Here is a 134,297-nt window from a genome sequence, read left to right as displayed (position 1 = left end):
AGAGAGAGAGAGAGAGAGAGAGAGAGAGAGAGAGAGAGAGAGAGCAAACATTGCTTATGTCCTTAGAAAGCAGAGGGCGCTATCCTCAGGGGAGTACAGAAGGAATGACACTGGCATGTTCCCCCAGATGCTCGGCTTGGTGTCTTAGTGATGGACCAGGACTTCTGGGCAAAGGTGGCAGGGTAGGTGAAGAAAGCAAGACTGCACTGGAGACCCAGGGATTTGTATCTCCACTAAAACACCTATAAGTAAGGTGGCATCCTCACTGTACCCTCTCTCCTTATAATGGATTTGCATCTTCACAGATCCTTTGATGGGACCTCGATCTCAGGACACCTTTTTTTTGAGTGTATAGTCTATCAAGGCAATGAATTCATAACGGCATAAGTTTCAGGCAACTGGCCAAATTGCATCCACTATCAGGAAACAGAGTGATGGATGTTTGCACTAAACTCACATTCTCATTTTATTCAGCCTGGCCCAAAGAATGCTACCGCAGATATGTGGGGTGGCTCTAACTAATCTCCTCTAGGTAACCCCTCAAAGACATTCTCAGAGTTTTGCTTCCATAGTGATTCTAAGTCACGTTAAGCTGACGGTCAAGATTAGCCTTCACAGTCGTTTGCCATTTTATTCTCCAAAAGCCTTGTACGTAGGAAGTGTGCAATGGATAGCCGTTGGGTTAGATAGAGTAAGTCACATTGTGTTGTACTGTTCTGAATTACAGCTTCCTGTGCTGCTTTTGCAGGGCTAGGCTATTCCTGACTCTGCCGAGCTCCTCCTACTTACTTTGCTATAAATTAAATATTTTAGAGTCTTAGGAAAAGCTGGTGAGGTTCTCACACTTGCCTGCCTTACATGACTTAACAGAGTGCCCAAGCAGCATGTACTTAACAAGAGACCATTAATTACCGTTTGGTCTCAAGGGAGTTGCTTTCCAGTTTGGAGTTAAGTCTTGGTTTTTAAAGGAACCAGCCTTTGTTTTTGCTTTTCTGCTTTGCTATCTTTAGCTTGACGCCCCTTATCACCCACATTTATAACCTCATAGTTACAAAATGGATGCCTTATTTCAAGCACACACCCTAAATCACTTAAGCTCCTGATAGAAGCAAAAGTGCCGTGCTTCTGCTGCATGCTTTAGGAGACAAAGGGTTTGTCAGTTGACTTCTTTGTGACTCTTTGGCCAATGTAGCCACTTACCTGTCCCTAAGCCACCAAGTAGCAAAAGGAAACTGAGTCACCGTTTGCTTGGCTTGGCCAAACCATTAACTCGGTTCTTGGAGTCAGGGGAGCAGGAGGAGCCCTGTGGAGTAACCCAGTGTGCATTCCTAGTTTTCTGTTTGGTTTGACTTTAGTCCTTTGAAATCAGGATGAAAACTTTCAGTGGCTAGCACGTGACTGTGGATCAAGAATTGTTATTTCACACCAAAAAGATAACAGCCAACATACAGGGTTTTTGTTGTTGTTGTTGTTGTTGTTGTTTTTGGTTTTTGTTTTTTTTTTTCCTTGATATAAGGTCTCACTGTGTTTGTCTGGCTGGCTTTAAACTCCTGGACCAAAGCTATCTGTGTGTCCCATCTTCTGAGTAGCTGGGAATGTAGGCGGGTGCCATTCCACACAGCTTTCAGATATGGAGTAGACCTGACTACCATCTCTTCTTGGTCATTTTTCTTCCTACAGTTTTTTCCTGCTTGAGCTACTAAGGCAATTCTCCAGGTTCTGTTCAATTAGTGCTGATTCTTTTTTTTTTGTGGGTGCTAGAAATGGAACCCATGTCACCCCATCTGGCAGACAAGTCCTCTACCACTGAGCTATGTCCTGAACCCAAGGGAGCAAGCATTTTCTATCTTTTTTTTCCCTTTTCCCTTCTCCCTCTGGTTCCTGCTCTCTCCTCCCAGAGTAGTACACTGTAGCTGTCTTCAGACACCCATATGAGGGCATCAGATCTTATTATGGATGGTTGTGAGCCACCATGTGATTGCTGGGATTTGAACTCATTACCTCCTGACAAGCAGTCGGTGCTCTTAACTGCCGAACCATCTCACCAGCCCTTCTTTCACTATCTTAAACCCACCTTAGAAAGTCCTGTATTTCATCATCTTTGTCCAGCTTATGAAATAAGCTGTTCCTTGCCTCTGTCCTTCTAGACTTTCCTACTCTTACCTTTAAAATATGCCACCTTCAGTATGGTGGCACACACCTTTTTAATCACAGCACTCGGGAGGTAGAGGCAGGTGAATCTCTGAATTTGAGGCTAGCCTGGTCTTCAGAGCAAGTTCCAGGATAGGCAGGGCTCTACAGACAAACCCTATTTTGAAAAAAATGAAACAAAACAAAAGCAAACAAACAAAACACAATGTCACCTTCTATTCTTCTATCTCTAAGCAACACCAGAAGCCTCAGCTCCCGCTGGTCACTTTGGCACCACCGCAAGCTTATCTGTTTGCTTTCTTCCTGCACCGTTCCCATCTTCCATCTCACTCACTCACTGCCATCTCATGCCTTGTTGCTCTTGCCTCTCAAGAGTTACCTGTCATCATTTCTGCTGTCTATTTCCTTCTCAAACACTATCCATGTTTCAGGAAGGCCCAGCAGTTCACACATCCTAGGCAGGTCTTCTGCCTGCCATTAGGAGAGCCGCTAAGCTAATAACAATATGGGCTTGAGAGGGGACTCACGTGAGAGACGGGAGTGTTCACAGAGTATTGGCTTCATCTGCATGGCCCAGGTCTTTTACTGTAAGAATGTCTCACATGTTGTTCACACAATTGGTAAAAGAGAAAGCTCCAGCCTGGCATTCAAAATCCTCCCACACTCTCTCCAGCTCTCCCACCTCTCACCAAGCAAACTTTCTTCTCCGCTCAAACTGATGTCCCTCTTGCCTTAGACCAGCCGAGCCGTTGCTCTACCTACAACCCAGTGTCATATGATTTATTCCTCTCCCTCCTGACCTACCCCATTCCTGCTCCTTCTCCAAGCATTTGGGACCTAAACTGTCCAACATACCCAATGGCCCGAATTGCCTGGAAACCTCGCCCAGTCTCTACCCCCTCTGAATGAGAATAGAGCCGTCCCTTTGTTTGTCAGTCATCTGGGATCTGGCAGTGGACATGGCTGGCCCTTTGTATCATTCACCTCTGCTCTTTGGGAGCTACTTAGAGGGTGTGCATTCATTCTTGCTGCCTTTGTCCATTCAGTGATGACACTCAGTGTGGCCAGACTGAATGGAAAGAAGGTGACTAAAAGTATCAGCCTTCAAAACCAGTCTTTAAATTTTGGTCTCTAAACTGGTGACCCAGGACTGTAATCCCAGCTATTCAGTAGACTGAAGCAGGGGGATCACAAATTTAAAGGATGCCTGGGCTACTGAGAGACTTTAAGGAAAATCTGGTGACTGAGTGAGAACCTGTCTCAAAATTAAAAATACTAAAGGCTTTGAAGATGCAGCTCAGTGGTTGGGTGTTTACCCAGAGTGCTTCATCTGGATAAAAAAGTATACCGTTGCCTGTTAGCCAGGACAGCTGAATGAGTCACGTGGCCTTTACATGTACTGCTTCTGATAGCGTAGCCCAAGGCTTCACTTCAATACCACATTGCGATTTTTCACTCTTAAATACTTAGGACCCTGAATTTCAGTTTGAGCACAGCTGTTCCCAACTGCTTTGTGTGTGTGTCTCCTGTAAGCCCGCAATCACCTTACGGGATCCCAAATCTCACTCAGATGCTCTCTTCTAGGTTTTGGCTTTCTTCTCAGTCTACTAGAGGTTGAGGATGAAGGGAATAGGCTCTACAAGTGGGTTAGATATCCCAGAAGCCATCCAAATGACTGGCTTCCTTGAGATGATTTTGTTCAGAAGCCTTTCACTGCACACAGAGCTCACCTACTATCTATCCGAGGAGAGGCAGCACGGAGTAGGTCAAAGGGGACAATAAAGAGAAAGGAACGTGGGGCTGGAGCAATAGAAACACTGAAAGCAGAGAACTAAGTCTCACTATCCAAAGCTGCGACAGAATGGGGTGTGTGTGACAGAGTGGGGTGGGGCAGGGGAGGCTTTCAGCCCCCGCCCTCGGTGTGGCGGCTGCCTGTTTGTTTAATAATCGTGTTCTGAGCAGCATTTGAACTGGCATTTAGACGAGTCTAGAATGTGAATTCTTGCAGGGGAGGCAGCCAGGACAATCCCGCTTTGTTTCAGTTCTTTGAGGACTACGGAAATAAGTTTTAAAACAATAACCCTCCCTCCTGGGTCTGTCGCTTGTTTGTTTGCTCTGAGGAATGCTTGATAACTCTTAGGTCTCTGGGACTTGAATTTAAATTCTGTGTTCTTGACCCCTGGTGAAGGCCAGGTTTGGGCTGTAGGAAGAGACAGTGATGTGTTAACTGTGCTGTTCTGTGTATGTTGCCTGCTCCCAAAGGACCATGGGCCAGAATCTCTTATGGGTTTGTTCTTGTAGTCATCCACTCAACAAAACACATTTTCAAGAACTTAGTTATAGGCCCAAGACATTCTAGGAATGATTCGGAGTAGACTGTAGATGTGGCCCTTTCTTTCAGAGCTGTATGCAGCGAACATACTATGATTGATTCTCTTTGACTCTATCCAGAAACTAGGCTGCTTGTATTGACTATTGCTCCATTGCTCCAATTCCTTTCTGGAATGTTTCTCAATCAGGTGGCAAAGGCTGAGCAGGGCAAAGGGCTACCCTGAACCTGAGTCAGTCAGGAAATACAAATAATATTAATGAAGCAACTGTGGGTGCTTACGGAGCCTTTCTGCTCTCAGGGGTTCTCTTCCCAGGAATCACCTGGAACTTGATGGAAATAGCTAAGATAGGACCATGGCCTAACTTGCCAAGAATTATTGCCTGCTCATTTTGACAAGGTTACGGGAGGCTGGTCTATTTGTATGCACACTGACCTCTGGGGGGCGCTGCTGGGAAGACTCGTCTAGGTGACAAGATAAAAGGAAAGACTCCCAGGAAGCGCCTTCCTGGTTACCCTGTGAGTGGAGGCCTGCAGGGATGAGGACAGGTGAAGGGAGGAGGCACACGTAGCCCAACTGGGACCGCAGAGGCCAGTGTGATGACAGCTGGGGCAGGGCAAGCTGGGAAAGGCTGTGTAAGCCAAAGAGTTTAGATTCAAGTTGACCTGAAAAGGTATACTCTCCCTAATTTATACACCAGGAAACCAAACTACAAATAGGTTGAATTCTTTATTCAAAGTCACGTAGCTGATCATTCACAGGTCAGTGGATACAAGCTGGAATTCATACCTGGATCTGTAAACCCAAAGCCCATTTTCAGAATCACTATACTAAGACAATAAGGATATAAAATATAAACATGATATCATTTTTATTAACTGTTTATGTGCTTGTGTATTTTACCTGTATGTATGTCTATGTACCACATATTTGCCCTGTGTCCTGAGAAGCCAGAAGAGGGTGTGGGATCCCCTGAATTTGGAGTCACAGAGTTGTGAGCTGACACATGGGTGCTGAGAATGTGCCCCAAGACCCCAAAAAGGGCAGCTAGTGCTTTTACCAACAGGCTATCTCTCCAGCTCCACCAATACTTTTTTTGGTGTGTGAACCTTTACTGCTTAGCATTTGATGAATTTTATAAGATAGCTTAAATAACACAAGATGATTAAGACTGGAACAAAATAATAAGCTCCACAAACCAAGAAGAGTCATAAGTTCTGTTTGTGTATTAAAGACTAGTGCTTGCCATTCGCAAGTGCAAACTTCTTCCCAAGAAGAACCAATCCACTGTGAGGTCAAAGCACTTTGTGGTGTATTGGGACCTCTGCTTCTGCGCTGTTACCTGGACCAGTCCTTCTGTCCTTCCTTTCTGTCTGTCTTGCCACAGCACCCATGGCAGGGATGCAGAGAGGGAGGAGAGATCCAGTGCAGCCTCACCCTTCTGCGTCTCAGTGCAATCATATGAGACCTGAGCAGTAGCACTTGCTTAGACTCGGGCCCAAGGCACCTATACGGATCACAGTCTGGTACAGTCACCAGGTCTCTCATGGTCAAACTGGCCATTGTGGTCTCTGGAGAAAGGGATAAAAGTACACGTGTCCTTGGTGGTATAAGGAGCTAAAGGATCAGACAGGGTATAGCTTAGGTGATTCTGAAGTTACCCCAGATCATGGGAACTTCCAGTCTAATGGTGGAGGCATTGCTCTGACCTTCAGACAACTCTTACTGGGATGCAGGAGGAACAGTACCCATGACCATGAAGTCCAGACTGCTCCATCAGACTTCCAGATCAATGGAAGACACAGAAAACAGAAATATAGGAGAAATTGGAGCAAAGTTGGGGTCAAAGTTACCAAAGTTACCAAAGACAATAAAAGCAGAGCACTACCAGTGGGAGGACTCTGGAGCACGAGCCATGCGTGCATCTTGCCTTTCCTACTAAGGCAGTCAGTTCATTGCAGCTGAGGAATCAGAAGCCACTAGAGACACCGGTGGCCCAGGCTGCATTGCGCATAGTGATGAGGGGTCCTCTACCCAGAACTTAGTTTAGATTCCTACTGAGCCAGAGCCAAGGGACTTGCCTGAGACTGAGGTGGTAGCTGGCAACACTTGGCCATCTTCTCCCTCTTAGCCAAGGCTGGCAGTGACAGTCTGTGACACAGCTGCCTGTTCCCACCTATGGAGAACAGCTGAGCCCTCCAGAGCTCTGTCTAGCATGTAATATATTTGTTGGCTTTGGCAAAATGGCATCCTTCTGGCTCTCCACCCTTTCTCCTCAACAGCTCTCCTTGAAGCTGTAACTGCAATTGTTGGAACAAGGAGGAGAACCTGAAGTCTGTCGGGAGGGATGTTGGATCAGTCAGGTTCTTGCTTTTGCCCCACAAGTGACACATGTGTCACCTTGGGCAAGCCCTCCATTTCCCAGTCAGCATTAAAGAAAGAAGGATGGCAAAGAGGGAAGATCACATGACCTGAAGCTGGGGCATACTGGCTCTACCTTGTGTGATCTTGGGTGAGGCAATTCTGGTTTCCTCAGAGAAAAAGTTTTAAAACTCATTTAAGCTTCAGTATTATTTATGACATGGGAATTATGTTATATTAATCAAGCTACTGTGAAGATGGTGAAATGCTTCAGAAGGTTGGATCATTTAGTAGCCGATGTTACTGTTTGAAGAAGGGGTAGATGTCCATCTTTGTCCTCAAGTGGTGTTATGCTGATACTATTGAAAATAAAAGGGGGAGGGGATTGAGCATAAAAAACCTTACTAAATATGAGATTCATACTAGCCATAAAGAATAGTCTGTCTGAACTTGATCTGTAGAGACAGCGAACTCATGTGCTAGGGCTGAGGGAGCTAAAAAACAAAACAAAACAAACAAACAAACAAAAAACAAAAAAATAGGACAGCAAGAGGGCTCATGGGATAAAGGCCTTGCCACTAAACCTGATGGGTCTTGCCACTAAGACCCACATAGTGGAAGAGAGAACTGACTTCCAAAAGTTGTTCTCTGGCCAACACACACACACACACATCATACATCACAAACACAGTCAGAAAGAAAGATAGATAGATAGATAGATAGATAGATAGATAGATAGATAGATAGATAGACAGATAGACAGATAGACAGATAGACAGATAGATAGATAGACAGACTGAAGCACTAAGGTTTTAGAGAATTTAGAACCCAGCAGGAAAATGAGAGCATAACATGGTACCCATGCCACACGGTATTAAAACCTATGCTATTAAGCCACTGAGACCTTAAGCATGAAGAACTTCAGAGACACCAGGGAAGTCTGAGTAGAGGAACCCTTGTCTTTGCTGACACGAGTGCACTCGTGCACTTATTTACAACCGATGGGTTTGGACCGCTGTATTAGTTACTTTACTCATTAATAGGACACAGTGTCTGGTAAAAGCAACTTAGGTGAATTTGTCTTGTCTCACTGAGCGATACAGTCTATCATGGTGTGGAAGGTGTGATAAGAGCACAGAGCCTCCGTGAGTGACCAGGAGGCAGAGAGGTGAATGCTGGGACTCATCTGGCTCCCTCTGTTTTATTAAGTCTAGACCCCAGTCCATGGGGTGGTACCATCTACTTTCAGGGTGAGCCTTCCCTCCTCAGTTGAGCCTTTCTAGAAACACCTTTGGATATGCCCAGAGGTGTGTCTCCTGGGAGATTCTAAGTCAAATTGCATCAAATCGATAATGAAGATTAATCACCACAACCACTTTCTAGTGTGAACATTGTTGTAAATCTCAGAAATACAGACATGAACAAAACAGACAATATCCTCCCCCGCCCCCCCCCGTCTTTCAAGGATCTTATATTTTCATAGGAAAAGACACAATAAATAAAAACACACAAAAGAATGATGTGTTAGTTAAGAACTAAGGAACTGGCTATAAAATAAAGCAGGTGGGGGTTCAGGATTAGTGGGGTGAGGGTTGTGGTAGGAGAGGAGGATGGAGGAGAGCCTAGGGCTCCAAGACATGAAGTTGGTAGGATTTGTTGTCATTTAGATGTAAGGGCAGAGAGATGGAGAGGAGACACAGGACTCTCAGGGTATCACAGCACAGACTGTGTTGGCAGGGTACCAGAGAAGGAGAGCTTTAGATTTGCTGGTTGCAAGATACCCGTTAGAAACACCACCAAAGGTGTTGCATAGACAGGTGGCTGTGTGGGTCTGAAGGTCAGGAGTCCAAGTCAGATTTCAAAGTTGAGATTTGCAGCATAAGGATGGGACTCAGGCTGTGACGGCATCAAGGACACCAGAGCAGGGTGTGTGTGGCAGAGGAGATCCCACTGTGCAGCCCAGATATTGAGCATCAGGGAATTGAGAGAATGGGAGGGCCTGGTATAGGGGATAGAGAAGGAAAAAGACTTAAAGGTGGTCTCAAAACGTGATCACCCATGTTAGATTAAGAAAGATGGTGGCGGCTAGACCTAGGCCTCCCTGCACATATGTAGCAGATGGGCAGCTTGGTCTTTATGTGAGTCCCGAACAACTGGAGCAGGGGCTATCCCAAAAGCTGTTGCCTGTCCATGGGGTATGTTCTTCTAGCTGGACTGCCTTGTCTGGCCTCAGTGGGAGAGGATGTGTATAGCCCTGCAGAGACTTGGTGCCCAGGGTAGAGAAACACCCGGAGGGGGGCGGTGTTCTCCAACCACTCAGAAGAGAAGGGGAGATGGGAGAGGAAGGACTATGGGATGGAGTACTGGGAGGGGGCAATGAGCAGGATGCAAAATGAGTAAGTAAAAAAAAAAAAAAGGCTAGGGAACTGGCCATTCATCATCTCACTAAGCACACTGAGGTCACTGGTATTTGTCCCCCGGTGTTGAAATTTACCTGCCAGCATAACAGTATTAAGCGGAGGCTCTAACACAAGGTGTACACGTCACAATAACTCCATTTCATAAGCAGCTGGGGGAAAGAGTTAGTTGTTGTGGGGGTGTATCTTCTCTGTCTCTGTGTGTGCCCTCTGATGCACCCTCAAGGTACTTTTCTGCCAAGTTGGGTTTGTTGAGTTATCATTTATATAGAATGATATTCATCTTTGTTGGGTCTACAGTCCAACGGATTTTGCCAAATCTGCATAATTTGGAAAGCACCACTGCAATTAAGATACAGATCATGTTCATCGTTTCAAAAAAAACCTTCCTGCTCCTCTTTCTGTTAATCTTCTTAATCTGTTCCTTTGTCAGTCATACATAAGTTTTATTGCTGTATCTATACACACTGGGTCTCTTAATTGGATCGATTGACTCCTGCTTCTTGTTTTTCTTTCTCAAAATTGTTTTAGCTATTCTGGTTATTTTCATTTTTCAGTATAAGTTTTAGGATTATCTCACTACTACAAATCATGTAGAGGTTTTTTGATAAGAATTGCATAAAACCAGGATGTCAATTTGGGATTAATTTGCCTCTTTGCTGTGTTGAGTGAAATCCACGAGTGTGGTATTTCTATTTTTAATTTTGCATATATTTTCTAAATGCTCACATAAGTCTTGTATATATTTTGTTGTTGCTGTTGTTACTCTGTTGTTCATGCTGTTCTAGCACTCACTATGTAGCCCAGGCTGGCCTCGTATCCGTGGTAACCTTCCTGCTTACATGTCTCAAGTGCTAGGATTGCAGGTGTGAGCCACGGAGCTCAGCTTGAGGCGTCTACAGGCTCTGTTTATGTTACACCTAAGGATGTTTGAGGGGTTGTAAATGATATTGTATGTTAATTTGTTGTTTCCTTATGGTGATGGCTTTCACGTAGAAATGCAATTAATTTTGTGTGATTATCCTACAATACACAGTCTTGGTGGAGTCATTTACTCTAAAAATGCTTTAATAGATACCCTGGGACTGTCTGAGTGGATCATTGTATAAAATTAGAGATAGTTTTTATTTCTCTCTTTCTGAGTTTCAGGCCATACATGTCCTTTTCTTGACTTACCACAGGCTGGGACAGCAGCACTGTGCTGGGCCACAGAGGTTGTCTTAGTCAGGGCTTCTATTGTTGTGACCAAAACACAAGTTGGGGAGGAAAGGGTTTATTTGGCCTACAATCTACATTGTAGTCCATCATTGAAGGAAGTCAGGACAGGAACTCAAACAGGGAAGAAAGCTGGAGGCAGGAGCTGATGCAGAGACCATGGAGGGGTGCTGCTTATTGGCTTGCTCATCAAGGCTTGCTCAGCCTCTTATCTGATAACCCAGGACCACCGGCCCAGGGATGGCACCACCTACAATGGGCTGGATCCTTCCCCATCAATCATTAAGAAAATGCCTCTTAGGTTTGCCTGGAGCCCAATCTTCTGGAGGCATTTCCTCAGTTGAGGTTCCCTCTTGTCCCATGATTCTACCAAGTATCAAGCTGACATGAAGCTATTCAGCACAGTGATTGAAGGCACACTTACCTGTCTCCAGTGTAAGAGGAAAGGATTTAGTTTTTTACCACTCACTCAGCATGCTCTTAACTATGGATTTTTGTAATGTTAGTTAAAAAAACATGTCTGTGTCTCTCAGTTTTTTAAGCTCCGAATGCTGCCAGATTTTGTCAGAGGATGTTTCTGTATTGATTGATACAGGCACCTGATTTTTTTTTATTTAGTCTATTAATGTGGTAGGTTGCATGAGTTAAAGATATTGGCCCAGCCTTGCCTCACTTGAGTGAACCTCATTTGTTCATAGTGAAGTTTTTACGTATTACTGAATCCTGTTTGTTAGCATTTTATTATGGATTTTTGAACCTATACCCCTTTTCTTTTTTCTTTCTTTTTGGCCTTTTGAAACAGGATTTCTCTGTGTAGCCCTAGTGTCCTGTAGAACACCACAGAGATCCACCTGCCTCTGCTCTCGAGCACTAGAACTAAAGGTGTGTGCCACAACCACCCGACTGAGCCTACACTCTTGAGAAATATTGCTTGATCTGCATTCTTTGGCTTCTTTTGTTTTGGATCTTTTTGGTCTGGTTTGGGTCTCAGTGTAACACTAGTTTCACTGAATAGGTTGGGGTTGGGAAGTGGCCTTCCTCTTCTACAATCCAGAGGAGTTGGCATGAAACTGCATTAGCTCTTTTTGTGTTTGATAGAATTCTCCAGTGAAACAGTCTGGGCTTAGAGCTTTACTTCTGGGGGAAAATTTTAAAGTAATGAATTTAGTTTTCTTCGTGATTGTAAAAACATTCCGTTTTTGTTGCATATGGGAGTGGTGTGACTTGCATCTGAGAACACGGTTCCTTTCATCTGTGTCTGCGAAGCCTTGCGTGGCTTTGCCTTTGAGCTTGTAGGTTCTGTGGCAACATCCTATCCTTCACCTCTGGGATTGGTAACTGTGTCTGTTTTTCCTTTTCTTCACAGTTGTGCTAGCAATGCATTTTGTCAGTTACAACCGTTCAGGTACCCAGGCCCATTTCCCACTTTTCTCCGCTGTAGTCAGGGATTCTTGCTCTGTGGTGTGTCCTTCCTTCTGCTGGCTTTGGGTTATTTCACTTCCCCTCTCCTCATTGACTTAAAACATACATACACACACACACACACACACATGTGTGTGTGTGTGTGTATGTGCATAGCAGGCTATAAGTTTTCCTTAGCTGTGTTTCCATGGATGCCGTGTGTACCATTTTAATTTTAACCAATTCAATGTATTGGTTTTTTGTTTGTTTCTTGAAAAGTTCTCCTTGAACTGTGGACGTTTAGGCCTGTAGTGGAGTTCCAAATTAATATGGAGCAATTATTTTAAGTAAGGAATGGAAGATTACGTACATTACAAACAAAATCTGCATAAGCAACATGAGAAAACTTCAAGAAGCAATTGAAAAGTTACCAGAGAGAACTGGAACAAATTAAAACCGAGTGCCACATTCTTTTCTCATGTAAGTTTTTACATGTATTTAAAGTATATAACATGATGTTGTGAGGTATACACGGGAAGTAAGCTGGTTCCTATAGAGTCAGTTTAACATATCCACATATTATGTAAATTATCTTTCTTTATGAATGAATGAGTGTGCATGCTTGTGCGTGTGTGTGTGTGTGTGTTTGCGTGTGTGCTGTGTATGCTTGAAAAGCAGCTAAGATCCCATTTCGCCATAGTCTTGACTACAATGCAGTATTATTAAGTAAAGCCCTTCTTCTCTTCACTACACTCCACACCTAGTCATCCTCTTCACTATTTTACGAGGAGATTCAAAATCATCAGTACGTTTACTCTAAGGCTGCTCATCATTTTTCTATGATCCTAATGGAAACCCAACTGTGCCATTTTCTTTTAAGAGTTAGGGAATGTTGGTGCTACGGAGACCATCCACTCAATGATGTGCTCGCGGGAAACTGTGAGAGACTGGACCTGATTCCCAGCATCCACATTAAAAGCTTGGGTTGGTGGCCCATCTTGTCCAGTCACTGCTGGGGAGGTGGAGAAAGGAAGATGTCCTGGGGCCTTGCTGAGAGATCCTGACTCAGAAACACAAGGTGGATGGCTTTTGAGGAATGACAGGTGAAGTTGATCTCTGGTTTCCATATGCACATGTGCACCTGAAGAGAAAATTAGGGAATATGATTGTGCAGTTCATGTAGAAAAGGTAGAAGAAGAGAAGGAGAAGGAAGAGAAAGAGAAAGAAAGAGAGAAAGAAAGAAAGAAAGAAAGAAAGAAAGAAAGAGAAAAAGAAAAAGAAATAGAAAAAGAAAAAGAAAAAGAAAAAACCCAAGAATAAATAGAAAAATTCTAAAAGAGGATAAAACCAGTCATAAAGCTAAAAGTGAATTTAAATGGAGTGCTATCAGCGTGAAGAGACAAATGGAAGACAGTGGTGAGGAATGGACCTTAGCACATAGTGGGATTTAGCATTACGATAAAGACATAATTTTTTACTCTCTGATGATTTTTTACACATGTGTATGATGGTCATTTTCACACCCCCATTACTCCCTCTCATGCCCTCCAACTCCCACTCAACCATTTCTGCTTTCCAGCAGGCCCCCTCCTACTCTGTTTATTTTGTGACCACTGAGTTTAATTAAGATTGCTTTCATGAACATGTGCAACAACCAGGATCCATATCACCAAAGAAAACAAGCCCCTCCTCCAGCAGGCTTTAGCTCCCAATAACTCCTCAGTTAGAGGCGAGGTCTCTCTCATGAGCCTGTCTGCCTTCCATGATGGAATGCTAAAGGCCCTACACTGTGAATGTGCTGTGTAGACAACCACAGCTTCTGTGGGTCTTCTGTGCAGCGTCTGGGTTAGGTCCAGAAGACCCTGTCTCTTGGCACTTTCTCTAGATCCTTACGTATGTGTTGTTCTCCTTCCTGCCGTGTTTCTTGAGGCCTGGGACCAGATGTTCCATTTAGGGCTGAGCATTGAAGTGTGATTTATTCTCAGCACCTCGGTCAATTGTGCGTCTCTGTATCAACCAGCACCCACTGCAAACAGAGCTTCTCTGACCAGTGCCCAGAGCAGCACTGATTCGTGAGTCTGAACACTGGTATCTAAAAGGCAGTTAGGTCAACAACATGACCATTTTAACAAACAATCAAAATCAACCCCCCCATCTGACCCCAGGGACCTATGACCTCCCTGGCTATGTACTTATGACCAAGTTTACTATACTAGGCATGAATTCCTTCCTGTAGAGTAGGCCTCAACTCCACTCATAAGTAGTTAGTAAAGCCCACAACAGTCATGAGGCTGTTTGTACCATGAGCACGTCCTGGCCGGCAGGTTAGGCAGGTTAGTATTGCAGCATGCAGGGCTCACGGCTGGATAATACTCTTGATGACTTTCCTTCTTGAGCAGTTTGCCTAACATCTTCTAGAACTATGAAAGTTCAGCAGTAAGGGACAAGTATTGATTCCTCTATGTCCTGCAGTCGGTGTATGAATGTCTTCAGGCAGAGGGTCTTACCATTTAGTCCTTGTGGGTAACCAAGAGTGATTGAAATAGCCTGTGTTGTTTGGGGGTCTCTGCCCCTCCTTGGAAAATGACTTATAGGAAGGAGTCTTACAGCTGGCGTTGAGTTTCTGTTTACTAACCTGTGGCTTACGGAGGCTACAGTGTCCACCTCCGCAGGGTGCCTCATCAAGTTCCTTTTTAAAAAGAATTCTAGTTTTTCATTGGCTTTACAATGGCAGATTTCCAAATGGCTTTTCCCTATGTCCTTAATTTTGGTTCACCTTTCCTGCATCTCCTTTTCTCCCCATCCCTGCTGACCTCTTTTCATCTCTCCCCACCCCAACCCCGTGTTCTGCCCCTCAACTTTGTTGACATATATGTACTACAGTCTTCTCTCCCTTGAGGTTTTAAAGACAATATTCTGTTTATCTGTTGCTTCCGTTTTACCTGTGTGTGTATGTGTGAGATACATGTGTGACTGTGTGTGCGCGTGTGCGTGCGTGTGCGTGTGTATTTGAGTGTATGAGTATGGGTAGGCACATGCCATGGCACATACAAGGTCAGAGGATAGCCTCAGGTTGATCCTCATCTCCCACCTTGTTTGAGTCAGGGTCTCTCGTTCACTCCTGTGTACCCTAGGCTAGCTGGCCCATGTCTGTCAATGATTCTTCTGTCTTTTCCTCCTATCGATCCCTAAGAGGGCTGGGTTGATAGGTATATGCTACCAGGCCCAGCTTTACATAGGTTCCAGGGATCTGACTTCAGTTTCTCATACTGGCACGGCAAACACCTTCACTCACTGAGCTGCCTTCACCAACTCCAAGTCAATATTTAAACCGGAAGGTAAAAGGTGAACTCTCCAGTAACTAATAAGGGGAAAACAGACTTGATAGCATTAGATTCTTCCCTCACATAAGTTAAAAGGAAGTTTCAGGTAGATAAAAGATTAATCACAGAAAATGACAGGATCAAAATATTAGTGAAAACATGGAACTGTTTAAAGATAGCTTTTGGAAAAAAGAAGGCCCGGGTATGACACAAAATGGCAACAAAATAAAAGATCCATTGAGCTAGGAAGATGTTTTTACACCCAAACATGGCATGATATAGTGATCCGTATTTCCCCTACAAAGAGGTCATTTTCACAGTGAGATTCCTTCAAACCTGTGAGAGCAAACAGAACAGGAACAGTTTAACGGAAATGAAGGTGTGCAACCCATCTCATAATGGGAAGAAAACCATGGAAGAGATACCAAGTTCTGTGCACCAGACCTACAGAAAGGACTAAAGCTGTCAGAATCAGGAGCCCGGCCTTGAGGCTACTGTGGAAGAGCAAAGGTCCATGTGCTTCATGGATTAAGTCAGCCAAGCCCTCTACCATTCAAAAGTCAGCATTTACAAATTGATTCCAAAGAACAGGTGAGATGGCTCAGTGGGTGAAGCTGCAAAAGCTTAGTGCTTGAGTTTGATCCTAGGGTCCATGGTAGATGTGTCCTCTGAGCTCCACACAACGACAACGGCACATGTGTGCACACGCACACCTGCACATACCATGCACACACAGAGATGCAATAATAAACAGTAAAAGCATTGCTTCAATGAACTGATCCTAAACACAGCCTTGCAAAGTTTGTATTTACCCAAAGACAAATGTCAAAGCCGTTTTCCATGTCAAATGATTATAAGCCACCCAACTGTCCCTCAAGAAAGAACAGGGTAAGCACGTTATACATGCACATCTTGTACCACTAGGGTTCTGTTAATGTGGCAGCTTTATTGAACTAATACAGGATGATATCCAGAGTAGTTATTAACTGGGGTTGGGGAGCAAGGTAGGGAAAACATGAGTAACATTTATTTTATTTTTTAAAAAATTATTATTTTGATTTATGTATGGACTTTTGCCTGCAGGTGTGTATGTGTACCAAGTGCCGGAGCGTGCCAGAAGAAGGTGCTAGATTACCTGGAATTAGAGCTAAGGGCAATGCGGGTGCTGGGAGCCGAACCCAGGTCCTCTGCAGTGCTCTTAAATGCTGAGCAATATCCCCAGTCCCAGTATTCATTTTTTGAGACAAACCCTCACTGTTTAGCCAGCCCAAAGTGGGACTCAAACTCACTGTGTAGCTTAGGCTAGCTTTAAATTGTGGTTTCTTTCCTCCACCTCCTGAATGCTGAGATTGAAAGTGTGAGCTACTGTAGCCCGCTGTTGTGTTCTCGTCTCTGTCTGTGTGTGCATGGACTCCCTCTGGAAGAGCACAGGGACTCTGGTGACAGAGGTAGGCCAGACACACCTGAGTGAGTGGGACTTAGGAAGTGGGATGGAGGCAGGCTCACAGGGACATTTACTAATGACATCTATTTTTACAATGTATTCTTTTGAATCTGAATGTGTGGGATTAGCTACTCAAATAGTAAGTCTCTGGAAGGGAAGGAAAGAGCTGCAACGGTCTTGGTTTGCTGAGCATGGACTGTGTATCCAGAGAGAGGATGAGCAAGAATAATAAGCCGTGAAAGTTAGGGGTTTGCTCATCCAGTAAGTGAGCTTTTATGGCACTGTAGAATTCCTGGGGGGTCTAGAGACTCTTTTGTGCCAGCATTTCTTCTGTGACAGAGGGAAAGGCAGTCAGGACACAATAAACACTTGCTGAAGAGAGATGAGGAACCCCTTCCTTCATCATCATCTGACACGCCTGGTCCTCCTGCTCCTGGGAGCATCTGCGCTGCCTTCTGCACCCTCCCCTGTGGTACGACCAATTCAAACGTATCCCAACTGGCTTACAAATAAATAAGATTCAGACTATGGTTATTTTATTTGGCTTAATAGTTAATGTGTGTGTGTGGGTCACCCCTAATCTGCTTTTCTAACTGCTGGCTTGGCTACCTCCCCACCATCTTCCCCAGATACTTACTGTTTTTCCTGGCCTTGCTCTCAAAGTATATCCCCTCTCATGGCCCTTCCTCCTTTTCTCCTCCTCATCCTTCCTCTCTTCTCCACCATTAACTAGGTAACTCAAAACCCACCCACCTCTAATCCCTCCAGTCATTGGCTGTAGCCATTTTTATTTTACCAATAATTTTAAATCCCTGAACAACATTTGCACAACAAAAGCTGGTAACCAGTGAGTATTCTCTCCTGGACCTAGGCCTTCTGGTACAGAATTTAGAATTACAATACATAGCAAGAGACCAAACCTCAACACTTCCCCAGCCCAGGCTTCCTATGGAGCAGTGTGTACTAACTACTACAGGCTACTGCGACCTTCCAGAATCTGAGGTGATGCTTAGAACACACAGCCAACTCATTTTGCTCCCATCCTTCTGGGATCACAGCTGCTCCTCTTGCTGGCCACACACTATCAGGTGTCTGTGTGGTCCCTGCACCTTGGGTGTCAGGTGTCCTTCCTGGGAGCCTCTTGTCCCTGGGTCAGATGGCGAGCCTGTTCCCTGAATTCGGGCTCACTTCTTATATAGACTCAAAGCCCCATGCTTGATAAAAGTGTGGATGGTGGGTTTAATCTTATTCCCCTATAATGAGTGTCTGTTTATCTGTCTGTCTGTCTGTCTTCAAATCACAGCTCTTGCTTTTTTTCCTGTCACCTTTCTTTCCTTGACCCTGGAAGTCACAACAGGCACATAAGGGCATATTTTGAGTAGATTCATAAAACTAAGATTGCTAAGTCAGAGAGCAACTGCATCCTTGGTACTCTGGGCAGCTACAGCTCATTCTCCACACTATGCTAGTGGTTACCGGTCCTGCAGATTTACCGTAATGCCAGGCAGGTTTTAGGTGAGATGTATTTATTATCTGTATTAAGAAAAGTTAGATGTTTGCTCAAAATAACTGTGTTTGGTTTCAGACCAGGACGAGGAACTGAGGTGCATATTTTACATAGCAAGGTAGACCTGGCCTCCAGGTTCTCCCAGCATCCCTCAGTCCCTATCTGGCATACCCTGCCCCCAACCATGAACTTTCCAGCCCAGGGGCTGGACTGCTCTTCCTCCAGAGCCTCTTCCCTATATAATCCACAGTAGAGCAAAATTGCTCAACCCAGAGCAGCCAGGAAGCACAGCGGAGCAGTTACAGGAAGAGGCCAGAACAGAATTCAGCCCCCACCCCATAGCCCACTTCCTTCAAGCAGGACACACTTTCCACAGTTCCATCACCCCCCAGTCATCTGTTCAGCTTTTGAATCGATCAATGAACTATGCTATTCATCAGTTGAGAGCCCTCAGGATCCAATCTTCTCTGGAAACTCCCTCACAGACACACCCAGAGATGTGTTCACTGCCCTCCAGGGTGCTTCTCCTCCCAAGTTCACAGCCGAGTCTGACCTCTCAGGACTTGAGCCTCCCAGATGGCAACCAGTGGCCCAGGGGCCTCCCTGGTTTACACTATCCTATCTTTTCCCATTTTACAGATGGAAAAACAAATAAACACATACACAAAGACTCACTCTTGTTGACAGTCATATCTCATGCTAGAACTTCTGACCATAAAGTGAGAATTCTCAATATGCTATGGATATTTGTGACAAAATTGTTTTTTTTTCTGTAGATATCGGGGGTGGAGGGGCAGAAACCACAGTGGCCTTTCTAAGGAAGTTAGAAATTAATGAGACATGTATGGGTAAATTCTCCCTTGAGTGTGGGAGAGACTCTTCCATCTCTAACTTAACTCCTTTAGGGTAGGAGGGAATTAGCAAATTGATTGTGGTGTCTGAACACTAGGACGCAGTTCACGGGTGAGCGGGCTGGTCGCCAGCGTGCTTAAGCACTTTGCTTACACTCTGTCCATATCTTGCAAGGTAAACAAAGAAGCCTTTATGTTCTGCAAAACTACAAATGGATGGAGATGGAGATGTCGTTTTCTGGGTGAACTAACAAGTTAAAAACCACAGAGTCTTCCCACACACATACCTGGAGTAACCCTGGGGTTCTTTTCTGTTTTGCTTTGAGACAGACTGACTGACTTATGTGCGATTTGGGAGCCTGGAGTTTTCTTGCCCTCTGCCGACGACGGGAGCAGAGCCTCCGCTGGTGTTGGAAAAAGCAGGCCGAATGAGGCAGAGAAGGTATGCACAGGACCTGGCCTGAGTACAAGATGGAGAGTAGGGTGGAGGTGGATGCAGTTGCCCCCTCTCCAGGCTCTTTACCTGGCCCCAAGGACTTGACTCCTTCCTTTTCCCCTGACACGAAAGCCAGAGCCAGCTGCAGAGCCAGAGCCCTGATGAGGCCTGCTCTCCAAGGAGGCTAAGATGGGGCGACTGACTTCTGCTCTAGAAGGGGCAATCAGCTGGCATTAGTTTCCATCCTTGTCTCTCCTGTCCACCTTAATTGAAAAATTGAAAAACAGCTTTGTTAATGATCCTAATCCCTTTGCCTGGGCCTCCACGCCCTGGGAACTTCCTGAGCGACAGCCCTGGCATATGGGGGGCAGTCTGAGAGCCTCTCCTCTCGGTGGGGCTCAGGACCTTGGCAGATGGATGGCTGTCCAGGGTGCAAAGAGCAAGGAGGCTCATGGCACTGAGGCCACACCCTGTATCCAGGGTATGCATTGTCTGTTCCCTTCTGGGGTAGGATCTCAGCACTGGCAGCACCTGCCTTCCGGGAAAGGGTGGAGGCCAACACACAAGGATTGAGGGCTTTGCATTTCTAAGAGTAGTTTATGGAAGATGACGAGCTACGAGCTATGGCTGGGAAACTGTGGGAGACAGTGTCCCAGCCACCTGGGCTAAGGAAGGTCTTTTTCTTTTTGAGTTTGGTTGTCTCTGACACACTGTGGTATCTGGCTGGCTCTAGCAGTCTCAGAGTCTCTGTCTTCCCAGAGGCTGAGGAGGCAAAGGGAGAGATGATCTCGAGATTGAGAAGGTGACATGTGTGGGGATTCAAGTAGCCTCCTTGTGCTCCCTCAGGCCCCTAGGGAGAGTCTGCTGACTTGGGGGGGGGGGCTTTTTTCATCCCACCATTGTTAAGAACTGTACTTGAACAAACCCACCCCACGCCCCGCCCCTTTCTTTCCTTTTTTTTTGCTCTGCTATATATGGAAGACAGACAGCAAAAGCAATGTGTTAGACTCTTTCTCTGGGCATATGACATTGTATGGTAATAGTTCTCCAATATTCAGCAGAGGCAGAGTTAGTCTGGCTGTGGTAGTTTGAATATGCTTGGCCCACGGCCAGGGCACTACTAGGAGGTGTGGCCTTTTTGGAGAACCTGTGGCCTTGTTGGAAGTGAGTCACTGTGACGGTGGGCTTTGAGACTCTCCTCATAGTTGCCTGGAAGAGTCCCCTCTGACTGCCTTTGGATCAAGATGCAGAGCTCTCAGCTCATTCTCCTGCACCATGTCTGCCTGGACGCTGCCATGCTTCCTGCCCTGATGATAATGGGTTGAACCTCTGAAACTGTAGGCCAGCCTCATTTAAATGTAGTCTCTTTTAAGAGTTGCCTTGGTCATGGTGTCTCTTTACAGCAATGGAAACACAAACTAAGAAGTTGGTACCAGGGACTGGGGCATTGTTGTGATACACCTAAGGTGTTTTTCTTTGAAGGAATGTGGATTTGGAAAGCAATGGAATACTTTCAGTGGGGCTTAATGGGCAATCCTAATAGGACTATGGAAGACATTGATGCTGAGGGAGATTTGAACCGTGGGGTTCTGGCTCTAGGTGTTTCAGAGAAGAATTTTAGTATGTGGTCTAGAGATTCTTGTGACGTTTTGGTGAAGAACGTGGCTGTTCTTTGCTCTAGTCTGAAGAGTTTACCCACGACTAAGGTAAAGAGATTAATTGCATTGACAAAGGAAATAGACTTTGTTCTCTGTTTACCCTCTTAAAGATCATTTTGATCAAGTTTACCAAGCTTAGAAAGAAAAAATACAAAATGTATGGTTCAAGTAATAAAGGGGCACCAGGAAGTGCAATGGGGTTAAATCCTGTATTCAAAGAGATGAGCAGATTAGTGAAGTGTTGACCTCGAGGCAAGATCCCACCCAACTAAGCTTATTGTGTATACATTTGCAGTTGAACAAGGGATAGTTATAGCATGTTAGGGATTGTTTTCATTTGGACTTTGAAATAAACTACAATCCAGAAATAGAGGACACACCTGCAATCCAGATCTTAAGGCTGGAAGACAGAGGCTTTTGATACAGATCTTGACTTGAGATGACATGCATTTTCGATTTGGATCTTGAGGCATACTGGCCATGAAAAGCTTAGGTCCAGGCATGATGGTACATCATCACCTTTTAATACCAGGAGACAAAAACAAGCAGATCTCTGAGTTCAGGGCAGACCTGGAACACAGCAAGTTCCAGATAAAGAAAAGCTTAGGGATAGATGTGGTCGTATACAAATTTAACCACAGAACTCAGGAGACAGAGTCGGGTAGATCTCTGAGTTCAAAGTCAACATGGTTTACAGAGCAAGCTCCAAGACAGCCAAGTTTAGGCAATGAAGGAGTTGGAAAACAGATAGCTGGTGATAATATAATAAAACAAGACAGGCATGTTCCAGGCCTAGCATGCAGCAGAACTCAGCAGCTTCAGCCATGTGGCTTTAAAGTTAAGAACAGAAGGGGTTACTGGGACAATGGTTGGCTGGAGCTAAGGAATTAGTGGTGATTATGAAGAGACCATATCATTAAATCGAAATCTGGGAAGTGTTTTCTAAGAGCATAAAGAAGCTGTGTTTCAGAGCTAGCCGAGGTTGTACCTTGTGCCACAGCTAACTTGGTGATGTGTAAGAATCACCCAAGTAGTACTGGTTTTGAAGGCATGAAGGGGTCATGAAGAGCAGCTGAGGATTAGCACTGTGAGAGGCTAGAGAAAGCCATTGGTGATGATGCAGCCTTAGCTACAGTTGATGGCCCAGGACTGAAGGGCTCATGTAAAAAAGTTGAGGCTTGGCCCCATCAAGAGAGCCTATGAGAGACTATTGGTGAAACCTAATTGCAGCAGAAGACCCCAGCATATTGGAGATGTTAGTACCATGGGATGACAACCAAGAACAGCAACAGCAGTGGAGTGGAGTCAACTAGAGCCTAGAGTGCAACAGAGCGCAGAACTGGAGAAGTAACGCCAGCCCTTTTGAGAAGCTCAGAAGACTGTGTGTGGGTCCCAGATATTGAGACAAGAAAATGTAAAATTAAAATTGCCTTGGAGACTCTAAGATGTTAGAGATGCCAGAGCCATGGGATACCTGCTGAGGAAAGCTGCTAACAGGGAGTAGAACCAGCCCAGGAGAAAGAAGTTGTTGCAGTCAACAAAGATGAAGGAAGGTGTAGATCTGAAGAACACTTTGGCATCAGACATGGAGGTACAGAGTTTGGAGTTTGCCCAGCTGGTTTCCTGTCTTGCTTTGGTCCAGTACTTCCTCACTATGACATTCCAGAATGGTGTTGGAAGTATGTTATCTGTGTTTAGATTTTGATTTTGTAGGGATTACAGTTAAGAGATTACATGAATCTCAGAGGAGACTTTGAACTTTGGACTTTTAACATTGTTGAGAATGTTATAAACTATAGGGACTTTTGAGGTTGGACTAAGTGTATTTTTCATTATCCGATGGCTAGGTATGGCCCTGATAGACTCATGTGTTTGAAAAAGCCTATGGGGGTCAGGGAGTTGAATGTGGAGGTTTGATTATACTTGCCCCAGGGAGTGGTACTGTTAGGAGATGTGCCCTTGTTGGAGGAATCATGTCACTGTGGGGATGGGCTTTGAGACCCTAGCTGCCTGGGAGAGATTCCCCTCCTGGCTGCCTTTGGATAAAGATGTAAAACTTTCAGCTCCTTCTCCAACACCATGTCTTCCTGGATGCTGCCATGCTTCCTGCCATGATAAGGAACTGAACCTCTGACACTGTAAGCTAGCCTCAATTAAATGTTATCCTTTATAAGAGTTGTCATAGTCATGGTGTCTCTTCCCAGCAATGGAAACTCTAACTACGACACCAGCTTTCAGCCTCCACAGCCCTCTTTGGGCACTTGGTCATTACCATCGAGTCTCTAACCTACTCTCCTGCCTCGGCCCGTAGGGGAATCGACAAGATCCTAGGGAAGGGTGGGAAAGAACAAGAGACACAAAGAATTAGAGCAAGTCTGGGTTCTGATCAAGCTCTGAAACTTTAATTTTGGGGGCAGGTTATAAAGACACACCAAACCAGGAAGTTTGGGTGAGGGTCATTGCTTAGGGCTATTCCACAATTGGATGGTCATTGCCCAAGACCATCCCACAGTCATATCTTTATTGCCCTAGATAATCCCACTGTCGTAACTGGCTTCCAGGAAATGCCAGATGTTCTTTAAGTTCCTGGGACCTGAGACCAGGTTTCCCAGAACAGCAGGTAATGTCCTGGGTTTGGCTCCCGGCACTCTCCTGGAGCTCAATGGTAATCGATGCTGTCCAGAAATCCCTAGCGAAATGCCTGATCAGGACACACTCAGTGTGGCTGTGTCTCAGATGTGTCAGCCTACTTATCATTAGTCCTCAGCACTGGCTCAGTTTCCTCTCTCTCTCCCCCACTCACTAAGCAAGCCACAGAGGGCTGGGTTTCCTGCCATGACATCATACCAGCAGACATAGTGAAGAAGGACCGCCTTTCAAAGACTGACAGATATAGAAGAACCTGGAGGAATGCAGAGACTCCCTGCAAATGGACATGTGACCATTGTGAGAAGAGAGCCAGTGCCAATGGTCTTCCTTATCATACATATACACACAGTGTGTATTGGATGCTTCCGCATGTGGGCCCTGTGTTCTGCACGCACGTGCAGCTCCTGTGTTCTCCTCTCTCGGCAGCCCTTCAAGACTTTGAGACTTTGTACTCACCTTTCCCTGATGACAGAATCCAAGCCATAAAGATTAAGTCTGGTGCTGTGCCCACAGTCAGACTCGGGGTTCTCTGTGGCTTACTTTAGGTTTGGGGCTGAACATGTCTCCAGTGTGGTTTGTTCAGGTTTCATGAGCTCACTGCATGATGATTCTGAGCAAGTGGCCTCCGGCTCCCAGATGTGATTCAGGAGTTGGTGGCTCCAGCTGGGCAGCCTCCTCAGGAAGGAGCCCTGCCCTTCAGGTCGCTCTGTCCCTTCTCCCTTTGTTCTCAGCCCACTGCCATCTGGAGCTGCCCTAGTCATCTGCTCCTGAGCCCTGCCCTCTTTCTTCTCTTCCCACCCCAGCAGGAGGAAACTTCCTGAGCCCAGTGTCTCAACTCCTTGTCAGCTGAGGTCACTCAGAGCAGACACCTGTCCTCTGACACATGCAGGGAACTACCCAGCTTCCCCAGGCCTTAATTTCACAAATGGATCCATTTGGTTAATTACACTCCTACCCCTAAGCCCCTCTGCCTGTCAGCTAGAGACAGCCTCCTCCCCACAGGCTTCACAGACAGTGTGTGCTCAGGACCCGCAGCTGTGAATTGGAGGGACCAGGACGCTGATTGGAGACTGTTTGACATCTCCAAACTGAGTCCAGGCTATCTACATTTAGCCACCTTTGCCCATGGGTGCTGAGACAGGCAGGGGTAGGTGTGGGGCGTGGGTGGCAGCAAAGACAGCCGGTGACTAGGAGCTCCTGACATCCATCTCCTCTCAGTTCTTGACAATTGTTTTTTTTTTTAGCTCCTTTCATGGTGCAGTCCAGGCTGGCTTTGACCTCACAGTCTTCTCCCCTCTCCCTCCCACCTGCGGAGATAACAGGCTCTCCTAGCTCCCCCTTGGCCCTTTCTGCTAATCCAAGCCCATCTCTCTAGAGACACTATATCCCGCCCTGAGTTCTGGTTTTTAATAAAACAACCAGGGATTGTGCAAAGCTCATTTTTTTCTCCACCACCAGGGCTCCCAGTGTCTGGCAGCACACACAACCAGCACCGTTCCTCACAACCAGAATCCTGGCCAAATGTCAGTACTGAAAACTTGGGGGAAATCTCCCCCTGTCTGTTGCCTCCCCCTTTTTGCAGCCCCCTCCCCACCTCCTGTTTTCACGCTCTTCCTGTCTGTGGGAGCTGCCTGCTGGGGTTGGCAGTTGGACGCAGACAGCAGTCTGCCTGGGATGTAAATGCAGAAGGCAGAAGGAGGGGATGGAGAGGGAGGAGGATGGGAGGTTGTGGCTCTCTCCTGCTGGCTTCATGCTTTTCTTCTGTGCCCCACTTGTCACAGCAGACGGGAGTTTTTTTAAATGCTATGGGGTGCCCTGCCTTTGGAATGTCAGCAGCAAACCCACTATTGGCTCTATAAGGAAGTCCTATCCAAACTGACTCTGTTCTCTTGATAGCCAAAGGGCTGGGAGCTGGTGGGAGGAGTTTTGGGGAGGGTGTGTCAGCACAGGAATGAGGAGTCAGGGCCCTCCAGTTCTCATTGGGTGAAGGTAGATAACAGCTATGCAGATACCCCTATGTTGGTTCTGAGCATGAATGGTGGCTCCCTGGGCATCAGGCAAGTGTGTTGTGGTCTGCACAGGCATTGACTCATTGAGATACATGAATAGATGTGAAGGCCCAGATGGTCCAAAACCAGGCAGCAAAGCGGTTGTGATTTAGTGGGAAGGAGAACAGTCTGGTGGTCCTTAAAGAGCAGATGCTTTAGAGTTAAAGGCTTGGGTTAGAAGCTCATGGATTGACCGGACAGTTGTCCCAGCAACCCTCCTGTAAGCGAGCCTGTATGCCCCACAGATCTTCCTACAGACAGGAAGATCCTGACTCTGAGAGGACAAGGACAGCAAGCACCTACTGTGCTTGGGTGAGTTTGTGACTCTAAGGAAAGGCCCTTCATATGCCAGGGAGATCACACTCTCTCTCTCTCTCTCTCTCTCTCTCTCTCTCTCTCTCTCTCTCTCTCTGTATAATTTATTTAATTTGTATTTTATGTGTACTGATGTGAGGGTGTCAGATCCCCTGGAACTGGAGTTACAGACAGTTGTGAGCAGCCATGTAGGTGCTGGGAACTGAACCTGAGTCCTCTGGAAGAGCAGCCTGTGCTCTTAACAACCACAGAGCCATCTCTCAGCCCCTAACCCTCTCATCAATTCTTAATATTAAATCTCCAGAATAGGCTCTGGCATATTTCCCCTGCCTCATCTTTACTGGAACTCACTTTGCACACCAGGCTGGTCTCAAACTAACAGAAATCCTCCTGAGTGCTGGGATTAAGGGCGTGTGTCACTACCCCCTAGTCATTTGTAAATTTAGTCATTCATTTCTTTTAAGAAATAACACAATTTTTTTCTAACAAAGTTCTCTAAGTTCTGTTTTTGTTGTTAATGCTTTTAATAACTGCTTTAGTGAGATGTAATTCATATACTGTAAATGAATCCATGTAATACAGCTGAAGGATGGTTCTCATATATATATTTTTTGCTAGGGCCCAGGGTAGGACAGCTACCAATTACTGAATTTTTGTAATTGTATCACCATTCCCAGTGCCCCCGAAAGCTATACCATCAGCATCTGGGCTCTATCCCCGCTCTGTCCCCAGCCCTAGGCAGTCATTAGCCTACTTTCCATGTCCTTGGAGCCACTCTGGAGGTTTCCTATACATGAAACCATGCAATAGGTGTTTTCGCATCTGGTGTCTTTACCTAGCGAGACATTAGTGAGGTTTATCCACGCTGCAGGGCATAGGCAGTGCAGTCCAGGGAGTGGCCGAGTAACCATCCATTGTATGGGTAGACCATATCTTGTTTGCGCGGTCACACGATGGATGACTGACTGCATCCTGTGGGGACTCTGAACTTCTTTCTGAGGAGCCCTCAAATCTTCTGGTATCAATTCCAAGGATCCTTTTCCAGCATTCTACCTCCTGTCTCCACCTTCCCTCCCGTCTGGGTCCCTCCTTACTCAGCACTTGAGGCCACTCTCCCTTGGGATCTGCCACACAAGATTATGATCACTGTCTCTCCAGCCTTGTGACCCACTCCCATTAATGGCAGCATGCTGGGGAAACACCTGGGCCGCCGCCTGATCTCCAGATCCCTGTTGCCTCTCCTTCCCCGCTACCCCCCCCCCCCCCCCGCCCCCCCCCTGTGAAGAAAGACCAGTAGAGTATCCAGCGCTGAGAACATTGCTGGATGGTAGAGACCAGGGCAGGGAGCCCAGGGAGCCCAAGCCAGCTTGGGTGCTGTAGAGGCAGGCCTCTGCCCTCTTCAGTTTGCAGCACTCTCCTAGATCTAAGAGCCATCTCTTCTCCCTAAGGCATCTTCCTGTGTGGCTCTGGCTGCAGCCTGTGCAATGCTAATCTTTCCAGTGGTTGTTGCCCTCTGAAGCAGATGCTAAGAGTGCCCCCTCACCTGCCACTTTAATACCCAGCCTAGTCCTCTTTCAAAGAGCTCTCTGCCTTTCTCTCACTTGCTGTTCTGTCTCCCCGGGTTAGGTTTCCTGTAATCCTGGGTTGTGGTCTGAGTGTGAAATGTTACCCCAAAACTTGTGTAGGACTCCAGCTGGTGATACTGGTCTATAAGGGTGAGGAGCTTTGAGGTCATAGGATCTAGCCGGCTAACATAGGCCACTAGGGTGAACCCTTACTGTTACTACTATATGTGTCTTCTAGTTCTGTCCTTAAAAGGGCAAGAGAAGAAAAAAAATATATATAGTTATAGTTACATATGCACCTACATACATATGTATATATCCATATATGCATACATGTATGTATATGCACATGTGTACATATATACATATGTGTGTATATACATGTATGTATGTACAAATATATGTATAATATATGTATATACACATTATATAATGATATATACAGCAAGGAACTCTTGGCAGCTGTCTGGATCATAGCATCTATGAGGCCTAGTGACTGTTGACTGTGGCTAAGGAAGGTATCTCTTGGCCACCTGTATCCCTTGGGCTTCCTTGAAATACAAGACAGGGATGTACTAGACTCCAGAACAGCATGAGGCAGCCTTCTACTTCCTGTATGGACTAGGATAGAAATGCAAAATTGTCCCTCTTGCTGCTATTGTGATGGGAGGAAGTGGAGAAAAAGCAGCCTAAAGAGCCATGATGATCAGAGAGTTCAAAGATCCATGCAGACCCAGAAGGTATAGTCACAGTACAGAACACAAGTCCTATGTATGTCCCTACAGTGAGGTGCAGGGCACCCCCCACTCCAGGGAAGCTGCTGCCTTCTGCAGGGCTCTGGTCCTTCTGGTGGCTTCTGAGTAACACAGTGCCCTGGGATGCTTTCCCAGACCTCCTGGTCATCACTTAGAGGAAAAGATCATGTCTCACTTCTTTCCTTCCATCCCCTCCTTCTCCCCAACTTAATAGCCAGGTGGTTCTCCTGAAGGTATCAGGTTTTAGCCTATAGTTTTGCTCTGGCCATTGGGCAGGAAACATTGTTTTTCAGCCAAATGGCTAATACAAACCCAGGCATTCTCTTCTGCCCTTCCCCAGAGAGAATAAAGACTGCCTGGCAACTTCTCCTATTCCAGAAGTCTTGGTGGCCCTAGCTGAGGCTTGCATAAGAGGCAACCTGCTTATATCTTTAATGGGAAGGAGCCCTGCACTCCTCCCCATCTTCTTCTGACAATGGAACAGAGCCAAGCACAAAGCACACCATGAGGCATACCAGGGCAGCTGGAGACCACCCCTCCCAGCCCCAAGAAGGCAGTTAGGGAGTTAGCCTTGTACCAGATTTCTTTGGCTGTGCGAAAGTCCTAAATGACTCTTGGCCCACACACAGGCCAGGAAGCTCGTGTCTGTCCCCACTGGACAGGAGGAAGGCAGTGTGCAAGAAGCAGGCAAAAGAATGCCTTCTCTCCCACCAAGAGGCATCCCTGGTACGGTGCAATTCCTGAGTCTTCCAGTAGGAGGTGGTCATGTGGGCAGACTGGTTTTCACAGAAAATGCAGAGCCGTGGGGACAGTTCATCTGTGACAAGAGGGAGGTTCAGTGACACAATGCCAGATGCTGTCACAGCAGGAAATCCAGGAGCTTCTCCACACTGCTTCCTTGTCTGATATCACCTTCTAAAAACCCCTCTGCCTTTCCCCTCGCTGGTGTTTTGTCTCCTTGGCCCATGGTGGTGGCCATGTTTGGCTGGTATTTTGAGTTCCCAAGAACCCACATGTTGGCCTTAGATACCCATGAGCTGGACAGAGCTTTTCATGCCTGGGTAGTTGTCTGTCATTCCCTTCTTTGGTATGAGAGAGAGTGTAGGCGTGGGTGTCACTGGGCCACTGGATCACTGAGTGGGACCTTGGGTGACTCAGGCTGACCACTCTGCTTCAGAGCATTTCCAGAACCAGAGCTGATGCCCTAGAATGAAGGGTGGGAGGCCTGAATGGCACCTGCACAGCTGGATTCTGAGAGCCTCTAAGGATGGTACTGAGGGTGATCCTTCCTGAGGCCAGGCAGAAAGAAAGCTGAGAGGAAGTGGGGGAGCATTCTGGAAAATAAAGTCATCTGGGGAGTCTGCAGAGCAGTAAGAGGCTCTGCTTCTGAGGATCCCGAGATGAGAGCACCCAGTGATTGCCGCTGCCTTGCTGCTTCTGCATAACCACTAACAGCAGATTCATCAGACCTTTTATTAATTGAGGATCTATTAGGCAGATTTATTGATGAGCCAGATACCTCTCGGTAATAGAAAGTGTCTAATACAACAGCTCCGTGCGAGGATTTATCACACCATCTTGCTGCAGAGGGAGACCAGATTCAGGCTCAGCACTGATTAAAGTGGGTACTGACCCAGGACTCCTCCCACAAGGCAGGAGGCAATGACCACAGGATGAGCATGGAGTATGCTGGGGAACAAGGGGAATTGTCCTGACATGGAGTTGGTGAGGATCTTGAACACTGGAACAAATCAGCAAGCTAAATAAAGGAGAGGATTTGGGACTCTGGAAGAACAGGTTTGAGTCTGAGCTGGACAGGGGACCCAGGCTGCTGATTATGGGTGGACTATGAGTGAGAATATGGGCTTACCCCTTCATCTTTTCCCAGCAGACACAGCATGCAGGGCTCTATGCCCTTCGAGGAGGGGACCAGTGCTTTTCAACCTTCCTCTTGCAGCAACCCATTAATAATAGTTCCTCATGTTGTGGTGACCCCCAACCATAAAATTACTTTCATTGCTACTTCATACCTATCATTTTGCTACTGTTAGGAATCATAATGTAAATATCTAATATACGACCCCTGTGAAAGGCTCATTCAACCCCAGAGTTTCAGCCCTCAGGTTGAGAACTGCTAATATAAACCATTTGTGAATGCCATAGGCTGGTATTAGGAGTGAATTATTTGCATCCTCTATTCCAGCAGGGGGACAGCTTGCCTTCCCACTAGCCACATGGGATGAACCCTGGCAGATCTCCTACCCATGCTCAGATGTGCCTCTGATCCCATGATCCCAGGTCGTTTGGGGGCAGCTCTCGTGATCAGCCTTGCTGTCTGTCTTTTAAATGGGACTAGCTGGGGTTTGCGTTGGCTTCAGGAGCTTTTATTATCTCTCTGCTCCCCCACAATTTCCTGTGGCAGTGATGTGTGAATGTGTTCCTTAGCTGGTTCTTGTAGTACTATTCTAGTCACTGGATTAGCTTATTCCAAGAGTTAATTGCTGGCATGTAGCCCCCCACTCTACTCTGTTGGTGTATCCCTAGGCATTAATTCACACGCACAGCCTGGGAGAGCCTACAAGATGGTTATTCATGGCTCAGAGGCATTTCAAACGGAACTTACCCCGTGCCAAGCCCAGTCTCCCTGAGCCCTGACCATGAGCCCGCTTGCAGGGCCAGCTCACAGCAGCGGATCGTCTCTTTTCTAACCTGGAACTCTCCATGTCATTTTCTGTCCACCCCCAGTCAGTCATAAGAGCCTGCCAGTTGTGACCAAGGACTTCTCAAATCTCAGGAAAGCCTTGGAGATGGGACGGGCATCCTCCAACGTGGCACCTCCCACCCTTCCCAGGTCACCTGTCAATCTGGAGCTGGCAGAGGTGGAGACAAAGGGAGAAGAAGCCTCTAGGAAGTGAACCTCCTGAGCTGCACCCTGAGCAGGGAGTCGTGTTAGAGCAAACCAGCCTGCCACTTAGCCCCACCCAGCCATGTCCCAGGGAGGTCACAGGTCACTCTGCACTGGATTTGCCTGATACAAAGAGAAAATAGACATACCTTGCTTTCCTCAGAGCCTGTGAACTCACCAGGAGTTAGTCACTGGCATGCAGCCTTAGCGGCTGCAGAAGGGCCGTGGGATTGCCTCGTGGTGTGATTGCCTCGTGGCGTTCGGCAGGCTCCTGAGCCTTGTCCTCACCTGCTCTTCACAATGACAGTGGAGGCTGGAGATGTAGGTCTATTTCCGTCTTCAAGATTAAAGGACAGAAGTGAAGGAAAGGACAAGGACTAAGACCTTCCATTAGCATTTAAGTGAGAGCTGAGCCAGAAAGAAAAAGCTGAGATTAGCGAACTTCAACCCCTGCCCAGCGCCAGCTCCTTCCAATGGGAACAGTATTGAAACACAGGCTTGTTCACTCCACGGCTGCTTTTGTACTCTTGTGGTAAAGATAATAGCTTGACGGTGACTGTTCATCTAACAGAGCTTAGTCACTTAACTCTCTGGGCCTTTTCTGCTAAGCCCTTGCAGACATAGAGGACAGACAGTCAAGTGTGGAGGTCATAAACTGTGGGTGTCACTGGTCCAGGAACAGTGGGGTCTGAGGAGAGGAGAGGCTCCTCATGTCTGAGCTATACACTCAAAATTTGGATTTGCACTCACAGATTAACAGGGCAATGCAGAAAGATGGGAGGGATTTATTAACACGTGTGTCCATAAAATATAAATATAAGGGAGTCAGTCTACGACTTGGCTGGCTGCAGGGAGATACCATTCATTCAGAGGCATGAGGCTCCAGCCAACTCTTGTTCTCTCTTGGCCGGCAGAGATGTTGTATCTCAGAATCCACTTGAAGACTTTTGCTCCCGTAAGGCCTGAAACCTATACTCCCACAATACCCTGCAGAATCTCTCTCAAGAGAAAGGGAACTGGCCTACCCCAGCTGTAGCAATAAAAGTCCCTAAGGACCAGCAGGTGTCAGTCAGTTCCCTAAACAGTTTTGTCAGGCTCAGGCAGTGCTGATTGTCTTAAGTTTGGAGCCCTACCCTGGAACTGGGATGGAGTGAGGTCACTCTTAAAAAGGGTGAGGAGTGAGCTTCCCCAAGAAGGGAGCAGGGCTGTGAATGACAGGGAAAGCCCGGCTGCTGAGTAAACACCTTGTAAGTGCCTACTGGGCCCTGTGTGCTTGGACATCCTGCTGGCTGAATGAGATGCCACATCCTACCACAATGAACTCAGGGTGCAGCTAAGGAGATGGGCAGCTTGCTGACACCAAGAACTAGCACTTGTTACAGTGAGAATATCCCAGAATGCTTTGAGAGCATATAAAAAACGAGGACTTCCTCCAGACTCAATGGGAAGGAGTGGCGTGGGAAACCCAAGGAAGGCTTCCTGGTGGAGGTGTTACCCAGGGACCTAAGTCTGGGTGATGAGAGTCAGGTGAGAAGGAACGCTGGTTCAGGCAAACTTGGAAGACAGATAGATTTGTGTAAGAAGAGCATGGAACTAATGGTGACCACCCAGAATGAGGGAGAGCAGGAGAACCTATTGAGTCCAAGCTACCCCAGCAAGAGCCAGCCTCCATCATTTGCATATGGCAGGTCCCAGGTCAGGCTTCATCCGGGAGAAAGCAAGGCTCTGAGTGTGTGGACAGTCTGGAGGACTTCCTGAGAGCAGGGCATCTTAGGTGACTGAGGAACGCACCGAGCTTGGTCTTGAGATGGAAGCAGAGGTTTGAAGGGGGAAACTGAGGTCACCGACCATGTTGATCACTTTTTCATCCTTGTGACAAGTACGGAGAAAGCTGACTTGAAGGAAGAAAGGAGTTTTTGGATTCACGCTTTCTGAGGATGAAGTCCATGGTCACTTAGTTCCAATGCTTCTGCGCCTGAGGAGCAGACCAGCATGGCCAAAGCTCTTGGCCTCTTAGTAAACTCAGCTTTGGGAATAAGATCCGGCCATTACATGCCCATCCCAGTTCGGCCTATGGAGTCACTATGGGATCAGAGGATGCCCAGGTTCCTCCTAGGTCTCCCTTGACACAGGTTCCTGAAGCTCTTTCAGAGACTTCTCCACCCATCTGCTGTGAGACGGGGGATCAAGGGTCTTGAGAAAGTGTCAGCTTTGTCCTCACCCCTCAGCACAGTACAAGACCTGCACTGCTGGGAAGTAGGCTGTACCAGGTCTGGGTGATATGAGGGTAGAAACTGAAGACTGGTCTCACCCAGAGGCTGCAGAGGTGGCACTGTGCTTCAGTCTGGTCCTGCCACACTGCAGCCAGAGTGGCCTTTACCACCACATCATTCCTGCTGAAATTCTGGAATGCCTGTGATACAGTTTAAGCTCCTGAGTCTGGCCATCAGCGGCCTCTGTGGGTAAGCCTTTATCTCCCGGTCAATATCATGTCCCTCATCCATGTTCACTCTTTCAGAAGCCACACTGGCTTCTTTCAGGTCCTTGCATATACCAGTCCACTGGCTGCCACAGGGCCTTGGCACAAGCCAAGATGCCTAAGATGCTTGTTCTGACCCATCTTTACAAGACTGGCTCTTCTTGCCTCTCAGGCCTTAGTCAGGTATCACCAAAGGCCTTCCTTAACCCATGCTCTCCCACCATTGTATTGGGACTACTTTCTTAATAAGCTTAAATCTTAAAGAATGGTTTTAGGTTCATGGAAGAACTGAGCTGGTACAGAGGACTCTCACACATCCCCTGACCCCTCTGCTGAGCCTTCCCATCAACCCTGTCCCTTGCTGGATCCCACTGACGACCCCAGAGCCACACATCACTGTCACCACAACCCCCGATACAGCATGAATCACACTTAGCATTGTGTATTTCTTGGGTCTAAAAAGTTTGCACTGACATGAACCCACAGTTAACAAGTAGGTATGCCACAGAGTCGTGTCTCCCGCCTCCCGCACCCGCACCCTCTGATCTTACTAACTCCGTATCTTGCTTTTTCAGAATGTCAAGCAGTTGGATTCATTCTCTTTGTGATGTTCATTTAAGCAGCTTCTCTGTCTCTTCGTGACTTCAGAGCTCATGTCTGTTCATCATTGAACAAAGCTCCGTCACCCTTATGCATCACAGCCAATTGGTGCATTTGCCTTCGGGAGGGCATCCCCCACTTCTGCACCTGCTCAATAAGCTTGTATAGTGCGCGCGCACGTGTGTGTGTGTGTGTGTGTGTGTGTCTTCATCATTGAGCTTAAGCCTCCCGGTCACTTCATTTTGGTCATTGCCAATTTATTTTCCATTACCCCTTGGAAATGTGGGGTCCATGAGAGTGGATCAACCTTGTTTCCACCCTCATGTAAGTTCCCCAGCTCAATGCCTGACCAGTGGGGCTGCAGCATGAGTGACTGTCTGCTGCCTGCTGACTGAAACTCTCTGGCAGCTACTGCTCAGGGGACCAGAGCCACCAGCTGAGCCATATCTCCAGGCTGCCTGTCTTTGTCAATTCAGACATATTGTGACCACTGTCACAGCCTGCCTGAGACTGGGCTGAGGGGGGCTCCTGGAGATGACAGCTTGAAGAAGGGAGCTGCGGGCACCTATTCCATCTGCCAGGGACAGCTTGTAGAGTCAACACCAGGGGCCTTCAGTCTGGGGTGGGGAGAGGAGGGGGGACAACCAGGGCCCAGAAAAACAAAAGGGAGAAATAGAAAAGCAAGCCGTGACAATGAGTGGGTAATTCTCGTAACTACTCACCCGTTGTGGGAAATCCTGATCTGTGGCAGCAGCAAGCAAGTGTGACGTTTTTTGCTGTGTGTACTGCACATGCTGTGTGATTCCTGAAGGAAATGCTTCTGGGGTAGGGGCTGGGATTTTCTCTATATTTCAGAAGAGAAGGGCAAAGGAAGCTGTGAGGCTGGGGACCTCTACCTTGTGAGAGGGATGACATTAAAGCAGGGAGTCTGAGTGTGTGACTAGGAGTGTCACCACTGACCCAAGAGCCACCATGCCAGCATCTTCCCTGGCAGGATATTATGACCAAATTCACATGTGCTCATCTGAGATATTTTGAATTTGCGTCTCTCGGGAAGCTCACAGATGTCCAGGCAGGTCCCTCAAGAGCGTGGACTGTTCTGAAACAAGGCAGCAGAGGTTCTTTGGCATTCATGTTCACAAGGTGAAAAGATCTAAGACCTGATTTTAGGCCCTTCCCCGGAAGTTTAAGTTCAGAAGTTTGCATGTTCAAATGGTACCCAGCCATTCTGCTCTGGCTGGGTTTATTTTTCATGGATGGTGTGTGGGGGCTGTGGTTGATGGTTGGCTTCTCCCTGCAACTCAGGAAAGCACCTCTTCTCTGAAACCTCCTATTACTTAGTCCTGGTTTTACCTCTGTGAAGTTAAATGAAAACATTTCATTTCTTCTAACATTCAGAAATATCGGTGGCCGATGGCTGGTCTTCAACCTCCACCTACCCTCGGTCCTTTGCTTTCCTCATCCCACCAATGGGGCTCTTACCAGAGCCCATACCCCCATCATCTCCTTTATGCATTAACCCCTTGTTATGGTTAATTTCTCTTGTCAACTGGACATAATCTAGAATAGCCTGGGAAGAGTCTAAATGTTGGATCATCTAGATTAGGTTGGCCATGGGGCATGTCTGTGGAGGATTATCTTGATTACTTATGTAGATGAGAACTATTCCACAAACACATGGAATCGGTATGGCCATGCAGTTATGGCCATGCCCCTGTGGTTGAACTTCAAGCAGGCAGTCTTTACAGATGTAGACATCATTGCTGTAGGTCAGGAGCTCTGCCCCCTTGCCCTTTTCTCCCTGGTTATTGGACTGGGAAACTGTAGGCCTTGTTGATGTGAGGACCCTGGCAGCCCCTCTGCCCTCTGTGCATGGGGTCTTCCATTCTCGGTGCCAGAGCTCTAAGCCCCGCCCCATTGAGATGGAAGTCCCCTCACCCTCACGGTGTGGAGAGGGTTGCACACCATGTACCTGCCTTCTGCACTGAGGGCTGCTGTGTCTACACTTCCAGTCACTCGCCTTCTTCTGCTCCCTCTTCATCTCTGTGAGGATGTTACAGACACCAATATTATACCTTTCTGCTATTGATGTGAAATTTATCTAAATCATTTCAAGTTCACAATTTAGTGACATTCACAATGTGTGCATGAACTACCATCTGTCTAGGTTCAAACCATCCTCACCTTCTCAGAGGGAACCCATGCCACTAGCTGGGTCTGGCTGCCACCAGTGGTGTTCTGTCTTGGCAATTACTGATTCTGGCTATTTCTGTGAAATCTATACTTGGGGTTATTTGTATGTGACAGTGTGGGCTGGATGTGTTTGTGGAATTGTTCTACATTCTGGCATACGTCAGCATTTTATTCTTTTCTGTGGCTGGATACTAGTCCATGGTATGCATGAACCCAAATCCTCTTCTCCATCTGCCCACAGATGGATGTTTGAGCGATTTCCATTGTTTGGCCATGTAAGTGATATAAGCTGTGCACATGTACTTGTTTAGGAACCTGATTTGAATCCTTGGGGCAGGATTCAATCCTCAGAGTGAAATTAAAGGGTCACAGACAGTTTTCTGTTTTAGTTTTGGAAAAACTGTCAGACTATACACCGCCTTTTAAGAGAGTATCTTCACTTTGAGACTTTTCTGTGTAACAAAGACAAGGAAGCTGGGTAGAAAAGTCTCATCTGGGCGGCAGGGCACCTCGCACCAACAGCTGGGTGAGCCTAAGCACATCACTTGCTCTCCTCGGCTCTTGATTCCTCATCTGAAAAGTGAAGAGATGATTAAAATTAAATAGCTCTTATAACATTAAGTAACCTTTGAGCTTTCTTCCCAAGAACGAAGGAGGAGGGATTTATCAGGCAGCAGGATGTGGTTGATGTCTTGATGTCCTTTATCTACGATGCTGTTAAACTGTGAATTTCAAACATCCCCAACAGCTGGACATTTTCCTGCCAATGTGTTTCTGGTTGATGAATAGCTTCTGGCTTCCTGGCTCCATTGATTCCCAGAATGAACACCCCTCCCTTTCCCATCACTTCTGCTACTTGGCAGGTCCTGAGCCAAACATGATGGTCAGGGAGCCCAAACCGAGACTTCCCTGTCATGCCTTCCCTGAAGGAAGCCACACCATGCTGGGACTTGAGCTAGAGAGTTGGACTAATCTCTATAGCTGAAGCATCTGAAGTGGAAACTTAAGGGTTCTTTGGAAAGTCAGTTGGATGGTGTTTTGCTGGGCAAACTTATGAAAGGAGTTTAGCTGAAGCAGACACAGGAGAAAGGATGTTCTGCTAAAGCAAGCATGTGAAAGGACACATGAGGAAGGATTCTTTGCTAACAACACACATGTATTGGTCCTTCTTACATCAAGTAGTTGAGCTGCACTTGTTGGGACTCCATAGAGTGAAACATACCAAAAAACTTCTGGTGGTATGCTGCAGTTTCTTGCTGCTTCTGCAGACTCAGGCTGATTATCAGAGTGATGTCAGCTGAGACAGATGCACATGCTGAGGCGAGACCCATGGAGGACACGTGATATTTGGAGGGAGTATAAATAGGACTCAACGGACAGTGCAGGAGGCTGAGCTAGGCTTGCTTACAGAGGTAGCCGTGCAATGCTACCGCTTGTGGGTCTTGCATCTTCCCTGGGAGAGACACAGCCGAGAACTTCTCCTGGTGTTCCTCCTGGTCCCTCCTGCTGACTGGTGCTGAGGCTGAGGCTTGGCTGTCTCTGCTAGGTAGTGCCACTGCTGCTGTTTTCTGTTTGCTATCCTGACTCTACCAAACTAGACTGCTGGTATATCCATGAAGTGTTTGCAAGTGGATCGAGCTGCCACTGCTAACCTTTGAACTGAACTGCCGATTTCCAGATAACATAGACAGGAGTTGTTTCAAAGAACCTTTCTAAACAGGTCCACTCCCTACTCCCACTCCTTTCTTTTCTACTATGTCTAGTGGGTGGTGGGATAAAGGGAGGTTAAAGCCTTTAAGAACCATCGTTAAAAATAGGTTTTGAAAAAAAATTAAAGTCCCAAGCATCAGTGGCCTCTCTGGAGGACAGTGTAAGGGCCATCTTGGTGACTTGATTCGTGGGATGCCTCCTAGCCAAAGGGGCTGTCCTTGGAAGATTTTCTGCTCTCTTGTCTTCTTCCAGCTCATTGGCTTCCTGGCAGTGTCTGACCTATAAGGAAGGAGATTGTTCCCATCTTAGTTACTCACCAGTTTGTGTTTTCTTATGCTACCTGGTAGTTTTCTAGAGAAACAGATTCACACACACACACACACACACACACACACACACACACGACCTGTGCACACCAGACCTGTGCAAGCTCCAGCTGGACAAAATCCCAGCATGGAGTGGGAGAAGGTGAGCACAAACTCCGCCACTTGCTGAGGAGCTGTTGGCATTTAATGGCTGCTGGGAGAGAAAGTCAGTTTTCTCTAACGATGTGACCTTTAGTAGGGCAAGGGCAGACCCACTCCCAGGAGTAGCTGGGCAACACAAACTGGACTGGATAGGATTTAAATAAAGATGAAAACTCAAACTTGGGTAGGTAAGGAGGGGAAGGGAGAGGAAGTATGGGGAAAAGTGGGGGAGGGGATGAATGTATTCAAAATATATTTTATGAAATTCTCAAAGAATAAAATCGTTTTTAAAACAATACCATCTAAGTAGCTTATTTCATTTATTTTGCTCACTCATTCACTTTCTTACCCATCCTCATATCTGTCCATCACAGACTCTGGGGGCGACTATGTCTTTGATACTGTGGTTAATTACTGAGACTGGATAATAAACAAATTTTCCCACGTGTGGAGCCGTCACGTGACTTTTTTGGGACGAATGCAAAGCAAAGGGTGCCGTTGAGGGAGTGGAAGCAGGAATGTAGAACAGATAAGTGACACTTGGCAGATCCTAAGGGAAGAGGCCAAGATCACAGGCCGTCCTGCACAGATGTCAGTCTTTCCTAGATCGGTGGTCAAGACATCCTGTGCTGAGATCCTGGAAGAACAGCCGGGGAGACAGAGAAAGACCAGATAGGCATGTGGTTAAAAGCTTCAAGCCAGTAAAGGAGGTTAGCTTGAACTTGGGAACAATAGAGAGAGGTATCTAGAAATGGCGTGTTTGTATTCATACTTTAGAAATTACAATTCTGGTCATAGATGGAGAATGAAGGGCGGAGGGGGATAGGAGCAGCAGGGCTACTTAGGAAACCGTTACAGCCGCTCTAGCCTGGAACACTGGTGGTCAAAACCAAGGAGGTGTGCATGGGAAGGGAAGTAGGTGGCTAGAGGCCAGATACACACACACACACACACACACACGGGGAGGGGGTTAGTGCTGGTTGCTGACATAAATATGATCCAGAATCCTTCATTCTGACGTGGGGAGGTGATGACTGGTGAAGTTTCCTGCTTCAGGACTCCACGTCAGTGGCTTTGTCTCAAGGAGCAGTTACCTGGGCCCTGTTCTCTACCTACTTAGGATGAATGGGTGTGTGCGCAGTTCACTTTGGGCTTCAGATTCCAGCTAAAAAGAAAAAAGAAAAAAAAAAGCAGGGATAGAATTGTGTGTCCAGCTGATACAGATGTTCGCTGAGGGAAGCTGGGGGGATTCTGGAGTTGTAATCTGCTGCCTCGCCCTTTGGCTTGGCCCTGTAACTCTGGCAGGCTGGAGTTTCAGGCAGTCTCAGAGTGTTGACATCTCCTTGGACAGTCTTCTCCCTTCTTCATGGGACCAAAGAACATCACTGAGGTCGTATTTTTGTTTCCTTACCCAAACACATTCTTCTCCAAGCACACTCAGCAGATGGTCCAGGGAGGCTTTGAGCTTGGTATATCTCTTCCAGGCCTGTATGTAGGCCAGTATGTCTTTTCATGACTGCTCTATGCAAGGCTGTTTTTCTAACATCGTGAGTCTCAATTACTGGTGGATTTGTCCTCTTGGGACAAGCAGCAATGTCCAGAGATATTTTTGATTGGCATCAGGACTGCCTGAGCCCTACTGACATTGGATGTCTCCAACACTACAATATACCAGACAGTTCCCATTCCACAGACTGTTGGGTTCCAAGGTTAGAAACTCTGGTCTAGAGGGTCCCCTGCTGTGGTCAAGAGGCCTCTTGAGTCTTTGGAGACCCTGAGAGTGAGTAGAATAGAACATGAGTGCAAGAGAAACTAATTTGCTGTTGTTTTTCTTTCTCCAGCTGAGCGCTGTCTGGAAAGCCCACATAGAGCGGCACAAGGCATCAAGAGCCCGTGGGCTGGGCAGCAGGGAGCAGGGCCTGGTGCTGAGGATGGCCAGGCAGCAGGCGCCACCCTGGGTCCACATAGCCCTCATCCTCTTCCTCCTCAGCCTCGGAGGGGCCATTGAGATTCCGATGGATCGTGAGTTCTGTGCCCTCTCTTCCCCTTTTACTCCTGATCTTAGAGAATGGGTGCTGGGGAGAGAGATCAGGGAGGTGAGGGAGGTAGAGAGTAATAGCAGATTCCAGGCTTCAGAGCTGGGTTTTTCTCAAAAGACTTGATGTAGGCTTCTGCTGGGTGTGAGCCTCTTCTTGGGGCTGTGGTTAAGCTGGTTGGTGTCCGTGTTGCCCGGGACCTGCTGAGAGGAATCAAGGATAACCTAGTTTGGGATTCTGAGAGTCACCTGGAGTTGTTCCCTCTACTAATACCCCCACACCCATGGCCTTGACGTACCCTTTCTAAAGGCAGCTTCCTGGACCACATGTGGTGGGCTGTCCTAATTTACCTCTCTAGCTTGATACCCCAGAGCTGATGTCCAGCTGTAATAAGGAAGATGGTGAATAACCTGGTAGAGGATCAGGAAAGGCATTATCTTTGTAAAAGTCACAGCCAAATGAGATGTTAAACCATATTACGTTACCATAGGAGAGCCAGATACAGGTTCTTCCTGTTCCAGAATTCCCTAGGTACTATCAAAAAGGGGGGGGGAGTCATTTCTACCCCTGGTGGTGGAGCCCTATCTGAACCTGGCATGCTAAGCTAATGTCTGGATCTCTAGCTATCGACTCTATTGCTGTATTCAATGAGGGCTGTTGATCAGTGCCTTGTTCCTTGGCCCTGTTTGCAGGCATGTGCCCGTTGCCATAGTTTTGACACTTGTAGTGGATGTCTTTCTTAGCGTCCTCGAACTGAGGTACAGGTATGGCAGCTCTGCCCCCTGTTCTCGGCCTCAAGGAATTCGTGGAGCCCATGTGATCCCAAGACAGACTTGGGCACTCTCCAGTTAACAGATGACTGAAGGAGGTGGAAGATGAAGGTGGCCTCCAAGAAGGCCCCCACAGGGCACTAAAAAAGTCAGACCTCTTCCACTACAGTAACAGCTATCCAAGAGGAGCCTACCCTTCCAGATGACAGAGACCAGTAACAACTATGAACTGATCCCAGAAGCAAGCTGGGCATGCTCCCTGAGTGTGTACACACCAAAGGAGCAGGAGAGGAGAGCTCCAATACAGGCGTTCCCATGGTGACCCTCTAAGGTTGGCTCAAAGAGCAGTCTCATTAACAGCCGGGCAGACAATCTAATAAGCATCGTGATAAGGGCGTGTCCCTGGAGAGGAGGTACAGAGGAAATTGGGTTATCGAGATCTCTCTCGGTGAAGGCTCATTTCTGCTGCTTCTCACCTGCTGTTAGATGCTCAGGGCTGGTAGGGGAGGGGCACCTGCCAAGCAAACACAGAAACAAATGGTATGGACTTCTATATTGAAAATATGGATTTCCAAACTCTATTGGAGATGGAGATGCAACAGGAAGACCACATATTGCCTGAGGCAGAAGACTGAGGGTCCTGACTTTCTCACCACACCCTCCTCATCCCAACTTCCTGGCGGAGACCCATCCTTTTACGATGTATACACACACAGACCAGGCGCTTCCTTTCTTAGGGTCACACCTCTCACAGTGATAAAGTCAGAATGGAGTCTGCATCCTTTGACTCTGCTATGGCACGCTGATCCTGCTTCCTTTTAGTCTTTGGACCTCGGTGGACAGGGACCTCCGTGCTCTGTGGAGCTCACTGCATGTGGTTTTCACAGTGAATCTGGATGCAGGTGCTGCCCTTAGCTGGCATGTTAGGAAGCAGGAAAGGGACAGAGCCAGCACCTGGCAGTAGCCTCCCTGGGAGGAATCTCTCTCCACGTGACTGTAGTTGGTATGGGTTGTCAGCATGGACACCCCATAAAGCACTGCACCTCCCTACCTCCCACACCCCAATGTCTCTTCTGCAGAACTGAACTCAAAACAACACAGCAAAGGCAAGGACTTCCTTGGCTGGTTTCTCCTCAGGCTTAGCCACTACCCTTTCCACATCCTCTGAGCTCTGGGATCAGGACAAGTCGGGTGTTTCTAGTGTACACCCTTTGTTGGTAGGGTGGGGCTGAGGGTATTGGGTTGGAGACTGGTTTGTCATGTGTCTCCTCCATTTGTCCCTTCAGGGCATTCTCTGTGCCTCTAGAGCAGGGACACTGCTTCCACTCTGGGGCTTGGCACAGCAGCTTTCTGGAGCAGCACCCTGGGAGGCTGCACAATCCCTTATTGAAGTGCCCAGCCTCTGGCTCCAACTGCCTTGCCAGCAAAGTCACACGCCACATCCCTTCCATTAGCCCGGAGGAGAACAGCGTGACCTTTGAAAAAAAGTAACGGGTCACCTCATCAGCCAGCGGGGCTTTGCCAAAAAGTGAGTTTTCTGGGAGCTTGTGAGTACTTTCCTTCTCCCTTCCACTCAAGGGAATCAGCATTTCCTCCTAAGAGCCCACAGAAGAGGACAGCAGAAGGGAGAGATGCTTGCCCACCTTATCTAAACGGGGCTATGGGATGTAACACACCCATCCCCCAACTTCCAACCTCCCAGGATGTAGCCCACGAATCAACTATCAGAGCCCAGGAAGAAAAGAGCATAAAGACAGAGCCCTGGAGTCAGGGCAGATGCAGGCTTACCCCAACAGAGATGGATTGGACTGTCCTTTCCTTCTGAAACCAAAAGAGCAAATCATTTTCCACCTGACATCGCCAGACAGCAAGCTCTGAAAGGAAAGGGCATGCAGTGGGGTGACAGAGAAGCACTGTTGTCCTTGTTCTCAGACAGGCTGTCACCGGCGCCACCACAACTTGTCTTGATTCTGTCCCAGCAATAACACCCTTGGGAGCACGGTGGTGACTGAGATGTCATTGTTCCATTAGGCAGGCAGATGCTGAAGAAGCCCTTGTCAGGTAGGCAGCATAAGCTGGGGACAGTAATCAGTCAGGTCTTATCTGACTTGGGAATCTCCACTCAAGGAAGTACCTACAGTCTCCCTTGTCCACACCATCATGGACGGGAGCAGCATGAGGCCTGCACCCAGCTGACTCACTTCTAGGGATGGATTTCGAATGCTCTGCAACAACCTCTGGGGAAGCTAGTACCCATCTGTCTCTGAAGCCAGCATCCACAGGACTGGAGACATGTGACCACCCCTCTGAATTCAAGATGCTCTGATAGGGGACCAGAGCCTGGGAGTGGAGGTCCATGAGGACCAAGAGGCATCACTGCATCCTGAAATGAAGCCAGAGTCCAGCTGGAAGTTAAAAGGAATGTGCTTAAGTGCCAGTCCTGCCTGTCTGGAGACTGGTCCCCTCTCTCCCTTGTCCCCTCCTGTGCCAGCCGCAGGATCTTTCAGTATTTTTTAGAATATCTGTTCTTGGCAGGAAAACCACATGCAGGTGAAGGTGCCAACACAGGGAGCACTTCAGAGCCTGTGTTCAGAGTGGGCGCACCACAGAGCCTGTATTCAGAGCCTTGTTGGCTTTCCTTTAAGGTTTTTCATTCCTTTGTTTCCAGCCCAGGCAGACCTGGACAGGTGACGAGCAGAATGTCCCTTCATTACCCGGAGGGTCACACCACCTAGCTTGTGAAACCTTTCTAAAAGCCATACCACAAAGCCTTTCCTTTGCAGGCAGCCTGTACAGTGGCCTGCTCATTTCTGCCATGCTCTCCCTTATCCATGTTCTTTTCTCTGCTCCTGTGACTCTCTTGGGCCAAGGTGAGCCCTGGCTCCCTGCAAACTGCCCTTTCTGAGCCTGCACCTCTTCCTCCAAATCTCTTCACTCTGGTGGGAAGGCATCAAGCTCTCCAGGACTGCTTTAAAGCACACTACCTCCTGCTTTCCCCAACAGCACTCACTCTGAAAAGGGCAGCCCAAGGTCCCCATGCACCAGAGTGACATGAGGATCTCATGGTGCTCCCTCCTGGTATCATAAGGAAAGATACGAAAGAGTCCTAGAGACATGCTTTTGTCTTTTCTCCACATTTGATCCAAGGCTTGCTTTCCACATGGAAAACCTTGCTACTAACAGCATGGATCATAGGTCTCAGCACCAGCTAGGCATTTGTCAGAATTGTAAGACTTAGAGTAGATGCAGTGCCATTGTTAGAGCACTCGCCTGATGTCGGTAAGGCCCTGGGTTCCATCCCCAGCCTGGACAGAAACAAGATAGAATCCAAGCGCTACAGCAGACCATCTGAGGCAGAGCCTGCATCTTCTCTACCTGATGGTGATTCATCTGCTTGTCAGGGTGTGAGAAGCCTGTACAGGGCTCATGAGATCAGACAGGGCTGGTGAGGATGTGTGCAGCCTGCCTCTTTGACCTGCTTGTAAAAGACACAAGAAGGAACGGTGGGCTTGGCCACATGCCAAGATTCTGTCATTCAGGAACAGGGTTTTTGTAGAACATATTTTTATGTAAGAGGGAAGCAGTGTGGTGACAGGGTGAGGTGCTGTACTCTCAGAGCTTCTATACTTTGGGCCTTTGTCCCATAGAAGTGGTTCAAGTCCTCTTATTCCCCAGCATCTCTATGCTGACCCTATGCACCAAGGCTCCCCCATCCCTCAATGGTGTGAGAGTCCAGGAAGCATCTGAAGAGTCTCTTTCAGACAGTGTTGTCATTTAGGGACATTTGAACTTGCCTGATACCATCTCCCTTTGGCCACTGGTCCTCCCCACTATGTGGATACAATACCTTTTCCATGAAGTATTTGTTTGTTGTGTCTGTTCTCTGGCCTTGCCTGGCCTTTCTGCCAGGCTCTGCATCTGGGAGAAACCCATGCCCAGCACTGTCCCCGTGTTGCCACGGCCCAGTCTTGCATGCTAGAGCAAGACAACACCCGATAGACAGCTGATCAATTGTGTGCAATAACAGTGTTCTCCTTCTCTCCCCCTCCCAATGCTAACCCACTGGAACTAACAGCAAGCATTCAGAATGAGCGTAAGTGCCTGGTGTGCCTCTATGCCCTTGAGACCCTGGGAGGTGGGAGGTTGGGAAGAGGCCAGGGGAGACGGCTAGACTTGAAATCAATGGTCCCTTCGCTGCCTACTAGTGCTGATCCAGCCTAGAGACCTACAGTGAGTGCTTTACCAATGGAAGAGAACTTCACCAGGAAAGTGGGGGGCAGGTAGGTGGTCAAAAGATCTATAGTTGGCAGCTGGGATACTCCTTAGCAACTGCAGCTCCTTCATCTACTGGTGGCTGGCACTGCACCCCTGGGCAGAACACCAGCTTGCTGGTACACAGGGAAGCCCTTGGGAAACTCTAAGGGACTGAAGCCTCTTTTGGCTCTCGTCTCGACAGTCTGGCCATCTGTTGAGACTCGTGGCTCAGAACCATCGCGGCCCTAAGTTCTACAGTCATAGGTGGTTTTGTTCCGTATCCACTCAGCACATTTAGCAGGAACTGTTGTGTCCTGGCCAGTGCGCTGGGCACAGGGATGTGAGCTTTGGTGAAAGAAAGCCTGGTTTTCACTTACTTAGAGGGATGCTGGATCTTCGTAAAGGGGTTTTTATGCTCAGACTCTGTCATCTATCCCTATCCTAAAACCCTGTTTAAGAAATGGCATTTTTAGAATAGAGTACTTCTCATGTTGCCGGCTTGCCCACTTGCTCAGGTCGCTCCTGACGCTCTTGACTTTAGCCGCTCCCTAAGCAAGGTCAGGGCAGGTCTCCACAGTTCTGACTCTTGCCACATGTGTCCTGTTGCAGTGACCCAACCCCCAACTATCACCAAGCAGTCCGTGAAGGACCACATCGTGGACCCACGTGATAACATCCTGATTGAATGTGAAGCTAAAGGCAACCCCGCCCCCAGGTGAGTGGATGGGGGAGGGGCCTGAAAAGCCACCATTGAAAAGAGTCACTTTCCTCATCTCGGTCATACTGAAGACAAGCAACTGTAAAGTTCTGCACAGGGCTGGAGGGATTGCTCAGTGGTTAAGACTGAGTACTATGCTTGGAGAGGACCTGAGTTCAATTCCAATCATCCCTGTCAGGTGACTCACAGGCATCTGTAACTCTAGCTCCAGGAGGCCACTGCATCTGGCCTCCACAGGAACAGGCAGTCACTTGTACATACCCCCAGAGATACCCCAACACACACACACACACACACACACACACACACACACACACAGAGAGAGAGAGAGAGAGAGAGAGAGAGAGAGAGAGAGAGAGAGAGAGAGAGAGAGAGAAGTAAAATGACTCTTCATTAAAATGTCTGGCTCATCCATACAAAGAATATTGACACCCACCAGGTCCCATACAGGAGGGCTCACTTTTGATTAGCAGGTGTGAAGTGGCCATGTGGCTTAAAACAGCTGAGCAGGGGCTGCTATCTCTGTGTGGTTAGTGAGAAAGTTGCTTCAAAGCTCTGAGCCCCCATTTCCTCCTCCAGAGGGGAAACAGGCAAACCAACCACAGAACTGCCCTTGTATTTATGGTTTTGTTTTACTAGTTTCAGTAAATTTATCTCATAAGGAAACCAGGCTTGAAGGTGTTGAATGGCTTGTTTCTGTTAACGTGAAACCCAGGAATCTCAGTGTGTATCCCAGGCTGGCCTGAAACTCATCATTCTCCTGCCTCAGCCTCCCTTCCTTAGTAGGGTTTCAGGTATGTGTCACTAGAGCCAGCTAGATGTTATTTTCTGACTGTTCTGGGTGACCATCATCCACCCCAGTTCAGGTTATGGGAAGTCCCTATTCCTAGCTAACTCAAGGCTTTCATTCTCAACTTATCTTTGCTTGTCTCAGTAGACAGGAAGGAGAAGCCTGTCCTATCCAGACTGGTCTGTGCTGCTACATGGTCTCATTCATTTGCCCTTCTTCCTCTGTGGCAGAGCCAGTGTCTTCCTGAGAAGACACTGCCCTTGTATACAGTGTCTTCCTAACATTTTAAATGCCTACACCACCAGTCACCAGCTTGACTGAACCAGGGGTAGAACAGGGTTTAGACCCACTCCTTGACCACCAAGGCCAGCTCTGTTTCTTCCAACAAGGTGAAGATGTTAAATAATATGTTACGTTCTCAGAGTAACAGAGTGTGTCTCAGACAATGCAGTGGGGACGGTTGGCTCTGGCCCTGGGTTCTGTGAGGCAGTCAAGCAAATGATGAGCTGAGAACAAGATTGGTCTTTTCCACACGGATCCTCTGAGGGGGACAAGGATTCTGAGTGTCCACCATAGTTCCTGCCTCTTGTGTTTCTACCACATCAGCACAGAGAGCCAAGGATGTGTGCTGCTGGCTTCAGCATCAGGCTGAGGGACATGGTGATGGTGATGATGGTGATGGTGATGATGATGATGTCTCTTCCTCCCTCCTCTTCTTCTTCCTCTTTCCCTCATCTTCTTCTTTCCCTCCTCCTCTTCCTCCCCTCTTCCCCTTCCCTCCTCCTGTTCCTCCCCTCTTCCCCTTCCCTCCTCCTCTTCCTCTCTTTTCATATGAAGGGTAGAACTTCGATCCTTGCACATACCAGGCAAAAGCACTCTCCCCTAGGCCTGTAGGAGCATTTTAGGCCCTTTACAGCTCTGTTTCCATAGCCTGCCAGTTCATTCAAAGCTACCCTTTGATTGGTCCCAGGCTGCTATTCCAGGGTTTTCATGAAGCTCTTGTCAAACAAAGAACAGGGCAGCCTGTGCCACTGATGTTGGCTTCAGAGCAAATTATGCTGTTAAGTCATGGCAGAGCAGACATGGCAACCTTGCATTCCTAGGAAGAGACCAAGAATGTCACAAGGTAAACAAAGTCACTAACACTGGGTTTGACTGGTTTGTTTAAGAAACCACTGACTACCCCCGAGTTATGTGCTCACAGAACAGAACCCACCAGAGAAGCTGAGTGCCTACTACCTGTAGCCAGCCTTAGCTAGTGACAGCATCCATAGTATTCATGGTCCCAGTAGTCATGACCTGGGCCTTTGTATTTTCTCAAGCTTATCAGGGGGCTCTGCTCAGCCAGGCCTGGGTCCGTTAACATGGAGGTGGAGTAGAAGTCTGCCATTGAGTGGGGGACTAGGAATTGACCCATTCCAGCCCTTCCTTATGGTTGACCCAGCCCCTGTCATCCACAGTTTTCACTGGACTCGGAACAGCAGATTCTTCAACATTGCCAAGGACCCTCGGGTGTCCATGAGGAGGAGGTCTGGGACCTTGGTGATCGACTTCCGCAGTGGTGGGCGTCCTGAGGAATACGAAGGGGAGTACCAGTGCTTTGCCCGCAACAAATTTGGCACTGCGCTTAGCAACCGCATCCGCCTGCAAGTGTCCAGTGAGTGCCAGGGACAGGGCTGCTGCTGGCTCCCTGGTGGGTGGGAGGCATGCAAGACGCCCTGCTCTCCACGGGTCTCTCCCACCCCTAAAAGAGTCCTAGAAAGAAAACTTCCAGACTAGTCAGTACAACTGACTAGCTGATCTAAGCACTGGAGGAGGGGAGGGGAGAAGACAACTGAAAATGAGAGTCCACCTTCACCACAAGCTTCTCCCTCCTTTCACGTGCCGCTCTGTACGTCTTCTCTCTTGCCTCCCCCCATTCTCCCATCCCCCCTTCTCTTGGGCCTGCCCAGTCCTTGCTGTCAGCTGCATTTCACCCTCTTCTGTTTCTCTTCAGAATCTCCCCTGTGGCCCAAGGAAAACCTAGACCCCGTTGTGGTTCAAGAAGGTGCCCCCTTGACACTGCAGTGCAACCCCCCACCCGGCCTCCCGTCCCCCGTCATCTTCTGGATGAGCAGCTGTAAGTGTGGGAGCCTGGCCTCTCTGAGCACCCAGCTCCGGGGGGGGTGCAGTGGATGGGTTGAATGGAGGGTATGATGGCTAATATTAATTGTGAACTTGTCAGGCTCTTGAATCAATGTGGAGATGAATCTCTGTCTGTGTGACCAGCTACCTCATATGTCTGCCATCATGGCGGACTTCCCCTGGATTTTTAGGCAAAAACCAAATAAGCAACAAAACAAAACAACCATTCCTTAGTTGCCTTGGTTGGCAGAGATGCCGCAGCAGGATGGAAACTCTCAGGAGGACTCACTCTTGAGTCCAGAGGCCAACTTGTGAGAAGCAGATGTGAAGTGACCACGTGGCTCAGACAGCTGTACAGAGAGGTTGACGTTACTGTGTGGTCATGAGCAGGTGGCTTCAGAGCTCTGAGAAGATGGCTCTGTACACTGCCATTGTCCCTCTCTTCCTCCTCACACACGTGGGGAAGGGTGGCTGGCCGTCAACTGGTTGGTTCCAACTCTCTTCTCTCACCTATTACATCACATTTATGGCTGAGTTAAGTCCGTGACACCCCTTGAGTAGCTCTCATGGCCCTCCTCTTCTGTCTGTCCTCACTGACATCTCCCCAGGCCACAATCTCATCCATAGCGTCTCCCTAGATCTTAAGAACGGAATCCGATAGCCTCATTTGCATGTTTTTACTGGCTCCTCTCTTGCTTCAGGACAAGCCCAGACTCCTTTACCTGGGACAGTCACCTTTGTGACCTGCTCCTTTTGCCCCTCCAGCCCTTTCCCTTCACCCTTCAGCTCCAGGAGGGCTTCATATCCTTCCTGCCTTCAGACACACTCCTCCAGCTCCTCCGGCTCCTAAGGACCTTGGAGGTCTATCTTTGTGCTTGACACAGACATGCACATTTCAGGGTTCTCCTCAGGACCCCTAGAGGACAAGTCCCCTCTGCAGTCCCACCCTTCCCCCCGGTTCACACTCCTCTCCACACCACATTACAATGGTTCATCTATTGCCATTCTCTACTGATAGGCTGAGGGTTTGTCTTTCTTTTCCCAACCCCTGGAACATGTGACCTGGCACATAGTAGGCCCTCAGCAGATCTCTGAGGAGCAATTTGAAGAGTGGATCAGCTGTGGTGGGACATCAGTTGCATCACTGACATGAAAAAGAAGCTGTGGGGACAGGAAGTAGATCAGGCGGGAGTGTAGGTCAGCGGACCGACAGCTGACCCGACATCCTCAGCCACACCTGTGTGGGGACATTCACTCTCCACTCTGAAGTTCGCTGTCTCTGAAACTGGAAGCCCTCTTAAAACCGACAGTGTGGACCATCAGTTGCCATACATCTGACAATTATAATTGAAAACGGCATTTCTTTCTCTTAAGGGTAAACAAAATAAAAGTCCGTCTTCTAATTGATGACGGCTAAATTTTGATTAGCTGCAGCAAGGCCAAGTTCAGATACACTTAGCGCACTATTGAAAGCCCTGTGTGCTCTGGCATCGGCTGGGTACTGAGGTATAAAGATGAAAGAGTATCGCTTGTTGCCTACACAGTGCTCCTTATGGAGTGTGTGCACTGGATTCCTGACTCAAGGAGCAGGCAAAGGCTTGTGTTCTCCCTCTGACCTCGAGATCAGTCACGTTGTGGCATGAGCGGGAGTCGGAAAATGGCGGCTACAGAACCTGGGCCATGTGAGCATGTCCATGTGGATTTGAATGCACCCTTGCATGCATTCAGCCCTCCGCATCCCTATGAGGAGGGGGCACACCCTGCTGCAGCATTGGGAGGAGCTGACTAATGATTGGAAGCTCCAGATCCCATGTGGGTCTCCTGAACTGCAGTGACAGTTATCAGGGAATCCGCCTGCTAACCTCCTGTCGCCCCTCTGCTTCTCCACAGCCATGGAGCCCATCCCCCAGGACAAGCGTGTCTCCCAGGGTCATAACGGGGACCTATACTTCTCCAACGTCATGCTGCAGGACATGCAGACCGACTACAGCTGCAATGCACGCTTCCACTTCACCCACACCATTCAGCAGAAGAATCCCTTCACCCTCAAGGTCCTCACCAGTAAGTGGAGGCCATGCTCAGGGCTGAGGTCATAGGACGCAGTCCCTAAGAACACATGTCATTGATGTCAGAGGCTGCTGGCCCAGGATCCTCTCTGGCTCACTGTGCCTGAGCTACCCTGGCTCAGATGCCTTATGCAACATCTGAGGATGCAGAAGCCTTGTGTCAAATGTAGTCCTATGCTAAGCCAGTGTCTGTACTTCAGTAGGAATCAGAGTCACATCCTGAGGCCCAGCCCTATCTTACCTCAACAGGCTTGGGCTCTCTGGGGCCCTCAGTGCTCATTCAAAAGTTCCTGAAGTTAGAGATGACTTTTAGTGACCGGCACATCAGGACTCCCTGGTGTGCACTCAGCTCATGTCTTTCACTTGTAGTCATTGATTGCCTGTGTTTCCAGGAGAAAGCCAGTGCATAAGATAGTAGCATCAGTGGACACACTGAAAAAATTGTGTTCAGTTCTGTAATGTGTATTTGCGGAGCTACATGGACATCCTGTGTCTATAAACTGCAGATTCATTTCACATTGTGGGGTTTAGTTTTATCCCCTTATTGTTTCTGACTAATAAAAAAAATAATTAAAAATTCCCTGACCCACTATAGTAGTGGTGGCTTTCTACAGGACAAGCCAGGCAGAAGCTTCAGCTGTGGGTCCTTCACTTGTTCAGGCTATTGTCTGGGTTTATTTACACCATGGATATGTAACATGGCTTGAAGAGGGCCTTCTGGAGAGCCTCTAATCTGTCTGGCTCATGCTGTGAATGTCATCGTCGCTGTTGTGCTGTGGATGGTGAGGGATGTGAGGACTCCAAGCTAGGGGTACCATAGGTCAAAACAAGGCTGAGCCTCAGCTTCCCAGAGGCCTGCCTCCAGGGGCTCATGCAGCCCTGGGGAGTCCCCTGGGGAAAAGCCTAGATCCCTTGTTCAGCACTGGGAGGCCTCTTTAGTCTACACTGGTGGTGGGCAGGTGCATAGCCTCATCCTCAGGGATGTAATGCCTTCCCATAAGAAACATCATCCTCTAGTTTGCTTCTTGTGGTTTCTTCCTCTTTTGTCATCTTCTTCCTCCTCCTCTTCCTCCTCATCCTCCTCGTTCTCCTCCTCCTCCTCCTCTTCTTCTTCTTCTCCTTCTCCTTCTCCTTTTCCTTCTCCTCCTCCTCCTCCTCTTCCTCCTCCTCTTCCTCCTCCTCCTGATTTTCTTCCTTTCTTCTTTTCTTTCTTCCTCTTCTTTGCTTTCTTTTCTTGCTATTTTTCCCTCTGAACACTTTTGCCCCTCCTCTGATCACCTGCCTCCTTGTCTATGATCTGTCTTTACCAGTGAGTGTTGTCTGCCAAGATGAGACAGACAGCCCAAGGGATTACTCAAAGCCCAGCAAGGAGCCCTGCCAGATGCTGCAGAGTCCCTGGCTCTCTGACTCCTGAACCCATCCCTAGGAGACCCCTGGGAAAGGAAGTTGATTTGCCTGCTGTGCCTCTTCAGTGTACTTCAGGTGACTCTGCCAGCTGGCTGAATGAAGGAGGACAGTGTGGTCTGCCCAGGACCTCTGAGTGGCCTCAGTTAGGACAGGGCCAGCAATGAGGAGGAGCCAGTAGGAGGGACAGTGCTGTCCAGAGAAGGACGATCCTGCACAGCCTTCATGTCCACCTAGAAAGGGTGATGCCGGAAGTCAGTCTGCTGCTGCAGGGCATGAGCCAGGTGCCATGCAGTTCTGGGCAGAGCCTGGGAGCATATGCAGGTTAAATGACACTTAGATATGAAACTTTCCAGAAGCATTCTTTTCTCTAGAGGAAGTCAGTAAGGGATACTTGTCTCTGCTTGACTTCAAGTCGCCTGTCCCATTGGAAACTCTCTCCTCCAAATGACAAGAACCCTTCTTGGTAACCTGAACAGAATGCTACCAGCTTCCTGGAGTCCTCCCAAGAGCAGCTCTGGCTGGAAACAAGTTCTGAGCATCCGAGCCAGCCTAGAATTGGGCACAGTTTCTTAAAATAGCACAGTTGAGCTCTGTTGACTTTCCTGTCTAGAAAGGGCATAGGCTTTCTTTACCTCCTTCAGAACCTGGCCTGGGTGGGAAGCCAAGCTGTCTGCCTGTAGTCTGCCTTTGGGAACAAAAGTGGTCTTATTACACTATTTTTATTAATTGCATCAAAGGAAGAGGAGAAAGATATACACATATATAGATATGTATAGATGTATATGTCAAAATACCAGACAGCCTAGACGTTATTTTTAATCTGTTTTAGAATGAAGTATAAGGTAACCAGGTTGAATCAGACTGACAAAGACTGTCATGTGACTTTGTCCATGTGACAGGCATAAGGGCTCTTATTGCTACAGTAGGAGGCATCCTGGTGAGAGAGGAGGGTGTCTGCCGAGGCGGACAGTGGAGTACACACTACACTTCCTGCCTGTGTTTAAATGGTATCCCTCAAGGACAGAGTCTGCCTCAATCTCTTACACATGCTCCCACGGTTGTAGCAAGCTTGGCATGTTGCTCCTCCCCGGAAGAGAGAGAGGCTGTGTTATATCTGGGAGTATGGGAGTGAAAGAGAAGGAGCGCCTGTTAGCTGAACCTGCCACTATCCGCCTCCAGCCCCCCCCCCCAAGAGGAAAAAGAGAACCTTCTCTCCCAAGCACTGCCTCAGTCCAAATACCTGGTACCACTGACCTCTTCGTTCCACTATGGAGCAGTTCCCACCTTCATTCATCCAAACTGACTTCCAGAGCAGCCAGGTCTTTCTCAACAGCCACATTATCAGAAGTGGTTCTGATATGAAAATCCTCCCATCGCTGATTGTAAAGCAGACTAGGGGTGAAATTTAATGCCAGGCCCAGGAAAGAACTTGCATGCCCTCTTACAATTGCTTGAGATGGGATTTGATCTGCCTTTAAATATCCAAATGTTCTAACACAGCCTCTGGCCTCCCCTAGGAAGTTGGACTGTGTCCTGGCTTCTCAGGCTGTCTGCTTGGCTTCTAGTCAGTCAGCTGCACACTCCCTCCCCTGTGGGTACTGTCAGAACTTGAACCCTCGAACGGGGTGGGTAGAGAGTAAAACAGCTACCTAAGGACAGACTTATGTTTATGTGTCCTGTTCTAAAATGTCTTCATTGAAGATTGAAGGACCTCTCTTTAGTCACTTACATTAGAATGACAGCCACTGATACTCCTTTTTAAAGAAAGTTCCTGCCTCTGTGTTTTCCAGAGAGCTCTGGGTCTCAGACAGAGCATGGATCGGCTCAGCTTGCTGTCCTGACCTAAACTTTCCTTCAGGAACCTCCACCAGGGTCTCCTACCAGAGCTCTGTTAGGGTCTACAGTGATGGCCACCTGGTCGCACACATGCTCAGACATACGAGCGCGCATGGACGTAGGAGGGCATGTACACACACGCACGCACGCATGCACACCGACCCCCATGTAGTCTAGCTGCTGCCAGGCAGGCTTTGCTGCTCTGCAGGTCTCATTAACACTCGTTTTTCTCTAGCCAGTCTCACGTGGAGTCCTGGGGCCCTGGGGAGACGCTGGTTCAAAGCCAGCTACAAGATGCTTCAAGACACTAATTCTTACCTCATTTGTTCAAAATATAGATGGACCAAGCCAAGTTCAAGCCTAATATCTTTACTTTCAAAATAATCTCGTTTTATTATTGCTTTCTTTTGCAGGACTTAACCACTTTGTTTTCTTTGAGCTCCTTTGCGTTGATTGTTCACTGCCAAGTGCGTCCCTTTTCCAGCTGTGTCGTTTTCTTTTGCAAACCCCACTGGTGCTCTCCTCAGTTGTGATGTGGCTTTGCATTTCTGTTCTCTCCCTCCTCGTGTTCGTGCCCACACCTGCTCCGTCCTCCCTGTTTGCTCACCCTCTTTTGTTTATTGCAGACAACCCTTATAATGACTCGTCCTTAAGAAATCACCCTGACATATATAGTGGTGAGTCCGAGGAGTAACTTCTCCTGTCCTAATCCACTTTGGCTAACTTGACTGATACCATGACATTAACTCCTGCTGGGTGGCAGAGTGGACAGCTGGCCAGGCCAGGTGCCAAAGGGGTCACCTCAGGACACTGTCCACCTGGAGCAAGGTGGTCAGTGGGAGTCTGAGGTGGGCTCCCACCGAAAGGATTTCCTCCAGTGTGCAAGTCTCCATTTGCTGAATTCTCAGAAGGCGGCTTCAAGCAAGGGAGATCTCCATGAAGGACTCAGCGGAGACTTAAGGATCAGCGACAGATGGATGGAAAGTGGACATTTGCATCACCGTGTCCAACATATCTGAAAAACAACTTGAGAGACGAGAGATTGTGTCAGCTTACAGTTCAGAACATTTTGGTCCATCATAGCAGGACACAGGCACACGGTCACTATTAGCAGGAGTTTATTGAGAGACTGTTCACGTCACAGCAGACTAGGAAGCAGAAAGCAAGGCAGGAACCGAGGGTCAGATGCCCTTCAAATACCAACCTCTGGTTATCTACCTTTACCGCAGACCACACTTCTTGAACATCCCACCCACCACTACCTCAGCACCATAAGCTGAGGACCAACCATGAGCCAGGGCAGGGGTACGTTTCAGATTTAACTGTCACAGAGGCTATTTGAGAATAGTTGAGAGTCCACCGTCAGGAAGAAACAGGAAATCCGGTTTCTATTTGGTAGTATAAAGAGCACAGCCAGCTTTTGTTAACTCTTCAGTGTCTGGGTATGAATTGCCTGCTTTAAAGCCTCATTTTGTTTTCCCCTGAGAGTACTTTGTCACAGGCAGGTCCCAGAGCTCTTTGAAAGCTGGAGAGACAGCTCAGCAGTTAAGAGCACTGACTGCTCTTGCAGAGGGCCCAGGTTTAATTTCTAGCACTCAAATGGTGACTTAGACCCACTTGTAACCCAGTTTCATGGAATCCAACACCGTCCCCTGGCCTCTGCAGGAATCAGGCATGCACATGGTGCACAGACATGCATGCTGGCAAAATATGCATATGCATAAGATAAAAGTAAATAATTTTTTTTTAAAAAAAGAGGTTTCTCTAGAAAATGATATTAAGAATCCAGGCCAGAGTTCTCTCTCCAAGTGAGTACATGAAGTTTTCCAGCCAAGTCCCAGACCTTTGACCTTTGCTCCCTCTGGCTGCACATACAAGTCTAGTGCCCACCACCCACAAGTCGTGGAATGAGCACAGTGAGTTATAGTTCTAACAAACCACAGCTGCCTGCTAGGTCTGCTTAATGGGGTAACTGGCTATTTGCACACCTGAGTCTCCCCTCACTGTGGCTTAAGAATGCCTTGTGTTCCTTGAGCAGCCATTAGGCTCAGCATTTGCTAGATTTGACAAAGCAGCTGGTCCCATAATCAATTATGCTTCTGAGCTGAGTTCAGGTCCCCAAGGGGATCCTTGGGAGCTCAGAGAGGTAGGAATGTCTTTACTGAGGTTGCTAACATAAGCAATGATCAGAGACTGGAGTGGAGGATGGGCTGAGAAGTGAGAGCCAGGGGAAAGAGAGGTTCCAACTTGGCACCAAACAGCAAGAACCACGCTGAGACGTACTGCACACGGAAGTGGGCAGCCTTTGTTGGATTCTGGGGATTGTTTGTTTTCAAGGTAATGGAGCCAACCACCACTGTGTCAAAGGCACTGCTGTGGAATGTGCCTTTTTCTAAATTGAACCCCAAATATCTATTGTAGAAAGTGCTCTAACATCCCAAGCCCTTAGAGGTTGCCTGGCTCAAGTTCTTTGCTTTGTATAAGGCAGGGAAATGTAAAGTTGTTTATCCATGGAAGATGGCTGAGTGATTTCAGCCTTATAACCCAGCTTTTCTCCAGTGGTCAGCATTTTTTAGAAGAGAGTGAGATTTGAGAATCACTCAGGACTGTGAAACCAACAGAGCTCACGTGAGACGGAGCCCTGGTCCTTGGTCTCCACCTGGATGGGGGTTGGCGTAGCCTGGAGCTGCTGGAAAGGATGTAAAGTTAAGAGAAGCACATATTTAACAAAGGACAGCCAAGCTGATGGCTTTAGAAAGAAAGAAAAAACAAGAATAAGGAAGTTCTTCCTGGGTACACAGAGCTCCTAGCCAAGGAACATCATCAGTGACAAATGTCTGGTACATTACCTCTCTTTGGCTCAAAATATGATATGTTCCTTTTCTAGAAGTAGGGCCACTCTGTTCTAATGATCTGCACAGAGAGTTGATATCCTCTGGACGTGGGCCAGAAGCCACCTCCCCTCTGATTGGCAGAGAAAGGCACTAGGGTTTCATTCTGTCCAGAAAGCAGGTGTTTTATAGTGTGTACCTGGAGCTGCACTGCCTCCAGTCAAATGCATTCTCCAGAACATACCACCAGGTGATGCTAGGCAAGCCAGTTAATGCTTCAGAACTCTGATTCCCTCATCTGTCAAATGAGTGAATTACTAGCCTCAAAGATGGCCCTAAGGGTTAAAGAGGATCATGACCCGTAGGTGCTAAGCTGCAGTACACATTGACAATGTTAATATATAACCCACTGTTGAATTTAAAGGGAGAAGTTTTACGTGGACTGGATTGTATATAGGCCATCTGTTTCTAAATTAAGGGAGATGCGGAGACTTTGAAGACAAGCCCGGGAGAGAAAAACAGGCACTTACAGGAGAACTACTCCACAGGGAGAGACACTAGCGTACACTAGAGAAATGAAAGCCGCCCAGTTTTTGAGCTCTGCTAAGAACTGGGTAAGGAGAGAGGCGGCAACTATTGCATGCAGGATTCAGGTTAATTTTACAGAAGTTTCCTAACAGCAAGACACACCAAATGTTTCTAGACCAGAGCCCCCCACCCCCACCCCGCCACACACACACACACCTATTCCATACAGTTTGCTCAGCCATTCCTGGGGCCAGAAAGAGGGATGGGGTGCCAGGAGGCCTGCTTCACATGTCTCTGGTTCTCAGTTCTCAGAATTGAAGGCACCAAAGAAAACTGGATGTAGGGTCCAGGTGCCTTAGAAAGCTGCGTAGAAAGCTGGGGGCAAAGGTCCCTAGAGGCATCTGAGGTCTTGAACCATGTTCTGCTGGTATGTTCTACTGAGTGACGGGAACAGCTAAGTCTGTCAGCACTTTTGACCTTTGTCACTACAAGATAGCCAGAAACTATATCTCATTTGACCCTTTAAAGCCAATTTGATTAAAGTGGGGTCATGACCTGATGTCCCCTGACTGACCATCTGGCTCTGGGGATCCATGAGTCCTCTCTCCATGTTCCATAGCCTCCAAGAGTCACTCTTGGGCAGCTTTTCTTGAATGTATGCAGGTTTGAGCTTGGCATCTATATCATGGGGTTGTTTGTTTTGTTTTGTTTTGTTTTGTTTTGTTTTGTTTTGTTTTTTGGTATCAGGGTAGAACCAACCTGAACCGGAATTCGGCAGAGCATCCCTGTCTCCAAAGTGAAAAGAGCTGTTTTAGCTAAAGAGACAGCTTTCAACACATAGACCCTCATGCAATCATTACCTTCACCTTGGTAGTTACTGGTTCCTGTGTCTCCTCCAAGGAGAGGAACCAGGCACTCTCCCTTCAGAACAGAGGCTCCCAAGTCACCAGCCAGATCCTTAAGTTTTTGTGGTTCCCTTCTGCACAGCTGATGTTTTACATAACCTCCCTTCAGCTCGAGCCTTCTTGTTGCTCTGTAAAGCCACTAGTCACCATGGTCCCCCTGCAAGATTTCCATATCCCTAAGAATCCAGTCGAGATGCTCTGGACCTCTTCATTCCCTCCCAGCTTCTTGATGCTGAGCTTATCAGTTGCCTCCGAGGAAAGCTGGGATCTTAGATGCTGAGAATAGTAAACCAGGCCAGAGCAGTTCACAGAGGACACAACGCCCTTCTCCTTCACCTCTTGGCCTTGGATTTTGAGTTTCTTTGACTGGAGTTACTAGAAACATTCTGAAACTACCTGTGAAAAACGGGGACAAAGTAACATCTGTAGCTTCAGACTGAGAGGCAACCATGGCAACACAGTTTCGAATCCAAAACAGCTAACTTGTGAGCTTGAGCAAGTCTGTTAACTTCATAGAAACTTGGTTTCCTTTGCTAAAAACACACAAGTGGTAACATTTATTGTGAAGATTAAACATGCTGACCCTGCAGACCAACCAGTCACAGCACTTGGCCCTTATTAAATACTTACTGGGCAGTGATGGCTTCCTCTGACTTTCAGGGTAGTCTTTCATTCCCTTTGAACCGGGCTTGCTTCTCAGTCTCTGCTTCCTCCCTACGATACTTCTGTGTGTTGGTAGCCCACACCCTGTCCTGAGTGGTGCTGCTGTATGTAGCTTTTCTCTGGTCACACTCCTATGTGTCATGATGCCCAGAGCAGGGCTCTACGCTAATAATCTTCCTGCTCCCCATCCTTACTGCTTCCCTGACACTTGGGGTTCGTGCTGCCTGCTGTGGGATGACTTAAGTGTCTAGAGGGTCACAGACTGGCTCCTGTAGACTTTTCTTGTGTGGAATGAGTGTGGTGACTGAGATGTGCTCTTTTCCATGTTATTATGGGGTTCACAACTCTGGACAGACTCAACCACTTGATGTGAACCTTCTGCTCTGGTTTCTCTCTGTCCATTGGTGCCCATGACTGTGAGTTTTTTGTTTTTGTTTGTTTGTTTGTCTTTGTGACTGTGTGATGGAAGGAAGCTGCTGCTTCCTGGTTACTGAGTGTGGATGCTGCTAGGTCTGCAGGTATAGACAGTAACCGACTAACCACTTAATGGATTAATCCTGAAGTTGCCGCTGTTCTATGTGTATGCTGGTGTGATAAGTGAGACCGTGTGGGGGTAAACTCTTGCCTTCTTTTTTGTTTCTTTTTCTCTCTTTAACTTGTCAGCTTCACAAATATCTCCTGAACACGTGCCATATGCCGTCCGTTCTATTGTGCAGGAGCACAAATACCTCAGTGTGTGTTTTAACGTCTCTTCCCTTGACAAAAGATAAAAGATAAATTCTCTGAGATGTTTCCCAATGGCTAATGAAGAGAAACTGGGCGTCCTCAGGACAGGAGCCTCCCTGACTCATCCAGATACCTGCAGGGGCAGCCAGCTTCCATGGGAAGCACAAGATACTGAGCTTGGATGCCCACCAGCCAGTCTTCACCCCATCAGCAGCAGTTAAACCCAGAGGGATGCCCTTGTTCCCACTCCAGGCATCCCCAAGGGCTCCTAGCTCCTAGCAGCTCTGCCTCCCCTCCTTCCCTCTTGCCTGGCTGAGCCTACGACCCATGGTGTCTCAGGCTTATATTCCTCTTTCAGTCTTCATGTGTTTAAGGTAGTAATTCCTCCTCCAGTGTCCTGTTTGACTTGGGATTTCTGGTTGAACATTTTTTTTTATTTTTTATTTTACCTATTTCCATGGAGTTCTACAAAGAGTATAGGAAGCAAGTAAGGCTTAGGTCCACTCTCCATGGATGCACCCTGATTGGCATGTCCCCTTCCATGGGGAACAGCGTCAGTGTGTAGACCACCCAGCCTCTAAAGCCTGTGTGGAAGATTTCTGCCTATCTCATGGCTGCTCCAGCCTAGCTGAACTATTGGTCACCTCCCCCCCATCCTGGCTACCGTTTACCCTACTTTCACCCACCCCATCTCTCATGCAGTCAAGAGTGAGGAGGCAGAGTGGGCTTGGCCCCAGACAACTTTCCAGTCATCTCTCCTCGTTCATACTTTGTGTCTTTGCTAAGCCATTAATAATTCTCTGTTTATCTGGGGTCTTGCTGCTTCATCCCAGCTCCTTATCAGAGTCCCAGAGAGCAGGTGGCTTGTCTTATGTCCCCAACCTATGGCTTCTTTTTTTTCCATGTCCCTGTCTTGGGGAGGAATAGACCAATGCTGAGATGACCTGGCCTGGGGGCCCCACCATCCCAACACAGATGCCAGATATGGACCGCTCAATGCTCCACAGCCCCTCCCTTCCCAGAGGAAGGAAAGAGCTTCTGGGCTCCTCTCAACAGAACCTGGAACTGGTTACATACATGGGCTGCTGGAGCAGAGGACCCCCAAGCTTCTAAACACATCTTTTAAAGACACCCAGATCTTGAGGGTGGCTTGGGCTGGAAGGGCCCAACAGTAGGGCGTGATGACATTTCTTTCTAACCCAATAGTGTTGACACACCTGGGCAGGAGGCTCACAGAAGTTTGTTCTGTCCTGTTTCAGCCCGAGGAGTTGCAGAAAGAACGCCTAGCTTCATGTATCCCCAGGGCACCTCAAGCAGTCAGATGGTACTACGTGGCATGGACCTGCTGCTGGAGTGCATTGCTTCTGGAGTGTACGTACGGTCTGCACCATCTTCTAGCCCTGTTCCTAAAGGATGAGTGGGCATCAAGCCACACATTTGGAGGCAGAAAAAGTATACAGGGAAAGGGAAAGCAAGCAGGCCCACGAGCAGAACACTGTATGTCTATCATCTGCATCCTACTATGGCTGTCTCTGCTTTGGGAAAAGAGAAAAGGCAACGGCTGGGCATGCTGCAGATGCGTTAAACCAAAAGGCGTCTTAGCTCTGCCTTCCTGTGGCCAGACAGCCTCCTCTGAATAGAAAAGCCCAGGTTTTAGAGGGTATACACTTCCCACCTGGGCCCAAGTCCACTTTTAGGATGTCCTGGTGTCAGGCTCTTTAGAAGACACATTCAGTAATGGGCCCTTTGTTTTCTGCTTGATCCCTGTACTAGCCCAACACCAGACATTGCATGGTACAAGAAAGGTGGGGACCTCCCATCCAACAAGGCCAAGTTCGAGAACTTTAACAAGGCTCTGCGCATCACCAATGTCTCTGAAGAGGACTCTGGGGAGTATTTCTGCCTGGCCTCCAACAAGATGGGCAGCATCCGGCACACGATCTCGGTGAGAGTAAAGGGTACGTTGTGTGTATTTCTCATTATGATTAAGTTGCCAGCCCTGAACACAAATGTCATGACACCGTTCCTGCTGTGGCCAGGAGGCAGAGGGAGTGGGGAGCTTCCAGTGTCCTGGCTAATGGCAACGGTGGGCTGCCATGGTGGTATCACTCCTGGGTTATAACTACAGGCGTTCATGGGCATGGATACTGAGGGAAGGAAATTGACCTTGGTGTTTGCCCAGCTCTGGGCACTCTCTGCAAGTGAGATCCCTCACAGAGCCTTTCCTTTCATTTTGCATTCCCATCTGTGGTGTGTCGTCTTAGCCTGTGCTGTCTGTGTTGTATGCATGGCACTATGCTTCTTCTTAAGGATGGGAATCATCATGGACCAAACCATTTTTAAGCCACTTCCCTCCCCTCAAAGCAGATACAGCTCACCTGAGCTGTCTCAACCTCAGAGCTCCTGTCCTTGTGGGTCCCTGTTAGATGATGGGCTGTGTGAGTCATTACTCAACCCAGGCAACATTGCAGACCGGGAGGTCGAGGGCTGAGGCTGAGTACAATCTTCTCAGCATACAGTTGGCTGGTTACATGACCTTGTCCTCAGCACTATACACACACAAGGGTGTTCTCATTCTTTTTGGTGGGTAACAAGAATTTGGAAGCCATAATCTAGAAGTTTCTTTTTCTCAGAAAAAATCCACTTGTTCACAAGAAATTGTTCAAATAATGGGAAGGCGTGAACAGCCAAGAACGACTCTGACCAGAGTTCAGTGCCTAAAAGAAAACAATTTAGGACTTTCCATTCTTATAACAACAGAATCCCAAAGGGTATGACCAAGCGCATCGTCAATGTCCTTGACCTCTCAGAGCCTCAGCAACTCAGTCCCTTGACAACTCAGCTGTAGTAGGTCTGGATGATCCTCAGCATCCGTGCATTGTAAACGCCCTTTGGAGAATCCTAACAAGCAGAGTCTGTTCTGTGGGCCCAGCTAACCAGCCACCTGGAGGCTGGGCTGAGCCATCATCCTGAGGGGGAACGATCGGGGCTGGGACTTAGGGGTTACCCACACACAGGAGCCCACCTGGCTTCTCGTGCCTGGCCTGTGCCATCTACCTCTGCCTGCCTTGTCTTTCAGCTGCTCCATACTGGCTGGATGAGCCCAAGAACCTGATCCTGGCTCCTGGTGAAGATGGGAGGCTGGTATGCCGAGCCAATGGGAACCCGAAGCCGACTGTGCAGTGGATGGTGAATGGAGAACCTTTGCAGTGTGAGTCGAGCTGCTCCATCTTTCCCTCCCACCTCAGAGGCTCTGTTGGTGAGCCAGATGTCCCTAAAGTGAAGGAGATGAACGGCTCATTGGCACTGCTTCCAGCAACCTTCCTCTGCAGGCATCTCAGAAGCAGAAAGCCTTCCTTATTTTTCTGGTGAAACAGGAGGCTAAGCAGCCCAGAACCTGTGGTTCTGTTCCTGTGTTTAGAGATCTGTGCTTCTTTGTGGTTTTCTTAACCTTTGCTTTCTGCATAACTCTAGAGCCCAGTTTAGAATCTGAACACTGAAGCCTCAACTCAGGTTTGGACTCTGAGTGGTAGGTGAGGTTTAGAATGTTATTAAGTTATGTTGTTAACCATTGATGGATCTAAGTCTCTCTAACAAAGGCCACCTAAAAGGTGGAGTTATGTGACCATGAGGAAGACTATGGCTGAATGGAAAGAAAAACAAAACTTAAGTATTTGGGGGAAACCGGTCCTGTCCAGATGGATTGAGTAGGCATCCCGGGATCCCTTTGAGCTGATGATGTTGGTCTGGTTTTTACATTCTGTTCTGTGTAGTCGCTTTACTTTTTAAATGTCTAGTCATTCACTTCTTTAAGGGTTGGGGAAGTGTAAACAGAGATATCAACTAGTGGAACTCAGAGGAGGAAGTGTGGCCAAGTGTGGCCAAGTGTGTACAGCAGCTCAGCCCAGATGGCCAAGTGTATATAACACACTTCTATACCTTCCTAATACTACAGTTCTTCATGTTGTGTGACCCCCCCGCCATAAAATTATTTTCTTATTACCTCATAACTGTAGTTTTGCTACTGTTATGAATCATAACATGAATATCTGATATGCAGAATATCTGATATGTGACCCCTTCAGACCCACAGGTTGAGAAACACTGGTGTATAGAGTAAGATAGTCTCACCCTTGGGGGTTAGCAACTGATCTTATCAACTCAGAATAGTTGTGACGTTTTAAAAGTCCTGAGCCTGAGGTCAGAACGCCTCTCTGCTCCGTCTGACATCCTGACATACACAACCATGTCCACAGCAGGCAGGCTGACATTGGGAGACATGGAAAGAACATGGCAGGGCTTCCTGTCTCAAGGTGCCGTGCCTCTGTCCCCCACTCAGTGTCCTTGGGAGACACTTCCATCGAGAACCTTTTCCACCCCAGAGTACACAAACTGTAGAGCCCAGAGGAGTGAAAGAACACAGCCCACAGACCACAAAGCTAAGTGTGGCCAACAGAGGCCCGTGGTGCATGGAGAAGGGAGCCACTGAGTGAAGAGAACATTTCAGGCATGCTCCCGCCATAACAAGCTCTACACTCAAGAGTCCAGGGTCCCCTGCAGCCAATCCCCAAATCTAAATCCACTAAATCTGGTGGGTTTCAGCCTTCAAAGCTCCAGGAAGAAATTGCTCTAACTTCTTTGTTCCCAGAACCCCCACCCTCTGAATTTCAGTTTTTCTTTTTTTTACTGCATGTTTAGGGTCTTTTTACTTCAGCTTATTTTAAAAGCTTTTTTGCCTTAATATTGTATTCTTCTCACACTTATCTATTTGTGCATAGGCATTTTTCATTGTTATGTGTTTCTTTTTTAGCCTCCTGTGTTTCTTATTTTTCTTTTCTTATTACACATTTACTATCTTTTATCTTAGCTTTCAAATAAAGGCGCTCTGTGTGTGTGTGTGTGTGTGTGTGTGTGTGTGTGTGTGTGTGTGTTCAGGCTCACACATGTGCCCACAGGTAAATGCCAGAGGACAACTTTAGTTGTTATTCATCAAGAGCTGTTACCTTGGTTTTAGAGACAAGATCTCTGACTAGCCTAGAGTTTGCCAAGTAGGCTAGACTGGATGGCCCGGGAACCCCAGATGTCTCTGCCTCCCCAGTGCTGGGATTAGAACATGTGTCACTAGTCTGGCTTTTTTTTTTTAAATATGGACTCTGAGATCAAACCAGGCCCTGTGCTTTTGCAGCAAGCAATTTGCTAAGCAGGCAATGACCCCAGCCTGGAACAGTGCTTCGAATTCTGCTTTATTCCCTCTCTTATGTTCATTTCACCTTCCCTACAGACTTCCCCTGGAGATCTTGTATCTGTGTATTGTGTTCGTTCCCCTCCATCTTCTTGATGTTGTGCTAGGCATGCCTCTTCGTTGTCTTTCCTTCTATCTAACCTTGATTCTGTGTATTTTCTCCTTCTTTACCTCATCCATTGACTATTTTTGTATATACTCTAAATAATTTTCAACTTCATAGCACATACACTTTTACCATTTTCTGTTCTACAGCCATTCATGATGCATCCATGGGCTTTATCCAATATTAAGTGTATTTCTATGCCAAGTATGGCTTGGTGTGGTTGCTGTCTCAGCAATTTGCTGTGCACTCTCTGAATAGTACTGGGAATTGGCCCCTTAAAAGTTCAATAAGATGATACACAAATGAACCTGGAGGAGCTATCAAAGCCAATGAATGTGTACGTCATAGCTCAGACACACAAGAAACATAAACAAATATATCAGCACATCTCTGGCAAAGGAGCATGGTTCCGCAGATTCTGAACTCAAAGAGGTGAAATTAGCAAATTACAGATGAAAGATTCAAATGTTTGCATGTAAAATGATCCATGACCTCAAAGAGGATGGAAACACGCAGACAAATAAAGTGAAGTGATCAGTTCAGGAGCAAGAGATGAAAGCCCATGATATAGACAAAGAAGTCAGAAGAAGAGCACAGGAAAAAGTCAGCAACAGGGATCCACAAGAAAATTGAGATTGGTTTTTAGTTTGGGGTTGGTTTTTTTTTTTTTTTAATCAAATAGAAATGTTGAAATGAAAAGCTCAATGAATCAAGTAAAATAACACAATGGAAACCATCAATAGATACATCATGAAGAAGAAAGATTATCAGAAATAGAAGGAAAGGCCAAAGAAGCAATCATCACTAAATTTAAAAAGCATCACTAACATCACTAAGATTTTTTTATAACTAATAATATAACTTCCAAAAATCCAGAGATACAATCAAGATATAAACCTAAAGACCCATGAAGCAATAGAAAGAGCTGAGATAGAAACTAAAAGTATAGAAAATCTATTCAATGAAATTATAGCAGAAAACTTCCCAAAATCTAACTGTACATATAGACATCTAAGCACTGTCTTAGTCGGGGTCTCTACTGCTGTGGTAAAACACCATGACCAAAGCAACTTGGTCAGGAAAGAGTTTACCTGGCTTATATTTTTACATCATCCTTTGTTTATCATCAAAGGAAGTCGGGACAGGAACTAAAACATGGCAGGGACCTAGAGGCAAAAACTGATTCAGAGACCATGAGGGGGTGCTGCTTACTAGCTTGCTCCCCATGTTTTGTTCATCCATGCTTTCTTATAGAACAGAAAACCACTTGCCCAAGAGTGGCACCATCATAGTGGGCTGGCCCTCCTACACCAATAACTAGTTAGGAAAATGTCCTATAAGCTTGCTTACAGCCCAGTCTTATGGAGGCATTTTCTCATTTGAGACTCCTTCCTCTTCGGTGACTCTAGCTTGTGTCAAGTCTCCATAAACGAGTCAGCACAAACAGAAAAGACATTTAGAATTCCAAATAGCCATGACCAGAGATTGATAACACAACATAGGCAAGATGCCCAAAGTATCAAACAAATAATAGCCAAACTATAAGAGAAACATATCAACTCACAAAGGCATCAGAATAACATCAGACCTCAATACGAACCCCCTATCTGACCAAGAAAGCATGGGTTTTTTTCAATGACTGCTTCAGTCATTGAAAGTAAAGTAACTATCAACCAAAATTGTTATATCCATCAAAATTATCTTTTAAAATTCATGTAGAGGAGCTGGAGATATGGCTCAGCCTGACAACCTGAATTTGGTCTCACAGGGTAGAAGGAGAGTACCGATTCCTATACATTTCCCTCTGACTTCCAGATATACATATGACACATGTATACCATGCCACATTTGCTAAATAAGTATTTACAAAGTAAATAAAGTCATGGAGAGATAAGGACATTTTAAGACAAACACAAATTGAAGCAATTCTTGACTACCAACCCACTCTGCAGAAATGCTAAAGAAATCCTAAACACAAAGAGGAATACAGTCTCAGCCAAGAGAACCCAGCAGAGAGTGTAACTTTTTTTGTTTAGAATAGATGAATAAGAAAAACTAAGAAGGCTCTATCCTGTCCAGCATAGTCAACTAGCAAACCCCTAATACAAAAGGTGAAGGATGCCACTACATATTTAGGAAACACTCCATCAAGAGGAGAGAATGATTGTGAATATATATGCATTGAATGCTGGATCTTCCCATTTCATAGAACAAGCACTCTGTAAATGTGCATGAAAGGACAGATGGTTCCTGATACAATAGTGGTGAGTGACCATAATATCCCATCTTATCAATAGATAGGCCATCTAGATGTATAGTCAGTAAAGAAACTTCAGAGTTAACCCACAGCTAAGATCAAATGGACTTGTCTGCCATTTACAGGAAAATCCACTCAACAGCTGTAAAATAGATGTTTGTCTCTAATCCATGAAGCTTCCACTAAAATAGATCACATTTATGCCATAAACAAGGTTTAACAATGCAGAAGAATTGAAATAACTTCTTGTATCTATTCAGGATGCAGTGAATTTTGACTGGAACCCAACAAGGAGAAAAAACCACAGAAGTTCACAAATGCTCTCTTGAATGAGCAGTGGGCCATTGCCAAAATCTGTGAGGAAAACTTGAAAGATTCAAGTGAAAACTAGAAGCTCCACTTGTCAGAACCTTTGGGATCTAACAAAGGCCGTTCTCAGAGAAACATTCATAGCTTCAAGGTTGCATACTGAAAAATTGCATATAAATAACTCAAGAATGAACCTCAAGGCCTCAGGAAAACAAGAACGATCCAAACCCCAAAGCGGTAGATGGAAAAGCAATAACAAAAATCAGAGAAGAAATTAATGAAATGGAAAGAAAAGGAACTGTACTAAGTCTTAATGAAACTGAGTGTGGTTCTTGAAAAATAAATGAAATTGATAAATTCTTATCAATGAACCAAAAGAAAGAGAGGATTCCAAAATTAATAAAGTTAGACATAAAAGGAGGACATCAGGACAGATTTCAATGAAATCTAGAGAATATTTAGGACATAGTTTAGGGAAACATATAATTTGAAAAGCCTAGAAGAAATAGGTAGGATCTAGATGCCTATCACCTACCAAAATTAAATCAAGAATGTATGAGCAACTTAAACAGATCCCAAAGAAGTAATAAATTGAAAACCTGACCAAGGCAGGATTCGCTGCTGAATTCAACAGACCTGTAAGGAAATACTAACACCAGCACTTCTCAATTGTTCATGAAGTAAAAAAAGAAGGAATGTTAACAGACTTGTGAAAAAGCCTGTATTGCTCTAACCTCAAACTTGACAAGGACACACACACAAACTATAAAGCTGGACATGATGAACCACTCAAGAGGCTAAGCCAGGAGACTGGAAACAAGGGAAGAGGTGTCAGGGGGGATGGGAGTATGACTAAAGTACATTGGTATATATGTATGAGACTATAATCCCATAACTTTTGTATGCTAAATAGAAATATCATTTTAAAAATAGTCGAGGAAAGGAACAGGTGGAGAAGCAGAGAAGACAGGCAAAGCAGGGAGGCAGCTTGCTGGGTACTGGCTTTGCATCCTCACAAACACAATAGGGGAGGAAACCAAGCTCTGAATTGCAGGAGGCCACAGGGGCGGTAAGCAGGCTAGCTATAGACTGCATTGGACTTCAGTGGGCTTGCACTTTGCTAAAACTGAATCTGTAGCTATCCCCAGGGAGTTTCATTACCCCATCATGTGCAGAGATGTAGCCCCATCCTGTGGACCACCCTCCTCTGTCTTTATAGAGTTTGGAGGAAGTAGGCAGTGGTGGTACACTTCAGAGCTTTGTCTTGTAGCTACACAGCCTGGAGCTTGGTCTCAGCTCTGGGATCATCTGTCTGCAAGAAGTACCTAAGAGAAGTGACTGGCAGGAAAACTGGGTTCATAAAATTGTCCAGGCAAGGATTGGTGGCGCCACTTCCCTGGTGGCTTTTTGCTGAGTAGGTCCCAAGGTAGATGATAAGGACACACACTCTGCCTTCATTTACCTTCTGCTGAGTCCCCAGATTCTCATCTGTTGTGTGGCACCATAGGGCCAGACTCCTGTCACTTGTAGGTCTGAGCAATTCCAGTGAGCTCACAGTCTCAGCAAGCCAAAGCATTTGCCTCCAGGCCCAGACATTTCCAGCGGTTACAAATGAGGAAAGTGACATTTCTTGACATTTCCGCAAATCTTTTGTTTTGCAGCTCCTTGTCATTCCCTCCTTTCACCATTCCCTCCCCTCACTCTTTCTTCTCGTGGTGAAGACAGGAATGGTGTTCCCTCAGGACAGATGTATTACTTGATTTGTCCCAAGTACCAGAGTGACATATGGACAGGGCCTACAGCTCCCCAAACCCAGCAACACAGGAGAACTATTGACAAGAATGGCCTCTATGTAGGCTACTTATCTTAGGAAGACCTTTTTGCAAACATGAAGACTCAGCTGACACGAAGCTCTTGCCAGTGGGCAGCTTTTTTGTATTTGAAAGAGGTCTTGCCCAAAGGAGGAAAAGATGGTGGGTTTGTCCATTTGGATGCTGCTGTATTCTTGCCAGTGCACACTGATTAAGATCATAATGGATGAATGTCAGGCACGTTGACTCATGCCTGCAATCCCAATGATTAGCAGCTAAGGCAGGAGGATTGCCATGAGTGTAAGGCTAGTCTGGGATATAGAATGGGTTCAAGGCCAGCAAGAGCTCTCAGAAAACTAATCAGCTGACTAAATAAATTGAGTGAAAACACTAACAGTATTGCTAGGCCTTGCGCTAGTCACTTTACACCTGTATGAAAAGTCTCAGGATGGGGGCTGGAGAGATGGCTCAGGGGTTAGGAGCACTGACTGCTCTACCAGAGGTCCTGAGTTCAATTCCCAGCAACCACATGGTGGCCCACAGTCATCTATAATGGGATCTGATGCCCTCTTCTGGTGTGTCTAAAGAGCTACAGTGTACTCACATACATAAAATAAATAAATAAATCTCTTATAAGAAAAAAAGAAAAGTCTCAGGATATCCTCACAAAATGCCATGAGGTGGTGGGTTGTCTCACAAAGCAGGAACTGAAGCAGTATTGACAGCACTGACTGGAAATGTGCTTAGATTCCCATTTGCAAAGTCTGTTTCCATAGCTTTTATTTTCAACCACAGCTGTCTAGCTATTGCCTGCAGAAAGCAAAGAGTCAGGTTCCCACCAGATGACAGATGGAGAAACAAATTCCCATAGGGTCCAGGTCACAGGATTCAACAGTGCTGAGAGTCTAGAAGCTGGATCTACTTGGGTTCACATTCCCAAGGATCCTTAGCATACTTGGGACCTTGTCAAGAGAAAGAGAGCCCTGCATGCTCTTCATTCTGTTCTGTTCCCTATCTTATGGGAAGCCTCTCTTTCTTACCTGTAGCGGCACCACCCAATCCCAACCGTGAGGTGGCTGGAGACACTATCATCTTCCGGGACACTCAGATCAGCAGCAGAGCAGTGTACCAATGTAACACATCCAACGAACATGGCTACCTGTTGGCCAATGCCTTTGTCAGTGTGTTGGGTGAGTCTCTGCCTACTAGCAGTGGGGCCTTCCTGGGGTCTAGTGATGTCGTGAGGTATGTTTTCTCTGCAGCCTAGCATATTGGGCAGGCTTGGGGAGGTGTGACCCATGAATGGAGGGCTTGCACTCCACCAAGCCAGGTGACCATGGGGCTCATTCTATCAGAGAAGCTGCACAGGAAGTGCTTCTGAGCATGGCTGCTGTATTCCTTGGGCAAGGAGAGGGAAGTGGGAACTGGTAGATCCACCATGTCTCGGGGCCATGGAGGATTGGCTCCAGAAGCTCTGAAACACTTTGGGGAAACACTTTGCAAAAGCCAGTCTAGATATGGGGCAGATGTGGGATAGACAAATGGATAAATTCACTCCCTCTTCACCTAAACACAGCAAGAATGACATGCTTTGACTTGTAACATGACTGTGGTCTACAACCGTGTCGGGCAGCATTTGTAATGCTCCTGGGACACCTGAATCCCAGGGACCGTAGGTTGGATCGGTTTCCCTTACACGAAGCTTGTAAAAGGAAGGGACTCTCAGAGTCTCGACTGCTGTAAGGGGAGGAACAAGGGAAGGAAAGGGAGAGTTGTGCTTCACATGCATATTGGAAAATTGGCCCTCTGGGGTTTCAGATGTACCTCCTCGGATGCTGTCTCCCCGGAACCAGCTCATCAGAGTGATCCTTTACAACCGGACACGGCTGGACTGTCCGTTCTTCGGGTCTCCCATTCCAACACTCCGATGGTAAGTCCCAGGAGACCAGGTCTCCCCAGCAGGGGTAGTCTGTCTTTTTGGTTCCCTTCTGCCCTGCAGGCAGTATTCAACAAAACCTGGGATCCTTAAACAGTCAAAGCTGGCCAATCTGGGTGAACCCCCATATTGTTCAGAGGGGCTGGAAAGATGCTAGTGGTTATAGGCAGAGCCTGCACGACTCAGAACTGTGTCTACCTTGAGCTCCCCAGCCCCCCAACCCTGCCATAGACTCTGCTGCTTCCTGGCTCCCTTGGGCCAGTCTTTTCTCAGTATGCTGTGTTTGCTGCTCTGTTGTGAGGTTTAAGAATGGGCAAGGAAGCAACCTGGATGGTGGTAACTACCACGTCTACGAAAACGGCAGTCTAGAAATCAAGATGATTCGCAAAGAGGATCAAGGCATCTACACCTGTGTGGCCACCAACATCCTGGGCAAAGCTGAAAATCAAGTCCGCCTGGAGGTCAAAGGCAAGCCAAGGGGGTTCCCTAGTGGGAGTTCAGGTAGGGCAATAAAGCCATGCTCACGGCTATCCATTGGTGCTGGTGCTTTTGGAAATGCCTCTGCCTGAGGTCTGATCCTGGTGGACATCAGCATGTCCTCTCAGCGACTCCAGCTGACCCAAGTGTGGGAACCCTGAGGCAGGCAGCCTATCAATCTGATCCAGAGCTCACCTACCTCCCCAAACCAGCACTCATATCATAGATTTCTGGGCCCGAGAACTATGTGGGGATTTTAATCACCCTACACACAGGAATCCCCACTCATCTTACAGCTAGTTGTATTCTGTGCCTGACATCTCAAGCTCAGGCACGTCACACTACATGGACACATAGGAGCTGGTGGGCAGAGAAGAGGTCAGTGGTCAGCTTTGCAGTTGTCTTCACAGACCCCACCAGGATCTACAGGATGCCTGAGGACCAGGTGGCCAAGAGGGGCACCACAGTGCAGCTGGAGTGCCGCGTGAAGCATGACCCCTCCCTGAAGCTCACAGTCTCCTGGCTGAAGGATGACGAGCCACTCTACATTGGAAACAGGTTTCTGCTCTCCACCACCTCTGATCCTTACACACAGTTAAGGGAAGTTTGCTCTTGCTTTCAGTGCCACACATGTCACTAGGGAGCTACTAGGAGTGATGGCCTTGGTGGCCCATTCCTCAGGGGCAACCCCAGGAACCTTTTCCTCCTCTTATCAGAGGCCTGTTGCTCTCTCCTTCACCTCTTCTCTCCCATCTTCTGTCTTCCTCGACCCTTCTCCTCCCTCCCTCCCTCTCTCTCTCTCTCTCTCTCTCTCTCTCTTTCTCTCTCTTCCTCCATCCCTCCCTCTCTCTCTCTTCCTTTTGATTTATTATGTACAGTGTTCTGTCTGCATATATGCCTGAATGCCAGAAGAGGGCGCTAGATCTCATTACAGATGAATGTGAACCACTATGTGGCTGCTGGGAATTGAACTCAGAACCTCTGGAAGAGCAGTCAGTGCTCCCAACCTCTGAGCCAACTCACCAGCCCCTCCTCTCAATTTTTTCCTCCCCTTTGCATCCCCCTCTTCTTATTCCCTTCCTTGCCTCTTTATTCTGCATTCCACACTCCAATCCCTTCTGCTCTGCTTGTAGTGCCCCCGCTCACCAGTAGAGGGCAGGCCTGACCTCGTCTGTCTCATCCAGTGAGATGCCTGATGCTTCTCAGCTCTAGATCTTCTGGATGATTTGACAGTGCCCCCAGCTGCACCTCCCACACCCCAGTTCTGATTTTATTGGTTTAAGGGCTCAGGTGCTGATAATATTTAAAGGTCCCCTGGGTATTTTGTAATGTGCAGTCGGGATTGAGAACTGCTGCTGATCCCATCTTCCCTTCCCAGGGCTTTTTGCTGTCTCTGAGCTAGGCAGAAAGACACCAGCCATTCCCAGTCTCGCCCAGCTTCATGCAGGCTTCACCCGCCTGTGTGCACTGGCATCCAGCGCTCACTGGTTTTGAAAGCTCTAGAGCTGTCCTGTATTGCTCTGGGATGCCCCCTCCCTTTGTTGGAAACAGGTTGTTTTCTGAGCTCAGAGAAGTCGAAACTGGTCCACGGGACAAGTCACGTGTAAGGGAAGGGGAGTGACAGCGGCCTGTCTTGGGTTGTCAGTGTAATCGTACCCTAATTTGGGAAGTGTGTACAGCACAAGAAAGGCTCAGAGCCGGGTCCAGTGTGGATGCTGAGGACTTCTGTGTCCAGTCAGTGTTGAGATGGTCCCTCACACCCCAGCAGGAGCCATGCTCTCTCTCTCACCTGGCCCAGCCACCTCCTTCACCTCCTCCTCACTCTCCCCTTGTGAGACAAAAGTATCAGTTATGCTCGGTATGTGAGCCACCCTCCCTCCTGCCAACCTCAGCCTGGCATCTCGCAGGATGAAGAAGGAAGACGACTCCCTGACCATCTTCGGAGTGGCAGAGCGGGACCAAGGCAGCTACACGTGCATGGCCAGCACTGAGCTGGACCAGGACCTGGCAAAGGCCTACCTCACTGTTCTAGGTAACAGCTGTCACCCACGTCAGTGCTACAACCCTTCTCCCTGCTTCCCAGCAGCCAGAGCGGCCGTAAGAACTGGGCAGTGCAGAGTCGGCAGCGGTTAGGCGCGATGACTTCTTGGGGTCTCTGGATTAGGAGCTGCCTCTCTCAAACAAGCTGAGGAGGACAGTGTGGGGTTCTGTCTCCTGAGTGAGGTTTTGACCTCCTGAGCCCAGCTGAAAGGTGTGGGACGGCAGAAAGTGGAGTGACTTCTGCCTCTTCTGCCCTCTCACAGCTACCTCCACACCACCAAGCTGACTAAAGCCGTCTTGAAGCAATGCTAGACCAAGAGGATGATGGTGGTGGTGGTGTGTGTGTGGTGTGTGCAGTGATGTGGTGTGAAGTGGTATAATATGGGATGGGGGGGTGTTGTGTTTGTGTCTAGATGTGTGGATGGGGAATGATTTGTGTATGTGTATGTGTGTGTGTGTGTGTACGTGTGTGGGGCTAATGGCATGTGTGTGAGTGTATATGTGTATATGGGGTATGATGTAGGATATATGTCTATGTGGGTGTAGCGTGGAGGGGGAGTGTTGTGTGTTATATGTATGTGTTTGTGTGGTGTGTGTGTCTGTGGAGGTGTGTGGTTGGAATGTTGTGTTTATGTAGGGGTGTGTGCGTGTGGTGTGTGGGGGGTGTGTGTTTACTTCCAGCACCTCCTCCAGTTTCCTTCCCCTCCTGTGCTGCTCCCAAGTGTTGGTGGCATTTCACACTGCCACACACTGACTTAGAGGATGCCACCCCTTCCTGTCCTTGCTGGCCTGTAAAGGGCAAGCCACTCTGATCAGATGAGAAGGTGGCTACCTCTTCCAGTGTAGCAGGTCCTCTGCTGCCATCTCTGTCCTGTTCCCTGTCTGCACTCCTGCAGTGGAGGCTGCACTTGCTGGCCAAGATGGGCCCAGATATGTTAACAGTACTAGGACAGGAAGAAGCCAGAAACTCCACTCCAGGCCATGGAGAGACACAAGGGGCCAGCTGGGAGGTGGACTGCCCAGGGATGGCTGCAAAAGCCTCAGTCATCCATCTGTGTCAGTCTAGAGCCCTTTAACCCTGATAACGTGCTAACCTGGATAACCTGCTAACCTGGATAACCCATCTTGCCGTTGCAGCTGATCAGGCCACTCCAACTAACCGTTTGGCTGCCCTGCCCAAAGGTAATTGGTACTAATCGGGGGCTCTGGAGCCCAGGGGTAGAATCGTGAGGAGAAATGTGCTGGTGGACAACACTTTCACATGCCCTGCATGTGACCTCTGACCCTCAGGCACCCACAGTCACCTGTCTTCCTGGCCCATGTCAAGACTCCTTCTGCAAGTTGGACTCATAAGTCTGGACCTCCATTTTTCTCTTTCTACCACACTTAGCCCTCCCTTAGGGTGCCTCGTGCTGACCCCTAGCTACGCCTCAGGTGCCTAATGGCCAGTCAGGAAAGCTTCCTCAGACATCCCCTACAGGCTCACCAATGTGTAGACTGCCACACACCTACTGCTATGCATCATGTACCCCGCCCCCACGCACACGCACGCACTCCTCACGCACACACGCACTACTGTGAACTTAAGTGACTCACTGTCGAGGTTAGTACATCTCAGCCTTCCTAACATGACAACCCGTTAATACAGTCCTCATGTTGTGGTGACCCCTCACCACCACCATAAAATTATTTTTGTTCATTCTGTACAGACTACATAAGTGTGTGCTGCCTCATGACTGTAATTTTACAACTATTATGAACCATAATGTAAAAATCTGTGTTTTTCGGTGGTCTTAGGCTACCACTGTGAAAGGGTTATTTGACCCCCACAGAGGAATTGTGACCCATGGGTTGAAAATCACTGTTCTAGGTCCTCCTAGTAACCAGCCAAAATATGGAAATAGCTGGTTCAGAGAGGTAAAATGTGGGAGAAAGTTATCTTCCTCCATTCTATGGCTGCATGACTTCTTCCAAAACCAGGACGAGGCTGATACTCCCTAGAACAACACTGCCAAAGCTGCTTCCTTTATCCTGTGTGGAAGTCTGTGGCCTCTGCTCTACACACTCACACAATCCAGACTGAGTCTCCTACCGGGCCTGTCCTGGCCTCTCTTGGTCCCTCCCGACTTCCCTCGTCTATCTGCCCCGCTCAGCACTGCAGAGCTCACCTGGCATGCTCCTGAGAGTCCTGGCATCCAGAAAGATAAGCAGTCATCATGAGGCGTGAGACCAAAAAAAGTCCCCGTTCCTCCCCACCAGCCTCCTTCGGGGAAGCAGCAGCTTACCCGTGATGTGTATGTTCTAAACGACCTGAAGAAACAGGATGGCCTCATTCCCTCCATCTTCCTGATTCTCCTTATTACCTTGTTCCATATTCTTTGATCTTCTTGGTTCTCCCTTGTCTCCTGGAGGGACTCGGGTGGTCCCTGGCTCTCTAGGGTAGGTTGGGGTTTGATCTACTGGCAGTAGAGACCTGAGCCCTCAGGGACTTGTCCAGGACTAGTACTCCCACCATGGAGAGGGACTGGCTCACCTTCAGGAGTTCAGAGTAATATCTTTTTCTTCTGCTTCAGGGCGGCCAGACCGACCCAGGGACCTGGAGCTCACTGACCTGGCCGAGAGGAGTGTGAGGCTGACGTGGATCCCCGGGGATGATAACAACAGCCCTATCACAGGTCAGCCTAGAGCCCTGTGCTCCAAAACCAGAGAGTCTTGGACCAAGGTCCCCTAGTGTCCGCTCACACCTCTGCCTCATAACCCATGCATGGAGGCCTTGGTTGTCCCGTGTCTTGGGAAGGCATCTTTGTGTCCCCGTCTATCCCGAGGAAACGATAAAGACAAACAGAAGCCATGAAGGATATGCTCTTAAAGCAGGACTCTGTGACTCCCAGACCAGCTCTGTCCTCCTTGTCCATTCAGACTACGTCGTTCAGTTTGAAGAGGACCAGTTCCAACCAGGGGTCTGGCATGACCACTCCAAGTTCCCAGGCAGTGTCAACTCAGCCGTCCTCCATCTGTCCCCATATGTCAACTACCAATTCCGAGTCATCGCTGTCAACGAGGTTGGAAGCAGCCACCCCAGCCTTCCATCTGAGCGGTACCGAACCAGTGGGGCACGTGAGTACTTGAGCCCCAGGTGCCCTGGGTTCGCACTGACACATCCCAGCTCCCGGCCATGGGGACTTAGGCTGGAACTGACTTGCTGTTCCAAGTTTTAGCCTCTTCACCTATGAAACAGAATGATAATGACACATACATCTCAGGGCTATGGTGAGGACTCCCACTTAAAAACCTGGGGAGATAGGTTAGTGGGAATAAGCACCAGCTGCCAAGTCTGATGACCTGAGTTTGATCCCTGGTACCCAATGGATGGAAGATGACTGAATCTCAAAAGTTGTCCTCTGACCTTCACCCATGCACTATGGCATATGTGAAGCCACACATGCATACACTAAACAAACACACAAACAAATAAATAGCTGTAATGTAGAAGAAAATGTGTCTTGAGGGCCAGAAAGATAGTTCAGCTGTGAAGCATAAAGGACGTGAATTCAGTTCCCAGGATCCATGTAAATGTGGGCCTGGTGGCACTCATCTGTCATCCTGACAATGGAGAAGTGGAGGGAAGGAAGCATGTCTGGGGCTTGCTGGTCAGCCACTGTCGCTGAATCACTGGTTCCAGGTACAGTGAGAGACCCTGTCTCAAACAGTAACGTGGAGAGTGAACGAGGAAGACACCCCTGGCCCCCACACATGTGCACATACAGATGCACATGAAAGGACAGAATAGAAAATACATGCCAGGCTCTTACTGTGGTGCCCATCACACAATAAACATACAGTAAATCTTAACTGTCATTTGTATTATTGTTAGTGATTCTTTATCATCTGCTTGAATGTGTAGAGCTGTGGCAGAGACATCCTTAAGAATATATATAATCTGGTGCTATGTCAGATTTCTCTTTGTAACACACCAAGATAATGGCTGAATTTATGCAACCACACCAGCTCACAGAGGTAGAAATGCTTTCCCTAAAACATTAAATACTAAGATAAGCCAGCATCTCACAAAACATACTCAGCAATGATCTATGAAGGGGACAGCGTACGGAGTTACCGCAGTGGTCACCTGCAAGGTGGAAAGCTTGTGGTAAGTGCTAACTCATCAAAGGATTACACTGAAAAGACATTAGCTCTACTTTGGGGGTGCAAGTCTTAGCCAGGAAGACATAGCACACATGGAAGAAAAAGAGTCAGGAGCTGAGAAGAACCAGAGTACAGAAGGGGCCAGTTAGGCAGGGAGGCGCACCGGGGGTCCTGGTCAGCCTCAGGATGGGTTTCAGCTTTATCTGTTTGGATTCCAGCCCCTGAGTCTAATCCCAGTGATGTGAAGGGCGAAGGGACAAGAAAGAACAATATGGAGATCACATGGACGGTGAGCGTACCTCCCCACCCCAGCCCCCAGTGGGCTGCTCACTTAACAGCAGACACCCAGGAGCCCCCATTCCTTACTCCCCTGGTGCCATGGTCTGCTTCGGTGTGTCTAACTCAGTGGCCCTCAACCTTCCTAATGCTGTGACCCTTTAACACGTCTCCTCACTGTGATGGCCCTCCCAACCATAAAAGTATTTTCATTACTACTTCACAACTGTAATTTTGCTACTGTTATGAATCGTCGTGTGAATATCTGATATACAGGATATCTGATATGTGACCCCTGTGAAAGTTGTTCAACACCTTCCCACCCGCAAGGGGTTGTGATCCGCAGGTTGAGAAACTCTGGTCTAACTGATTGGGACCACTGTCCTCTGAGAACCAAGCTAGTCTCAGAGTTGAACATTCAGAAATAAAACAGAATAAGTGTCTAGGAGCAGGAGTTCAGAGCAGAGATGGGAGCAGAGGTCACCAAATGTCACAGGCTTCCAGTCAGGCAAAATTCATCAAGAAGGCCAACAAATTAAAACAGTTTGGTTTTGAAGGCAGGACCTGGCTTTAGGAGAAGAGATGTGCAGGATGTCAGCACTGAGCTTGGTGTGCACTGGCTCTGTGCAGTGGGTTGTTGGAGGCTCTGGTGCCGTTACAAACCCCAGGTTCTTCCTACAGCATGGGCTAGGTGACCCAAAATGTCATCTCCCCTCTTCAGCCTTGCCCCCTGAACCTCCCTTCCAAACTAAAACTGAGATATATGTTTTCAAACTGACTTTTCCTAAGCCACTCCCAAGACTAAAATTGGAAAATACATTCACTCAAGTGGCACTGAGTCGCTGCGGTGAATATCGACCACAGAGATGTGGCGTTCGCCCCTCAGGGTCACCATTAGCCCTGTCACTCTGAAGCCTGCACCTCCAACATCCTTGACCAGCAGCTTTGGGATGAGCCTGAATTCTGGACAGCTCGTCCATGGCTCTATGTGGCAAGCATTACGAGCTTGGTTCCTGAGCCAGATCCTTAGGACCAACGGGTTTCTGTTGTCTTTAACCAGCTCTGATGTATGGAGAAGGATATATGGATTTGGTAGAACTGAAGTCAGTTCTGGACTTTTGGTCTTGTCTGTAAAAGAATAGTTTGGTTAGAGCAGAATCCTCTCTCTGACTCCGGAGATCATGGTTATCAGTGTTTGGTTCTCCATTCCTTCTGTCTTAGGAGGAAGTTTGCCCAAAGTAAAGAAAGCATTTCGATGCACCTGCAGTGTGGGCGGTGCTTGCAGTCAAAGTGATTAAGTCTCTGGTGAAGCTTTTGTCAGAGGAAATCTGGATGCCACAGAGTACCTATGATTTTAGGCTCCTCAGGGAGTCAGCAGAAACAGGGTGCCATCCCTTGCACTGCGAAGGAGCTGGCCACCGACAGGCAAGCCTGGGTAGTGTGTTTGGCACAGATGAAGAGGGCAAGCTGTGGCTGGCTTTACCGACACCCTGTCCACCCTGTCTGTCTGCCTGTCTGTCTGTTTCTCCCTGCATAGCCTATGAATGCTACCTCTGCCTTTGGTCCCAACCTACGCTACATTGTCAAGTGGCGACGGAGAGAGACCCGAGAGACTTGGAACAATGTGACAGTGTGGGGTTCTCGCTATGTGGTGGGGCAGACCCCTGTCTACGTACCCTATGAGATCCGAGTCCAGGCTGAAAATGACTTTGGGAAAGGCCCTGAGCCTGACACCGTCATTGGGTACTCGGGAGAAGATTGTGAGTATTGGCCCACCTCCCTCCCTGAACAGGACCCTCACTGTCAAGCTATAGGTGGCCACTCTCATGGGCTGAGAAACTCAAGTATCATGGGAAGGCAACCAGTTCCCAAGAGACAGGGCCACCCTACCATGTCCTGGGCTGTACAGCACCTGGTAACATTCAGGAGGAGAATTATCTTTTGAATACATCCTCCTTAGTCCAGTACACACCCCAGTGCTGGAACTTTACAACTGTAAAACAGGAGAGTCTAGAGACAACCCTTTCAAGGATTCTACAACAGCAAATGTCATGCTTGAGAAAAGAAGCCAGGTCCCCAGGTCCCCAGATCCCCAGACAGGTTGCTTTACTGCCAAGCCTTGCTGGCATCAAGAAAGACTTTAGGACTCCCATTTGAAAAAGCTATTTAGATGCTCCAAGGAATCAGTGCACAGGCTAGGCTCCCATAGCAGGGGAGCCACAGGCAGAGATGTCTGCAGAGCACCAGCTAGAGTCTTTTCTGACCCAACATCTGCCAGCATTCCAACACTGTTCCTGGCCCATGGAATTGAACACAAAATGGGATGTTCTTAGGAAGTCGGCCCTGGGCAAATCAACATTCTAGACCTAGAATGTTGAAAGTGTGAGTCTGGCCTGTGTATCAGCATCAGTGAGTGTGACAGCTTGTGAGCAAAGCAGAGCTTTGGCAGAGTCAATCAGACTCGACTGCTGGGTCTGGGTCTGATCCAAGAAGAGATTAAAGGATTGGTGGGGTGAGCAGAAAGAAGGGACGAGAGCAGATCTTACTAGGAGTGGACACAGTAGGCAAGACTGGGCTCCAGGTGAGGTCTGTGGTCCCATGATGGTGAAGAGGGAAGCCGTGAGGACTGAGTCCCAGAAGCAATGATGGAGTGGGCCCACTGGAAATGAGCAGAGGGACCCCACCTAGTCCAGGAATCTAGGGGGGCTGCCAGTCAGTGAGTGTGACTGCAGGCTTCCCAGATGGCCCCATTGTTTCCATCATATCTGTCCACCCTGGGCTCTGTGCATCTCTGCGGCAGCTTTGCTTTGGTTGCAGTGCAGGGGCCACAGCGAGAGTTCCTTTTCTGAACGAAATTGGGACATCTTCTTTCTACAGATAGTGTTTCTGTTGGTACACTCAGAGTTGATTATTGATAATTTTTTAAGGGTATTCGAGGAAAACCCTAAGGGCTCTGAGCCTTCTGAGAGCTTGCAAGAACTTGTGATTTCCCTTTGAGCTTCAAAGGGGTGGGGGACACATGAGTCACCACCACTTGTGAGCATTGCCCCAGAAGCCGTGACTATGTGTAGGGGATCTGGCAGCGGAGCGAGCGCAGAGCTGCCAACCTGCAGCCCAGCAGAGGAAGCCAGGGGAAGCAATGGCCACTCCCCTTTACTCCACCCTGGCACCCATGTTGGCACCTCCTATGGTCTAAATTCCTCAAGCCTGAGGAAAAAGTACTCAGCTGACAAGGTCCAGAAAGAGCAGTGGGAACAGGTAGAGAAAGTGAAAAGTAAGTTAGATGTTCCCTGTGCTGCCACAAATCGTTGCTCTGGTCACCTGAATTGTCACCCTTTTGTCCTAAGACTTCACTGCTCTCTGGAGTACCCAGTATGCATTAGAGTAGAGATTCAGGCTCAGAACACATCATAGGGGACCCCAGAGTCCAAGAGCCAGCCTTGCCTGTTTAACCAGCTCTCTGTCCCCACACATTGCAGATCCCAGGGCTGCACCCACTGAAGTTAAAATCCGAGTCCTGAACAGCACAGCCATCAGCCTTCAGTGGAACCGAGTCTACTCTGACACGGTCCAGGGCCAGCTCAGAGAGTATCGAGTGAGAAGGCCAGCCCCCAGCCCCACCTAACCACCTTCTTGCTAACCAGGGGAAGGGGTAGCAGCCTTGGTGTGTAGGGGATCTCGAGGGACCCTAGGAGTACTTGTAGAATCTAACGTTGATTCAAGATGATTTCTGGGATTTGAAATTTCCCAGTGGGGAACATATCCATGCATACATATACTTATGTATATTATACATAGGTTCATGTATCACTTAGCAACAGGGATATGTTCTGAGAAATGCATCATTAGCCAACGTTGTCATTGTGCCAGCATTACGGTGCATACTGAGACAAACCTAGCTGGTATAAGTCAATTCCTCAGCATGGCAGCTTGCTGCAATAAACACACACAGCAAGCATTAGATGTGTGAGGCTGTGGCCAGTGTGATGTTGACACTGTTTTACAGGAAGCTGCATTTTCCAAATAGGATAAAAAAGAAAATGTAGGACCTGGGCATAGCTCAGTGGGAGAGGGCTTGCCTAACATTAATGAGGCCTGCACTGCAAAAGCAAAACAGTAACACAGAGTAAGGGAGAGGGCTTGCCCAACATTAATGAGGCCTGCACTGCAAAAGCAAAACAGTAACACAGAGTTAGGGAGAGGGCTTGCACAACATTAATGAGGCCTGCACTGCAAAAGCAAACTAGTAACACAGAGTAAGGGAGAGGGCTTGCCCAACATTAATGAGGCCTGTACTGCAAAAGCAAAACAGTAACACAGAGTAACTATGAAACAGAGGATAATAGTATAAACATGTAACCCAGTAACCTAGTGATGATCAGCACCAAACAGTACAATTGTATTGCTATCGTTTTGTGACTGGTGGCCCAGCAGACCTTTTAACACAGCACCAGCACGACCATACGTGGAATACTTTGTAATATGACGTCATGGTAGCTACAACCATCACTAGGTGAAAGAACCATATGGGGTTGGTCTCTTCCTAACAGGAACATCACACACCTCATGCCTATAGGAACACACGTGATATACTGAAAGATCAAGCTTGGCTAGAACGCCTTAGGAGGGTGCTAGGTTTCAGCCGGTCCTGCAGAGCACACATGTTTGCTATCCATATGTGAACAGACATGTGTATCTTCATGTATATAACTGAAGCACCCCTGAGCTGCACCCTTTCCCTCAGAGGCTCCTGCTGAGCTGTTTGCTTTCCCAACCTGGTTGCAGAAAGTCACACTAACGGGCAAAGCCACCAAAGGGATGTAAGCTGCCTCCCAGTTACCTCAGCCAACTCTGCTACCTGACACAGATTCCAAAGGACCTGATCTCTTGTGCTTTCAACCTGGGAGCAGTTTCTGCCGAGTCACCTGTCCTCAGAGGGCTGGACTGGGGTTGTAGGGAGAGGTGACACAGGACTTTCCCTCAGGAGCTATCTGCATTTCAGTTGGCAGTGAGGGTGATATCACATGGGTTCCCACTGGGTCTGTGAATTCTGAGGTCATCAAGAGTTGGCTGATGGACAGCTGGGGACACACAGAAGGGGGTCAGTCCCTTCTTGGAAAATGAACTTGGCGGAAAACTAAATAAAGGAAGGCCGGGTGCACCTGACCTAGCTCCTCCTCAACAGTTAACTTTTAACCTTTAACCTGCTGGCCCAGAGATTTTTCTTTCTGAAGTACTTACCGGTCTCCATAAGTCTGGATTTCCTCACCACTTGGCTGGTGACGCTGCTGTGACACATGTCCCATGGCTTCCTACCACTGCTAATATGACCTTCACTATACCCTTGACCTCTGCCACCTCCAAGGCAACCCTTCCCGTCCGAGCTCAGCTGCCTGCAGCCCTGTACCCTTACTGACTTGGACCTGTGTCTGCCGTCTGAGAGATCTTCAACGGTATGTGAAGAAATCGCTTGGCTTCCAAGAATTAATTCAACCATTGCTCATATCTCCGACTGTTTGGGACAACCTGCTCCTTGTGTGCCCACCTTCTGTCTCCCTAAACTCTACTAATCCAACTGAAAGCAAAATGGTCATTGAGCACCAGGCACAAAGCTTTCCGCGCCAGGATCCGTGGTTCACATTTATGGTTCTGGCATGGACTCTCTCTGTGCAACATGTTGCCCAGCTGGGACATAGTCTCCAAAGATGTGGTGGCATGGCTCCAAGAATGAGTGAAAATTTTAACCTTGTTTCATATTCACCATTATTCTATTCATGATTGGGACCCTAAGGCTGTCCTGCCCTCCTGAATGGGGAGGATGAGGTCATCTGCGACTGAGAGCAGCCTATAGCAAGCCAAGGGAGGACCAGTCACTACCACCACTAACCACTAACCTGGCCTTGCTGCCTAGCCCCTTACCAACCCACCTCTGTCTCAAAGGCTTACTACTGGAGGGAAAGCAGTTTGTTGAAGAACCTGTGGGTGTCTCAGAAGAGACAGCAGGCTAGCTTCCCTGGTGACCGTCCCCGGGGCGTGGTGGCTCGCCTATTCCCCTACAGTAACTACAAGCTGGAGATGGTTGTGGTCAATGGGAGAGGTGATGGGCCTCGAAGTGAAACCAAGGAATTCACCACCCCGGAAGGAGGTAGGTCTGACCTGCAGCTCGTCAAGGTGGGTTTGGACAAGGGTGGTGCCACCTGGAGCAGCTCCAGCATGGTTTAACATGGACAGCCAGGGTGACCTCAGCAAGTGGATAACCATCACCAAAATCACCCACCCTCATGGAACTTGTTTATCAAGAGATCTGTGCAATGTGTCCATGGCATTCCAGACACAGGCTATGAGACTGACCCCACCACGTCCTCTGAGGAGAAGCCACATGTACGCCTGGCCATTTCAATGTCCTGCTTACCATCACCCAAGACCTGCACGAGCTTTCCCCATAGCATCGAGAAACACTCCTGGGAAGTTGGTCTATGTGTATAGAGTACTGCCAAGTGTCAGCCCGCCCTGCTGTGGGTTTGTGGTTTGATCTAACCCTGGGGTCCAGACATCTACAAAGTTCTATTATCACCTTGGTTCCCCGTTGGCTCTTTTATCCACTTGGCATGAGCTATGCCTTCTCTGTTTCTCCTCCCTCCCTCCTTAACTGTTTTCCTATTTTTCTTCTCTTCCTCCTCTCGCTTCTCCCTTGATCGTCCCTCTTGTCTTCTCTATCCCTGTCTCTCCCTCCTTCCCCAGTTTGGTTCCTATCATTAGTCTCTCCCCATCACCCACCCCGCCCCTTTCAAGCTGCTCTGTCCTGAGTCTCTATCTCCTCCTCGACAGAGCTTGGATTCCCAGCTCAGAAGCTGGGGCCTGCTGCTGCAGCCAGTGGTGAGAGCCCTTGGCTGGGGACTCGGAACTACAACCTTGCCACAAGACAGTCATGATCGGTTCCCTACCTGGGAGTGACTCTATGGTTTAGAGGTATATTTGCAGGATTGAAGCCACCTAATTCATGCCAACTCCAGGGTAGCTGCTAAATGGAGACTCACTTGACTTCTTCCTCCAGTTCAACAGCAGTAGCTGAGCCTGCTTGGCTTTATACTAGGTGAAAGTGGTTGCCAGGCAGGCAGCAGGCTCTGCCCTCAAGGAGCCAGGGCTGGGTTCAGCATTAGTCCAGCACAGGGATACCTAAGGTCATGCCTTCATGCCTGTACTTTGTTTTCTGTGTTCTCATCCTCCCTGCCCTCACCTCCTGGCTCCCTCCTCCTTCCCCAAGTACCCAGTGCCCCTAGGCGTTTCAGAGTCCGACAGCCCAACCTGGAGACCATCAACCTGGAGTGGGACCACCCAGAGCACCCCAACGGAATCCTGATTGGATACACTCTCAGATACGTGCCCTGTATGTTCTGTTTTTCTGCTCTCTCTAAATCAGAAACAATCACAAACTGTTTCCCACTATTTTCTTGACGGGTGGAGATTGGAAGCCTGTGTATACAGAGGGCATTGCATAGGAATGAGAGAGCTAAGGAGAGCTCCCCATAACTAAGGGAGCAGGCAGGACCCAGTCCCTGCCCTTCTTACACAGCCTCACCTGCAGGGGGCAGCAAAGGGTAGTCTAATGAGGGTGACTATCCCAGCCCCCCCTGGGAGCTGGTAGTCTCCAGCACCTACAAGTCTAAGCAGGAGTGTTCCTCTCCCATTGGCCCTTCTATCTGATGGGCAATCAGTGTGTGTGCAGGCATCTAAGGACGCTCAGGAGTCTCCAGGCAGGAACAGGGATGTCACTGCACTTCAAAAATGTTAAGACCTCTAGTGTAGACAGTGCTGTCCCTCCCTGGGAAGTTCAAAGGGCCAGTGATGTGTTATTGACACTTTAGCAGTCAACAATGTGCCCTCCATGCTGCTCTGAATTGATCTCTGGACCTGACCATTCCCCTCCTGTATTGAAGAAGGTGGTCTTTTATAAAAGAGGCAAAAGCAATCGAGGCCCTGGGGAATTTCCCCGGTTCTGTTTGGACAGAAGAAAAGAATTCAAAAGATTTGACCTTGACAGAAGACTGGGGAAGTGTGAAATGAGCTTTTAGAAATGGCCATGTGACTTTTCAGAAGCTAGAAACGCTGGGCTCAGTGACAAATGTGAACCCTGAGGTACACTGGGACTTCCTCAGTACTTCTAATGGGCGGTCCCAATGGAAGGGATTTGTGCCCAATGCTCACCCCTTAAACCAAGTCTTGAATATTGCTAGGCCACATTCCCCTTCCAGAAACTCCGGAAGCTGCCCTATAACTCATGCAGGGACTCAACCTCCCACTTGCCTCTCTCCCCAGTTAATGGAACCAAACTGGGAAAGCAGATGGTGGAAAACTTCTCTCCCAATCAGACCAAGTTCTCGGTGCAGAGAGCAGACCCCGTGTCACGTTACCGATTCTCCCTCAGTGCCAGGACACAGGTGGGCTCTGGAGAAGCAGCCACAGAGGAGTCCCCAGCACCTCCAAATGAAGGTAGGTCCTCGGTGGCCATCTTTGGAGTAAAAGGCCCTAGCTAATCTGGACACGTAGAGAAGCACACCAGAAACATACTGGGTTTGGCCTTCCAGGGTGGAAAGGAAGTGAGGCCACAAGTCCTCAGCCCCATGGTGGGAGATAGCCTGTCTTGGGTGATGAGAGATGTCAGTAATGTATCAGGAACGTCATCACTCTTAGATGTACAGGCAGACTGGTCTCCCACTTTGCCTTGACTTGCTCAGCTATCAGCTGTCCGTCCTTGTATGGGGATAAGGAAGGACATGTGAGATGAGAGGCAATCAAGGGGACATGAGAAATAACCATCCTGATGAACCCCAAAGAATCAAATTGCTCATCTATCAAGGGAGGCAAGAATATCACTGAGAATCCTAAGAACTCTGGGAACATCCTGTCTTTTGCCAAGGGCATATAGAGCCAAGGAGATAAGGCAAAGTACTTGCCTGGATCAAGAGCAGAGCAGGAAATATGCTCTCCCTTTGCAGCATGAATAAGATGAGGTATCTGGTTGCAGAGATGTGGGAGCTGGGAACAACTCTGTGCCAAGCCAGCTTCACAAGGAGCAAGTGAACTCAGCCAAGGCCAGTCTCAACCACTAAGATCCCAAACCAGAGCTGCGCCTGACTTGAGTGTACACTAGAGGGCACTCTTGGCTCATTTGCATGCATTGCTGGTTTCAATGTAACCTCCCAAAAAAGGTATTGGACTGCAAAAGCCTCAACACTGGCAGCGCCTTATAAATGGGGAGAACCCTCTACCTCTCCAGAGATACAATAGTCTGTGCAACAGCCATTTTTTGAGGTCCTACCCACATGTACCAAGCCAGATACTGCTCCAGAACAAGGGACATAAAGATAATAGGAAGTTCACAATGTCTAAAGACAGCCTCAAGAATGTCTCCTTGTCTTTCTGCCCGAATGAGGGTGCTGCCAAGGGCAAGAAGTTTGGGGAGATTGAATAAGAAAGGGGATATCAAAAAAGAGGCGATCTGAACAGGTATCCCTGGGACTATCCCATGATCGTGACTAGTGACTGCCTCCCACGAGTTCCTGTGGTCTGATCCAGATGGGCTCTTCTGAGCATTTTTATCCTCTGTCCCAGGAGACCACTGTGCATCCTAGGGGGACTGCCAGACCCTGCTGCCTCCACTCAGTATTCTTGTACAGCTGCAGCAGCAGTCAGCGAAGGACCGCTGGTCCCCTGTGTTCCTCTCTGGTCTCCTAGACCAGGAGTAATCACACAACAAACTCCCAATCCTGGTGTCCTCTTCCAACACCTGGACGTCCAGGAAGTTGATTAAGACTGGTGGGATCTGTTACCAGAGACTTTCAGGCTATGATACTCTTTCTGTACTTCTAGAGATGTCCAGAAAGCCTCCCTTCCTGGCACAGGACAGCAGACAAAGCCCCTTTGTCCAACCCCAGTGGCCATGATGGGGGAATTCCTGCAACCCCAGGGGACAAGAGAACAGAGATGGTTTTAGATTTGTGGGAAATTTCAGAGATTTATTCTAGTGCTCTCTATCATATTTGTGTTCCTACTTTCATGAAGTACAATTAATGGGGGGAAACTGAGGCAGCAGACAACCAGGTCAGGTGCTTTCAGAGCCCCAGGGCCTTCAGCATCATTGTACTTTGAAAGTATGAGTTGGGGACGATCCCTCATCCACTACTTCCCAGCATCTTGAAGGGACCCTTTTTGCCTAGAGTTGGTTGCTCTGGCACTACCTACATCGACATCCTGGCATCTTAGAGGGTCACAACCCAGATAGGACAGGACTAATCCTTGAGGGAAAAGAAGCTGAAATATGACATTTTGCCTGAACTGTGCCTACAGACACCTCTTATATGGCAAGCCCTTGAACATGGGTAGAAACGTAATGTGTTAGAAAGGTTTCTAAGCCCCAAGTGGAATAATGGGAACCCACCTGAATCCAGTGGGGTTGAGCATGACTCCCTGAACACCACTTAGCATCCTCAGGGTTGCATCTAGCACCTGGCCATACCCCTGGAGTTAGGCTTGAACCAGACCCTTTCTGCTCTCCTCTGTGGTCTCACCTATGCTGTTTTCTCTTCCCTCTCATCCTCTCTCCCTCTCTCTGGCCATCTTGGGTGCTGTGTCTGAAGCTACTCCAACTGCAGGTATTGTACCATCAACAGAGGTAACGGGCATGGCACGGGGCAGTGCAGATGGAGCCCAGGCTGGCCAGAGCCCAGCAAGAGAAAGTGATTCTGGCTGAAAGCATGCTCCAGGCTCACCCTTTCAGTGGAGAAGCCAAACTTGAAAGGAAGGTGTATAGAGAGCGTTGACTAGAAAATGCGAGCGTGCTCTCTCCTTTCCCATAATGCTTGTCCCCGCTAAGGAGGCTGGCTCGGAAGGGGTCTCACATGCAGAACCCTCTGAAGCCAAGAGAAAACCTATTGTGGCCACCTGAGCCTTACTGGACCTGACATCTCTGATCATAGAGATGACTCTAGGAACAGCTGGCTCCTAGCCCTGGTGACATCACAATCCCCTGAAAGGGTGAGCACACTGTGCATGCTGGCCTTTGCATGCTGCATGGGGGGACCCAGCGCCATTCTACCAGCTAGCATATATTCCAGTCAGTGAGAATAAGCAAGCACGTCTATGAGTAAGACCAGGGCTCCAGGGCCTGGAGCCTCAATGTGTGTCGGGGATTGATGGTCTTGACACCCCCACACACACTCTGGGAACTCAGCTCCTCAGTATTCAGTATGGAGATAGACTTCCTCCTTTGTGGGTCAGGAGCTGGGCAGATGGGTCTGTGTCAAAAGCCAATCTGGTAACAACTTTCCCCTTCGGTCCTCATATTGTTGGTTTGAGGGCCATCAAAACTCTACCAAGGGCTGCTGTACTCAAGCCAGAGAAACTAGGCAAGAGCTGCCCAGGGTTCCTTTCCTAGTCCTCTGAGCTTGAATTTTCCCATGAGTTAGGAGCCGAGGGCAGAATGTCCTGGGCATTACAAAGGCTGGAAGCCAGGGTACCTTAGAGCCTGCATAAAGAAACAAGCTTTGTTAAGATGCACCTTTAGGTGAGAAAATCAAGAGCCAGGCAGGAATCTGAGCTTGCCCTGTATTTCCCAGCTCACTTGGTTTGCTTCCTACCAACGCCCATTTGTTTCTGCCCACTGCTTCCTACGTTGATTCTACTTCTGTTGCATATCTTCCTTATGGTTTCATGTTTTGCCAGCTAGATCTGTCAGTAATAAGAAACCACCATGCTTCCTTACCTCAGCCCTCCTCCTCCTACCCAGTAACCAGGCCAGCCAGCTAAGTCAGTGCTATCCCCACAAGCCCTCCTCCAGGATGTGAGACACAGTTGTCCAAGGCCTGAGGACCACAGAGCAGACAATTCTGGCCATGCTAGAGGGAGGGTCTTCCTGGCTCACGTGTGAGTCTCTTCCACAGTGGAGACAACAGGTACTTGGGGTGAGTCCACTTAAAGCTCATTCATTGGTCAAGCATCTTCCCGTCTCTCACCTCATTGGGCACTCTAGCCCCAGTGTAGAGGATCCAGCAGCGAGAAGTCTGCCGCGTTCAGAGGGCAGTCTGTGCAGTCCTCCTATGAGCTGTAGTTGCAAGAAGTGTTATTCCAACTCCTCCTCCATGTCCTCCTTCCAATTTTAAAAGATCTAAACTCAGCATGCCGTGCAGAATGGGCCCAGGGTCTCTACTGTCAATCAAGTGTGTTTCCCAGGCACCAACTTCCACATGACACCCCGGGAAGGGCAGATTGTACTTTTTGGTAACTGAGACATGCCAGTTATATCAGATGTTGTCAGTATTGCATGCACAACACCTTCTGGAGACGGGAGAGCTTGGGTCTATTCAAAGGGAGCAGTGTCCAACCCTCTATCCTCTTCCTTCTCATCCTTACCAAACCTCACCACTTCCCCCCAAATTGATCAGTTCTTCTATCGCCCAGTGAAGATAATCCCTCTCGTCCACCTGTATCTTCAGTCTGCTAGGATTGCTTCCCATCTGTCTAACAATCTGCGACTTGGCTGGGGTAGTCTTCGTGCCATGTGGACAATCTTGGACTGAACATTCCATCTTGGAATGCCTGGAAGCTGTTCTTGTCTTTGACTCAGCTCAGAGCTGCAAATGTTGGGTGGGTAGCTGGTAGAAGCTCAGCGCTGTGGCAGGTTTAGGACGATGAGAAAATGAGCAAGATGTGTCATCTCTCCATCTCTACACAGGGCTCCCCCAAATGCTCAAGTCCTTAGCTGTGCGTCTTCCTTGGGGACCGAGACAGTCTATAGGGTTGGCCTTCTCTATATTGGCAGACTCCCAGCTTCCAGATCTAGCCTTCCCTAAACCATTTTCCATACTGGACATTTATGGCTCTCTCTAGGTTGCTGGCCAGCTATGATCACCAATCAGTACCAGCCAGGGCTTTTTCCAAACTCATAGTTCCTGCTGTGGCTGGATAACAACTTCTAGCCCAGGAATGTATCTACCTAACCTGTGACCCCCCACCCCCCACCTCTGTTAATGCCAACCCCGTTTTAGGGCTCACCAGTCTTCAATTCTCTCCCCAACTCAGTCCCAGGTTGAAATGCCATGACAGGCCTTGTGAATAGCGCATGCCCTTCCTGCCTATCTGTCCCAGGCTTTGGATGGTTCTCTCTCCGGCTGTGGTGCCTTTCATCTTTGCCCTTCCTGTCTCCTGTGGTCCTCCAGCCTGGGGATACTAGACACAGCAGTGAGTGGGTCAAGGATGTGCTGAGTCACCAGCTGTGCCCTCTGGAGGTCTACTCTTTATGGAACTTCATGGGGACACCCCTGGGGGCTTCCAGTAGCTCCCACCCTCTCTCCCCATTTCTCCTTTTTGCTTATACCCTGGAGTTTTACAGAGCCCAAGGGGGAAGAACCCAGGAGCTATCACCACAGAGAATGCCTTCCTTTATTCTTGTTAGGTGCGGCTGTCAGAGGAGGGGGTATGGCTGGAAGCGTCCACATGGTCACTTCTCGCCCTTGTCTTCAAGCTGCTGAACAAAGTTCAAAACCTAGTCTAACCTCTCAGCATTTCCGTCCCCAGGGCATTTGCTGAAGTGCCCTGGAAAGCATGTGATACAAGAGGGGCTAAGGGAGATATGAGTGTGTCCCTGTATGTTAAAGGGCCAGTGGTCACAGGAAAGCACTGAGAAAAACGGACTTGGACTCATGGGCCCTGGAAAATGTACAGCTCCTGTACCTGAAAGAAAGGAAACCCAGGTTCCTGGCTACATGACAGGGTGGGGCTATGACTCAAGTTACAAGAGTATTTTCTTGTTATACCGTTTAAATAATCAGAGAAAAGAGGACCTTGTGAACCTATCATCCTCCAGAAGGTACTAGAAAATACATTATTCATAAGGAATTAAGTAAGAACTGTCTTGTCCAGAGGGACAAAACCTCTTCCTACGTCTCACTTGTGGTTATGGTCATGGTGGCTTATAGACCCAGCCCCGAGACAGCTAATCTTCACCTTATAGACGCTCTGCTTTTCTGCTTGTGAACTTATGCTTCCACAGCCGTGTTGGTGGGTGGGATAAGCCAATCCCTTCATGCTGAGTGCTAAGAGCACTGAACTGACTCTCTGGCCTAGGGCTACCTTAGGTTTGAGCCCTGGAAAAACAATGACAGGAAGGCTTCACTCCTGTTCGCTGCCCCACCCTACCAGGTCCTTCTGGTACCTTCTTGATGCCTGAAAGTTGACTGGGGTTTGGGAAATACATTGTTATTGACTTTGGACCTCCCTTGGATTCTCTAAGACACAGTGGATTCATCTAGCCCCACACTTAGGGCTCAGTAATAGCTCTGCTTTAACAGGTAGGGAAGCTTCAGAGACCTTGGAAATTTGCCCTTCTTCTCTATAGGGCTTATAACATCAGAGGCCCATGGAAGTAAAATAAGTCACATTCTGGTTGAAACGTCTTAGGCTTAGGAGCCTGATTCTCCTGGGGAAAGTTCTCTGGCTTCCATCCCTGGCCTTGCCCTTTTCTGTGAGGATGGGAGATATTTTTCAGGGTCTCAGGAGATTAAAGACAGAGTGGCATGTCACTATTTCTCCGAAGTTACGGTTACTGTTTTTGTCTAAGTCTCTGCCTGCTGCCAACACCAGAGGGTAGACAGTGGTCAGATCATTAGCAGAGATGTGGCAAGAGAGACCGCTCTGTTCTCTCTCGTTTGCCTGGTCATCCTCACGCTATTAGTCCCAACAAAGACTGACCTGGAGAACAAGGAGAAGACCCTCAGTAGCTTCCCTGTCCGTTCAAGAGAAGAAGAACACTATGAAAAGGTGGCCACATTTGTGGACTAGCCCCCAGGGCCAACTAATGTGAAGAGTCCGCTTTAGATGGAGGTGGAGCATGAGCAAGTCAGCCCAGATAAGCCTGGCTGAGCCCTGGTGGAGATTTCCACACAGAGGAAAGCCTGGCACTCAGCTCCTTTGTCCTGCAATGTGTGTGCCTTTGAGTGACTGGGAGACTAAGGTTGCCCATCACAGGCTGGACTGTCATCCATTCTAGGTTCAAATATGAACAGGAAGGACTTAGGGTCTGTGGACCCTAAGTATCCTAGACAGAAAGGCAAGAAGTTTGGGTTGGGGATGGGGGGACAAGCCACCAGTAGGCAAAGAAGGGAAAGGTGGAGAAGGGGGACAGAAACCACAGAGATGATGGGAGGAGGGGGCTTTAAGGTGAAGAACTGGGAGTGGTTGTCTGCTCTGAGTTCCTGGAGGACAGAGCCCAGCCTCCTGCCCACCGTTCCTCTGAGCCAAGGTTCAATGGCCACACCCACTTGGTATTTCTAAGACTTTGTAGGCAGTATGTGGCCCACGGTTTGTGCCATCCCTGGAGTTCAAATGGTTCAGTGTGTGTGTCCTTTGACCACTATCCTGGTGCCTGGTTGAATGCATGCTGGGTGCTTCAAGCTACACAGACCATGAGAAGAAAATGAAACACACAGCAGCTTCATTCTCTTCCTCTCCCATGGCTGTATGTTGGTTGCTGGGGTCCCGCTGGACCAGTGCGGATGCTTGGGGGAAGCTTCTGACTTCTGAGCCCATCTTGCCACTGGGCTGCCTGCCTTGCACGTGGGGCCGGATGTGCTAGCTGTGTGCTACCAGACCAACCAGACTCGGTTGTTTCACACTTCCCTCTTAGCTCCTCCCACGTTGCCCCCGACTACCGTGGGTACCACAGGCCTTGTGAGCAGCACTGATGCTACTGCCCTTGCTGCCACCAGTGAAGCCACAACAGTTCCCATCATCCCAACCGTCGTACCTACCACCGTCGCCACCACCATTGCCACAACTACTACAACCACTGCTGCTGCCACCACCACCACTACGGAGAGTCCTCCCACTACCACCATTGGGACTAAGATTCACGAAACCGGTATTGTGTGCTGCCCATGCTCCTGGCCCCTCCGAGCCCACCTCCCAGCTTCTCCAGACAAACCCAGACTTCCCTGGCTGAGTGATGAGCTTTGGAGTGGCGTTCACCAGCCCCGCCATGCTTTACTTTGCAACCTAGGCCCAGAGTCCCTGTCCTGAGCACACACGGGTGGTCACTTACCACCCAGCACTCTTAATGCTAATCAGATCTTCTACAGGGCACCAGGTTTCTCAGAGAGAATCCCAAGCATATGCCACGTAGTCAGCCAGGAATGGGTCCTCAGGAAGCCAAGTCGTGAGAGGGGAAGGTTCTAATGGCTGTGTGCCTGGCCAGGAGAGTTGCTGACTACACCATGTCTGTCCACTTCTAGGGACAGAGGCCAGGAGGAGCAGGGAGTGGCTGCTGTGCCATGTGGTTCTGGCTCTGGAACCCCTGTCCCTTCCTTGTACCCCTGTCCCCAAGGACTCTTTGCAGGTATTTCTTTTTAAAAGTTAGAGCATGCAGGAAATGGTGCTCCCAGGTCATGCCATAATACCTGACAAGGGTTCATTGCTTTTCTTTCATTCCTAAAATACATACCTGGAGGAAAAACTGCAAGAGTTCTAGGGATGGCCTTTAGGGCCGCTGTGCCCCACAGCCCTGCTCTTTGAGCATGAAAAGAATCCAACCATTCCTGAATCCTAAGCATCATCCTTGTATTATCATAGAGTAGAGGGTCTCTAACTTCCTGAGCCCAGGGGGCAGCTATAAAAAATAGCATGAAGCAGCCGGAAAGACATCCAGGAAATACCCAGAATGCTCCATTCCTGGAGACTCATTAGACACCCGCGGCCTCCACAGCATTTGCTTCTTGAGCTAGTCCCTCCCACTTCCTAGCCTCACTGCCTCCCACCCACCTGCCTATTAGCTTCTGAATGTAGGTGGAGGCTGAACAGTCCTGTTAGTATTTGCTCAATTATGTGGTGTCAAGTGAGCTGAAAGCAGAGGCGGGTGAGTCACAGCTGAGCCCCTCAGCCCTCTGAAAGGCTGATTTACTTTAGAGGTGTAAAATTGGAATGTAAACATGGAGGTTAGGGGCAAAGTCAACTCAGGTGAGGCCTACTACACAATCAAATGCTGCTGTCACTGGCTTGGGAGGTCACTGTCCTCTGGGGCATTTTCACCAGAGCAGGTCTTTTTGAATGCTTAACGTGCTTCAATTCACAGAGCCAAGAATCCTGAAATAGCTAATCTTGCTCCCTGGTAGTTCCTGACCTAGAAACTTCATTCTTACACCAGGCAGGACTGACCCCATGACTCACAGCCCAGGTGTAGACCTTGTCTGAAGCTGCAGAGGGCCTGGCTTCAGCCCCAGTCTTATGGAGAGCTTGGGGACAACTGTGAAGTATCTCAGCCTCCAGGGAATCTTTTGAATGAAATTTCATCTTCATCTTGTCTTCTATCATAGCATAAAATGTTTAATAACTTTTCCTTTTGCAGGGTATCCTTTGTGTCAGTTTTTAGATTTGGGTGCTGCTCCCTAGCTCTTATGAGCCAGTGGAACAATGTATGCTAATCACAGCCTCCTTCTGACTTCACAGTCCCTTATAGTTCACCTTCTGGGCCCTTCCCTTTCGAACACCCCAGTCCTTTAGCAGTCATCGTCCTGACCCTTCCATATGGTTCCCACCTCACAATCATCTTGGTCTCCCATTGTTCCGGTTTTTCTTTCCTCTGTGTTTATAATGTGTGTGCGCATGTTAGCATGTGTGAGTACAGGTACATACATGACGATCAGACATGACCTAGCGTTGGTGCTAGCTTTCCAACTGGATTTGAGACGGACTCTCGTGGTTTGCTGCTGTGCACAACTGGGCATGCAAGCTTCACATTCGTCTTCTTTCAGTCTCCGGTCTCCTGGTCTGCAGTAACAGATCCTGTGTTTCTGTATTCAGCTTCTTTTGGGTTTTGGGGATCCTAACTTGGTTTGACAGGCTTGCTCGACAAGCGTTTCCATCACTGCCACGGCTCCAGCCTCTGCTTGGCCTTTCCTAAGAGCACCCTGAACCTCATTGCCTTTGAGGGCGTCAGATCTGGTTCAATATTACCTTGGGAATCAAACCATTTAGTGTAGCTGCAAATGCTATTGTACGAGTCCTGGAGCAAGAAAGACCTTGAAAGTGGGGCCAGTCAACTTCATTACTAATGCAAGCGCCTCGAACTTCCAGGAAGAGGGAATCAGGAGAGGAGCCAGTGTGATCAAAATGGAGCAGAAAAGAAGTCTGTCTCCCTCCCTCTAAGGCACAGGCCTTCTGCTGCCATTAGTGAAGCCTTTCTAGGGCCCCTCACTTGACACACACTGTGTTCACCTGGGGCAACCGACACCTGACAGGATTACAGTAGGGAAAAAACACTTCTTTGAAGTGAAAATCAGAAAATCTTTTATCACTTCCCCCAGCCCCATGGCAGATAGGTAATGAATAAATGCACCGTCAATACACTCTATTCATTTATGTTTGACAACTGAGTTGGTGACAGTGCCCCCTTGCATTCTAATTAAATATACAGGAGCCACGCTTGTAAAGCCTTTGAACTACAAGCATCCCGGCTAGTCCTCTGCTGCTAAATCTTTTCTGGGAAATGTGGTAATCAGGCTTCTGGGACTCTTGCATTGGAAGGCTGCTGCCATTCTCCTGAATACGGGGCTATAGTTTCAGACAGCTCTGTGGCTTTGATAAAGTAGTTCCCAGCCCCCAGGAGCTTGATAATTAATGTCCTCTTTGTTACGGGGAGATCAAGCCTCAGTGGCTCTATGGCTGGGAAGCCAACAGGCAGGGTTCTAGTATAGAGAACACTGAGGATTGAATAGCAAGGAAAGCTCATCTTTTGGTCCCACCTGGCTTGTGAGGGATGCCAACTCTGACTCTACTAGGGACCCTGACATTCTAGGCCACACAGTACAGGCCATCCAATCCTTCATTGATCAGAGGGCCTCAGATCCAAGTCACCTGCCTGGTTGAGTATCCTCTAGCTTCAGGAAGCCAGGAGAGTTTGCCTGTATTTAGTCCCCATCGTTACTGCTAATCATTCTTCCATGAGTTTTGACGGTGCTGGGTGTGGAACCCACATGCTCGGTGAGCACACTGCTACTGAGCCACACCCCATGGCGCATCTGTTTGATTTTCAAAAGCAACTGCTCTCCTTCAGGTTGGAGACGAAAAGCCCCCTCTCCCTGTCTGCTGGCATCCTGACCACAGGGCCTGTTTCTTTGCCCTTTTCCTTACACCGTTTCAGTCTCTGGCAAGGATTCCAAAATGGGAATAAGTGGAATGACCGGAAGCCTACTCTTGTTCCTATCTTGTGAGGCATGAGAGACAGCTTCCGGATCCCCTTCACAAGCAGACAGGTCCTCTTGCTGCTCCCGCTCAGCCCTGGGTAGCTAGCGACCCTTGGCCTGGCTATCAAGACTGCAACCTGTAGCTCTATTGGGCTCCGTGCACAGCCTTTCCTGACTCCTCCCCTTCCCAGCAGACTCTGGGCGTAAGAGTATGCATGGATATGGATGTGCCTCTCTGAGTCTCCTATCCCACCTCTGTCCTCACCACTAACTCCTCTTCTAGCCCGTCCGCCAGCCCCCGATGAGCAGTCCATTTGGAACGTCACGGTGCTCCCCAACAGTAAATGGGCCAACATCACCTGGAAGCACAATTTCAGGCCTGGAACTGACTTTGTGGTTGAGTACATCGACAGTAAGCATTGCTATGTGGGGTGGGGGTGGCGGCAGTGTCGTAGTGCTGGTGGATAGTGGTAGATGCCCATTAAGGAGATCCTGTTGAACTCCCTCAGGCTTAGAAGCCTTTTAGCCTGGCTTCATTTTAGCCTCATGAAATCGATCCCTACCAGAGATAGTGGAGGTGGAAGGAACAACCTTGAACAGGGAGGGACCTCTGAAGCCATTAGCAAAAGCCTTGTGTTGCACATGTTGTGGAGGAACTATGGACTGTGACCTGTGTCCACTCCTACCCAGAATATGGATGCTGAGTATCCTAACATGAGCCCGATCTCGTTTCTGTGTTGATCTGACCGAGACCCAGGGTGTTCTGATGGCTCATTGTATTGTCCAGGCCACAGACCTGAGCTGCAGACACCCTCAGTTCACAGCGTAGTGGAAAGCAACAGTCGCAGACCAGATAGCCAGTGGTTCATCGTGTCCCATGCACTCTATCAGAGCTTGGGATCAAAAACCTGAATGGACTGCAGAACATGTTCCAAACATCTGCCTTCTCTAAGGCAGGGCCCTTGGTCCTGTAGAGTGAAGCCCGTATCTTTCCACATGGACAAGTGCAATGAAGCCAATACACCAGCCGGAAAACACAGCTGGGTTATTCCTTCCCCCAAGAACTCTTAGAGATGAAAACCTGGTGCTAGGTTCTGTGGTCAGAGGAGGGCTTTAGAGCCTCAGGATCTGGAGTCTCTATTTAGGTCAGGGTGTTTTCAAGCTTCTTGCCACCACCATTCCCTCCCACAACCCTGAGGTGTGGATACTTTGTCTGATATGCCAATTTGCAATACGGCAAACAGTCCGAGAAGAACCCAAGAGTGGAGCGAAAGCCAAGGATGCTGTCTCACTTCCATGTGAGATACTAACCATGTGGCATACTAACCAGCATGCTGGCCCTCCCAGAAAGCTCACACTCAGAAAGTGAATCACGTCCAGTGCAGCTGACACGCTTCAAGGCCGAGACAGCCAATCTTGATACACTTAGTACTAAGACCGTGCGTGGTGAGGAAGGAAGACTTCAGGGGGAAGCATCATGTAAGAGTTAGAGCTGCATGCTGGGCGCTGGGAAGCTGCCTGTTCTGTGTGGTGGACTGGACCTGGGGTGCCTTAGCCCTGTTTCCGCACCTCTCTGCTTCTGACAGATAAACAGGGACCTAAGCACTCTCTCCAGCTCCTGGTGCCTGGTTGTAAGCTGACCTAGGTTTCTGTTCCCCAGGCAACCATACGAAAAAAACTGTCCCTGTTAAGGCCCAGGCTCAGCCTATACAGCTGACAGACCTCTTTCCCGGGATGACGTACACGTTGCGGGTGTATTCCCGGGACAACGAGGGCATCAGCAGTACCGTCATCACCTTTATGACCAGTACAGGTGAGAGGGGATCTGGCCTTGCCATCCCCTGCAAGCATGGGCATCTCATCCTCATCCCCAGCTTCCTGCTTGTCTCTTCTTGGAAGCAGGTCTCATCTCCACCCCATTCCTTGCCTTGCATGGTGCGTCTCCAACCTAAAGGAAGTCAGAAGCAGTCAGGTGTGCATGCCCAGTGGAGAGCAAGCCAGGATCTGAGCCAGGGGGCTGAGTGTGGGATCAGAGGGAACAAAAGACTGCATAATGAGGACAGGGACTGCTTAGTCCCCTCCACCATGTGTGGAACAAAAGGGCTCAGTGCATGCACAAACTTGCTGGGGGGAGGGGACTGCTGGAGAGTTGTGCGCTGTGCCCCCACTGTTTGGGAGCTTGCTTTCTCCATGTATAATGAGGGGAAGAGGCCAACCCAGGATCTTGATTCAGAAATCTCCTAACTAAACCTGGGATCAGCGTGTATGTTGTTGCCATGACAACAGTGTTTTGCTCTTATTTAATTTCACGCCCAGTTTGTCCTGCCTAATAGTAAGTGGTCTGGGCTGTTGTGTTTTGTTTTGTTTTGTTGTTTTTTAATCATGCTAGAGGTAGGACAGCAGTCTGGCTCAGTAGCAGCTTCAGCCTGGTTAGAGAGGCATCTTCCTTATATCGAATGGCTAGGTTGCCTAGGGCTAGAGAGAGACCAGGTTTAGAATTTTCTCTGCTGGTGGGGGTAGCCGGGAATCTGAAAACCACAGAGGCCCTTGCTTGTCTGTGAGTGTTTGGGTTTGGGTACATCTTTCAAATCAGACAGACATAGCCAAGTGGCCTGTAGTCTAAGCCCTGGGGCTAAGGGAAGGTGGGGAAAAGGATTAAGAGAGAAAAGGATCAGCAGTCCCTCTAGGGATGGTCTGGTCAGACGCGGGTTATTAGATGCACAGGAGGGGGGGGGGAACCCCACAATGATTTATCTGAATTTCTAAATGTTGACTTGAATATTCATTACTGTTCCCTCGCCAAGCCACAGGAGCCCGATGCTGGTAGTCTGTATCTAGGGAGTCACTGTCCATCTGTATCCCTGACGTCCTAGCCCTCTAGCCTGGTCCATCTTGATACGTCTCCCTAGTGTGCTTCTGCCATTCCCACCCATTTCTAGACCACAAAATTTGAATGTACAGCTCCTTGCTTAAAATGAGCCAGGCCCACTCAGACAGGATGTCTGAGCAGGCCACCAGGCCATCGTGTTCTGTGAGAAGCCATGCATCTGGGCAACTGACCAAGCAGAACAGGTAGCTGGACTCTGACCTGGTTGGGAATCCCAAACTTTTGGATATACTTGATTTGTTTCTTTACAAACTTGAGTCTAGCTCACGGGCAAGAAACAAAGATGACTCCCAAGGGTAGAACTTCATCCTAGAGATGCTGGGAAACCCAGCACTGTCTGTTTTCAGAGCTTTGCCCCACTTGGTGCTGTGGATAAGACCTGGAGAGAAAGTCAGAAAGAAAAGGGCCAGACCTTGCCTTTATGGTTGACCTAATCTGTTTCAAGTATAAAGCATGCAGTATGGGGGGCAGGCAGTAATAATGACTGCTGTCACTTGGTTCTGAATGTCATCTTCGATACCTATTTTTCTTTCTCTGTGCTGGATCTAGAGAGGCCCAGTCTGCTTGCCAGCCTTAAGGACCACAGAAGCATATAGCATTAACAAGTTTCCCCAGACCCCTTCTCGGGTGAGCTGGAACATCTGGGCTCAGTAACTTGTTTCTGAGTTCAGGTTATTTGCTTCCTCTTAGGTCAGCTGGAAACTCCTATGTACAGTTCACACAGAGGGAAAGAAATATTTTCACCCTCTGAAGTCTGTGTGTCCTTGTAAATATGTGTCAAAAGCAATTTCCTGTAGGTGGACTCCAGAGGCAAGCCCACACAAACACCCAGATCTCTGTGTTTTCACCGAAGCAAAGCTTTTGTGAGCACATCTGGGGGCCGACCACAGGTCCTTTAGCCAACCGCAGGCTATCACTTTAGCCCAAAGGTGACATGCTCAGTGATTCAGGAAGGAAGGAGAAGGGACTTCTGGGAATGCTAACAGGCTTTCTAACCCTCACCAGAAAGATCCCACTGGGAACTTAATCACCCCTTATTAAAGCTTCTGAAGCCAGAAACCTGACAGGCTACAGATATATGACCCTAGATCCTAACTGGCCTACCCATGCTTCACTGCTGGAATGAGGGGCTGGCAGAAGCAGAGATCAAGCAGCAGGCTGCTCAGAGCTCAGGGAGGTCAGAGGGATTGCAGGATGAGACAGGGTGTGCACGGAGAAGGGTGACGTACTTAAGGGAGAGCAGCCACATTGTGTTGAAGAAAGTTCATCGCTGTTAGATTATTTGTTCATCCATTTCTAGGATAACCTTCAAATGATGTTGTCTATAGCCAAACCAGATTCTTCCAGCCAGGCTTGGGAGCTGGATGAACTGTCTGGTTAGCAAATGAATTTCATAAGTTTTTTTTTTTTAAAAATAGGTCAGAGGGTGTGGTTGGATGAACTTTTCCAGAGATGTAAAATTAACATCTGCCCCAAATTGGAATTGGCGCCAAAGCCCCTAGAATAACTCATTCATGTTTTGAGTTTGAATAAAATGAGGTTGTCAGTGATCATTGGAAGAATGGCAGACAACTTCGGACAGATCCATTTTATCCAAGTTGCCAGCTACCTCTATGACCAAGCCTAACACTTGATAAGACTCGGAGTGTGCAGCAGGATTGATGCAAATGTGGTCTCAGTACTACCCAGGGTTAAGGCAGTAGAGGTATCTACAGGCCCAGATGACATAAGGCACAGACAGAACCAGACTGAGGAAGTTGTTTTTCGGCATGCTCCATCTTGATCTCAAAACACATTGCCTGGTCATAGGAAGGCTGGCTTGTTGTGTGGCAGTCTGGTATATAGAGTAATTAGGTGGAAGCGTGCTATAAGACAGAGTTACTCTGGCTGGGATTGGGAAGAATACCTTTGCTTCAGGTATGGCTTAGACAGCTTGAACAAGAATGCTTCTAGACCAGAACAAGAGGTGTTGGGACCTGTGCTTGCCAAGCCCAAGGCAGGACAAGAACAGCTCCTGTCATTTCCAGTTGGAGGTGGGGAGTATAAATGGCGTCTCTGCCGTCTTTGAAGGCTATAGTGTTAGACCCTCAGCGTCAGTTTAGCAGATCAGTTGAGTGTGGCATTGGTGGTCAAGTGTAATTACCCTGGAGCTTTGTGAAAATGACTTCCTCTCAGCCTAAGCTGAGATCATTCTATCGTTCTCTTGTTGAGAAACTCACTCACTCTATAGGAAGGTGGAGTCAGTTGATCTCACTTGGCTTTGTGTTTGAAGTTCACAAGAATCTTTATTTCTTACCCCCCACCCCCGCCAATCAAATCTGAAACTACATTTCAACCTTGCCTGGTACTGTCGGGAGCAGAGCGATACACTTGCTTTCTAAACTGCCCCTGTAACCACTTTCCCCAGGCGCCATGACCTTCTTTCTGAAGTGAAAGGGCATGTCGTGGAGCTGGCTGCCAGAGTGTCAGAACAAACACAAGGAAGATGGGGGTGCAAACGTGTCGTTGCAGAGATGCAAACCAACCTCTCTGCAAAATGTGGGTGCCACTGTCCAAACACAAGTGAAGTAATCCCCTCACCTACTGCCTAGGCATGGTAGGTAGACAGTAGCATCCAGGCGGCCACTGGCTGCTATGGGGAGAACCAAGAGTGGGGTCCCAGCTTATCTTTCTTGCATTAGGATTAAGTTGATGTGTTCATCAGTCAGTAGTCACTGGTCACTTGTATGGTGTTAGCATTATGCTGAGTACTAGTTCAAAGACATCCTGTTCTTAAGACTGGAACAGCACAGTTGGAAACCAGGACACAGAACAATTAAACGTTAACTCGTGTGGAATAGGTAGAGTGTGGGCATAGGCCAGAGAAGGTATAAGTTGGAGTGATCAGAAGCTCTGGAGGGAAGGGAGACTAAAAAGTAATCAGAAGGAAGGATTTCAATCTGGTGTCTTAGGTAGGGTGGGAACGAGGCATGAGGAAAGCCAGACAGGAATTCCACACCGTGGGAAATTAGAGAGGCATTATCTGAAGAACGTATGGGAGTGGTAACACTAACCTCACTGCATCTGTGGGTACCAAAATGCACGGGTACTGCGCATCAAGTGTCAGAGTTGTGTAGGAGGGGCTGACAACAGTCTTTAGATGTGGAGCACACTTAGAAATTCAGGCCAAGGGGTCAGGGAAGAGTGGTGGACTCACAGCTGTGGAGTTGGCTGTGGGTTCAAGAGATGATTAAAAGGATTGCCAACCAGAAGTCAAGACTTGCCTGTGGGAGGGTAGGTGTGGGAGAGGGTAGCTCACTCACAATGGTAGCTGAGACATAGTGGTGAGAACAACTAAGTCAACATCCTGAGATCAAGGAGCAGACCTGGAGCCCATGAGAGATGACAAGTCCACCTGAGCAAGACAATGCTGTCTCAGAAGGTCTCAGAAGGGTTCCTTCAGGTTTGTGTTTTAAGACACAGAAAGAAGAGAGCAAAGAGGAGGAAATGGAACCTGCTGGGAGTCCATGGGTCTTCTATGGGAAGAGAATGCTTACAGACCACAGCAAGAGTCATTGGGACCTGTACTTGCCAGGCCCAAGTTGCATCCCACTTAAACTCTGGAGGGGGAAAAGGAAAGGAAAGACCTTTGACACATAAGGAAGGGACAGCTGCAGAGGCTGTGTGGGTTTGGTATCTCCAGGTCCAGGGAAGGAGTGCAGTCTGGAGGGTAAGAGAGGAGGAGTTACAAGATTGCAAACAATGCAGAGACATGATGGGATGGGTCTATGTCTTCCTCTAGTTCTGGGACAAGAGCTAAGTGGTGGCATCATTGCCAAGAGAATCACTGCTCCTTTTCAGTAGAAAGCAGATGGTACAAAGATTCAGAGGCAGGAATGCAAGTCAGTGGTGAGTATGGGGTGTTTTGCACAGCTAGAGGTTACACGGCCAGCTCTCTGTCAGAGCCTGATTGGATGAGAAATGCAGGGTTCTCTCTCATAGCAATTAGGAGTTTTGGACGGTTGAAGCAAAGAAGTATTTTAATACCTTGTGGGGTCTGGGGTCCCTTGTGAGGAACACCAGACAGAAACAGGAATGGAAACAGGCTCGGCCTTTTCTCCACAGCATCCATGGTTCAGGGTGTTAACAGCCACATTTCTTGTGGACTCAGCTACTTTGCAGCTGGGGTGCCACTGAGGGTCTACTCGTCACCCCTTACTGTTTACTGAAAGAGCCTTCCTGGTGTGATGTCCTCAGCTTGGCCCTGAGAAGACTTATGAAATCCTTTGTGCATCTTGTATGGGCAAAGGGTAAAATGGACCAAGGAGCAAGGACACAGGCTGTCACAAGTCCAGTGTGCTTCCTAGGAGGTGGCCTGGTGCTGTGCCTCACCCCATGGGCTGTATTCCTACTGCCACCTAACTCTCCCAGGGCTCCTCTGGGCTTCCCTGGATATGTCTCATTCCGTGGATCCTTCCCGTCTTGAATCTCAGTTCCCACGAAAGGCTGTGTTTCAGGAAGTATCCTCTCTGTTCTCTAGTCCACAGAATGAAGGGTGAATAGGTACGTAGCACACTCTCACACTAACCCAAATCCCAGCACCTGGACATCATGGACACCATTGAAGGACTCTTGGGCTCCTGTTTTAGACCCACATGTATTCCCTTCACACCACAAAGGGATCTGTGAGATGACCCCCAGGCATGGACAGAAAAGAAGGCAAGTTGGCTTGCCACGGCCCACCAAGAGCATCCCTGTGAAGTGACCTGAGAACTCAGGGTCAGAGCATTACTGCCTGCCTGACCTGGACACCTGAGCTTGAATTGGTGTCAGAAAGCACACGGTCCAGCTGGGGAGACTTGAAAAGACACAGAGCCACCTGAACCTCCATCTGGCTCAGGACTCACTGCCAAAGCCTGACGGACAAAGAGGCTGTGCCCGTAAGGTGTCCTCCAGCATGGTTAGGCAGCGTGGCCGTGCTCAGCCCCCTGACAGGTACCATGCAGGCCCATTCACCAGAACCATGCTGCCACACAGCATTGCTCAGTCCCACCAGGCCATGGCCAGTGTGTGTAGTCTGCCTCCTCTTTAGTAAACGTCTCCATCCTACAGGGCTGCTCAGCCTTCTGCTTCTCTGCTCCTTGCACCCCTTTTCTTTGCTTCTTTCCTGATCTTTTGGCCCTTGGCTTCTTTTCTGTTTTCTTTTGTCCTCCTAGCAGAGTAACCTGGGCCAGAGGGCTGCTAGGTGGTAGCAGTAGGTTCTAGGGCAAAGCTGCACAATAGCTGTGCACCTTCCCTACCTCTCCTCACCACTCCCCAAGCAATGGCTCATGGTTTGCTTCCCACTCTCCCCGCCAGCTTACACCAATAACCAGGCAGACATCGCCACCCAGGGCTGGTTTATCGGGCTCATGTGTGCCATCGCCCTTCTGGTGCTGATCCTTCTCATCGTCTGCTTCATCAAGAGGAGTCGTGGTGGCAAGTACCCAGGTGAGATGTGGGACAGTGGTCAGGCCCCCACCAGATCCGGGCTCCGATCTCTGCTCCTTTAGACTTAGAACTTCAGGCCTGTGCCATAGTTGGTCTTTCCTGGAAGCCGCCAGCAAGAAATTGTGTTAATTATATTTGCTCCAGAAGGATGGATGGTGCAGTCTAGACAGCTCCAGAGTCATGGAAGGAACTCTGGCTCCTACTAAGATGGCTGGCCTTCCCTTGACTTAGCTCCTGTCTGCTCAGCAGAAGGACTTTCTTCAGCTTGAGAGTCAGGGTGGTAGGGAAGTGAGGCAGCCATCTTCAACATGGACAGCAGAAGGCAAGACAGAAACAGCATAACCAAGAGAGACTCCGAATGGTGGCCACACCCTGCTGAGGCTTGTCTTGGTGCCCATTACCACAGACAGACTCAGCAGCTCTGGGTAAGGCAGGCAGTTTCTAATAGCACCCTGACCCCTCCTTAAAGTCCCACAGAAGCATATCTCCCCTGCCTCAAGAGCCTTCAGTGTCAAGGACAAGGACTTCTCCCATTGCTGTGTCAGAAAATATTGATTTTTTTTCCAAATGGGGAAGCTGAGCCATCTGGCTATGACAGGGTGGGTGAGATGACAGGAGACAGGATAACCTGAGAGTAACCATGCTGTTGAACTGAAGAATGAAACTGCCCCTGCCCTAGAGCCCCAGCACCGATACATTCCTGAGATGCTCTTCCTCCTGGGGTGGGGTTGGGCAAACTCAACATGAAGGGAGTGTGGGAGGGATTGATTTTATTCTCTCTCTCTCTCTCTCTCTCTCTCTCTCTCTCTCTCTCTCTCTCTCAGATTTATTTATTTTATGTATGTGAGTACTCTGTTGCTTTCTTCAGACACACCAGAAGAAGGCATTGGGTCCCATTACAGATGGTTGTGAGCCACCATGTGGTTGCTGGGAATTGAACTCAAGATCTCTAGAAGAGCAGTCAGTGCTCTTAACTGCTGAGCCATCTCTCCAGCCCCAATTTTATTCTTTTCCCTGACCAGTACCCACAGACCCTTGGCCTCTGCCCAGTGAGGGGGGTGGAAATTTAATTCCATTGGTGACCAGCGAATTCTTTCACTTTGTTTCACTATATGTAGATTGTTTTTTCTTCTGCAAGAGAGAAAACCACAGCTGGATAGAGCCCCAGATGTGGGGATACTTAGTGAGTCAGAGAGACTTAAACCCCTGAGGAACCCAGCAGATAAAGTTAGAGCCTGCCTTTACCCTCCCAGAAAGTGCCCCAGCCTAGAAAGTTTTCCCAAGCCAGCCCCCTTCCCTCTAGCTTTGGGAAAAGTAGCTCATACAGCCAGAAGACAGATGGGCAACCCAGAAACCAGGCTTCAGCCTTCCTGGAGCTCCTAATTCTATGGCCTGCTCTGGCCTCTCAAATGGGTTGATCATCTCATTCCTGCACCAAAAAGTTCTGCATGTAAGTCTTCGTGCTGGATGCTCAGAATGCATGGGGAGAGATGTCTATTTTCAACGTTACCGCTAGCTCAGAAGGGCCACAGCATAGCAGTACAGGCCTTGGTTGTGTCATCATCCCAGAGGCCATATAGGGTGAGGGAGGATGCCAACAAGAGAGGCTCACAGGTGAGCACCTCCATCCCAGAGGCCTAGGAAGCAGCCTCCCTCCCAAGTGCTCTGACCAGAGCTTTGGAGAAACACAGCCCCCACCCCCATCCTGAAGGAGAAAGCTAGCTTCTGTCACCAGTGAGAAAACATATAAAGATAATTATAATGCAGGGCAAACATGAGAAAAGGCTGAACAAGGAAGTATTTCTCTAGTGTATAGTGGGACAACTTCAAGGAGCAATGGCAGGGAGCTGAGAGGTCTGTCAGCTGGAGTGTAAAGACTTTATGGGGTGTGAAGGAAGCAGAATCAGCTTAGCAACTGATTGAGCCTGGGGGCATTAATAGTGCTTTGTTAAAAAGAAGCTTGTCATTGACTATCACTGAGCCCAAGATGGTGTCTGGGGGTCTGTAGTGTGTGTGGGTGCTGTATGTAGGTGCATGCACTTTTACACAAAGGCTAAAAGAAGGGACTGACTGACCTATGCTAGCATTTCTCTGCCTTGTTCCTTTGAGACAGGGTCTTTCACTGAGCCTGGAGCTAGGCTAGTTCTCATTCTCTCTCATTCTCTCTCATTCTCTCTCATTCTCTCTCATTCTCTCTCTCTCTCTCTCTCTCTCTCTCTCTCTCACACACACACACACACACACACACACACACACACACACCTCCAGAGTTATAGGCACACACAGCAACGCCTAGCTTTTTACATGAGTGCAGTCGACTCCAATTCAAAACCCCCATGCTAGGTAGCACAGCAGGGATCTCTCCAGCCCCCGGGGCTTTCTTTGGGCTGTGTTAGAAACACTGTAGCGAACAGAGGCATTCCTTTTAATCATCCTGCCTGCTTTCTTTTCTCTTACCAACCAGTGCGAGAAAAGAAGGATGTCCCCTTGGGCCCTGAAGACCCCAAAGAAGAAGATGGCTCATTTGACTACAGGTGAGTAAGTGATGTCCTTCCTCTCCTCCCCTGGTAACAGCTCCCTCGCAGCATCCACAGAACCTCCTGCCCACTGGACTGTTGCTTTTACCTCTGTGGCAGCCATCTGACTGAGTGTCTGTTCCCAGAGAAACAGAGAGGCCCTTGAATCCTCTACTGAACAGGAGTTCCTATTTGAGTCTTTCTACTTTCTTCCATCAAAATGAGCCCTGGGACCCTTTTCTGTGATGTAAGCTTGACCATCAGGCCTCCTCCCAGCCAGAATCCCCTAACTCCCAAGATAAATGAATGACCCCAGAAGGCTCACCACCCTGTGAGCTAGTGGCAGAGCTGAAGGAGCTGGGAATGGGCTGCCAGCTGGTGCTCTGTCCTGTGCCCATGCTCCCTCTCAGATCTGATGCAAACTTTCAGTCAGGATTTTTCCGAGTTGCCACTGGTCCATCAGGATGGCTAGTATATTCTGAGCTCAGGAATGGGTCAGAGAATCTCATCTGAATCCATCCATTTGAGATAGGAGAAAATCCCCCACCACAACTCTGCTAACTCTGGGCATAGGTCATCCCATCATCCTCTGACCTCTCTTCCTTCTGAGCCTCTACCCTTCAGACTCTTCTGAGCCTGGCACAGACCACCAGGCCAATGGATAGAGAGCTTCTGCCTGCCCAGAAGCCATCTGGCAGCTTATGGCTGCAGCTGTCCATCCAGCCTGACATCCCTGTTGAGAGGCTCCTCCTCCCTTCCTGGCTGTCCTGGGATCACCTGGCAGGGTCCAGCCTCCCAGTGGGCTGAGAGCTTCCTCTGGCCCTGAGTTAAAAGGCTGTGGGCTTTTGTTCTCCATACCATTGGTACAGCCCAGTGAAGATGAGGACAGGACGAGCTGTACCTCTCTTACCACCAGGCCAGCTTTGGCTCTGTGGAGTCTTCCTGCATCGGATGAGTCCAGGAGTCCTACTAGGGAAAGGCTAAACTTAGGAAATCAGAAGAACTACGTTTCTAAGGAACGTAAGAGTAGGGTCTCCTACTCTGTTCTTGGCTCTGTTGCCGGATACCTTTCTCATGAGTCCCTGTTCTCTCCCATGTCTGTCTTCCTGGACCTTGAGGGTCTCTGGTGGGCCAGACACCCAGACAGTTGGCTAAACCAGGTGCTCTTTCATTCCAGCCTCCTGAGGAAAGTTCTGTTCTTCTAGACTAGCAGTTCTCAACCTGTAGGCTGCAACCCTTTGCAGGGTAAAGGGGGTCGAACAACCCTTTCACAGGGGTCGCCTAGTATCACAGGAAACCACCAGCATTTACGTTACAATTCATAACAGTAGCAAAATTACAGTTATGGAGTAGCAATGAAACAATGTTATGGTTGGAAGTCACCCCAGTGTGAGGAACTGTGGTAAAGAACTGCAGCATCACTCAGGACGGTTGAGAACCACTATTCTAGACCAAGGTCGCTTTCCCCTCAAGAGCCCCATATGCCGAAGCCTTTGACTAGGCTGAGTTCTCCCGGGCCACACGTGCATTCAGCTGAAGTTCCTGCAGCCAGTCCAGGAGTCCTCCTAGATGCCCCAGCATTGCTCATGCCCTGCAGTGTGGCATGGGGGAAGTGGGGGGGGCTGACAGTAAGAATCGGACTGTTTGCAAAGAGTTCCACTTCCTACCCAAACTCAGCTCAGTCCTGGAGAGTCACTAGCTTTACTCTGCCACTGTCCTTCCTGTGACCCTGCTGTCAGAGTACACAGATAGACCGTGACAGTAGGTCACAGTCACTCAGCATATAGCAGGTATGGGCCAGTGGCTTTGTGACCTGGCTACAACCCATCCATCAAGAGGAGATGGAGCACCAGTGGCCTGTGACTACAGGACAAGTCTCTGCTCTTGACAAAAGGTTAGAATCCCAAGGAGACAGCTTCTTCCACTGCTGTCTCAGCAAATGCTTGCCCGGGCAGAGCAATGCTAATGCTTTGGGCCTAGCAAGGAAAAGGGGTGCATGTTCACCCCACATGCCACTGGAAGGCCTGGACATCACATTAGGTAGTCTAAGGGGATTCAGATACAGGATTCAAGGACTTCAGCTAAATGTACCCATAGGCAGAGATAGCTCTACAGAGTCAGAGAACTCAGCGTGTGGGGTTCTCGAGGAGAAAGGGACTTTGTTCTAGAAGAATGGGCCTTGCCTAAGGAGATTTGAATGAAAGAGTGCCTGGTCTAGCCAACTGCCTGGCAGTCTGTCTCCTATCTGTTGATGCTCAGCTCCAGCTTCATCTAAGACCCCTTCCTGGTAGCCCAAGGCTGCTGTTCAAATGCACTGTTAAAATGGCAGTTTAGCCAGGAGGGACTGATGGCTAGGACTGTAGAGGGTGTAGTGTATCCGTTCAGACTGCCTAAAACCACTGGTTCCTTCTGCAGACCTCTAGACCGCCACTGCTGGCCCACAACAGCTTCCTACCTGGGTGCCTGTGTCACCTGTGAAATGTAACCAGCATCACCTGGTCTCTCTGTCCAGCAAGTTTCCAGCTAGGAGGAAGTAGTGCCAATTTGGTGGAACAGCCTCTCATATGCTAGAGAGTACAGCCTAGTGTGGGCTGGGCATTTGTTCTTGCAGGCCAATGCCACTGTATCTCCAAGGTCGCGAACTCTTGTTACCCAGGAGGGCCTTAAGGACAGAGTCTAGAGGGGCTAATAGGATCCTCCAAACCTTGCTAGTGTCTTCTCAAATTATTAGGCCTCACATGCTTCTCTGTGTGTTCCTCCCCCACACCCACCCCTCACCTTTTATTTGCTGGGCCTAGAGTATTAGCATTGCTCTGCCTGGACAAGTAATGCCGAGATGGAAGAGGAGAGAGAGGGTTGGTTTCCTTAGGGTGCTTACTTCTTGCCAAGAACAGTTACTTGTCTCATATCACAGGCCACAGGAGCTCCACCTTGCACCCCTCTGAGATGGACAGGTTATAGTCAGGTCACAAAGCAAAGGGCGAGACTTGCTGAAACCAGAGCCCCTGAATTCTTGCCACATGTCTCACAAGCTATGGCTCTGCTCTCACTACAGTCAGTTGGCCTGTAAAGTTGATCAGGGAAAGGACCTCAGACAAGGAGTTTAGAAGTGCAGTCTCCAGTCCCTGGCCTTTCCTACCATACCATATACCCTGGGGAAGATGCTTATCCTCTCTGTGCCTCAGTTCCCCTTTTGTAGAGCCTGCTGGGCAAGGGAGGATAAACACTGGATGATCTCCAAGTCTCCAGTGCAATCCTCCTGCACTGTGTGCTTGGTAGGAAGCCAGCGGCCCTATCCCACCCCACCTGATTTGGGTTGTGCTGGCCAGTCTGGGCCTGACTCTGTCTCTCTCTGGCCAGTGATGAGGACAACAAGCCCCTGCAGGGCAGCCAGACATCTCTGGATGGCACCATCAAGCAGCAGGAGAGTGATGACAGCCTGGTGGACTACGGCGAAGGTGGTGAGGGCCAGTTCAATGAAGATGGCTCCTTTATCGGCCAGTACACTGTCAAAAAGGACAAGGAGGAAACCGAGGGCAATGAGAGCTCAGAGGCCACATCGCCAGTCAATGCCATCTATTCCCTGGCCTGATGGAGCGTCCCAGGCACAGCTCTACTTTGCAAGTAGGAGGGGAGAGGGGAGATGAAGCAACTGCAGACCTACCACAAAGCCACAACCACCTTCAGGGACAAGGGTACAACACGGGGGTCTGCCAGGCTGTGAGGACCAGTGATCACCCAGCTATCCACAACCCCCTCCGAGTGATGCCCCATTACCCTTGGGTGCCATTAGATGGGAAAGCTAGAGTTACGTTGGAGGGAGCCCTAGTCCCTTGTCCTGTCTCACGGCCACCCTGAGCATCCCACCACAATGGCCACCCTTGATCTCAGCTCACCCACATTCATTTCTATTGCTTACAATATTTTCATTCTCTCCTCTCTCTCTCTCTCTCTCTCTCTCTCTCTCTCTCTCTCTCTCTCTCTCGTGCTTTGTGCATCTTTTCCTTCCAAGTCATTGTCTCAATTTTCTTTTACTTTTGAAAAAAAAAGTCCCTGGAAAAAGAATAAGTGGGCTCTCCCCAAGGGAATGAAAAGATGGGCGAAAAAAGGATTGATCCATAACACAACATGCAGACAAGCTGTAGTATTCAAGCTGCCACCAGGCCAGTGTGTTTCCGAAGGATGCCTTTCGCCATATGCCTCCCCCACCCCCACTCCCCACCCATCTGCCTCGGCCACGTCCATGCTGAGCTGGGCTTGGCTCTTTTCTGGAAAATGACAGTGTTTTTGGCAGGAAGAGGGTAGCAGGACTCCTTGCCACGCCCTGCTTTGGTTGGGAGGGGGTCTTACCTCTTGCTCCTGGTTCTTACTCTGCCCCTGCCACCAGAGAGCCTGCTGATGAGCTGCTTGGAAGATGAGGAAGGAAAAGAGACCCATGAGGACTGTGGCGACCAGACCCCCAAGCGGAAGCAAGTCGGGGTGTGGTCCCTGGGTAACGGAGCAAACCTTCGGAGAAGAAAAAGGGCTGGATTTGGACCTCTTTTGTCTCTGGGGCAGTGAAATCCAGAGTGAAGGAGAGAGGACCACACCTGCTCACCTGGTCAGGGTCTATGCTGCTACCCTCCGGGAGCTGGAGCCCTGTGATTCAGGAGCATGGCTGGTGTATCTGGGGGTAACAATGCTGCTCCCCGTCCCATCCTCTCCTTGCTCAATTGTGTCTGACATTGACTTGTGTTTGGCGTGGTATATGAATGAGGATCTGCTGCCCCCAGACTGAGCCTATCTGTCCTTTCATTACGGTATATACATATCGGGGGACCGTGAGGTGCACCGTACTAACAGTGCTGTGATGCCCCTCCCTGCCTGGAAGGACACAAAGCTCTTCGTATGCCTTACACAGCTCGGATCTAACCCTGCGGTTCCCAGATCCCTAGCCCTATTCTGCAAGTCTTGATGCCTCCAGTGATGTGTGTCTCGGGACCAGGGCAGCCTATGCAAGTGTCCCCTCAGGACCAGAAGCAGCCACTCCACACATGCCCTTACTACCCCTCTCCACCCTAATGGGGTCGCAGGCCTGCAGTCCTCAGCCTGAAGGTGCTGCCTTCATTCCCCCACCTAACCCACTTTTGAAACCAAAGGTACCTTGCCTCAGCGACACAGAGATGGGAAATCTTGAGCCAGAGTGTCACCCTGTTAAGGTGTCTGCAGCCTGAGGCAGTTGTGGGAGGGTAAGGTTGACCACTGTGAGTGGATTGCCGGTCATAGGCAGGGCCTCCAACTTGAGGTACTAGTTAGGGGCCTGGGCGGGACCAGGGCTGTGCATTCCAGGGACTTTTCAAGAGCATCATTTGCCATATGTTTAAGCCGCAGAGGTATTAACAATGCTTGTACACTTGATAAGCATTTGGGTGAATGTCAAGCCCATAGGCACACATTCTTTGCAGGTAAGAAACCATATCCCAGAGATGAGCTGATAATGTTTGAACCTGAGAGTGTGTCATGGTCCTTTGGACCAACCCATGGCCAGCACTGCTGCCTAGAGGCCTGAGGGACAACTCTCATGGTGAAAGGGGACAGGGTAAACAGGAAGGCTAGGGGTGGGGTGTGCTCAGGGTCCCCTTCCCTGGTCTAGTCTAGCACTTCTGGGATATAGCTGGGCATTGCTGCAGTATGTATAGGTCACCATTCCTGAAGGGAGGATTAGGGAGATGTAACTAAAGGATCATCCTTTCCAGAAAACACTCTGGACCCTGGCACAGTGGTCAGTTTCTCAGGCATCATTTATACAGCACCATCCAACCAGTAAACCCATGGTACCAACAGCAGGCAGGGAGGGAAGGAGGGACTCTCAGCTGTCATTGTAGCCATCTCCCTGCCACAGACAGCCTGGAGAAGGCTGCTTTGCTCTTAAGAGTCTGGGAGAGAGGTGAATCCTTAGGCTGTCTTTGTACCTCATTCCAGAGTTCTGTCTTGCTCAGTACTGTCTTCCTCTGCATAGGAAGAAAAGTTCATCAGTCCCTCCCTGAGGCTGTTGTGTTGTGGGTGCTGATAGCTGTCCCAGCCACCAGTGATCACAGCTCTCCTGGCATGAACAGATTGGGGGCTGGAGAACCATAGAAATGGCAGGTGCTCAGACAGAGCAGGCTCAGCGGTATGAGGTTTCCAGGAGGCAGTTTTTTCCAGGAAGAGGAGAGGCTACTTTTCACAGAGCCTGCCAGAGTCTACCTACCCCCAACTCAGCAACAGAACAGTATTGCCACCCCTGTACCTGGATCTTACGAAGCCACCCCAAAGTGATGCCTAATCCAGCTAGTGTTTCATCTGTCAGGGGGATGGGGTGGGTCATCGTGCAGTGATTCTGAGTGCTTATCAAATCCTCTTTGAGCTTCTAGTCTGGGCCAAAGCTTAAGCCATGGAAAACAAGTGAGGTAAGATGTGGTCCCTAACCACCAGGGCTGACGTTACTGGAAATGAGTAGGTGAGCTACTGGCACCATGACCATTCTGTCAGAAGCATTGTGTCCTGGTTTGCCTATACTGCTGCTTGCTTCAAGTCAGAAGGGAGAGGCTTCCGAGGGAGAACTTGCTCCATTGGGCCAGCAAATCTGGGCAGGACATGATGGTCAAGATGAATGGGTTCAGCAACCAGTGCTGTGCTTCTTTAGGGTGTCTGTCTCCCCCACTTAGCCCCCAGGATAGGTGTACCCGGTCAGGATCAGCTGTCCCCATATGGGATATGCTAAACAGGACACATCAGTCTCTACTTGCTTGTAGATAGCTGAGTTAACACTAGAGGGAAAGCCAGGCTGGCTCCTGCCCTTGCCTAGTTCCTCCTTCTTAGAGGTCAGTGTAGGAGGAACCACCCCTCCCAACAAGATCTAGAATAATTCCTGGGCCAAAAGTCAGCCAGTGACTCAGCTCACCTCACAAGGGGAATAAGAGCATGTTCCTGGTTTCCCTAAACACGGTCAGCATTGAGAAGGGAGTGGAAACATCCATGGGTATTTGTGGGTACATCCTCCCCACCCACCATACACCTGTGCATCCACACACACAAGCAGACCCTATTGCAGAGCAGTGTTCCCTATAGGGAGCACCCTAGATCGTGACGTCATCTTACAGCATGAGCATCCATATCTTGCTTCACATGAGATGAACTGTTAAGGCTTGGGGTCGGGGGGACTTTGGGGAGGGAGAAGCTCCGGATTGGGCCTTATTTTTGGTTCCACCCTAGTGCCCGTTCCTCATCTGTGTCACTTCAGCATGGGGTGTCCTCCAACCAAGGCCAGCAGCCTTTGCCCAGTGCAATCCTATGGTCAGAAATAGGTCCAACCAGCTGGGCCACGGTGTTCTCTTTCTAGTGAAACAAAAGTCCTTACATGAATTTCACATGGTAGCCTAGGAATCCCATGTAGGCAGTCCCCACTCCAAAACAAGAAGTCTCAAGCCAGTGACAGAGAATGTGGAGTGTCAGAGGCTTCAGAGTGTCCCCTCAACTCGGTGGCTAAACGCCTGAAACCAGACCCATTGCTGTCCCCACCCAACACAGCCTCAGCCCAGAAAGTGTTCTTGCTTTGCTTCCTCTTCTCAGAAGGGAACTCTCAGAAATGCATTCAGGAGAGGACAGAGAAGGACATGTGCCCAGGGAAGCTGCAAGCCCCCCTGAGCTATCTCCAGCCACAGCGGAAACCAATGTTGCTCTTATCAGCATGTTAGTATTAAAAGGCTGCTGCCTGAGAAGGGAGATGGAGATGAAACAGACACAAGGCGTCTAGCTCAGGACGGAATTGGATTCCTCATGTGAAGGAACCTCAGAGCTGATCTGTTTAAAATGACTCGTTGTGCAGACAGGGAAATGACAATGCAGGGAGGAAATCTGGCCCGTGAGGGTTCATTTAGGACTTGAACTTGGGCCTTCTGGGCCTTCTGACTCCGTGTCCAGTGTTCTTTCTCCTCACCACAGCTGCCTGAGCAGGTGTTGCCTGAGATCTGTCCTGCTTGTCACCCTGTCACCTCTCTCTACCATTACACTGTTCCCAGAAACTCCCAGCTAACAACAAAGAGGCTTTTCCTGAATCTGAGATCAGCCAGTCTGAGATAACCTGTGGTTAACTCAGCTAGGGAGTCTCAGGCTGCCCAAGGCCAGAAGGTAGAATGTATGAGCCCATAGGTTTTTGTTACTGTGAAGCCCATACAGGGCCCCAGGATGGTGTCTCCTGATTAATCACACACCTGGCCTTCAGCATACTGTATTCCTCAGAAGGGAGGGTAAGGAGGGGCGTTTCTGTCCATCCTGCCCTTGACCGCCAAGTCTGCAGGTGTTGAGGGGTAGCAGGGCCCAGGCAAGCCTCCCACCCTGGGGATCTGCCAAGCTGGAGTTTAGCAGATGTAAAAGACTTCTATGAAGCAATAAAAACAAAAGTCTGGGAGAAGATACCCAGAGCTTTGTGCAATCCTGTTTCTTTTTCAAAGCTGTAGCAGATCAGATGACCCTGACCTGCTTGCTCTTCTATCAAATGTGATGTCCTCAGTCAGTGTTTGCCCTCTACCCGGCTTCCCAGCTCTTTGCCAACTTCTTCTGAGCTGAGTTACAAGTCGCCTGTGACACACCCACTCTCTGTCCTGGTCCTGCCCTCAACCATGGTAGATCCTGGAGGAGCTTGTACCCCTCCCCTACCCCACATATGCATCTCCCCCTTCTGATGTGGTGTTCCCTGTGTCTCCATGCTGCCCACATTCCTAAGCACATGAGTTGGTCTAATCTTTTTTCCATTGGTTACCTTTAACCCTCCATGGCAGGCTCATGTTAATCCCTCATATCGTGTCCTTCCCCTCTTGTGAGTTATTTGTCATTAACCAACATTGTCAGCGACAGACATGTGTCTGAGGGTGTCGTGCACGACCTTCAGCAGGGACATCTGGGCCATGGAGGACCGTCTAATACATGGACTTATAAACTGACTGCATGAGCAATGAAAAGGCCAAATTATTCTGATTTTTTTTGAATCACTGTAAAAAAAACTGATTTCTTTTGTATAGAGAACACTAAACATATAATAAAAGTTGTTCAAAATGGACCTTTTGCCATGATTTGTTTCTTTTCCTTAACTGGTAGGCAAGAGGGATGTCAAAATATCAATGACAGAAGTGACTCTCAGGGTTAGGCATAGTGACCCATGTAAATAATCCCAACACTCAGTAGGCTGAAGCAAGAGGCTCAAGGATTTGAGCTATATAGTTAGTTCAAGGCCATCCTGGGCTGTATAGCAAGAGCCTCCTTCAACCAACCAAAAAGAAGCGGAATCGAAGGATTTCCATGGGCACTAGGTAGCGTTCTCTGGTGTAGAATCCCACCATTGAGCCCCCTCCAGAACCTGCTCTTTATTTGGAAACTCGATTTGCACAACTTTGTGTTCTAAACACAGAGTGGCTGGGATAAAGATGACTAAGGAGACGCCTTCTGGTTCAGTGTAGGCATGCACACATACCACCTAAGGAGCAGCATGCCAGTGAGACTGGCAATGGCACCTGTCTTCTATCACTGTTCTTCCTGCCATATCCCCTCCTTGTCCTCAGCCAGGTGCAAGGCAGGAGGTTCTGCTCTGCAGAAAGAGAATCAGCAGTGCATAAGTAGAAATGGAAAACGAAGGCAAAAGGATCACCGGAAAACGTACACCCAACTCTCTTGAGCAAAGAACCAGCATGTGACCCCCAACCCTGTGGCTTACCCTCCTCCTGAGAGAACCACAGTGGGCCACTGACTTGAGTGTTCACTGTTTCACAAAACCACGACCTTTATTTGCAGGTGTGCCTGCTCTTGAACTGTTAGGTTACTCACTGGCACATCACACATTTTCTCTGAACCTTCTTGGACTCCCAAATTAACAAATTATCTTTGAAATTGATTCCATATGTCCGTTTGCTACTGTCTCAGCTTTGGTTCAAGCTGAAAGAGTCCTGAGAAAAAGGGTTCACAGAACAAATCATGGCCCACAGCTCTGTCCATGACCTACCTCCCAACATCCACCTCTGACCTTGTACATTGGATTCTAGGCCACTCTAGATGATTTTCTCATTATACCTTCTAGACCAGTCCTCCCAGACTACTTGAAGGCAGCTGTAGCCATTGTTCTAAGTTACCTGTCTATATACATGTCTATAACCATATATACATATACATGTACATATACAGGTACATATACATGTACATATACATATATACATACATGTATATTATACAGGGTGTCACTATGCTGTTCTGCAACTCTTGGGCTCAAGCAATTCTATCTCAGATTCCAGAAGAGCTGGGACTACCTTATGTACTAATTTATCCAGCTTTACATATCTTCAGCCATTGGCTGAGGTGACACCATCTTGAGTAGTCTTTCCCAATAGCTCTGTGTTCAGGGGTTCAGATCCCCTCACTGCACCTCCCTAGCATTTATTTCATGCACCATGGGGTTGGACATGTGACCTTGCCTAAACTGTGAATGTCCTGAGTCTAACACACATTTTCCCCATCTCTGCTTCCAGAGACCAATGCCCGGCATTGGACTAAATGATTGAGTTGGTCGAGCTCGTGAGACAGCCATTCCTTTGAAAGGCATAGCTGGGTAAATCCAAGTATTTGTTTTCTTCCCTGCTGGTACCAGATAGGTGAATATCAAATGAGCAACATTTCAGGCCAGACCTCAGGGTGATGGGGTCCATTGGCCAGTGTGCAGAGCCATCCGAGGAGACAAGCAGAACAACAAGAAAGCATCTTATCTGAGGCAAGCCAACCTCCATTCGACGGAAGCCAGACAAAGCGCCTGCCTCTCTTAAGAACCCTGGGGACCCCTGAATATGCCATCCTTCATCCCTGTCTCCTGAAGGCTGCACCTCCCAGCCCATTAGAAATGCTAATCTCCAGCTTGGAGTTGGTTTAACAGACTCAGTAGGGAGGAGACAAGCCATCTTCGGATGTTTATTAAGAGCAAAGCCTGTACAAGCTATTTCCCAGCTGCCCCCAATACTGCAATCAGGGAATTCATTCTATCCCCACTACTGAGCAGTATATTACATGCAAAACTGCAGGCACGGGCCACTGCAGGCCCCCCTCCCCCATACTTACAACTTAACGCATCAGGGCCCATTTGTTTGATGTCAGTTCCTGCTGGAATAAGGACCAGGCAGTGGGCCTCATAGCAATTTGGAGCCACAGCTGCGGCCCAACAGCCCAGCCCCAATCCTCACACCCATCCCCACACCATAATTTGCTACTGATTTGTCTACACCCCAGCACAGAGAAGTGTGGCATGGTTGACCCAGACTTGGTACACATGGACCTTGATCCCTGGTTTGAGCTTATTGGGAATTCACCACAATGAACCCAAGAAGGCATCCTTCCTGCAGAGAGCCAGCAGCAGCCAGAACATGGGGTGATTTCACTCTCAGACAAAGATTCCCAGAGTTGACTGGGAGCTGACAAATGGGAAGTAGGGGGTAATGGAGATGGGTGGTAGAGCCCTGTAGACTCTAGAGGGAGTTTGGAGACTACTAGGCAGCCTGGGGGTATCATTGGAGTAGTTGAGACAGGCAGAGGGAAGATTCGAGCAATGCTGCCTACCTACGTGTGGTTCCCAGCCCAGGTATACCAGACTCTCTTGGGAAGTGGATGATATTAGAAACTGCCTGGTCTAGTGTATCGGAAGCTCTGGTGCTTGCTATGAGAACTTTCCCAGTGCAGGTAATTCTGGCTGCCGCTTGAGGGAGAGGGAAGAGGGAAAAGCCACCACCTCTTGTGCCTTCCCCACAGACAGTCATCCTACTTCCATCATGAATTTACCCTGAATGAATAGAAATTTTTAGCAAATTCAATGAGTTCTACATCCAGGTAGAAAGGTGGATTGAGAACGGGGAGTCTGAATTAGAGCCCTCAAGAGTGACCAAAAAGTGTGGGCAGGGCTTTGACTTTCTCAAGCCTTGTAACTTGCAGATAATTGAGCCATACTGATGGAGTAAAGACAAGAGGGTACCAGATGGCCTTTGGGGGACAGTACAGTCGCATTAAGAGAAGAGGATGCTGACAGCTACCACTGTGAAGTTGGCTTTATGTGAACCGTTCCTGTTCTTTTGTATTCTTGCAGGGCTGGGGATCAAAATGGGGCCCTCCACATGCTAGACAAACACTCTACTGCTACACTGTATCACCAACCCTGACAGGTCCGTCCCTTTTAACCTTCCCACTGCCATTTAAGGCAGGCAGCTATATCCTGTTACATGTGAGAAAACTGACTCCAAACAGCAAGATATTGCACCCAAGGTAAAGGACAATTCCGGAAGTAGGTGCCAGGCCAGCCCACTCATGTACCGTGCTCCCACTGCTACACTTGGGGCATGAATGAACATCTCACGAAAAATCAGCCGTGAAGCCTACAGTTCAAGGGCACTGTGCCAGGGCAGCAGCCTTTGCAAACCTCTCAATCTGTTCTGGCAGCAATCCACCCTTCTCCTTCACCCTGCAATGGCGGGTGTGCCTATGAGAAGGCCTGGGCAATAACCAACAAGGGCAGTGAAAGTGGTAAGGTCCTGTCCTCTAACCTCATGAACTGGGGTCAGAGCTGCGATCCTACAGATAGATCAGGCTCTAGCTGTGTGGCCTCAGACAAGTTACTTAACCTCTCTTTGGCTGAATCTTCTTATGCACAAGACAGGAACGGCCACTGTAACTACAGCATGGGCTGATGTGGGGATCAGTTCCGTTAAGATGGGACTCTAAGAACAGTATGTAATTTCACTTTTCCTCTCTCCTGCCTGCAAAGATGTCCTTCCCAGTCCTAACTCTGCGTCCAGAAGCCCTCCCCACTGTCTTTTAGCAATCCCATTGTTCACAACCTCAGCACCACCTATCCTAAGAGCTTTCTCCTCTCTTGCTCCCTGCTGCCCTTAGCTCTCATCACAAGCTCCATGACACTACAGCAGCTCATTTCTTCCACGCCCAGCTAGGCTGCAACCCCCTGGAGAGCAGAGCCAGTGCCCTGTGCCTCCTAAACTATGTGGTTCCCAGCCCGGTCCTCACTAGCGACATCAGATGAGCCATATCCTCATGCTGCCTGATCGTGGAGACCGGTGGCCCCCAATGCAACCAGGGCCACTGGTGTTTATGCTGTTGGCATACAACTGCAGGAACTGCCTTTGTGGTTTAGTCCGTGTGGTTTGGGGAAGTGGAGTGTGAGGAATGGTTTGGGTGACACCTGCCTTTCTAAAATTTAGACATGCCAGTGGGATGGAAGCTTCCATGACATTGTGAGCTGGAGGCTTGTCCTGCAGCCCCGTTAATTAACTTTCCTGATGTCCCCCATGAATCTCGTCTCTCTTCCAGGCCTAGGAACTAGGAACCCACACTCATTTATCTAAAAGCACCGTTCATCTTTCACCCCTCCTTCTCACTCCTTCCAGTACTGGCCTGTAGAACCCACATGACCAAAGGGAAAATGGCTAGATGTCCAGACAGCCTGGGCTTGTCCCAGGTGACTGGTCACAGGACCCAGCTGGCATTCTTTCCACAAAGTTTGACAACATTGCCTTTGATGGAATTAGAGGGAGCTGCTCCACTGGGTCATTTTACACTATGACTTGGAACTTAACTCTCTACCTTGGAGCAACTTACAGACTGTGGGTATGAGACTGAGGGTTCCTCCCATCGAATACCTTCCCTTGAGGAAGAAGACTGGCAAAGACCATTGTCGATTCAATCAGCCACCCCAAATAGTAGTCCAAGACCAGCCTGAGCTTCCTAGCCAATGGCAACTTTAAACAACCAGAAGAGCTAAAAGCTAACCACTGCCAAACTACCAGGTCCGAACATGGCATTCATGAACAACAAAACCAAAGTCTTCTGAGCCACAGCCTCAGGTTCTTTCCCTAGTTGCCAGTAAGGCTATGCTTGGCACAGCCAGGTAGTCAAAGCTAACTAGACTAAATCAGCACAGGGCCTCAGGGCAATGGCTTGTGGGCAGCTCTTTTACCTTCTCCTTTCCTCATACCCAATCCCTTTCCACTTCCTGCTGTACAGACCCTTTCTAGAGCCATCAGATGACTCTCGAGGGCCCATCAGTGGCTTTTAACTGAGCCCCCAGCTTTCATCCTATTAGTGAGCCGGGAGTAATTATGACTTCATTAGCCAAATAGGTTCTTGGTTCAGAGACTCTCTCCACAAAACCAACACACACATAGGGCTTCCTCGCTTCAAAGTCTGTCCCCTAAGACCTCCAGCTAACAATGCAGGCTGCCTGGGGGAATCTGGCAGGAAAGGGGGAAAGTGGCCAGGATGCTGGCCAATGAGAGAGAGGCCCCCTGCCCTCCTCCATGGTGGCGCATCTGTCAGCTACCCCTGGAGAGGCTTGACAGAGAGGAATGGCACTCAGCAAATGAGGGGCGTGATCTCTTGCATCTGTCTGCTGCTCCTTGCCCTCTGGCCTGGTTCACCTTCCCAGTCGTGGACATAAGCAGTAGCCGGTTCATTTCCCAGATGGACAGGCAGTCTGCTTGGCTAGGGGCTCTCCCAATCTCCAGCAACATTAAGAATGTCAAGCGTCCCTAGCTTTCTTGCCCCAATCAACCACCCTATACTTCAACTGCAGGATTTCTTGGGGCAAGAAATTACTGCGGCGAAACAGCAAGGACAAAACCATGCGAGGCCACTGGGCTGGAGGACCAGCCCTCCGCCAGATCAGACTGGTCTCTGATTCCTGGGAAAAACTTGACAGCTCTTGTGGCATATATCTATCTCACACCTCAGTGTTAAGAAGTGCTATCTTTGGATCTAAGTTAATTCTAATTTGCATTAGAACTATCCACACTAGAAATTGCTTATCAACTTTCTCTCTTCCTATGCCTTTAATAGTTTTAAGCTCACAGACAAGCCCCTCAGTGGCACCCAGCCAACAATCTGCCCCACACCTCTAGACCCTGCAGCAGCACAAGCTGCTGTTCTTGCAGGTCATGCTGATGTCCTGGATGAAGCTGCTCTGGCTGCCCACTCCCCACCACGCCCCAAAAATGCAGTTTCCCTGCACAGCCTCAGACACGTGCCCTTTTGTCTACAGATCTGGCTGCTGCTTCTAGGGGTTTAGCAAATAACAGCTGGTGAATTCTCATTCCTGCTGAGGACCCCTCTGCCTGGGTTCTCTGTCGGCAAGATGCCATCTGCTGGGGCTGAACCAAAAGCAAAAAGATAGATGAGATGACCTCCAGACAGCCCTGCCACTTTTGAGACTCCAAGCTATTGGCAGCCTTGGCCCTGGCTCTAGATCTAACCTGACCTTGTTCTGGCCCCAAGCCCGATGACTCAGCCACCTCTGCCCTCCCTTCCCCCAGCCCCATCCATAAGCAGCCCAGAGGCTAGGCAGGAGAAGCCCTGTTCCTTGCCTGCAAGGGAAGGGAGTCCCTAGAGGCCATCCCAGCTGTGTGCCCTGTGCCCCCTGTGCGGGGCGCGCGCGTAATGGTCTCGCCGGCAAAAAACATACACACACACACACACACATACACACTAGAATCCTTCCGTAGGAACACGTTTATTTCCCTAAACCAAAATGGTGGTAGAAGACGACGAAGAAGGCGTGGGAAAGCACTGCCTATATACCCCAGAGCGGGGTATTCACCCCCTGATTGGCTGCTTACTCGTAGCGCGCCAAACGCCGTGGGATGGGCTTAGTTTTGGCGGGCTTACCATGGCACATGCGCAGTTTACTTGGTACTAGGAAGAATTACGGGCGACAGCGCCACCTAGCGATGGCGGACTTTGTCAGCTCTCGTGGCGGCTCCCAACAGCCCCCTGCTTGTGTTCCCTCAAAGCAACCATCCTTTTGTTAATTCTGCAATTTCCCAAAGTGCCAGGAGCCTCTCATCTGACAGCCGCAGCATCTGTTCCTCACACTTCCCAGAAGGCTGGTGGGATCCGTGCCAGCCTCCTCCCCACCGATCCCCCAGCCTCACACTCCTTGCATCTGAATCTGAATTCAGACCCCCTGCTCACCTTGTCCTAGTAAGTGCCTCCACAGATCTCACTACGTCTGTGTCTGTGCCTGGAGTCCTTCATAATCATCTTTCCTTTCCAGGGTCAAGCTCACCTGGCCAAGCCAATGGGCATTTACCTGTGCTGGGTCCCACGGGAAGTGAGGAAACATGCTTTTTCCCCTTTGAGGTTCACCCTGGGTCCTAACAGGTTTAGGAGCCACGGGGTCCCAGGAAGGGGATTTCTCCCACACAGCCCTTCCCATTACCCCTCCATGCTCACCAGCTTCCAGCTGTAAAGTTCCAGGAGAGTGGAAGTTAAGACTGGGCCTCAGCCCAGGTAACTTACAGGGATCTGGCTATCTCTGTCCACTAATGTGGCTCAGGGCATCTCAGTCCAGCACTGAGGACATTAGGGGTGAGGGAATTGGGTATGAAGGACTATCCTTGGAGTGGAAAGATCCTTAGCAACGTCTTAACTTTCACTGCGTACATGCCAACACCCCCCCACACACACACGCACACACACGCTTTATCATGACAACCCCAAATGTCTCTAGACATTGCCAAATGTTCATTGGTTGACAACCTCTAAACTAAAGCAAAAGAGACCCAGTTCCTAAGTGTCAGTGACTGATAGACCATAGTTTTGGGTCTAGGCTCCAAATGACAGAGAAATGTCTTAACCCAAGGGATGGCAAGCATTTTTCTCTAAGGGACCAGGTAATGAATATTTCTCCTTTCTAGCCATATAGCCTCCATGGTAAGTACTTACTGCCTGGAGTGGCAGGGAACATGGGTGTGTGGCTATGAGCCAATCCACCTCATCTGTGAACACAAGACGTCAACTGAACATTATTCCCATTGTCACAAAGTATCCTGATTTTTTTTTACACTGTTTAAAAATCACAATGCTTTCTTAGCACAAAGATGATACCCTGGTTTTAAAGACTTCACAGATCCCTGCCAGCCCTTCCTGGAAGCATCAAAAAGCCAAGGACAGAGACTAAAGTTGCTGAGGAGGTCTGGTTCTCTGGGGTGGTCTATATCTCCCCACAGCCTTTTGACAGAGAGGGACCTGGTACATCCAGCTGGCTCTGTGACCCTGGAGAATAGCCCTTCATGGTCCTTTAGGCTACACTGTCACATACTACACCAGACTGAGATGGTGAATGGGGTATTAAGCAGCACTCCCCTTGGCAAGCTATGAAGACTACATCATCTGCCTTCATAAATGGCATGCTTTAGCCAATTCCAAATTCTGCATCTCTGTCCTCAGCCCCACTCTGGACTTGGTCTTGCACTGCCTACACCTGCTCAGAGGACTTTGTACAAGCTGAATATAAAACCAGTACCAGTATAGGAAAAGAAGTAGCCCTTGGCTCAAACATGATGTCATCTGTCACTATCCTGAACCCCTAAAGAGAAAGGGATGTCCAGTGAGCTGCATCCCAACAGACCCATTCAGATTGTAAGTTAAAATGTGTTAGGGGCTTGGGAGGGGGTTCAGTGGCCAAGAGCACTGACTGTGCAGACATGAGGGCTTGAGTTGGGGCCCTCAGCACCCACATAAAAGCTGGGCATGTCCATGTGCACCTGTGAGCCCAGCACTGGGGCAGGAGAAGGACAGAATTGCCAGACCAGAAAACACATCAAAATCAAAATTTGAAGTATGCTTTCTACTGAAAAATGCATTTCATTTTTGTACCATTAAAAAATCAAAACCAAACAAAAATACTCAATCAAGGACTATGAGTGTGTACATGCAAAGTGTGTATTACATAGACTAGCTATATTTTGAGGAACTGACTTCCATGGCTATGGAGCCTGGCTAGTCTGCATTCTAAGAATGGAAAAGCCAGAAATCTGGAAAGTCTCAGACAGGAATTGATGCTACAAAAACCAGGATTGGTGGTATACACATCCCAGAACTTGGGAGGTAGAGACATGAGATCAAGAGTTCAAGGGCAGCCTCAGGCACCTGAGACCTTATGTACAGATATAGAATAGGCTTGGTCTTAAGGCCTAGTAACTCATTAGATAAAGCCCCATCCCTTTGCCAAGGGCTGAGTCCTTACTTAAGTCAACTGATTGCAGACATTGGCCACGTCTACTATTTACCTCACAGAACCACCAAGACTTGTGGGGTTTGGATTAAACCAGCCCAAACACATGGACCCATAAAAATGATAGTTATAGCTTGGGGTTTGGGTTCCCTGGGGTTCTCCAATAGCCCACAGCCAACAAGCTTCAGGGACATGGGTGTGGCTAAGGAGTCTGCCAAGTGACAGGCTGGGAGCCACCTGTCCTTGAGCCCCAGCTCCAGCCTCTGCTGACACTTGAAGAGAGACCCATGGTGTTAAAGTGACTCGATTGAGCTATGCCACGTCCTGATGCTCACTCCAGCTGTGAAAGGGATCCCTGAGGTAAGACTGTGAGTGATCCCACAGAGGAGAGTCCAGATGGAAATGGTGATCAGGCCCCACGGTTTTCATGTCCTATATCTGTATCAAGCTCTCTCCCTCAGAATGTGTTGCATTTTTGTTACTTCTCAGTGTGACTTTAGTAGACCAGATCAACCTTACTCTTGCCCTGTGTTTCTTTTCCTTTCTTTCTTCTTTTTCTTCTTACCCTTTCTCTTTAGTCCTTTCCTCTCCCAAAGAATACACTGTGGCCTGGCTTTCCAGATCTCTGTGCCTCAGCATCCAGAGAGGTGAGGCTGCTCCGTGCCATCCGATAGCATCTTTACCGGTCTCTCTCTAGCCTTTCTCTAACCAGCATCCTGTTACACTGTCCTTTGCTTTCTTGTTCTTTCCATTTCCTCTTCTGTTTACACCCCGGCTTTATTTTCTCTTATCCCATTGAAAATCATTAATCTTGCTGTTCTTCTCTTTCCATTCATACCCAAACAACTAAAGCATCACTGCACATAGCGTGTCTATATCCCTTTACTCCCTAAATAGTTAGCACTTAGTGGGTCATCGTCATTTTCATAATGGGTCCACTCCTGGATAGCAGCTTTTGATGCAGACAGTGTACTGCTCGGTGGGGAAGTTATGATGGAGAACATCAGTACAAAAGAGGAAATCAGCACTTCTGTCCCATTACAACCTACTCCATCTCTGAAAGAAGAAAGATGACCTAAAATTTAAAAAGAAAATCAGACAGTGATCTAACTCCTGATGGGCATCTCTCAACACAAAAACAAAAAAGGAGTATTAAAAAACCAAGGGAACATGTCTCCTCCAAAAGCCAATGGTCCCAGTGGGAGGGACTTAGATGAAATTCCAAAGAATTCAAAAGAATGATAAATATGCTCGAAGAAATGAAATAGAACATAAATAAACTCCCAAAAGAACACAAACAGCTGAATGGAATGAGGAAGCCCATGCAGGCTATGAAGATGGAATTCGATAACAAGATAGAAATACTGAGGGGAAAAAAACACTGAAAAGATGCTGGAAATCTCAATAAGTCAAATAAAAAGCACAAAGGAGTTCTGACAAGATGGCTCAGAGGGTAAAGGCACTTGCCACCAAACTTGACAACCTGAGTTCAGTCTCCAGGACCCATGTGGTAAAAGGAGAGAGCTGACCCCTGCAAGTCGCCCTCTGACCTCCACACATACGCCATAATATGCACTCCATAATGCAAAATAAATAATGCAATATGTATTCAAAGTGCAGTGGAAAGCCTCATCAGTACAGTAGTTCAAGGGGAAGGCAGAATACCAGGGCCTGGAGACAAGACAGAGGAATCGGTACATTCAATCGAGGCAATAATATTTTTTTTAAAGCTTTAGACAGAAAAAAAAAAAATGAAGATCTTTGGAATGCCAGTATAAGACTAAATCTATGTGTTATGGACATGAAGAAAGAGAAGAATTCCATGCTGAAGGCACAGGAAATATTTTTTAATACAATCATCAAAGAAAAATTCTCAAATCTAAGGAAAAAGAGGTCTACCTAGGTAAAGAAATATGTTGTACATCAAATAAGCAGGGCCAAAAAAGAAACTTCCTACATCCTATTACAATCAAAGCGCTAAGCATACAAAACGAACAAAAAACATTGTCTTGAGAGCAGCAAGAGAGAAACACCAAGACACACAGAAGTCAGGCCCAGAACAACAGCTGATTTTGCAACAGAAACTTTAAAAGCCAGAAGGGTACAGCATGATGTGTTTCAAGTTCCAAAAGACCACAGCTACAAGCCTAGACTAAAATAATAACCAGCAAAACCATCTATCATAATCTAAGGAGAAAGGAAACCATGTAATGATGAAAGCAGGCTGAAGAAGTCAGTGATCACTAAGATAGCTCTACAGGGGACACCGGGAGGAATTCTTCACACTAAAGAGAATGATAAACATCAAATGGACTTCAGGGGTGAAGATAGTTGAGCATTAAGTAATGAAGAATTGGGAGAACACCTAACAATACAAAACCAACCAAATGACAGGAATTCATGCACATCTTTCTGTAATAACTCTGAATATTGATGGTCTCATTTTCCTCATTAAAGGCAGAAAATAGACTGAACTAAAAGACAAGATGCATCTAAGAAAAAGAGATTGCCTCTAAGAAAGGATAAAAACAGGATATTTCAAACAAGTGAAAGTAGGAAACATGCAGGTGTATCCACTCTAAAAGCTGACAAAACAAATTTCCAATCAAGACTACTTAGAAGAGATAAAGAAGGCCTTTCCATGCCGACTAGGGAAACGGTCCATCAAGAGGACTGCCCCAGTCACTCAGGAAAAAGACCAACTATCCACAAATGGTATGTCACAAAATTTAAAAGCTTCTGTACAGCAAAGAAAATAGTTAACCACATGAGGATACAGCCTACAGAGTAGAGTCTTTGCCAGCTATACATCTGGCATAGGATCAATATCCAGTCTTTACAAAGAACTGACTAATAAATAAAGAAACAAACAACCCAATTAACCAATGGGATAACAAGCTCACATATAGTACCCAAAAGAAGGAATACAATGACCAGTAAACAGTCTTTAGATGCTCAACATCCTCAACCATCAGGGAAATTAAAACTGCTTTGAGATTCTATCTTAGCCCAGTTAAGTACAAAGGGCAGCCAGTGCTGGAGATGGTGGAAAGTGGAAAGCTAGTTCACCATTGGTGGGAGCATAAATTGGTGCATCCACTGTGGAAATTAGTGTGGAGGAGATGGTTCAGAAGCTAAGAGCACTAGCTGTTCTTCCAGAGCTTCAGCATTCAATTCCCAGCAACCACATGGTGGCTTGCAACTATCTGCAATGGGATCTGATGCCCTCTCCTAGTGTGTCTGAAGACAGCTACAGTGTACTCACATACAAAAAATAAATCTTAAAAAAAAAAGTAAAACTAGACCTTCCATATGACCCAGCTATACCCTTTCTGGGCATGTACCTGAGGGACTCTGTATCCTACACAGAGACACTTGCAAATCTATGTATATTGATGCTATACTCACAAAAGCCAGGAAATGGAAACAGGTTAAATATCTATCAATGAAATGAACCTGATGAATGAAAAATCTTAAAATGTGGAACACATACACAGTATAATTTTACTCAGCTGTAAAGAAAAATTAAATGTACAGGAAAAATAGATGAAACTGGAAAACATCAAGTGAGGTCAACCAAGCCAGCCTCCAAAAGAACACCATGTTTCCTCTCATGTTGGATCCTAGCTTCTGACATCCTATGTGAGCAATTGAGTGGGCACACGTATGTGTAAACACAGAAAACCAGAAAGGGGCCATGCACTGGCTGGTTCTGTGTGAACTTGACACAAGCTGGAGTTATCACAGAGAAAGGAGCCTCCCTTGAGGAAATGCCTCCATAAGATCCAGCTGTAAGGCATTTTCTCAATTAGTGATCAATGAGGGGAGGGCCCTTTGTGGGTGGTGCCATCCCTGGGCTGGTAGTCCTGGGTTCTATAAGAAAACAAGCTGAGCAAGTCAGGGGAAGCAAGCCAGTAAGTAACATCCCTCCATGGCTTCTGTATCAGCTCCTGCTTCCTGACCTGCTTGAGTTCCAATCCTGACTTCCTTTGGTGATGAACAGCAGTGTGGAAGTGTAAGCTGAATAAACCCTTTCCTCCCCAACTTGCAAATTGGACATGATGTTTTGTGCAGGAATAGAAACCCTGACTAGGACAGGCCAAGAGAGGAGAAAAGATGCTTCAAAGGAAGGAGAGTGGTAGAACAGATGTAATGTAAACGTGGAAGGGGTGCAGAGCTTTACACAGTGAGGGATGAACAGAGTGAGAAAGAAAAGGATGAAAGAGAAGAGAAAAGCAGGTCAACCAAAACTAACAATGTATAAACAAGCCATAATGAAATCTGATTGTGATGAGCTAATCAAAAGTAATTTTATATGTATGTGTGTACTCATGTTCATATACATATTGACACGTGTGACTGTGGGAATGTAGGTTCACATGTGTGTGCATGTGAGCTGAGGTTCAAAGTTCATGTTGGGTGTCTTCTTCAACTGTTCTTCACTTTAAAAGAACTCCTTAATTAAATCAAATTCATCCGCTTATTTATTTGTATGTGTGCCTGAGTGTATCTGTATGTGGCCACAACTTAATGGGATTGATTCTATCTTCCCACCATGCAGGGCCCATGGATCAAACTCAGGTCCTGTGGCTTAGTAGCAAGTGCCTTTAGCCCCGATCTATCTCCCTGATCCCATCTCTCAGCTGTTGTTGAATATGGAGCTGGCCAATCCCAACTAGTCTAAATAGATGGCTTGTCCCAGAGATCCTTTACTTCTTTCTCTCTCTCCCAAGAGAGAGGTACAATTACAGGTAGCTGCTATTCTTGCCTGACAATTATGAGGATTCTGGTGATCCAAACTCTAGTCCTTGTGAACCATCTGAACTGTCTCCGCAGCCCCCAAAATAAAAGTAATAAAAAACAAACAAAGAGTTTGAACAGGGTTACCCTGTATGGGTGGATAAAGCTGATCGAAAGCTGTATGTTATCAAATGAAAATCCTAGTGCAGCAATGGGCTACCTCTCTACAAGGAGTTAGTCAAGGAATCCATCCCCTTAGGCCCCTAAGACAGTACAGCTACTTTTCACAGCCACTGTTTGCTCATCAGAACTAGATAGTGAGACCTATTTGCTGAAGACAACATCAGCATTGCTTACAGTATGAGAAGACATCAACCCGGAACTGAGCTGGAAGCTTCTTACCTGTTGGCTAGTCCTCCTAGTGCTAGAAAGTGCTGCCAGAGAATTGCTATCAATAGTCTTAGTTAGCTGCGGACCCTGAAGGCAACAATGCCAACTGGCAAGAGCAGTGATTCCACTAGCGATATATCGACAAATCTGTTATGTGGGTTAACAACCTCTTTCTGATTAGATTTGATGCTGTCCTGGTTAGGTTCTCCTGTGCAGCACATCTGGGGAGGTTATAGGTCCTAATGTGAAAGCTATTGCTGTTGTTTTGTATGATGTGCCCATAAAATTGCCAAAGTCAAAGTTCTAAGACTAAACGGTGAGTGCCCATGTATACTGGGACATCTCCACTGTCCTCTCCAAGACTCAGAGAAGATGCTGGAAGAAGGAGCAGAGAGGAAGTAAGAGGTGAAGGAATCGGGGGAAGTGCCGTGGAATCCTAACTTCTGGGTATGACACAGCTGCTGCACTCTTGAACTCACAGCATCTGTGATTACCTGATCTGCACAAGATAAGGCTCATCAACATGCTTTCACAGAAGGGGGATGAGCTCATGGGACGCCACTCCTTCTTAAGAATTTAAACCGGGGTTAAGACAGATGGGATGGGAGGAGAGGCATTTCTTTATCAGTGTGGCGATGATAAGATGCCCATGTTCTGTTAACAGACTCTCACCATGTGCCTGTAAACAACACTGATGAAACACTTTGGGTCACCACAAAAAAAAATAATAATAAAGAAATGAAAAGAAGACATCAGAATAGAAAGAAGGGGAGGAAAGAGATTCGCTGGAATGAGAGGGGATAAGAGAAGCTAACAAAGAGGCGGTCAAAATCCATTCTGCATATGTATGAAAATGTCATAATGAAACCATTACTAGGCACAATTGCTATAGATAATAAAGGCATTGTTTAAGGACACTCAAAGGCTACCTGCCTATTTCTGGATCATCACTGCCCCTAAACCTGTTCCCTCATTCCCTCCTGGACCCCGGAGGGTATGCTTCTTGCCAGAACTAAAAGATATGTGTACCAGGGCTGACCGCCTCAGATCTCAACGCAGGGCAGAATTCAGACAGGGTACACCAGCACCAATCCTAGTCCAGCTCCACCCCGCTGCTCTGCAACCTTGGCCTGGGCATTCCCTTTGCTGGCTCCAGCTTTCCGGTGCCTTGCTCCCTTCCCACTGCCTTATCCCTGTCCTCTACCCTCCCACTGCCTGTGATAGCCAAATTGTTTCAAAAAAAAAAAAAAAAAGGAAAGAAAGAACTTAGGGTTCTTTGAGCTATGTGGACAGACCACATAAATGCGGCATTATTAGCATCATTACCATTAAATATTAATAATGGCACTAGCATTGTCTATTATAAGCCTTAAAAGGAAGCTTCTGGAGCCCAGGGTTGAAATGGCAAAGAGAATAATTAGGCCCCTCTGGGCCGTGGACCCCTCCAGGCTCTTAAGTGAAATTGGGAAGGCAAATGCAAGGATAAAGTGTGGAGATTTCCTATTCAGGTCAACCTCACTCCTCCTGGCACCACCTAAATCCTTCTCCCTGCCCAGGCCCCAAGTCCAGGTTCCTGCCACCCCCATGCCTTGTACCAGGAAAGCATCCCCGACTTTCTCTCATCTTTGCAGTCCAATCCAGGAGTTACTTCTTTCTCTCCCACTGAAGCCTTTATCTACCTCTGCCCACTCTATCCCCACCTTCCTGCCATTCACCTATCCGCTATGTTTACTGGGTTTCTGCCATGCACCAGGCACCATGCTAGGTAGGAGGGTGGGGGCCGGGTGAGATGACCTTTCCAACCAGATACTACATGATCAAGAAAGTAGCAATGGGCTGGGCTGTGGTGACACACGCCTTTAATCCCAGCACTTGGGAGGCAGAGGCAGGTGGATTTCTGAGTTCGAGGCCAGCCTGGTCCTCAGAGTGAGTTCCAGGACAGCCAGAGATACACAGAGAAACCTTGTCTTG

General features: G+C 48.3%; 1 protein-coding gene across 1 annotated transcript; it reads left to right on the top strand.

Moving 5' to 3' along the window:
- Positions 1–19,356: 19,356 nt before the first annotated feature.
- Positions 19,357–113,077, top strand: Nfasc (neurofascin). The gene is made up of 29 exons (XM_028764634.1): positions 19,357–19,442; positions 40,622–40,802; positions 45,662–45,679; positions 46,450–46,555; positions 48,809–49,005; positions 49,345–49,467; positions 51,363–51,533; positions 61,694–61,805; positions 62,208–62,392; positions 63,514–63,645; positions 71,206–71,349; positions 71,978–72,089; positions 72,397–72,563; positions 72,983–73,130; positions 74,480–74,604; positions 75,750–75,794; positions 77,186–77,287; positions 77,532–77,729; positions 78,977–79,047; positions 80,572–80,794; positions 86,299–86,421; positions 87,351–87,524; positions 89,672–89,686; positions 94,714–94,947; positions 98,559–98,675; positions 99,924–100,076; positions 106,488–106,619; positions 109,084–109,153; positions 112,496–113,077. Exons 2-29 carry the CDS (start codon positions 40,712–40,714, stop codon positions 112,725–112,727), a joined length of 3,720 nt encoding a protein of 1,239 aa, XP_028620467.1. The 5' UTR covers positions 19,357–19,442; positions 40,622–40,711; the 3' UTR covers positions 112,728–113,077.
- The last annotated feature ends 21,220 nt before the right edge of the window (positions 113,078–134,297 follow it).

The sequence above is a fragment of the Grammomys surdaster genome, unplaced genomic scaffold, assembly GCF_004785775.1.
Source record: "Grammomys surdaster isolate TR1022 unplaced genomic scaffold, NIH_TR_1.0 145, whole genome shotgun sequence".
Lineage (NCBI taxonomy): Eukaryota > Metazoa > Chordata > Mammalia > Rodentia > Muridae > Grammomys > Grammomys surdaster.
This window is presented reverse-complemented; position numbering and strand designations above follow the sequence as displayed.

Bases quoted from the DNA above. Each gene is read 5' to 3' on its own strand.
- Nfasc (XM_028764634.1), top strand. From the start codon at position 40,712: ATGGCCAGGCAGCAGGCGCCACCCTGGGTCCACATAGCCCTCATCCTC. The intron at 75,795-77,185 runs GTAATTGGTACT...CTTCTGCTTCAG, and splicing joins TTTGGCTGCCCTGCCCAAAG to GGCGGCCAGACCGACCCAGG. The intron at 94,948-98,558 runs GTATTGTGTGCT...CCCGTCCGCCAG, and splicing joins GACTAAGATTCACGAAACCG to CCCCCGATGAGCAGTCCATT.